The following is a 109495-nucleotide window of genomic DNA, read 5'->3' as shown; positions in this document are numbered from 1 at the left end:
CCTATGATTTTATTGTGGGGGTATGAGCCTTCGGGCATCACGTACCCTAAGCTCTAAGGGAATATATATGTATACATTATATTTATTTATTTATTATGTGTATTTATAAATTCATAAAAAGGAGTAATTTAAAGACTTATTAGATTAACTTAGGGATAATTTTAAATTAATTAGGTACCGTTCGTAAGAACGAGCGCGTAAGGGGTGCTTGTACCTTCCCCTCGCATAACTGAACTCCCGAACCTAACTCTGGTAATGTAGACCTATTCTACCCCTAACGGGGTAGTAATCACGTGTTCTAACCACACTAAAGGTTAGTGGCGACTCCGACATTCCATGTTTTTCTTTGAAAATTAAAATTGATTTTTATTTCGCCGCCCGGGGCACACGCGCTCCCGGGACGTCGCGACAGCTTGGCTACTCCGCTGGGGACATTAGAGAGTCAAGCCATTAATTAATTAGAAATTATCCCAAGTTCGAATTTAATAAATCTTTTAATTACTCCTTATTTTGTGAATATTGTAATTTGTAAATAACTTTAATTAATTGTAAATATTTTACTTCCATAATTTGTAAATAACCTTAATTAATTAAAAATATTTTGTTTCCTAATTTTTTGAATATTAATTATAGATATTTTGTTTCCAAATATTCTGAATAAGCATATTAATCGTAGATATTTTGAATAAGCATATTAATTATAAATATTTTGTATACTAATCGTAAATATTTTGTTTCCTTATTTTTTGTTTCCAAATTTTTTGAATAAACATATTAATTGTAAATATTGTGTTTCCATATTTTTTTGAATAAATATATTAATTGTAGATATCTTGTGTCCATATTCTTAATAGCATGTGAATAAATGTGGGGATAGCGGGATTCAGTTAAAATTTGAATTCACACACTCTCACTAGCCCTCTACCCGGACTTCACCCTTTAGGATTAGAAAGGAGCACAGTACCGTTAACCCTCATGGGACAAGGTCCTTGGGGGCGCGCGAACCACTCCGCTCAGTTTGAACTTTGTCCGAGCCCATTGGGTGAGGATAGGGTTTAGGCTGGGAACCTGTTGTATATAAGAATTAGAGCTTACCCACACATACTTGTCTATAGTCTTCCTTAACTAGGATAGAGCCATGAAGAACCCTGTATATATATACCTACGCTGGGTTGGGATAGGAGCCACATCCTACTCCACGTATAGTATGTTGTATATGTGTTGTGAGATACTTTGTATTATATCATGCATTTGGCATCCATTCTAGACATACATACTACTTAGCTAGTATTTAGGAAAAGCCCAATAATGAGACCATGACCCATCCTTTCAAAAAAATAAAAATAAAGCACTTGGGCCAAGTATTTTAAAATATGGGTCGGCCCAACCCTTTTCAAATAACTCGGACCCAATTTTTTTAAGAAAAAAAACCAACCTAGGCCTGACCTTTTCCTAAGTAAAAACATAGCCCAGACTTGATTTTCAAAAAGGGTCAAACCTAGATTTTCAAAAATGGGCTTCGGCCCTATTACCCAAAAATCCGAGCCAATATTTTCTAAACAATCCAAGCTCAAGTCCTTTTAAAACTAGGGCCTGATCCCATCATGAAATATATTGAAGCCCATATTTTAATATACTTGAGGCCCAAGTGCACACTAAAGTCCACAAGCCCGTATTGAACAAATCCAGTGGGTTACTAACCTGGGTCAACCCCAACCTCAGATCATAATTTGACCCTTCATAGAATCTGAGGTACATGGACCGTCATCAAGGAAAAGAATGATTGAGGGAAGAATTGAATTGAAATTGTGGTCCATCAATGATTGTCTTAATCTTGAAATCTCTCATTAGTGGGACTTTTCCTAGAATGCTGACAAAGTAGTTAGTTAGGTTACATTACATCCATGCATTTATGCATAATTTCACATATAATCATGCACGATAGGTCACATGCATGGTCATATCTCTATTTGTATGTGTAATTGCACTAGTTACATCCATGCACAAACATTTATTGCATCCCATGGTCATGCATTAAATACTCACACATTCATGCCTTACATAATCATGCATTCAGTTTTAAAAAGGAAGTTTTGGTCCACAACTCTCTCAAGGAAAGAAGTTGTTTGAGTTGCAAAAAGCAATAATTGAGACCACTACACATCAGTACAATACCCGAAGAAAGGCAAGAGAAATGAGCGAATAGCTAGAAAACAGGGTCCTGGGCATAGAACAAGGACAAGAAGAATTGATTGAAAAAATGAGTAAAATTATGGAATTGTTGATGAACAAAGGAAAAGCGGTACAGAATGATTATGAAATAGATATAGACCCTACTCATCCTCCGGGGTTCACCCCAAATCATGAACAAACATCAATTCCACCACATGGAGTCATGGGGGGTCCAATGCCAAATATACCTCTATTCATCCCTAATGTGTCAGCACAAGGGTTTCCAATAGCAGCAACTTCCCCATTAGTAACTTCTGATATGGGGATGAACAGATCTGAAATTGAACATCGTTACGACGTACTAGAGGAACGCCTGAAAGCTATTGAGGGATTCAATACATTCGACTCTGTAGATCCCAATGACCCGTGCCTCGTGCCAAAGGTCACCCTGCCACCGAAATTCAAAATACCAGATTTTGAAAATTTTGATGGAACTCATTGTCCTCGAACTCAACTGCGCCTGTATTGCCAAAAAATGGCTGCACATACTGATAACGAGAGGTTGATGATGCATTGCTTTCAAGATAGCTTGACTAGAGCGGCTATCAGATGGTACATTCAGCAGAATCGAGCTCGAATCCGTACTTGGAAAGATGTGGCAAATTCATTTATGGCTCAGTACCGCCATGTGATTGAAATGGCACCTGATCGTATGACCCTGCAAAGCATGCAAATGAAACCTAATGAAACATTCAGAGAATATGCATGGAGATGGAGGGACATGTCTATCCAAGTGAGCCCTCCAGTGGAAGATAGGGAGGCTATCTCCCTATTCGTGAATACATTGAAAGATCCCTACTTTGGGCATCTCTTAGGAGAAACCCCCCATGACTTCATGGACATTGTTTCTACCAGAGAGAGAATTGAAACAGCCATTAAAGTCGGAAAAGCTAGAAGTACTGGCGAAGAAACCGGTGCGGACAAGAAATGGACAAATAGGAAGAAGGATGATGAAACTTATATGATTCAAGGGCGACAATACCAAAGAGGTCATAACCAAGGGTTTAGAAGAAATCTTGTTAACCAGATAGCGCATACAGGCACAGGGTCTCAGTTTGTTCCCTATGGGCATACGCTCACACAGAAAAATGTTCAGACGCAGAGATATGGTCCTAATAGGGTGGAACTAATTCCCATGTCCTATTCGGAATTGTTCCCTCAATTGCTCGAAAGAAGGCTCATTTCAACCATCCCTGGAGGAGCCATACGACACCCCCTACCACAATGGTATGACCCGGATGCTACGTGCGCGTATCACTCCAATTCTCCAGGTCACACCATTGACCGCTGTTGGACATTTAAACACAAGGTACAGTCGTTGAGGGATGCCGGTTGGTTAGTCTTCGATGATAAGCAGCCAGGAATCCAGAGTGATCCCCTACCCAATCACGGGGAAGGAAATGGTTAATATGTTGTACGAAAGACTGGGAGCCGAGGTCAAGCAAAAGAATATGTCAAGTTATGGATCCTAGAGTTCTCGTAAGGAGCCCAAAGGGAGCAAAAGTACACAAGGGGCAAGTTTTTGATTATCTAGTTTGTTTTATGTGATGGTGTCATTTTAATTCCCTATCTTCTGGCAGTCTATCGACACTATTGTCTCGGACAATTTCCCTTTCATCAATAAATTGAATTATGCATTTTCTCATATCACTTGTGTCCTGAGTTCAGTTGACCAAAAATTTGTTTGCTTATGTTTCGTGTAAAGATAAGGAAAATGATAATACCAATATTCATAAGTCAGAAAGTGATGTTAATTTTGAAAACCAAACACGGGAGGTAGAATCAGAAGAAGATAAAATAATTTTCCTCACCCTATAAAGACAGATGTTGTGAAGAAATAAAGAACCTCGAAGGAATTCAGTAAAATATATGTGCTGTGCCAAGAATTTCAAGTCAATTCACTATTCATGTTTTGATCCAATGACAGATGGCCATCTTTGATCGACCAGTTTTCCTATAAAAGAACCAAATTTTGATTTACCAATTGTTAACCAAGTTGAGTTTGAATGTTAAACTAGTCTTTTCTTAAAAGCCAATTCACCAAAAAGTTAACCTGGGTTGCGTCTTCTAGCGTTTGGCAAGTCATATGAGACAACAATGCGCTATCGAAATGATGGCAGGCCATTTTTCTGCTACCAAAAAGAAATTCAAAGAAGAAATCTCTTGCAAGCCCTTTTGAGCCTGAAAAATTCATTTATTGATTAACCCGTCAAAGGATCACACCCCACACTGGGGCAATTTTAAAGGATTAGTCCCAAATGAAGTCCAAACAAAAATGACAAAATCCCTTCATAAAAGAGAAAAACAAAGGGGAGCAGTAAAAGCAAATGGAAAGAGAAAGAAGAAAAGGAAGAAGAAAGAAAAATATGGGACATACTACATATGTGATCTTTGACCAAATTACCCTTAATGAAATCGATAAATTTTGGGCCTTATTTAAATCTTTCTTTCTTCAACCCGTACCATTAGCCTACATTACGGTCCAAATGAAAGTCCTGACCAGATTGGTATACATTGTTGTCTCAAATGATTTGTCAGACTCAATGACGAGTTTGAATTACGTAATGACCTGATCTTGAAAAGGTACGTAAGCAGCTTGTTTAAATAACAAGTTCGGTCAACATCTTGCAAAACGTCTCAACTCGAACTGGGGGCGTAAAACATTATTTGGGGTGGTATTTTTGAGCCTTAGTTTCCCTTTTATTCTGAAAACTGGTATCCCTTAGCCTACGTTTCGTCCCAAGTCTTAAAGACCATCTTGAGATCAAAACATGAGTTGAACTTGACTAAACTAAAGGCAACGTTTAAATATGTGAAATTTCTAATGGTTTCACAGCAGGATGAAACAAAAGAAGAGAGGTGGTCATTGATAAAGTTGGGACAGTCGAAGAAAAGATCAGCCATTCAGTTTGGTAAATTAACATCAATATCATATGGCTTTTGAATACTGGTATGAATTTTTCTTGTAATAGCTATTGGAACATGGTAAAACATCTATTTTTGGGTGGGTGACCTTTTGGTTTCACAAGTTGATGTCATAATTGCATAATCATTCCTCATCTCCAAAAAAAAAAGAAAAAAGAAAAAAGAGGAATGAGAGAGTCGAGAGGAATGGTGGTGGATGAGGGAAGAAGAAGAAGACGAAGAAGAAGTAGCAGCGCTGTGCGCTGCGTGTGCCCTTGGCCCCCTGCTGTGCATAAAGCCTTTTTAAAGGCCTTTCTAAAACCCTAGGGTCTAAATAATAATAATAATAATAATAATAATAATAATAATGACAAAATAATAATAATACTAATAATACCAAAAATAAATAATAATAATAATAATAATAATAATAATAATAATAGAGATAAAAATACTAATAATAATAATAATAATAATAATAATAATAATAATAATAATGATAATAAAAATAATAAATAGTGATAGTAAAAATAATAATTTTAATAAAGTGATAATAATATTTAAAAATAATAATTTTATTAATAATAATAGTAATAATAGTAAAAATAATAATAACAAAGTAATAATAATAATAATAATAATAATAATAATAATAATAATAATAATAATAATAATAATAATAATATTTAAAATAATAATAATAATAATAATAATACTAATAATACCAAAAATAAATAATAATAATAATAGAGATAAAAATACTAATAATAATAATAATAAATAATATGAATAATAATGATAATAAAAATAATAAATAATGATAGTAAAAATAATAATGATAATAAAGTGATAATAATATTTAAAATAATAATTTTATTAATAATAATAGTAATAATAGTAAAAATAATAATAACAAAGTAATAGTAATAATAATAATAATAATAATAGCAAAATAATAATAATAATAATAATAATAATAATAATAATAATAATAATAATAATAATAATAATAATAATAATATTGGGCTTGGGTAAAAATGGGGTGCCTGACATGACGTTTGCCCCAGTTAAATTGACTGATTCTATGTGCATCGTATTTCCTCAATGGGGACCTCCTCTATAAGAAGCATACTAGTGGTTTCGAAACTCTTTGACTATCCATCCTTTTTTTTTTTTTTTTTTTTGAGATGAGGAATGATTATGCAATTATGACATCAACTTATGAAACCAAAAGGTCAACCACCCAAAAATAGATGTTTTACCATGTTCCAATATTATTACAAGAAAAATTCATACCAGTATTCAAAAGTCATATGATATTGATGTTAATTTACCAAACTGAATGGCTGATCTTTTCTTCGACTGTCCCAGCTTTATTGATGGCCATCTCTTTTCTTTTGTTTCATCCTACTGTGAAACCATTAGAAATTGCACGTATTTAAACGTTACCTTTAGTTTAGTCAAGTGAAACTCATGTTTTGATCTCAAGATGGTCTTTAAGACTCGGGAGGAAACGTAGGCTGAGGGATACAGGTTTTCAGAATAAAAGGAAAACTAAGGTTCAAAAATACCACCCCAAATAGTGTTTTACGCCCCTAGTTCGAGTTGAGACGTTTTGCAAGATGTTGACCGAACTTGTTATTTAAACAAGCTGCCTACGTACCTTTTCAGGATCAGGTCATTACGTAGTTCAAACTCGTCATTGAGTCTGACAAATCATTAGAGACAACAATGTATACCAATCTGATCAAGACTTCATTTGGACCATAATGTAGGCTAGGGGGTTATAGGCTAAAGAAAGAAAGAGTTAAATAGGGCTCAAAATCATCATTTTCATCGAGGGTAATTTGGTCAAGGATCACATGCGTAGTATGTCCCTTTTTCTTTCTTTTTTCTTCTTTCTCTTTCCATTTGCTTTTACTGCTCCCCTTTGTTTTTCTCTTTTATGAAGGGATTTTGTCATTTTTGTTTGGACTTCATTTGGGACTAATCCTTTAAAATTGCCCCAGTGTGGGGTGTGATCCTTTGACGGGTTTAATCAATAAATGAATTTTTCAAGCTCAAAAGGGCTTGCAAGAGTTTTCTTCTTTGAATTTCTTTTGGGTAGCAGAAAAATAGTCTGCCATCATTTCAATAGCCCATTGTTGTCTCACATGACTTGCCAAACGCTAGAAGACCCAACCCAGGTTAACTTTTTGGTGAATTGGCTTTTAAGAAAAGACTAGTTTAACATTCAAGCTCAACTTGGTTAACAATTGGTAAATCAATATTTGGTTTTTTTTTTTTTTTAGGGAACTGGTCGGCCAAAGATGGCCATCTATCATTTGATCAAAACACGAATAGTGAATTGACTTGAAATTCTTGGCACAACACATATATTTTACTGAATTCCTTCGAGATTCTTTATTTCTTCACAACATATGTCTTCATAGGATGAGGAATATTGTTTTATCTTCTTCTGATTCCACCTCCCGTGTTTGGTTTTCATAATTAACATCACTTTCTGACTTATGAATATTGGTATTATTATTTTCCTTATCTTTACACGAAACATCGGCAAACAAATTTTTGGTCAACTGAACTCAGGACACAAGTGATATGAGAAAATGCATAACTCAATTTATTGATGAAAGGGAAATTGTCCGAGACAATAGTGTCGATAGACTGCCGGAAATTAAAATGACATCATCACATGAAACAAACTAGATAATCAAAAACTTGCCCCTTGTGTACTTTTGCTCCCTTTGGGCTCCTTACGAGAACTCTAGGATCCATAACTTGACATATTCTTTTGCTTGACCTCGGCTCCCAGTCCTTCGTACAACATATTAACCATTTCTTTCCCCGTGATTGGGTAAGGGATCACTCTGGACTCCTGGCTGCTTATCATCGAAGACCAACCAACCGGCATCCCTCAACGACTGTACCTTGTGTTTAAATGTCCAACAGCGGTCAATGGTGTGACCTGGAGAATTGGAGTGATACGCGCATTTAGCATCCGGGTCATACCATTGTGGTAGGGGGTGTCGTAAAGCTACTCCAGGGATTATTGAAATGAGCCTTTTTTCGAGCAATTGGGGGAGCAATTCCGAATAGGACATGGGAATTGGTTCCACCCTATTAGGACCATATCTCTGTGTCTAAACATTTTTCTGTGTGAGCGTAGGCCCGTAGGGAACAAACTGAGACCCTGTGTCTGTATGCGCTATCTAGTTAACAAGATTTCTTCTAAACCCTTGGTTATGACCTCTTTGGTATTGTCGCCCTTGAATCATATGAGTTTCATCATCCTTCTTCCTATTTGTCCATTTCTTGTCCAAACCGGTTTCTTCGTCACTACTTCTGGCTTTTTCGACTTTGATGGTTGTTTCGATTCTCTCTCCAGTAGAAACAATATCCATGAAATCATGGGGGGTTGCCCCTAGGAGATGCCTGAAGTAAGGATCTTTCATCGTATTCACAAATAGGGAAATAGCCTCCCTATCTTCCACCGGAGGATTTACTTGGACAGACATGTCCCTCCACTTATATGCATATTCTCTAAATGTTTCGGTGGGTTTCATTTGCATACTCTGCAAGGTCATACGATCGGGTGCCAATTCTATAACATGGCGATATTGAGCTATGAAAGAATTAGCCAGATCTTTCCATGTGCGGATCTGAGCCCGATCTTGTTGAATATACCACCTGATAGCTGCCCCTGTCAAGCTATCTTGAAAGCAATGCATCATTAGTCTCTCATTATCGGAATGTGCAGCCATTTTTTAGCAATACAGGCGTAGGTGAGTTCGAGGACAATTAGTTCCATCAAAATTTTCAAAATCTGGTACTCTGAATTTCGGTGGCAAGGTGACCTTTGGCACGAGGCACAGGTCATTGGGATCTATAGAGTCGAATGTATTGGATCCCTCAATAGCTTTCAGGCATTCCTCTAGTACATCGTAACGACATTCAATTTTAGATCTGTTTATCCCCATATCAGAAGCTACTAATGGGGGAGTCCCCACCGCTGGGAACCCCTGTGCTGGTACATTAGGAATGAATGGAGGTATATTTGGCATTGGACCCCCCATGACTCCATGTGGTGGAATTGATGTTTTTCCATGATTTGGGGTGAACCCTGGAGGATGAGTAGGGTCCATATCTGTTTCAAAATCATTCAGTACTGCTTTTCCTTTGTTCATCAACAATTCCATAATTTTGCTCATTTTTTCAATCAATTCTTCTTGTCCTTGTTCTATGCCTAGGACCCTATTTTCTAGCTATTTGCTTATTTCTCTTGCCTTTCTTCGGGTATTGAACTGATGCGTAGTGGTCTCAATATTGCTTTCAATTCTTCAGGCAGCTTCTTTCCTTGAGAGAGCTGTGGACCAAAACTTTCTTTTTAGAACCGAATGCATGATTATGTAATGCATGAATGTGTGAGTATTTAATGCATGACCATGGGATGCAATGTTTGTGTATGGATGTAACTAGTGCAATTACACATAAAAATAGAGATATGAACATGCATGTGACCTATCGTGCATGATTATGTGTGAAATTATGCATGAATGCATGGGTGCAATGTAATTTAACTAACCACTTTGTCAGCATTTTAGGAAAAGTCCCACTAATGAGAGATTTCAAGATTAAGACAATCATTGATGGGCCACAATTTCAATTCAATTCTTCCCTCAATTATTCCTTTCCTTGATGACGGTCCATGTACCTCAGATTTTATGAAGGGTCAAATTATGATCTGAGGTTGGGGTTGACCCAGGTTGGTCAACCCACTGGATTTGTTCAATACGGGCTTGTGGACCTTAATATGCACTTAGACATTGAGTATTTTAAAATATGGACTTCAAGCTTTTAATGATGGGATCAGGCCCTAGTTTTAAAAGGACTTGGGTTTGGATTGTTTAGAAAATATTGGCCCAGATTTTTAGGTAATAGGGCCGAAGCCCATTTTTGGAAATCCAGATTTCACCCCTTTTGAAAATCAGGCCTGGGCTACGTTTTTACTTAGGAAAAGGTCGGGCCTAGGTTGGTTTTTTTTCTTAAAAAAAATTGGGCCCGAGTTATTTGAAAAGGGTTAGGTCGACCCATATTTTAAAATGCTTGGGTCAAGTGCTTTATTTTTTGAACGGATGGGCCTCGGTCTCACTATTGGGCTTTTTCAGAATACTAGCCAAGTAGTATGCAAGTCTAAAATGCATGCGGAATGCATGGTATAATACAAGGTATCTCACAACATATATACAACATACTATACATGGAGAAAGATGTGACTCATGTCCCAACCCAAGGTAGGTATACCTATTTTATAGGGTTTCTTCATGACTCTATCCTAGTTAAGGGAAAACTATGGACAAGTATGTGTGGGTAGGCCCTAACCCTATAGACAACAGGTTCCCAACCTGAACCCTATCTTCACCCAATGGGCTTGAACAGAGTTCAAACTGAGCGGAGTGGTTCGTGCGCCCCCAAGGACCTTGTCCCATGAGGGCTAATGGTACTGTGCTCCTTTCTAATCCTAAAGCGTGAAGCCCGGGTAGAGGGCTAGTGAGAGTGTGTGAATTTAATTTTTTAACCTAATCTTGCTACCCCCACATTTATTCACATGCTATTTAAAAATATGGAAATAAGATATCTACAATCAATATATTCATTCAAAAGGTATGGAGACACATTATCTCCAATTAATATGTTTATTCAAAAAATTTGGAAACAAAAAAAATTTTAATTAATATACTTAAAAAATATGGAAACAAAATATTTACGATTAGTATACAAAATATCTATAGTTAATATGCTTATTCAAAATATCTACAATTAATATGCTTTATTCGAAATATCTACAATTAATATTCACAAAATTAGGAAACAAAATATTTTTAATTAATTAAGGTTATTTGTAAATTATGGAAGCAAAATATTTACAATCAATCAAAGTTATTTACAAATTACAATATTCACAAAATAAGGAGTAATTAAAAGATTTATTAAATTTGAACTTGGGATAATTTTGAATTAATTACTGACTCGACTCTCTAAGGTCCCCAGCGGAGTCGCCAAGCTGTTGCGATGTCCCGTGAGCGCGTGTGCTCCGGGCGGCGAAATTAAAAATCATTTTTAATTTTTAAGGAAAACTAAGGAATGTTGGAGTCGCCACTAACTTTTAGTGTGGTTAGAACACGTGATTATTACCCCGTTAGGGGTAGAATGGGTCTACATTACCAGAACTGGGGTCGGGAGTTCGGTTACGCGAGGAGAAGGTATGAGCACCCCCTACACGCCCGTTCTTACGAACGGTACCTAACTAATTTGGAATTATCCCTAATTTAATCTAGTAAGTCTTTTAAAATTACTCCTCTAGTAAATTTATTAATACACGTACAAAGTGAATAAATAAATAAATAAATAAGTAAATAAATAATACAAAAATATATGTAAAATATAAATATTTACATATTCCCTCAGAACTAAAGGTACGTGAAGGCCGAAGGCTCATACCCCAGCATTAAAATCATAGGGAAAATAAATCAAAAAAAAAATATTTTACAAATATAACTCCCAGATTTATTTTCAAAAGTTATAGATTTTCCATAAATAATTTAAAATATTTTCCAAAATTCTTTGGGAGGTTTCAATACATGATAATAGGATAATAAATTAACATATTAAGTTAACATATAATAAGCAATAAAATACCATATGCTATACATATTAAGATACTAAAGATACTAAAGCAAATAATGCCATATAATAATAATAATGTATAATGTAGAATAAAATACTAAAAATAACATAATACTGAAACACACCAATATATAAACGTATAATCTAAGAATACTAAATATACCAACATACTTAATATGGCAGTATACTCATTTAAATCATATAACAATATAACAATATAAATACATATGTACAATAATGGTAATAATAATTTACTTCTAATAGTCATAATGATAATAGGGATATGATGTATAACATAATAATTACCTTAATATTAACAAGCAATTAAAGATATGCACACTACACATATAGGTAAATCGCTAACTAAGGAAGCAAATCAAACATAGGGTTAACAATATGGAAACCAATGAGAAATCAAGGAAGTAAGAAATTATGGAAAGATTTATTTCTGAAAATAATATACATCTATTCAATATGGTTACCAAAATTAATACACAACCCTAAATATACAAATAATAAACATAAAATGGGTACAATCATAACCAAAAATCCTACATACATACAATAATGAATATGACCTACTTAAATAAATACAACTAAAATCCTAAACATTAACCCCATCACATGAACCCTACATATTCAAACGCAATCAACCCAACCCTGCATATTAAACATCTCACCTAAGAACTACATGTTTGATAATAATAACAGCAATATACCAATATTATAATAACAATAATAGTAACCGGCTAATCATATATTGATCTTACCAATAATGCTATATAAACAATATAGTACTAATACTAATACAATCAACATAATAACAATACACCTATAATCCATATAATGACAATATTAAAAATAATATACAAACCATATAATAATATTATTGATGGTAATATACAAATAATATAACAACATTATTAATAATGATATTCACATGACAATAATACTATTACCAATAATATACAATATCATAAGATAGCAAAATGGAACAATAAACTATGATAAAATATAAATATGTATATAACATTAAAAATAATCACCATATTACATATATAATAAACCATAATAAACATACATATACTACAACCATATAAAACAATAAACCATGATAAACACGAATATATACATAATAATAAAACAGATACGAATGTAACCATATTAAAAATAATAATAATATTTAAATAATAATAATAATAATAATAATATTGGGCCTGAGTAAAAATGGGGTGTCTATAGCTGCCCCTCTTTATAGATTTCGTTGCTTCAAAGTAAAAGTAGGAACTCTCCTACGTTATTTGTAGCAACAAGCCTGCAAAGATAAAAGACGCTGATTTTGGACCGGGCCCAATGTAACAAAAGAGACCAAAATGATTTGTGAAAATCGATTTGCACGTATGCTTGAGAGCACATGAGAATGACTTGCGTTGAGTGTAGGAACCCAAGCTATAGTTCACGGATGGGGACTTGCACCGGGGAAGAACTGCTGGGTTCCTATACCCGGTGCAAGTCCCCATCCGTGAACTATAGTTTAGGTTCCTACACTCGACGCAAGTCATTCTCATGTGCTCTCAAGCATACATGCAAATCGGTTTTCACAAATCATTTTGGTCTCTTTTGTTACATTGGGCCCGGTCCAAAATCAGCGTCTTTTATCTTTGCAGGCTTGTTGCTACAAATAACGTAGGAGAGTTCCTACTTTTACTTTGAAGCGATGAAGCCTACAAAGAGGGGCAGCTGTAGACACCCCATTTTTACCCAGGCCCAATATTATTATTATTATTATTATTTAAATATTATTATTATTTTTAATATGGTTACATTCGTATCTGTTTTATTATTATGTATATATTCGTGTTTATCATGGTTTATTGTTTTATATGGTTGTAGTATATGTATGTTTATTACAGTTTATTATATATGTAATATGGTGATTATTTTTAATGTTATATACATATTTATATTTTATCATAGTTTATTGTTCCATTTTGCTATCTTATGATATTGTATATTATTGGTAATAATATTATTGTCATGTGAATATCATTATTAATAATGTTGTTATATTATTTGTATATTACCATCAATAATATTATTATATGGTTTGTATATTATTTTTAATATTGTCATTATATGGATTATAGGTGTATTGTTATTATGTTGATTGTATTAGTATTAGTACTATATTGTTTATATAGCATTATTGGTAAGATCATTATATGATTAGCCGGTTACTATTATTGTTATTATAATATTGGTATATTGCTGTTATTATTATCAAACATGTAGTTCTTAGGTGAGATGTTTAATATGCAGGGTTGGGTTGATTGCGTTTGAATATGTAGGGTTCATGTGATGGGGTTAATGTTTAGGATTTTAGTTGTATTTATTTAAGTAGGTCATATTCATTATTGTATGTATGTAGGATTTTTGGTTATGATTGTACCCATTTTATGTTTATTATTTGTATATTTAGGGTTGTGTATTAATTTTGGTAACCATATTGAATAGGTGTATATTATTTTCAGAAATAAATCATTTCCATAATTTCTTACTTCCTTGATTTCTCTGCCTACAGTGACCTCGAAGAAGCCATCGCGATCCTTAGCAAGGTCACTAGGAAAAGTAAATGATAAAAGTTTGTCATGTTCAAGCACGTCAATGGCGCCTTGCTTGCATTGAAGAAGCCAAGTAAGAAAATTGACGAACGAATAATTGAGGCCCAACTTGCGATATTAGGAAATTTCAGGTCTAATGCAAATCTGACTACAATTGATGTTTCTATGTGCAAGATTTATGTAACCAACGTGCCTGATTCTCAAGATTGACGCAGACTCAACATGGGGTTCGTCCATACCTTATGTACCTAGAGATTCAGAGGCGCACACATCTTGACTTCCCATAATATTTGTGGGTTTGTCAATGAACAGATAAAAAAGAATGGTCAGTAAAATTGAACAAGGAAACAGAGGGGTTATCATTCAACCCCAAAGCAAATCGGAATTCAAAATCTCACCACTCCTCAGTTCGAACATATCTGCTACTACTGTAACGTCCCTCAATAAAATACAACATAATAAATAAATGGTCAACCCGAACCCGTGGGTAACGAGGACACCTGTCATACACGGCGGAAAACCTAGTAGCAGTAAACATAAAAATCCATACATCCATCCATAAAACATAATACCAGAGCTTTCTATTAACATCAATATACCGTTCATATGTACAATCTCCAAAAAGTCAAAATAACACTAGGACTATGCAACAAAAATCTCCTAGTCCTAGCTCAGGGCTTACCCTTCTAGTAGGGAAGCACCAATCACTCAACGACGACCCTGACCCGCCGGTCTCTCTGGGTTTCCTGAAAAATATATTAATGTTGGGGGTGAGACACTTCTCAGTAAGGGAAAGTAAACTAAATACAGCTGTGTGGCAACATGAATATTTAAAGTGCTTATACATATACAGTACATTTCATAACTCTGGAAATAATCATAATATCATACTGGATAATCATGTATTTTCATATTCGTTAATAAATCATAACATACATAAACAACTGTTATAACTCGTAATACTAAAAATATACCCAGGATGAATAGCTAGCTAATGTCATGTATTACCCCCCATAACGGGGTGTGCAGCCCGAAGGCGGGACCCGACAATGGCTGGCCGACCACTACCGAATCAAATATGTTTGTAAGTACGATAGACTCGCCACACCCTGGTCCGGACTGCCAGGTGGATGTCTACACTCTACTGAAAGCCACATCGACTATCCATCTCCCATCCCCTCGTGGGATGGTTGATACTAGTACGGCCTCGTGCCAAATCTGATCTACCCACAGCTACAGTACCGAGCTCCTGGTCTAAACTAAACTAACATCCTGGTTGTGATAACATATAATACATGATCATATATAACATCATTATGGCTTCGTGCTGAAAACATAGATACGGCCTCGTGCCGAAATCATACATATGGCCTCGTGCCAAAATCATAGTAAATATGGCCTCGCGCCAATAATATTAATATGTATGGCCTCGTGCCAAAATCATAGTAAATATGGCCCCGCGCCAATAATATCAATACGGCCTCGTGCCGATAGCATAAATACATGGCCTCGTGCCAAAATCATATAAATACGGCCTCGTGCCGATAACATAAATATGACCTCACGCAAAATACATTTCAGGTATTTATGTTTGAAAATAACTCATTTATCATATATTCGTCAACTCAATATAACATAACCCATCTTTCCAAAATACCTGAAAATGTGTTTTACTCGTAAAAGCATTAATATCTTATCTCATTTCACGTAAAATAATATTCATGCCACACATGCTCTATTAAAAGTCATACTTCATATTTTAAAATCATGATTTTCTGACATCTCATACATACATATACTTTTAAAGCATCATAGCAGTATTTTCCCAATCGTACATTTCATTCATAATAAACGAATATATCATATGTTTTTCTGAAAATAAAACTACTCATAATCAATAATAGTTTGCAGGGAAAAGAACTGCTTTAGTTTACTCCCTTACTTGACTACTGAGAAAGCCCCTCAAATTTCCTAGCCTGAGCCCCGTAGGATTTCCTACTCAATACCCTGAAACTCAAAATCCCCAGTACTAAACATCAGTATTTTCATGCGTACATCAATTTCTATAACTATCACAAAGTCTAATTTGGCTTAAAAAGCCTTACTTCAACTTTGGGATGATTTCCAATTTCGTTTCCCCAACGATCTGCTTCGGCAAACATGTAGGGAACTTTGCCAGGAGCGTCGTGGTAGCCTCAGATCTACGATCCGGCGTAAAACCAGCCCAAAATCAAAGAGAGAGAGTGAGAGAGCCGAAGAGGAGAGAGAGAGGAGCGTGAAAAATGAATAAACAATTGGATTTTTCATATTTATAGGCGGCAGAATTCATCGACGAGCCCGATCTTCGTCGAAGAAATTCAGTTAGCTCCGAAACCCCTCTCAGTATTTTCTCGTCGACGAAACCCTGTGTTCGTCGACGAAGTTTGGTAGCTTCCTTCTTTATTTTATTTTGTTTCCATTCCCTTTTCTTTTCTTTCCAAAAATGCAATGTCGTCGACGAATGCGGAGCGTTCGTCGACGAAGTCTACGGCCTCCTTCTGTTTCTGTCTCTATTTCCCTCTCTCTTATTACTCAAACTAAGCTATCCGGGTTCTGATACATTATAATACCTTTCATATTAAAACATAATTGTTTCGTAATTCAGAGTAGTATTTGACATAAACATATTTCATGATTTCTTACATATCATATAATCATGGCTTCAACGCCAACATAATTCATAATGTAAAAATCACGGCATTTATGCTGACATAATTCATACGTAATAAACATAAATTCTTGCACTGTATAACGTAATTTTAAACCATAGTTCTTTTACTGTTTTTGGGGTTTTCCTGAAATTGTCATAACATGCTTATCTTGGAAAATTCATAATATTTCAATATAATGTAATTTTCATAAAAATGTTATACTCATGCCATACAAATGTACATAACCTTATAAACTCATAATTTATTCTAAAATCTTGTTTTCTTACGAAATGTATTAAAACCATTTTCCCTGTTCAACAACAAGATTCCCAAACATAGTTCTATAACATACATATTTTCCTAAAAATAAATGTTGTATAACAATAAATAAATAATTTCATGAAAAATGTTGACTTAATATATCCCCTTACTTGTCTTACTGAGAAGCCTGCACACTTAACCAAACCTACTCTTGTGGTGTTCCTAACTCAACATCCTGAAATTACATTTTCCCCAACAAAACTTCAGTATTATTCTATCTAAAACATTTTCCTCAGTCCAGAAACACCAAAAACTTAAAATAACCAACTTACCCAGATTTTGGAATAGTGCCCAAGTTGGCCTAACCAGTGAATTACTCAGCAGACTTGAAGAGAATCTTCCCACGAGTAACGTGGCGGCTTCCGATCGTCAAACCGACGAAGGACAAAGCTGAAAATGAAGAAAGAAAAAGGGGGAGACGAAACCTAGAGAGAAATACTTGCAAGCAAAAAAATTCTCGCTAAAACCCCGAGTTTAGGATATTTATAAAATGCGGATTCGTTTACGAGACACGTCACCTCGTCGATGAGTCCATGAAGGGAGTTCGTCGATGAACTTGTAACCCTAGTCGACGAAATTTAGGCTTCGCTAACCCCTCTCGGTAATGTCTCATCGACGAGACACACATCCACGTCGATGAGCCCAAGAGGCCTATTCATCGACGAGCACTCTGCACTCGACGATGAGACCCTGCTGAATCCTTTTTTTTTTTTTTTTTGAAAAATCCCTTTTCTCTCCTTTCTTTTATTTACTTAATTTCTATAATTCTTCGGGTCTCTATAGAGACAGCTCCCCACAAGTTAAGACAGATAGGACAACTTTCAAACTTTGGAAACAAGGTTCAAAAATTCGAAACTGTAAGGGAGGCAACTGATATACTCCAAATATATCACCTAACATAAGTCAAAAGGAGACTAGAGTTCAACAATGATGAGGGCAATTACCACCCAACTCAATTGCTCGACTAGAACAATTGACATCAGCACCATGATGACTAGAGCGATCTACGCCAATGCTGTAATAATTGGAGGGATTCACGCCAAACACCATAAACACGCCCATAAATGGAGAATCTCCTAAGGGTCAAACCTCGCCAATATAAAAGGGGAGCACTGCAAAAAGGTAAGTGATTATGCGTCAAAGTTGCATAATTAGACATTTAAAATCATGAATTAAAGATTATATTTCATTTAAATGCCTAATTATGTTCAGTATTTCAGCATCGAGCTCAATTTACAATATTTGAATTTTTACACGTAAATTGACAAGTACTTGTGTTTAATTATGGCAGGGTACATAAGTTCAAAAGTTTCTAATCCTGGTCACTTGAAAAAAAATGCAACCATGGAACAATTCTACAAGCTAAAATTCAGTGCCTCACAACAAGAGCAAAACTCAAGCATGGACATTGGGAAGGAAATCGTCTCATACATGGAAAATATTAATGCCACTTATGATGAGAAATAACCCAAAAAATGTAAAATAATAATAATGGTCATTTAGTTTGTATTAAAACGAAAGTGTTTCTCTGTTAGAATCTTTAATTCCATGTTTGATGCCTAAGACAGATTTTGTTTAAGCGAGTGCTCAGAGACTATTACGGCTCAATCGCTCCCTAAAGGTCGGCCTGATCAAAATGGAATTTCATAAGATAATAAGGGTAGACACTGTTTGTACACGTAAATAAGTACATATACATAAAATAATGTTTTGACTGACATAATTTGTAAAAATATATGATATAATAATAATAATAATAATAATAATAATAATAATAATAATAATAATAATAATAATAATATAGGTATCCTACGCGGGGCCCACATGAGTCTCAAGCCTTGTGCGGTCCACATGAGTTCCGAAACTGTGTAGGGCCCATAAGATCATGCGAGGACTATTGAAGTTACGTAGGGCTCACTTGGGTTTCGAAGTGTTGTAGGACTCACAAGACCGTGTGGGGTCCATATGAGTTTTTGAAATTCGAATTTAATTCTTCTTTCATAATAAATACTAAGACATAACTTAAAAATAATAATAATAATAATAATAATAATAATTTTTAAAAAATTAATTAATTAATTAATTAAATGAGAGTGTCGGCAAGTACTCCTATTTTCCCCACATGTACCCCTATCCCCATCCCATACCTCTCATCTCAAACCCATCCCATGCCCATTACATGCACATTCCTTGTCTATTTTTTTATTCAAAAAAAGTATAATTTCACATCTCTCCCCACACTTTTACAAATTCCATTTTCTTTCCCAAAATTTTCCTATAAATAGGAAGCCTTAATTTTTCACAAAAAAATTTTTAAAGGAAGAGAAAGATTAGTAAGTGAAAGAATTAGTGGTGAAGTTATAATTAAAATTCTCACTCACTCACTCTTTTCGATCTCATTTTTTAGAGATATTCGTTGTGATCATCTGACGAAATTAAGTAAGAGTAAGTAAATTTGATTATATTAGATTTTTATTAAAATTTGTATCCGAATTTATTTGTAAGTAAATTTGATTATATCAGATTTTTATTAAAATTTATAGTCGAGTTTATTTGTAAGTAAATTTGATTATGTTAGTTATTTTCATAAATTTTTTTCAAGTTTATTTTTACGTTTATTTGATTATATCCATTTTATCTTTAATATACTTGCATTTATTTTTGAGTTATGAAATGTTCTAAACCCATCGTGTGTTTTACAACATTAATTTTTATTTAAGAAAATATTTTTAACACGAAAATCGTGTGGCATGAGTTAATTTTTAGGTTACATATTTTATGAAATATGAGTAAAGATGACATGAGTTTATTTTTACGTTGTGTATTTCATGAAAATATGAGTAAAAATGATATCTTCATGATATTATTTTTAATTGTATAAATTATATAATAAGATGTTTTCAAGACCCCTTATGGTTCAGAAGATACAGAAAATTACGAATGTTTGGTACCGCAGCTTAAAGTTTAAATGGGTCAGAGTACACCCACGCTGTTTACAGAATGATTTTTATATGACAGTGGATTTCTCCTGAGTGCACACCTAGGTCAGATCAGGACTCAATAGGGAAAATCTCACTTAATGATGATGTACGTTGATTTAGTTTGACCAACCAGCTAGTTAAGTCCAGTTTTCGGACTACACAACTCAGTCATGGGGGTAAACATGACTTACAATTAACAGACCTAAGAGTGATTTTTACAGTATATGTATACACATATTTAATTACGTGTATAAAACTATTGATGATTTGAAGGAAAAATATATGTTTATGTAAACATGGTAATTTTTGTACCTAAATGATGATTTAAAGGAGACGTGTAAGGAAAAATATAAACAGTATATGATTATATAAATTTTACAGCTGTAGTTGATGGTAAAAGTTTTATATATAAATTTTTTAAATTTATATTTATATTAAGAGCATTTTTGAAGTTATAGTATTAAATGTTATTTTATGAAATTATGATATTATGAAAGTTCATTTTGACCACACACTAATAATAATCTTATTTACTTATTGAACGTCGTCTAACCCCAATCGTTATTTTGCATTTCAGATAACCTTGAAAAGCATACAAGAAATGAGGAGTAGCAAATGCATGGGTGGGGATTAGAAAGACTTATTAGAAATAATATTGATGTAATATTAAATGGTTACGTTTTAAATGTTTTCTTTTTGATGATATTGAAGCTATTGATGTAATGAAATCAATTAGTGCTCTGGTAATATTAAGTAATAATTAAGTTTTATTTGCTTCCGCTCAACATTTATGTTTAGGAATCCATTTGGGTTCGTCCTTACAAAAGTTCTCAAGTTGCTGGCAGTGGTCCATTCTCAAAAATTCAATTTCTTGAGAATGAACTTGCTGAGGCATTGAAACTTGCTGAGGCATTGAAGGCGAATGACCTGTACAAAAGAAGGACGATGCAACAAGAAAATAAGGAAGTGAGCGCGAGGAATCATCACTTGAGGAAGAACTGAGAGACATCCATGAGCTGCTTGGTCGAGAGCTGGAATTAGAGGCCGGCTGTGCGCGGGTCGTGCCATTCAACCAAGCTGCTGCGTAGGGGATTAAAAGAATACATATGGGCGGTGAGCAGCTCCATACAAGAGTTGCATGGGCCATGCATGCATGTGAAGGAGACGTAAGGCTTGACCAGAGAGGCCGTGCGCTGGGGTCCCAAAAATAAAAAAGAGAGTCGAATACAAAAGAGAGGGGAGTCGTGCATTAAAGGGAGCAGCCGAAAAGGGTGGTCTGCTTTAAGGGGCAGTCGCAGTAGAGTTTTGGGGAGAGGAGTCGTGCGCAGACAAGGAAAGGGAGGGCTGCTGTTCGGTCAGCAGCTTGGGAACCACACCTGCCACTCTCTCTCCCTCTCTCTCTCTTACATTGTTTTAATTGAGTTTACTTTGTTTTCCATTTAAAAGTTATTGTTGAAATTACATGTTTGTTTAGGTTAATGTTTAGTTTATTTTATTGTTGAATAATTTTTATTAGCTTAATTTTTGTTAGTTTATTCTCTCTCTCTCTCTTTCTCTCTCTCTCTCTCTCTCTCTCTCTCTCTCTCTTGTTTTCTTGTTCTTTTAATTAATTATTTTGTTTAAACTTCAATGTCATTTTAATATTAAATGGAACATATTATTGTTGGATTAATTTTCATTTAAGCTCATTTTAATGTGAAGTTAATTTGTTTAAGTATTTAGTTGAGTTTAAGACTTTGTTTAAGTTAGTTTATTTTTTCTCAAGATCTTGTTTAAGTTTAGTTCATTTTTGTTTAAGACTTTCTTTGCATTGAGTTTATTTTTGTTTAATACTTTATTTAGGTGTAGTTCATTTTTGTTTAGGCCCTTGTTTAAGTTCATTTAATGGTTGAATGTCTTTATGAGATTAATGAAGTCTTCTTTCTTAGTTCATCATTTGAATATTTAAAGAGTTGATTATTTTGCTTGTTTGATTTCGTTATCATTTATTTGAATGGTTGAATGGATTATATTGGGTCAACATAGTTGGTTGGTCTGTTTAATTGCATGACAGTTATTTTTCTGTTTAAGCATGTTATGTCTTTAGTTTATGGCTCACTTTATCTTAATTTCATCACAAACTCTCAAAAACCCCAAGAAATCAAATCTGACCTTTTGGGACTAATTATTACGTGACAGAACTCATATACTTGGGATAGCCTTTGCGCTTGCCCATTTCAGAGTGAGTCAGTAAGATATCTCATCATTACATAATTTACTGTTGTATAAAACCTCTCACGCAAATCTCTTACTTAGGCATCAGAGTGATTCCCGGAGTACACCTCGGGTCCTCCAAGCCCTCCTTATTTATTTCTTTTTAGGTAATCATGATCAAGGAACGATTCGTAAAGATCGTGCGATTTTTGGCAGCAATAGAAACAATTCTCACGAATGAAATTTTCAACACCAAAGGCCAAGTTATTTATAAATAACTTAATTTGTGAGAAAATACTTAGTCTCAAAGGTTCGAAATCAGCTAACTATCTCGAGTTACGTGCCAACCACAGAGAGGAGAAAGAGTTTATGCCTGCAAGTCATTGCATAATACAAAATCCTCACATTTCCATTATAGTTACAATTGTAAAAGAGTTCTTACCATAATTCTTTTTCTTTTTTTCAAGAGGCTCCTCCATTATTGAAATATTTCTTTGTTGGCTAACCAAAAATCAAATTTCACATATCAAAATGTCAATAATATTTTTTTTATCAAGACAATAAGAGAAAAACTATGTTGTCTTAAAATTGAATTCTCCGCCTTCAACAATGTAGCAAGTACTCGACATTTTGTCTTCAAGATTTGACAATCTATGCTACTAATGAGCTGCTCGTTGAACCAAAAGCTTACCAACTGAACTCAATTTTTGCATAAATAAATATTTTATCTAGAAAAAAAAAAGTGAAGGAAGAGGACAAAAATGTTTGGAGAAGTGTTAGAAGGTCAAGTGTATGTGAAAGTTATGAATTATACCTTTTTTATAGGTATTGTAATAGGATGTTAGACATGGATTGAATTCATGGTCTTAAATACTAAAAAATTGAACAATTAAACCTTATAAATAATTTAGTCAAAAAATTAGTAAAGTAAAATTAGTAATAGTTCACTATTGCTTTAAAAGAAATTTTGTAAGAACTAAAAATGTGACTTTCAAAATTTAAGCTTGAAAAGACAGCTAAGGTTGAAACTTTAAAGCCATAAAGTTGAAGAAAAATTGCTAAAAGAATATTGAAACAATAGTTTCACAATTTATGACTCTCGAAACTATTTTTAAAAATTAAAAAGTAAACATTAATGTTTAATATAAAAACTATTTTCTTATTATGTGGTTTAATGGAGTTAATATAACTTTTCTTTCATAAAAGTAATATATAATAGATATTGAATGTTATTGGGCCTGAGCCCATTGCAGTTGGCCCATTGGACCCAAAAGCAGGCAAATTATTGGCAACATCAAACCTGAAAATAACAACAGAAATAATATGTATTGAATATTATTGGGCCTGAGCCCATTACAGTTGGTCCATTGGACCCAAAAGCAGGCAAATCATTGGCAACATCAAACCTGAAAATAACAATAAATCACTCCCTTGTTATTTTCTATTTCTTCTTCTTCTTCTTTCTTCTTCTAATTGTTACGCTTCTTCCTCGCGGCAAATGGAGAGGCTGGGCCTTCTGAGATCCATCCGTCGATCGGCGTGCTTCAGATCTCGCCCTTTTACTTCCGCCGCCGCCGCCGCCGCCGCCAGCAATTCCCACCTCCACCACCTTCGCCGTGGTATTCCCAGCTCTTCCACTTCCAGGAGCTTCTTCTTTCGCCTCTCTCCGCTTTCTGGTACTCTTTCATTCATCTTTAGGTTTTTATTTTTTGTTTTTAGTTTTTCTTTTTGGTCTGATTATGTGTTTATTGAGTTTACGTGTTTTGGATCCAACAATCCCTAAAAAAAATTTCTGATTTAGTGGCATTTTTGGGCAGATTGCGGGTCTGCTTTTGAATCAAGAATCGGAAGTAGTCGTGCTTTTAGCCAAGACGTAACCCATTTGCCTGTCATAAGTGACTCTGAAATTCGTAATGTTTTCAAGGATTTAATGGCTGCGAGTTGGGATGAGCTCCCAGACACAGTAATTCACGATGCGAAGAATGCGTTGTCTAAAAGTACCGATGACAAGGTTGGACAGGAAGCACTGGCGAATGTTTTCCGCGCGGCGGAGGCAGTGGAGGAGTTTGGTGGGATTCTTGTATCTTTGAGAATGGAAATTGATGACAGCATTGGATTGAGTGGCGAGGTAATAAAAAATTGTGTGGGAAAACGATGACTTGATTCTTGCAGTTGGATGTTTTGGTTATTTGTTCAGCTTAGTTTGGAATAAATGAATTATGCAACTGCAAAAGGGTTGAGCTTATTTTGAATTTTTAAGTTTGAGGTTGAGCTTGATATGGAATAAGTTGCCTTATTTATTTATTTTTTATTTTTTTTATTTGGCGCAGAATGTGAAGCCCTTGTCACATGAGTTTGCAAATGCTCTTCAAACTGTCTATAAACGGTACACTGCATATTTGGATGCATTTGGATCCAATGATGAGGCCTATTTGCGAAAGAAAGTAGAGACTGAGTTGGGGACAAAGATGATACACTTGAAGATGAGGTGCAGCGGCATTGGTTCTGAGTGGGGGAAGGTATAATTAGAAATTATGCACTGATCTAGCTAGACAGATAGTTTCTTTGAAGCATGGATTATAGCAAACTGATTGGAAAAAATATCATAATCATTAAATCTGTAGATTTCTTTTGAGAATTCCACTTGTGCATTTGTTTCATGTTGAAAAAATAAAGTGAAAGATTGGTGCTTATGTACTTGGTTGGATCCAAAAGGTTTAAGCTTTTGAGTCAAATTGGTGCTCACCTATATATATCAAGTCCGCCCAAAAAGACTCCTCTTTCCTAACAAGTGATATTAGAGTCGATGGTCCGAGTAGGGTTTGAGTGTTCATGCATGTGTTCCTACAAATGTCAATCCCATAGAAGAGGAGCAGTGGATCCTTAGGATGCTAATATCTTAGATGAGCGGACTCCTAAGGTTTTGTGTCCTTTCTCATGGTTGAATAGTGGCTTCTAATTGGTTGCATGATAAGTAAAGACCTTTGTTCAAGGGGGAGTGGTCCAATTCACAAGTGAGAGGGATGTTGTTGAGAATTTTACTTGTGAGTTTGTCACATATGGAGAAAGTAGAGGGGAAGATGGGTGCTTATATATATAGTTGGGCCCAAGATCTAATGGCTTAAGCTTTTTGGTCAAGTTGGTGCTCACCTATGTATATGAAATCCACCCATAAAGACTCTGCTTTCTTAACGATTTTCTACTTTCTAAAATTTGTGTGTCTTGGAGGAGATGGAATGTAAAAACCCACACGTCCTTTAGATTAATGCCCATCACCCACTATTTTTTTCCTGTAAATTTTGTGTTTGGTAAGGTGTATCTACTGTTGTGCTTGTTTCTGCAGCTGTTGTATTTTGAATTGGTCCCAACACCTTTGGTGCTCATTAAAATGCATATATGCCATGATACACTTGCCAATCAAATGGTTGATCCTTTGATTAATGCATAACACCACTACTTTTCTGTAAAATTTGTGTTTGTGAAGGCATACCTACTATCTAAAAAGTGTTTATTTTTGCATCTGTTGTAATTTTAATTGGTCACAACACATTAAAATGTGTATATGCTGTGGTAACATTTGCCCTTTTATCTGATGGTCCTTAGATTAATGACAAGCACCCACTATTTTATATAAATTATTTATTTGGAAAGGTGTACTTACTATCCAAACATGCTCATTTCTGCACATGTTGTATTTTTATTTGGTCACAACTCACCTATGTGCTCGTTAGAATGTATATATTGTGTGTTAATGCTTGCTTTTGATCTGTTGATCCTTGGATTAATGCCCAACATTATATTTTCCTGAATTTTTGTGTTCGGGAAGGGCTACCTACTGTGCAAGATGTGTTTATTTCTGCATCTATTGTGTTTTGTATTGGTCATAACATCATGTGTTCTCAACTTCTCATTAAAATGTCCATATACCGTGATAACACTTGCCCTTTGATTATCAGATCCTAGATTAATGTCCTGCACCATTGCTTTTTCTGTAAATTTTGAGTTGGGGAACTTGTACATCCTGTCTGAAATGTGCTTATTCTGCAATTGTCTTTGAATTGGCCACAACACCTTGTGTTCTCATTAAAATGCATATGTGCTGTAATAACACCCTAAGTACTATTTGCCTTGAACAACTGTTAATTAATTTTTATTGATCTCTTGCAGGTTACTGTTCTTGGGACTTCTGGACTTTCTGGGTCTTATGTTGAGCAAAGAGGTCCATAGTTTTCAAAAGTCGTCTTTCTTCTCTCTCAGCTTTCTTGTTTCAGAAACATCTTTAATGTCTGGAAAGAGCTTGTTATATTTTCTGCAAAGAAATTATCTTTGTCAGAGCTGCATGCACAGTCAATTAAATAATGAAAATTTCTTTGTCGACTACGAAGAATGGAGCAATGTAGTTTAATAATGACATTCACATTTTATAATTAGGAGCTTCATCTTTGATCTCTGAAAATCAATCAGTCAGGCTTGGGAAAATACAATGTCAAAAAATATCTATCCTTTAATGGTTAATAGCATGCGAAATAAAAATTTTGTTTGTTGATTTGTTCTATATACATTATATGTATATTCATTCTCATTTTCTAAAAGGGGATCAGTGCATATTTTCTTCCTCGCTGTTTTCCAAGTTCCAAATGAAACCTTACTGTCTTTTTTTTGTTTAGTTATCGAATTCACTGACGCTGTCAACGCTCAAGAATAGTCATACAACATTGAAAAATATCACCAACAACTAATGGATCAAGGTTTGAAGTAGTATTGAGTCACTATTGACTAAGTTCATTAATTTGCTAGCAAAAGAAAACACATATGAACAACTTGGTCTGTAGAAAGTGTAAGAGTTGACAACATCAATAGTTTACTAGCTTTCATCTTTGTTCATTTTTAAGCACTGATGCCATAATCTCTTTACTGTTTCTGCATCACTTTCGCTTTTTGCGTTTTGTTTCTGCTGGGAAATTGGTTCAATTATTGGTAATACTACGCAAAATGGACATCGTATTGGAAATCCCTCAAATTAGCTTGTTCTGTGGTGGATATTATATTTTTGGCCTGGTGAGAAAGGTTAGAAATGTATATATATTGCAGATTATATTATCAATGTTAATTTTAGTGTTACTATGATGATGAATATCAGGCAAAGTATAAAATTAGCAGTATTAATTTGAAGGATTAATGTTGTGGCAGTGTTAATTTGAATGGTTAAACATTGCTATTTGTGTTGCTAACTGTAAAGTGATTGTTAGGGTATTGAATGAGTTTGATCGTCTTGTTTTGTTTGGGGTCTTGTTTTGTTTGGGGATGGAACGGGAGTGAGAAAGGAATGGAATAAAAATTTGAATGGAAAGTAGATGAAATCAAAATGATAAATTTAATTCAATTCCTATCATTTTCCATTCTTTTCTTACCTACCAATCATATAGAAATGATCTCATTTTTCCTCTACTTTTTTCTTCCTCAAGAAATTAAATATCCTAAAATCTTGGCCGCTGTTTGGTATCATTGCCAAAAATCATAAAAAATTAAAAACGGAAAATAAAAATTAAAAATCAACCATCCTGTTGTTTAATGTTTCTAAAATTAAAATAAATTAAAAACTTGATCAAACAAATGCTCGTTCTTTGTCTTTAAATCAAATAAAAATTAAAATAAGAAAAATAATAAAATGATATAAATTGTAAATATGATATCAAAAATTAAAATTATTATAATTATTTTACTTAATTATTATATTTCAAACTTCACACCACAAGAACAATCTTTTAATGACTTTTATTATTATTTTATTTTTTAAAAAAAATTATGGGCATTTTTTTTTTGAATTATATTTTTAATTTATATGATAATTTTATTTAAATTTAAATTGAAAATTATGAATAAAATGAATGATTTTATTTAAATAAATATTGCCAAAACAATTAAAAACTATAAAATTTGATTTTTAGTTTTTCATAAATAACTGAAAATTGTTAATAGAAATAGAAAATCGAATATGTTTTTATATCAATTTCTCCATTGTACAAAAATTTAAATAGAAAATAAAAAATAATAATATTACCAGACCTTTTTCTTTTGTGGTTGTTTGGCTCATGTTTTCAGTTTTGTTTATTTATTTTTTATTTTTCCAACTTTGTTATTGCTTTGGTTTCAATTTGACAATCTCAATGGTCCTACTTAATTAAATCTTGTCAATATCTTATAAATAATTTAAATAAATTGTGATATCAACTTAAAATAATAGTTTTAATATGGTGAACATAATTTTATAGTAAGGTTTCCAACTGGATATTAGTCTACATTATCAATTTATCAAAATCACAATTAGTTTTTTGCAAATCTGATGGATCAAAAATTAGGTTTCGTTTAGTATTTTTACTCTCTATTTAGATAAAGTCTTTTGTTTAGAAACATTAAAAAAAAAATGCAGAATATTTATATTTAACATATTTTCTTTCTGTATCAAATACTGATAGGAATAAATTAAATTTTTTTATTAATTTAATGTATATTATTTTCTTTATACTATTTTAGACAATCAAATATTAAAAAGTGGATTTGTTCAAATATATTTTTTTCATTTTTCTAATATTTTTTAAGTTTATATCTCCACTCATATAAATTTATAATAGCATAAAATATTTCAAATATATATATATGTAATCGCAAAAACTTGGTTAGTATTGACTTTTTTGACATTACAAAAATGGTATCCATACAAATTGGAAAATCATATAATCTCCTGCTCAAAATTGGATTATTTGTGGAGATTTCCCCCACCTTTTTTTTTTTTTTTGAAAGGATGGTGTTTGAAAGTCTTTGAACATTTGACTAATTCATTGACATGATTAGTCTATCCCTCTATCATTTTTCGCTTAAATATCAGAGTATTATATCAAATACAAAGTCGTAATTCCTAATACTCAAATTTTGATTATTTAACTTCTTAAATTTATCATCTGAGTCATTTTTTACAAATATTTCTATATTTAGACTTCAAATTTATCATTTTACAAACAAATTTTTCCACTTATAATAAAGTCTTATGATTTGGGCATAAAAATAATATTTTGAAAGCTGATGATATATTTTTCTTGATAATTTTCTCGGTTCAAATAAAAAACATTATTTAGAAAACTACAAAGCAAGAAGATTTATAATTTTATCATAATAAAAATTTAAAATTATCATTCAAACTATCTACTAAGAAATTTGACATTTGTATTAAAAATATTATGTTAAAGTATATTATTTTTTAAGGAAATTTTTTATTTTAAAAAGTCAAATAAATATAAAAGGGCTCGAATCGAACCTAATGAATTGAGGGCGTGGCAAAGATATTTTAGAAATTTATATTTAAAATTATTTAATAATTTTTTTTATGGGAAATAGTGGAGATATATTAGAAATTATTTTACCTAAAAATATAGAAGACAATTTGTTTAAAAGAATAGATAAATTTGTAAAATATAATATTACATACCGAGGTTAGTTATATTTGCCGTTAACTTATTATTAAGTTTATGAATAAAATTAAATATCTGAAAATTTAAGCTTCGTAAAAATTCATGACTTTTAAAATTTTTAAAGGAAGTTCATGAAGTTTGCAATTTGTTTTGATCAAAATTTTAGGTCTTTTATTCGGAAAAAGAAATAAAAAATAGGAAAAAAAATTTAAGACTTAAGGGCCGAAGTGCCACCGCCACCCGCCGGTGCCGCATCAGAAGCCTCGCCGTCTCCTCTCCCTGAATCTCCGGCGCCTCCTTTCTCTGGACCATCGTTGACCTCAACCCCAAACTCATCATCTTCTTCTTCTATGGAGGCGAAGGCTATATGCTTTGGGCTGCAGCTGATTCTGCAGAGGTTTGGTGGGGAAGTTAGGGTTGGGGCGCTTTCCTTCTGCGCTTAATTTCAAATTGTAGCTCACAGTCTCCCCTCCCCCCCCCCCCCCCCTCTCTCTCTCTCTCTCTCTCTCTCTCTCTCGTATGGGAAGTCTCTTTCTCTTGCTTCGTAGCCTCCGCAGAGTTTCTCTTTCTTCGCTCCTCAAACCTACTTCTTCATTTTCCCTGTCTTCCAGGTAATCTCTCTCCCCCTCTTTCTCCCTCCCTCTCGCTTGCGCGCGCACACACCCAATTTCACTGTCTTCTTCTTCTTCTTCCTGCTTCAGGTCAATTACCCACCACCCAGAGCGAATTTTCTGTCATTCTCAGCCTTTGGCTCCATTCCACCGCTTAAACCCTCCATGGATCTTCAGAAACTTGAGCCACGGCTCCGTGAATCTCGTGATATCCCAAGGGAAGACCAAGTTCGAAACCCGCGAAGTGGACCCTCCGAAGAAGGAGAAGTGGAAGACAAAGAAGAGGTTGAAGATGCAGAGAATGAGGGAGAAGCAGAAGAGAAAAGCCGCCAATAAGAGGGACCCCAGGCGGCTCACGGTTAAGGGTAAGAAGAAGCAGAGGTTTGCCAATGCTGAGGAGAGAATCAAGTACAAGCTTGAAAAGGTGGGCATTTTCAGCTAGTTTTGATCATATGCATTGTATCTCTTCGTTAAATTTTTTTAAATTTCTACAAGTCGAATTAATTAATTAATTTTATGTTTTTATAATTAATTATTTTCTATGATTTTTTATCTCACTAGTATTATTCAGTGTAAACTGCTGGTTAAACGTAGTCAAGTAATAGTAGTTTTCTGATTGAAATTTATAATTTGTATGGAGATATTTTAGGATATTAAAAAGAGTTATGGATGGAAGAGTTATAGGTAATTTTGAGTTAATGAGTCGTTATAGTTAGTTGTGAGTGTACACACGAATAAAAAATTTTCAATCAAAATAGACAAGAAATTTAAGTGACAAACTGCTATGTTAAATTTAAGAATGGGATTACAATGTTTGAGAATTTCTTTTCAAAAAGTATATATTTTGATTCCTTCCTTCTTGAAAAATTCTTATTGGAAAAAAAGGGGCAACCCGGTGCACAAAGCTCTTCGATATGCGGTATCTGGGGAAGGGGCAGACCATGTTGGGTCTATAGTATGCCGTCTTACCTTATATTTTTTCAAGAGGTTGTTTCTATCTCTTGAGCCCATGACCTCCAGGTCACATGGCAACAACTTTATCGTTGTGCCTAGGCTCCCCTTCATAAAAAATTCCTATCAAGGGGCTAAATGATTTGGTCTCAAATGAATTAAGAAATTCTCCTCCAGTTTGAGTAGAAGGGGTCAAATTAGCTTGAGAACATGAACAAACTTGAAGTTCAACACTTGAGATGTCTTGTTCTTGATGTTCTTGAGGGATTAAAGGCTTGAAGGTTGGAGTTCTTCATAGGTTTTTGAGGCTTGAATTTGTTAGAAATTTCCCACTTCCTCGATTATTCCCCCCAAATCCTTGAGGGTAACTTTTTGGTGGCTTGTAGGAAAGAGTCATCCTTGTCCTCATTAGGAAATATGTGGGAACTATTTAGTATTACTCCATAAGTCCATATATTTTAATTTTATTTGTCTAAAATTGGATAGTTATGTGGATTCATATTGGGGCATAAGTGACACATGAAATCATGTTGTTGGCAATTGTGATGTCATTTAAAGCACCAATTGATGACATCTGACAATAATTTTTTGGATTACTAGTATCATCATTAATGGAGCTAGGACATTGTGACAAATTCTTATTGGTGCTTATTGGCATTCATGTGGATTAATTTAATGTCAAATGATGGCCTCAAATCGGTCATTAAATTTAATCAACTAGATTTCTTAGCAACATGCGGAGTGCTTGAATTGGCCGTTTATGTGGCCCTTCTCGATGCACTTGATTTGAATTGCCACCTTTTGATTGGCTCAATTTTTTTCCTCCTATAATGAGATATATTATTTCTTACATTGTCATTGTTTTTTACTTTTAACCAATTTTATATAGGAATATTTTAGAAAAAGTGGACACTAGAGTTGGTAATCCTCATGTATAGATTTATAGTTATATATCCATATATTCTTGTGCTTGTGTAGTCATTGACTTGGTTGTAGTTTATTTTTTGTGGTTGATTTTGCTATGCGTTATGTACACATCAAGGAAAAGATTGAAGAGATGAAAACTATTGAATTGTTCGCTTGATAGGACTTTTGTTAGGTTTTCTTTTGTGATCATATGGAAGAAGCTGGCATAGCTGAACTGTCTCATTATAAAACTTTTCTTTATGTGCTTGCACATTCTTTGAATTGTATCTTTGCTCTTGCATGCATGTTACAGTGTTAGTAAAATCAAAGAAGGAACTGCTTTCAATTCAAGAAAGCAAAGAACCAGTTCCTAAAGGCAAATTTTAGAACACTTTGATCAATTTGATGTTTTGTATTGACATGCCTTAAAACTTCTGTTCTGTTGTTGCAGCTGAATCAGAATAAGTTCGTTGGGATAGGTAGCATTGTTGCAATAGAGTCAAACAACTTGGATAATTTCTTGATTGCTTGTAACTTGGTTAGCCCATTGTGGAACTATTGAAAATGGGCCAAATGTGACTGATGTTTGACTGTTAAGGCAATCTAGTTGGACCCAGAATATGATTTTTGACCAGTATCCTCCAAAGTTTTGAACAATGTCATGACAGTCAATCCCATATACTGAAGTGGTCTTTAGGTAGCACTTAATAACTCTTGTTTAGTCCATCTCCTGGTTCACTGCTTCATGTCTAAAACTCCTGTCAATGGTGCCATATGATTGAAAATTTTGAGAAGAGTTTCAGCAATAAGGAGTTGAGGAGAAGCCAATGACTACGTATTGAATTAGGGTATGGGTTTGTGTTTCCAAGGAATTTAACGGTATAAGGATTGTTTGTGTTTCCATAGAGAACAATTTCTTTCTGAAACGTGGATATTCAAAGTAAATATGGATCCCATTTTACTTGATGGAGCACAAACCATTTCTGAGAAACTTATCCTCCCCATCTCACCAAAAAAAAAAGGCAAACCATTTTGTATTTATACCTATCGATGTCCTAATTTTCTGTGCTCACATTAGGCAGGCAACTGAGTCAGCCGTCAACTTTGGATGTAAACTCCTTTTAGCCCTCACTTTGAAGTTGATTATGAATCCTAACGTCCTTCCAACACCAGGACATGTCTTGGATTGCCTTTTATTTTATTTTTATGCAAAGTTGCAAGCACCTATTGCCTATCAATTATCAAAGAAATTTAGTGTTGGTTGATTTTCTTTTTTTTGGGATGTCTTATTTTATTTTGTATTTTTATGCTCTCTTTAAGAATTAGGAGTTTGAGATTTGCTAGACAGCCTGAGGATATCTTCTTCTTCTTCTTCTTCTTTTTTTGCATTTTTTTTATTCATGGCTCTCGCACCTTTGGTGTGTGTGTTTTCTGCTTTTTTTTGTGAAGGTATGTTTTCTGATTTCTTTTGAGTTGTAGGGGAGGAAGGGTATTCAATATCTGAAAGACCAGTGTCATTATTTTTGTGGACCTACAATTACTTATGACTTAAAATGCCATTTCCTCCCTCCCTTAAATTAGTATAGGCAAGACATGCTTATTTCATAAGACAAGTCTATGGCTCTTAATTGTGAGCTTTGCATTTGGGATCAAAATCATTAGACTTAACTTTGAGAGTCCTTTTGGCAGTGGGGCAAATGGGATGTGACTACTTGCAAAAGCCTTATGACAAAATTTCCCCTTTTCTAGAGCAAGTAAACCTGTTGAAGTTTAACTCCTTGACCTTTTGTGAAGCATGAGGAGTGTCATGCAAATTATAGATGTCTGTGTTAGATTTAGTGGATCAAGACTAGGATGGTTTCCTTAGTTGGTTTTGAATGGTTTGTTTGGCCTTTGAAAGTTTAGCTATCTTTGGAGAACAGTGACTGTATCATCGGTTTGGGCACATCTTATTAAACTGCAGAATGGGTAAAGTTATGCATGACAAAGTAAGTGCCAAATACTCTGTTACTTCATATCCATAATAAATTAGAATGCAGTTTTGATATATTTATGAAAGATGATCTCATTGCATGAGTTAAGATTGTGTTATATGTAATATAAAATAAGGCAAAAGACACTCACCTCCCTTGAGGTTTGGCAAAAAGATAGAGACTTCCCCTGAGGTTTCGAAAATCCTAGGGATCTCCCTTGAGGTTTGTCAAAAATGACAAAAACCTCCTTTGAGGTTTCAAAAATACCACTCACCTTTCCCTAGGTTTTCCAAAAAGACACCGATCTCCCCTAAAAAAAACTTGTGTTTTTTAAAAATACAAGGTGAGGTTTATGTTTTTTTGACAAACCTCATGGGAGGTCCCTGGGATTTTGGAAACCTTAGGGGAGGTTCGTGAAATTTTTGAAACCTTAGGGGGGGGGGGGGGGAGATTATTGTCTTTTGGTCAAACCTCAAGAGAGGTTAGTGTCTTTTGCCCTATAAAATAAAATGAAGCAAAATATAACTCTAATTTTTACTATTTTATTTGTGTTAACTTCAACAATAGTGAGACAAAGCCTTTGGGTGTCTAGCTGCTCTTCATAGAATAGTGATTATATGATTGATTTTGCACATATCTTTTTAAACTGCAGAATGGGTAAAGTTAATTTATATGACAAAGTAAGTGCCGAATATTGAGGTTCGCCTCAAGATGAGGCTATAGACTCATTGTGGTCCACCCCTTTCTAGGACCCTGCATACGCGGGAGGTTTGTACACCTGGCTGCTGCCTCAAGATGAGGCATGCTCAAAACGCCTTGAGGCATGTTATAAAATAACAAATCCCAAAAACTCCAATGGATTATACACTAAGACTCACGTATTTGTACAAAAGGCATGCCTTTTGCTCCTTTTTAGTTGAGGCTTATGCATTTTGGGTGTTTGAATCTCTAGTTAGATTTGGAAAGAATTATGACCATATGTTTACACGAAGGAATATCTTAATGTTATCTCTAAAACTTTTGAATCTCAACTTCTCCAAAATAATTGAGACTTGCTTTGTAGATCATGAAAATAATTTGAACTTTGCAATGCCATATAACTATCTTGGCAAGATTTACTTAATGAATTTGAGTTAATATTCTTACATTTTAGAGTGCTCAACAAGAAGTTTGCAAATTATATTTGATTTTTGAATTTTTATTTGTAATTTTATTCTTTTTTTTTTTAAATATTTAATTTATTTACAAATTTTATCAAAAAAAATAAAATTCCAAAGACTTAACACCTCAATGCTTTAAGGCTTATGCCTTGGTTCATAAGTATTAAAGCACGTTGTCTTAAGGCCTTCGCCAGTTAGCCTTTCAAAGCATCGGTTTGGAGAACATCCTTTTCAATGTCCAATTTATTTATTTATTTATTATTATTATTATTATTTTTTTTTTGTGGGGGTAGCTAGAAAAAATAAGGTCATACATGTCTAGTAGTTAATTTATCGTTGACTGTAAGATGCAGGCTACTGTGATACACAGGCACACATGACTTTTTACTATTTTACATATAAACTGGATCATAGTGCATTCTATTTTTGAGGTTTCGATGACTATGGTTCTAGGACTGGAGGGTACTTTAGGAGTTAGGATAACTATGTCGTGTGGAGCCTTTGCCGATTGGTTGAAAAGAATAGGAGTTGCAAAGAATACATTGGAAATCACTGAATTGAGATATCGAGTCCATGAAAATGGGCAAAGATTAAACATTTTATGTGTTTGTACCAGAAGTGGATGGTACAAGGGACTTGGACAAGCCTCTTTGAAGGGGTAAAGGAAGCTGATTACAATTGGGCTACAGAATCATTATTGTTGATGTAAGGACTTTTTATTACTTGTTCAAGACATAATATTACAAATATATAGTATACAAACACACTCTTTATAATATATTTTATATAAATAAATGCAAGTGAAGTGTATTAACATTATTGCTCACTTTTTTGCTACCACTTCCACAGTAGCTTCAGGCTCTGGTAACTTAGGGGAAACTTTTAGAGAACACATTATTCATGAGAGATATTATTCTCTAGAATGTTTTATTGGAATTTCCTCGCTCATCAAATTTTTGCTTTTTGGTTTCTTCTTCATTGGGCTTTGGGTCTTGTTTTTCTAGTTCATCTTGAAGTTACATACTCTTCCTCTCAATTTTCTGTTCACCTTTTCTTTAGTCTAATAATTTGATCTGTAGAAACATACAACTTTCAAGTAACCAGTGCAGATGAGTCATATGTCTCTTGCCACTATACATTTTTTTTTTTTTTTGGCTTTTTGAAATTTCAATACAATGTCTTGGTAAGTGTGATATGTTTATCAATAAAAATAATCATTTGGAAGATTTTTGTCTGCAAACAGGAAATTTCATAACTAGTTGAGAGTACAATTGCTGAATAAGCTTTGAGATGAGAGAGTTGACTTGAGACTTGAGAGAGACAATTAAGAGTCCATTTCCTAATGTCAGTACAAGCAATTCCACAATGAATGTGTATTCCACACTTGGACATATTCACCCTAAAATTTATCAGGTTGCTTTCACATTCATTTCCTTATCTGAGGTTTTGTTGTCATTCATACACATCTCTTTGTTGTGTCATCAGTGAAGCATTTCATTGCAGCTGTTCGAGATCTAGCACATGAAAGACCAAGTAAACTTCTACAGCAAAAATGAAAAGGATCATCCTTCCACTGCATAGGAAAATTCACTGAAGTGTTGCCAAACTTAGTCTTTTCTGCTTGATAACCTTCAGAAAAATGAATCTGATCACAACAAAAAATACAAATTTTTTCATTTTTCAATTTGTACGCATCCATTTGTTTGTAGTGTTATTTGCTCGATTGCAGACATTTTTGGAACACCTCTAACAAAGGGACCATGGTCAATTCTTTTTTGAAAGAACTTATTGTCGAACTTCAGATGAAGAACTTATGATCAAACTTAAGATATGAATCTATCTGATTTAGAAGTGGAACATTGTCTCTAAGTACAAGGCCACAGTCATCATCTCTGCTGGAAGTGCTTTTTATATCTAATATCCTGGCCTTTCACTCACTATTCGCAGTTCTGGATCAATAGAAATCACAAAAGGCAGCCTGTTCCTTCCGTTTCCAACTAGAAGCTAGTAGTTCCATCTTTGATCTCTCCTCTTACCAGTAGGTAATAAGTTTCTTGTTTAGTTGAGCCCATGCTGTCCTTGTTTTAATAAGTATGCTTTAACAGTCTATCCCGATTCCTCTAGTTTGGACTTCCTAACTTCCTTATTGAGTTCAGACTCTGGCTTAATGGACAATTGAGTCAAGAGGCATTCATAAGCTTTATCTTCTGGATAAGGAACCCTAGAAAAGACCAATTGAGACTCCCTCCGTAGTCCTGCTAAGATCTCTACTTGTCCAGTCTAGGACAACTGAGATCTCTGAGTCTGTGAGTGGGAGCAACACTCCATTCATGGGTCAGCTGCTAGGCCTGGGACCGGCAACAGGCACAACCTGGCCTGCAGCTCTGCTGAAGCATCTACCATTTTTGCTCATAAGGTTATGTTTAGTTTGCCATTTTACTTGATATTAGTTCATCTAACATGGATCCCATTTAACCATTTCTGAAAAACTTATCCCCCCCATCTCACCAAAAAAAAAAAAAAGCAAACCATTTTGTATTTATACCTATCAATGTCCTAATTTTCTGTGCTCGCATTAGGCAGGCAACTGAGTCGGCCGTCAACTTTGGATGTAAACTCCTTTTAGTCTCACTTTGAAGTCGATTATGAATCCTAACGTCCTTCCAACACCAGGACATGTCTTGGATTGCCTTTTATTCTATTTTATTTTATTTTATTTTTTATGCAGAGTTGCAAGCACCTATTGCCTATCAATTATTAAAGAAATTTAGTGATGGTTGATTTTTTTTTTTTGGGATGTCTTATTTTATTTTGTATTTTTATGCTCTCTTTAAAAATTAGGAGCTTGAGAATTACTAGACAGCCTGAGGATTTCTTCTTCTTCTTTCTTTTTTTTTTTTTGCATTTTTTTTATTCATGGCTCTCGCACCTTTGGTGTGTGTGTTTTCTGCTTTTTTTGTGAAGGTATGTTTTTTGATTTCTTTTGAGTTGTAGGGGAGGAAGGGTATTCAATATCTGAAAGACCAGTGTCATTATTTTTGTGGATCTACAATTACTTATGACTTAAAATGCCATTTCCTCCCTCCCTTAAATTAGCGTAGGCAAGGCATTGCTTATTTCATACAACAAGTCTATGGCTCTTAATTGTGAGCTTTGGATTTGGGATCAGAATCATCAGACTTAACTTTGAGAGTCCTTTTGGCAGTGCGGCAAATGGGGATGGGACTACTTGCAAAAGCCTTACGACAAAATTTTCCCTTTTCTAGAGCAAGAAAACCTGTTGAAGTTGAACTCCTTGACCTTTTGTGAAACATGAGGAGTGTCATGCAGATTATAGATGTCTGTTAGATTTAGTGGATCAAGACTAGGATGGTTTCCTTAGTTGGTTTTGAATAGTTTGTTTGGCCTCTGAAAGTTTAGCTATCTTTGGAGAATAGTGACTATATCATCGGTTTTGGGCACATCTTATTAAACTGCAGAATGGGTAAAGTTATGCATGACAAAGTAAGTGCCAAATACTCTGTTATTTCATATCCATAATAAATTGGAATGCAGTTTTGATATATTTATGAAAGATGATCTCATTGCATGAGTTAAGATTGTGTTATATGTAATATAAAATAGGGCAAAAGACACTCACCTCCCCTGAGGTTTGGCAAAATGATAGAGACTTCCCCTGAGGTTTCGAGAATCCTAAGAATCTCCCATGAGGTTTGTCAAAAATGACACAAACCTCCTCTGAGGTTTCAAAAATGCCACACACCTTCCCTAAGGTTTGCCAAAAAGACACAAGTTTCCCCTAAAAAAACTTGTGTTTTTGCAAAATACAAGGTGAGATTTATGTGTTTTTGACAAACCTCATGGGAGGTTCCTGGGATTTTTGAAACCTCAGGGGAGGTCCGTGAAATTTTTGAAACCTTAGGGGGGGGGGGGAGATTATTGTCTTTTGGTCAAACCTCAAGGGAGGTTAGTGTCTTTTGCCCTATAAAATAAAATGAAACAAAATATAACTCTAGTTTTTACTATTTATTTGCGTTAACTTCAACAATAGTGAGACAAAGCCTTTGGGTGTCTAGCTGCTTTTCATAGAATAGTGATTATATGATTGATTTTGCACGTATCTTTTTAAACTGCAGAATGGGTAAAGTTAATTTACATGACAAAGTAAGTGCCAAATATTGAGGCTCGCCTCAAGATGAGGCTATAGACTCATTGTGGTCCACCCCTTTCTAGGACCCTGCATACGCAGGAGCTTTGTGCACCAGACTGCCTCAAGATGAGGCATGCTCAAAATGCCTTGAGGCATGTTATAAAATAAAAAATCCAAAAAGTCCAATAGATTATACACCAAGACTCACGTATTTGCACAAAAGGCATGCCTTTTGTTCCTTTTTAGTTGAGGCTTATGCATTTTGGGTGTTTGAATCTCTAGTTAGATTTGGAAAGAAAATTATAACCATATGTTTACACGAAGGAATGTCTTAATGTTATCCCTAAAACTTTTGAATCTCAACTTCTCCAAAATAATTGAGACTTGCTTCATAGATCATGAAAATAATTTGAACTTTGCAATGCTAAATAACTATCTTGGCATGATTTACTTAATGAATTTGAGTTAATATTCTTACTTCTTAGAGTGCTCAACAAGAAGTTTGCAAATTATATTTGATTTTTGAATTTTTATTTGTAATTTTCTTAATTTTTTTTTAAAAATATTTAATTTATTTACATTTTTTTATCAAAAAAATAAAATTCTAAAAAGACTTAACACCTCAATGCTTTAAGGCTTATGCCTTGGCTCATAAGGATTAAAGCACATTGTCTTAAGGCCTTCGCCAGTTTGCCTTTCAAAGCATCGGTTTGGAGAACATCCTTTTCAATGTCCAAATTATTTATTTATTTATTATTATTATTTTATTTTATTTTATTTTATCTTTTTTTTGTGGGAGCAGCTAGAAAAAATAAGGTCATACATGTCTAGTAGGTAATTTATCGTTGACTGTAAAATGCAGGCTACTGTGATACACAGGCACACATGACTTTTTACTATTTTACATATAAACTGGATCATAGTGCATTCTATTTTTGAGGTTTCGATGACTATGGTTCTAGGACTGGAGGGTACTTTAGGAGTTAGGATAACTATGTCGTGTGGAGCCTTTGCCGATTGGTTGAAAAGAATAGGAGTTGCAAAGAATACATTGGAAATCACTGAATTGAGATATCGAGTCCATGAAAATGGGCAAAGATTAAACATTTTATGTGTTTGTACCAGAAGTGGATGGTGCAAGGGACTTGGACAAGCCTCTTTGAAGGGGTAAAGGAAGCTGATTACAATTGGGCTACAGAATCATTATTGTTGATGTAAGGACTTTTTATTACTTGTTCAAGACATAATATTACAAATATTTAGTATACAAACACACTCTTTATAATATATTTTATATAAATAAATGCAAGTGAAGTGTATTAACATTATTGCTCACTTTTTTGCTACCACTTCCACAGTAGCTTCAGGCTCTGGTAACTTAGGGGAAACTTTTAGAGAACACATTATTCATGAGAGATATTATTCTCTAGAGTGTTTTATTGGAGTTTCCTTGCTCATCAAATTTTTGCTTTTTGGTTTCTTCTTCATTGGGCTTTTGGTCTTGTTTTTCTATTTCATCTTGAAGTTACACTCTTCCTCTCAATTTTCTGTTCACCTATTCTTTAGTTTTTCCTGCTGCTCTAATAATTTGATCTGTAGAAACATACAACTTTCAAGTAACCAGTGCAGATGAGTCATATGTCTCTTGCCACTACACATTTTTTTGTTTGGCCTTTTGAAATTTCAATACAATGTCTTGGTAAGTATGATATGTTTTATCAATAAAAATAATCATTTGGAAGATTTGTATCTGCAAACAGGAAATTTCATAACCATTTCCTAATGTCAGTACAAGCAATTCCACAATGAACATGTATTCCACACTTGGACAAATTCACCCTAAAATTTATCAGGTTGCTTTCACATTCATTTCCTTATCTGAGGTTTTGTTGTCATTCATACACATCTCTTTGTTGTGTCATCAGTGAAGCATTTCATTGCAGCTATTCGAGATCTAGCACATGAAAGACCAAGTAAACTTCTACAGCAAAAATGAAAAGGATCATCCTTCCACTGCATACTTATATCTAATATCCTGGCCTTTCACTCACCATTCACAGTTCTGGATCAATAGAAATCACAAAAGGCAGCCTGTTCCTTCCGTTTCCAACTAGAAGCTGGTAGTTCCATCTTTGATCTCTCCTCTTACCAGTAGGTAATAAGTTTCTTGCTTAGTTGAGCCGATGCGGTGTTTTTAATAAGTATGCTTTAACAGTCTATCCTGATTCCTCTAGTTTGGACTTCCTAACTTATTGAGTTCAGACTCTGGCTTAATGGACAATTGAGTCAAGAGGCATTCATAAGGTTTATCTTGTGGATAACGAACCCTAGAAAAGACCAAGTGAGATTCCCTCCACAGTCCTGCTAAGGTCTCTACTTCCTTGTCCAGTCTAGGACAACCGAGATCTCCGAGTCTGTGAGTGGGAGCAACTCTCCATTCATGGGTCAGCTGCTAGGCCTGGGAATGGCGACAGGCACAACCTGGTCTGCAGCTCTGCTGAAGCATCTACCATTTTTGCTCATAAGGTTACGTTTAGTTTGCCGAATGCCTATTCTTAGGAATAAATTAATTTTAGTAGGCCAATTACAATTAGTTCTACATGAAATTATGTTGTTACAATAAAGCAAATAATAATGTGAAACATTTTATGAGTCCATAATAAGGATTAGACAAGGAATAATTATTCCCAAATTTCATCATGGGGACGTCTATTCCTTTCTTATTACATGTTGAATGAAATAATTAAGATAAGCAAATAACAATGTGGAACATTTTATGAGTCTATAATAAGGAAATAGACGAGGAGTAACTATTCCCAAATTTCATCATGGGGACATCTATTTCTTTCTTATTACATGTTAAATGAAATAATTAGGAATATATAAAGAATAACTATTATTCCCTTAATTCCCAAAATTTAAATTATATTCCATCTTAGGACATAGCCCTGGTTTTAAGATAATATATATTTCCTGAAAGATGGGTTCTAAACCTCCTTTAGCAACCTCTAAAGAGAAAATCATTTTCAAAAGCAAGACATTCTTTGACATAAATAATTTAGATTGCTTAAATAAGTTAAGGCGTATTCAAGTCCCCCCCCCCCCCCTCTCCCGGAATTTTTTAAACTAAATTGCTGAGTGGTTGGTTGACACATTTTGCTTTCTCATTCCAATCCCAGATCAAATGGTGCTTTTTTTTTTCTTCCAGATATAGGAAAAATGAAGGGAATGTGCCAGAGTTTCCTTCAAAGTTAAAAGGCTGATGCATAATATCATGTTTCCCACGACAGTTTAGTGAAGTTCTCCTCTGCATATGTCCTTATTCAGTTCCCATTTCAATTTGCACAAACTATGCTGTAATTTTTTTGTGTGAGGTCTTTGACTTCTGTGGCCATGGACTTAATTGCTTAGTATGTGTTTGAAGCTTAAAATTTTCTCAGATATTGCTTTTGTAATTTTCTTTCCCCACATTGCAGGCCAAAATTAAGGAAGCCTTACTTATTGAAAGACTCGAGCGGTATGAAGTTCCCAAACAACAGGGTCCTTCTGTTAAACCGGGTGACCTGACTGCTGAGGAACAATTTTATATGAAAAAGATGGCCCAGAAAAGGTCTAATTATGTACCAATAGGCAGAAGAGGAATTTTCGGAGGTGTTATTCTAAATATGCATATGCATTGGAAGAAGCATGAAACTGTCAAGGTCATCTGCAAGCCTTGTAAGCCTGGCCAAGTACACGAGTATGCCAAGGAACTCGCTAGATTGAGCGGTGGAACCCCGATTCAGATAATTGGAGATAACACCATAATATTTTACCGTGGAAAGAACTATGAGCAGCCAGAAGTTATGTCACCAATCGACACACTATCCAAGAAAAGGGTGTGTATTCCAGCATTTTTTCTGTAGTTCGTAAACAATAGTTCTATAAATTTCCTATAAATTTCTGATCTTTGTGATGAGGAAAGCCGATTTTGGGATGAACTTTGCAAATTGAAGAAAACATCCTCTCGCTAATAATTAATCACCGTCGTCATCATTCTGTTTTTTAAATTTGGGAGGAATTGTATTTATTGTTTTTTCTTGATATATTGACTTAGTTTAGTCCTTTTTTACCCACTTGAAGTGGAGCAAAGGAAAGAAAGATGTGTCCAATGTCTCTTTTGATTGAACCTCTTTTCTCAAATTATATATGTTTGCTGAATCCTGCTAAAATCAGGACTCATCTCTCACTTGAGATTCACACTTTTGCCTTTTCCTGTCTCCAGGCATTGGAAAAATCGAAGTACCAGCAATCACTTGAGTCTGTGAGGCGCTTCATTGCCATTGCTGAGAAGGAATTAGAGCTCTACTGCAGGCATGTTGCATTGTATGGTGACCCTAATGATCGGAACCCCATTTCAGTTCTTGACAGTCCAAGAAAAACAACCAAGAACCCTAAAAAGTCTGAAACAAGCAGAGACGCTCTTGGTTCGGATAGTGATGATGGCCTCTCATCCTGTTCTGATCACGAGCTTTCAGAGCCTGAAGAATTTGAAGATGAGGAATCGCTCGGAAGTGAATTTGATTCTCACCACAATAAGGAACTTTCAGGAACACAATTTGGTTTCACTGATCAAAAATTTTCAGAACCTGAAGAAGAAATTGAAGATGAAGATTTACCCATAAGTGGATTTGACCCTGATGGCAATAACAATGATTTTGTTCCGGATGATGAAGAAATAGACCATAGATTTTCTAGCATGCAGGAGGACTCAATTACTGCATTAGATTCTTCATTAAGGTCTGGATGTAAAAGGGATTGTGAAGATTTTGCAAGGGAAAGAGTCTGAATGAGAAAAGTTAATTTCTTGCTATTGTTTTTTTTAGGTATGGACATCATTATTCGTAAACTGCCTTTATCATTGCTGATTCATTGCCATCTCAATAACACATATGATACTTGTCTTTCTACTTTCCACAAGTACAGCGTGTTTGGGAGGCAAGAAAAGAAAAGAAAAGAAACGAAAACAAAATGAGGGAGGGACAAAGGTCTAGGGCCTACGAAAACCACAAAACAGGTGCAGGTTGGTGCCGGGGGGTCAGGTGGACAGCCCAACAATGGCACGTGAGCCAGTTCATTGGTCAGACATCCAAGACAGACTGATTTTGGTTGGTGGGTATCAATGGGGATGCGCCAGTGTCACAGAAAAATAATTCTTTCAATATCACCGATGGTTTTTGCTGCTCCCCTAAGCTTCCCACCCCATGTATTTTCCTGTAGGGTGATTGATGGTGGAAGTGCCCTACTGGTTGGCGTGGAAATTCATTTTCTCCCACCCCATGTATTTTCCTGTAGGGTGATTGATGGTGGAAGTGCCCTACTGGTTGGCGTGGAAATTCATTTTCTATATATATATATAAGAGAGAGAGAGAGAGAGAGAGAGAGAGAGAGAGAGATCATGTTTTTTGACAATAATGTTTTTTAATTTTTTTTTAAAAAAATTATGCTTAAAGATATGTTTGGGTTATGAATTTTGGTATCTGAATTTTGATTTGTTTGGATCTAGGCAAAGTTGAGTATAATTTTATTCTTATTTTGTCTAAATCTATATCAATTCAAATTTAATGTCTGAATTTTGCCCATGGGAGCATAGTTGTTGGACCTTAGTACAAAACTAAAATGAGTTCTAGGCTAAATTCATACAAATTTGATATTAAGTTCGAGACTAAGGAGACGTTTGTTCCTAAGAAGGATTATTTTCTTAATGGTCTAACATGAAGTGATGGGTATTGTTCGTTTAACTTCTGAATAAGTAGTGCTAAGAGCCCTATGAACACTTCCGTATTTTTTTAATTCGACCTATTTGTTCCTCTCATCTTTTTTCCTTTCCACTAACACTCTCCTCATTAATTTAGTTAGATTTTTTTTTCTTTTTACACAATATATAGGATGTATTTATTTATTTATTTTTACTTATACACAAAAAAATATATATACATTTGTTTTTATTTATAATTAAATAATATTCTATTTGTAATTATTTTTTTTATTTTTAAAGTTCTCATAAAATATTGAAGGGTGAAAATAATGAAATTTGCATAATTACTTTAATTATTCAATATTCAAGGGTTCATTTTAGGTCTTATTCTGGTTTTTGGTTCATAACTAGAATCAACATTCAATGCTTAGTACTTAATTTTGTCAAATGCCCCTAAATTCATACAAATTCAAATCTATAACCTAAAATTTATACTCTCAAGTGTAATTTAAGATTGTGAGTACGAGTTTCTAGTCTTAGATTTGTGTGAATTTGAACAATATTCAATATAATTTTATATTATATTTTATTTAAATTCATATAAATCAAAATTTAAGAGCTTGAAGTCTAACTTTTGAATTTAGGTTACTTTTTTCACGAGTTTGAAATGATTTATGATCATATCTTTATATTTGATTTGATAATTTTTACTTGTTACAACTTGGTATGCCCTAAATATATAAACTTATAAAAGGAAGTCAAAACCCAACAATCACTACCTAAATCAAATCCTCTGGTAAAAACAATTAACTCTAATCCAATAATGAAGGGAGAGATCCACGCTGGCGCTTTAAACGTCCGAAGTGATACACGCCCCCGCATCATAATGACGGATTACCCCAAGGGTCAAACCTCGCCATTATAAAGAAGGGTGATGCAAACAAGGCAAAATAACTCACTCTTAACTCACTTTATTGTTGCATTCAACCTCTTTGAAGTGTTCCCTTACTTAGGCGTTGGAGTGATCCCCCGATGTATATCCCGGGTCCAACACAACTTTTTAACGAACCCATTCGTGTGTATGTTGAAATAAGATAGGAAAAGCAAATAATAGGGAAGACATAAATTGTGAAATCTTCTTTTTGTAATATATATATATATATATATATATATATATAAAGTAGTATATTTTAATTAGTATTTTTATAATATAAATGAAATATATTAAGGAAAGGGGAAATTGTGGTGACAACTAATATTTTTATAAAAAATAAAAATAAAATAACTAGTCACAAAATAAAATTTTCTAAAAATTTTATCAAGAAGACCAAACAATTTTTAATCATCATTATTCCTTCAATATATTCTCGAAAATCCCTCCAAATTTAAAGGTAATCATTATATATATATATATATATATATATATATATATATATAAAAGCAAATGAATATTTTAAATTACTAATAGTAACTGATTCGCGATGTGTACCCATTTCTTTTTCGATGACTTCATGCTATCTACTTTTAAAATATTCTCATAATTGCTTATCTACTCTAAAATACTCCAAAATAGAAATTTAAGACAGTGCTCATAGCTAGGGATGCATGAATTTATAACATTAGAATTTAAATTTCGGTGAATTTGGATAAATTTAAATGCACATTTTATATTAGTCTATCCAAATCTAATAAAACTCTAAATCAAAAATCTTTTTAATTAAGGATAAGGTTAGCCTAAATAGAATTGACTTATGGCTAGACAGGATCTTTCTCGTAATTTAGTGATGTTATTTAATATAAGAAAATAAGTTAAATAAACCTTAAATGGGCCATCAATAATAATAATTGATTTTTGAAAAAAGAAAAAGAAGGGTAGACTAATGGCCTATATACAATAATTATGAATTATTACAACTAATAACATGGATGGCCTAAATTAAAGCCAAGTTGCTTCAATAAAAATAACATGTGATTTGCGATATTTGTGTTTGGTATGGTGTGTATACTTCTCAAAACGTACTTATTTTTCAACCCTTGTATTTTGAATTGTCACAATACTTTAGGGGACGTTTGGTTCGTGACATCTTTCAAGATTGTCGAAAATATAATGTCCATAACATTTTATTTTCACTCTTATTTAAGTATGAGAATTTGACGTGACGAGCATGTTGACATTCTTAGGAATGAAAAGATTCCCCGAAACGTGGGCACCGTGTTCCCGTCTCTCCCCATGGAAAAGTTTCATCGGGATTCTCATGAGAATCCTACTTTTTAGATAAGATTGCCCTCACTATTTTAAGTTTTGTATAATATAATCACCCTCTAATAAATTATTAATAAAATAAAAGAAAAAAAATTAAATTAGCACAAATATTAATTATTTTAAAATTAATATATATGCAATTTTAATTAAAGATATTATTAATAAATTTCTAATTAAAAATTTAACTTATTTTTCAATTAGAAAATAGTTCATTAAAGTATTAATATGGAAATTAAAAATAATAATTAACATAATTACAGTTAATGTTTTAATTAGAGAATATTAAAAATTAATTAAAAATATTAATAAAAATCTTTAATTAGTCTTTAATTAGATAATAGAAAATGTCTATTAAAACTGTTAATATATATGTTAATCAACAATTTTGATTGACATTTATAATTTATTAAGTAAAATTAGTAATATTTTTTTATAAAAATTTAATGCAATACTTAATGTTTACACAATATGTTGCTCTAAATTATTTCAATTAATCAAGCATTAAATGTTAATTATTTTAAATTTATAATTGTTGAAAACTTTATTATCTACATTTAATTGATTTTTGTGTTGGAAAATATAATTATTTTTCATATATTTGATACACAAATGTCAAAGGTATAATAGTCATTTTCTTAAAATATCTATTAAGATTCACATATTAAATTAAACATTGACATGAGAATTCGATGTAAAGTCTTATGAATCTTATAATGTGAATCAAATGAAAATATTTTTATGACATAGATATCCTATTCTCAAAAATAAAATTTACGATAAAGAGATGACGTATAATAAATAGATTTTATGTCGCGAGCCAAACTATCCTTTAATATTTTCATTAATATACACCTATGATGTGACTATACTCGCCACTTCATTGGTTGGTCCTTAAATTAATGTCAAACACCAACTATTTTTCTTAGGACTTTGTTTGGAAAAGTTTTACCTACTTCCCAAAATAAGCTTACTTATGCACCTCTTGTATTTTGAATTGGCTACAAGTCACAACACCTAGTGTTCTCTTTAAAATGGATAAATGTGATGAGTCAATGACAACACTTGGCCCTTTGGTGTATTGATCCTAGGGGAGTGTTTGTCTACCTACATAAAAAATATTATTATACAATAACATTTTTAGAAATTTTTAATTGATTTGTGCCATAAAGTTCTCATAAATGCTCATAGAATGTTAATGTCAATATTTAAATAAATAATTAATTATGATTAATTTAAAAATACTAAAATGTTGAACATCTGGAGTTGAAGTAAAATTTTCGAAATTTAAGGCCCGAGTGAGCATCACGGGTGTAATTTTTGGAATCCACTGGTAAAATTCAGAAAATTAAGTAGGGGTGTCAAATATTTGTTTAAATGTTAAATTGGAGTACATGAGACTTAGGGAAGGTTAGATGGGTAGTATTGTGGGGAAATAAATTAATTAATTTGAAAAAAATGTAAATTATAGGAGTTGAATTTCGGGCACCAACAGCGTAAGCTTTGGATCCTAATGAGACTCTCAGTAAGTCATGTAAGTGGAATAAATTATAACATTATTTTTAGAATGATCGTTTAAATTAATATTTGAAAATGAGCATATTGTATTTTGTCTAAAAATTATTATGATACAAATATCAGATAAATTGTGTGGTATTTGAGTAATATTAATTTGTGATGCTTTGGAATCTGAAATTAATATATTATAAATATTAGATGAAAACTGTGTGACACATGATATATGTTGAAAAATGTGAAATATGACGATGAGTATTTTCTGAGAAAATATTAAAATGAGAATGATTGATGTGATTAGTGAAAAATAATGAAATGTGGTATTTATATGTGAGTGGAAATTATTTGTATGAGAAATGAGTTTGTACAAATTATCGATATGAGTATTTTGGGAAAATGTGAAAATACGTAAAATATTATTCATAAATTTTGAAATAAAAAATAAAAAAAACTATTTTTGCACAATTAAACAAACAGTTTACTTTTTTTATTTCTAATTAAAAAATCTTGAAAATCTAATATATATATATATATATATATATAATTTTTTGAAAAATGAAATTAAAAAATAAAAAAAATATTACACACAACTAATTGAGCTCTAAAATTCTCATGTGTCAGCCTAAACAAATGTGAGAATAATATATTATAATATCATATTTTCAAAAATATTAAAAAAAATAGGGCAAAAGACAATTAACTTTCTTGAGGCTTGACAAAAAGACAGTTACCTATTCGAAGGTTTTAAAAATGCCACAAACTTACCATGATGTTTGCCAAAAAAAAACACAACTTTTCTTAAAAAAACTTATCTTTTTACAAAATATAAAGGGGGTTATATCTTTTTAACAAACCTCATTGGAGATCCTTGGAATTCTTGAAATCTCGAAGAATGTTGCTGAAATTTTTGAAACCTTAGCACTCCGTTTGGAATTCAAAAAATATTAGGAAAAGAAAAGGAAAATATCAAAGAATCCACCTTTTCATATTTGGTTATCACGGAAAGTAAGAAAGAAAACGACAAATAGATCAATTTCATGTACAAAATTTTTGATTTTACACACAATTAATATTTAATTTTCCCTAATTTTTAATCATATAAAAACGAACTTTCATTTTTAATAAAATATAATAGAAAATGAGTTTTTTCTTTATTTTCTTTTCCTTTCCTTTTTCAATCCTTGATCCAAACGGACCGTAAGAAAAAGTCATTGTATTTTCACCAAATCTCAAGAGGGGTCGGAGTCTTTTGCCCTAAAAAATTTCAAAAAACAAACACGCCCTTATATTAATGCCTAACATCCCTATTTTTATGTAAATTTTGTGTTTGGGAAGGTGTACCTACTCTCCATTAAGTGCTTATTTGAATTATTCCTGCAACTATTGTATTTTGATTTGGCAAACAAGGCCTTTGTTCTCATTAAAATGCATGTGTGCTGTGATATATGACCCCCTTTGGATTTTCTGTTTTTGGGTCTTATGCTGAGAGCAAATTGGTCCATATATTTTTTTTTTGGAAAATTTGTATTTTTGCTTTAAAAATATGTTCAATAAAATTTTATCACCTCAAAAAATATAGATTCAAGAATATAAAATTTGTTGGGAATTATACCTGGGACAATAATCACACACGAAGAAAAATAAACAAGCACATCCACGCTGGAACACCGGATTTACATGGTTTGGTCGAATCTGACCTACGTCCACGGGAGCACACCACTACACTATAAACTGGGAAAAAAAATACAAGGAGGAGGAGCCACACTACTCAACTCTACTCTCTCTGTCTCATACTCCTTAACTCTCTACACTGCACAATACAACACTCTCCACAGCATACAAAGCTCTCCACACTCTCTGCTCTCTGCACACAACTCATACATAATCACAACTCCACACACACATATATATATACAAGGGGAAGCGGAGAGTTCAAAGAAGGTGGCTGCAGATTTCAATAAAATCTACAGAGTAGATGGCCGCCGGTCTTCAGTGTCAAAGGCGGTGGTTGGGTTGGTGCGGCTGTCGGTGACTCCACACCTGCAAATTCAACAAAATTATATTAATTTCAATCCAATATTTAAATAATTAATAAATTCATTCTCGCACATATTTAAACTATCAGAGATTGACGCTGCGCACGAGCTAAAAATTAATAGATAGTGTAGAATTAACCTGTAAGTTATTAAAGATTTTAAATACATAACAAATTTATTACAACATTATATTAAAAATTAAAATTCTCGTTCAAAAATTTAATATAAATTCTAAAACAACTTATTTAAATTTAGTAAATTTATCTTATGTTAGTATTGAAAATAGAAATTTATACTGCGAGTTTAAAGTATTTAAAAATAAAATGTATACAAAGACCTTTAATTTATTAAGAAAACAATTTTTTGAAGTTTAAAATGATATTTTTTTATGTATTTCTAATAATCGAAGTAAAAGACCCTTTTGCCCTTACAGATTAATCAGCTCATTTGGGGGTCCAAATATTATTACTTACAAAAAAATTGTATTACTATAAAATTATTTTATATCAACTATACACTTGGAGTCATAATTATTCATGAGAAATAAAATTTCTTGAAATTTTTCCTAGCAATAGACTTATTACAAGTAATAGTGATACAACGTGCAATATCAATTCAATACTTTATATATCTAAACAAATTTATTAAGACTTAATTGTATTTTTGACTTTATTTTGTTTTAAAAAATAAAATTTAAGAGATCGAGAAGAAGAAAAGAAAGCAATCTGTGCCAAAATAATATTTACGGACGTACCCATTAAATCTATTAAACCGTGTTAGTATTTTTTAAAAATATTTTTTCTTCATTTCTTTTGGATTTCGGGTAGAAACAATTAATTTGGCGATTCTGAATACCCTTTTCATTAATTAGTAATGTTTTTCATTTAAGTATTCATTTGGTTATAAAAATTATAAGATAATTTAATGAATAATCCACCAACAGCAAAATTAAATTTCTTAAGAGTGAAATATCTTTAATGCCCTTATCTGAGGAGAAAAGAGGTAGCATAGAAATTCTATGTTACCAAACTACTATTATCAATGTCACCATCCAACCACTAGCTGCCACAATTGCACCATCCCTATCTGGGCCAACCATATGTATACTAATTATATATATTATATTTATACGCGCACCCAAACAAACAAACACACACACACACACACACAAAGATATATATCAAAGAGTTATGGAGATATTTTAAAAATAAAGGACAGCCCGGGGCATAAAATTTTTCTGTGTTCGTGTTCTAGAAAAGGACGGACCATATTAAGTCTACGGAACACAACCTTATCTTATATTTTTAAAATGTAAAATTAAGATTTATCGAGTGACGCATATATTCATGTTTTTAAAATATAATTAATGAGAATTTATAAATATTAATATCTATTTAGTTATAAAAACTATTTTTTATTTTTTTATTTTTAAAAAATTGTAAAAAAAGTTAGTTTATTTTTTTTTATTTTTTATAATCTTATTAAAAAGGTAGAAAATAAAGATTTTTCTAGATTGAGAAAAAATATTTTTAATTTTTTTAAAATTCACGTAAGATAGTATAGCTTGTGTTTGGGTTTGCATAGAGTTGAAGAAATCAAAAATTTAAATTCAATTTTGGCTAAGAAATTAATAATCTAGAAAATAATAAAAAATATTTTCCAATATTTTCATATAAATATAGAAAATTAAAAAAATATGTTGGTATTTTTTTAATTATTTGAAAGTCAAACTATTCTAGAAGTGAATATTTCAAAACTTTTTTATTGTTTTTCTTATAATAAATATTGGAAAAATAAAAAATTTTAGTTTAATAATTATTCGAAATCTAAAATGAAAAGTGAGAACTATTTACAGTCATAACTAAAAGAGCCCAAAGAAGCCTCCACGGGCATTACGCGGTGGAAAGACATCAGCACCTAAGAAGGAGTATCGGGAGTTCAATTCTAGATAGATACACTCATAGAGCCAGCGATATCTGTGGATGGTAAGAATTTACTCTGTGAGCCAGCGAGGACCGTGGATGGTAATGAAAATGTGTCCCGAGAGTCGAGTTGGCTGAACGTCCAATTAATGCATAGAAGTCGTGTCCGCATTTTGGATTTTAACTAATTAGTAGGATCTAGGGGAAGGACGCTAATCTGTAGGTTTGGTGTTGTACCGGAGGTTCGAAGGCTTGTTAGTGGTTAAAGTTCCTATGTAATAAAAAACGAAAAAAAAAACCAAAGAAATCTTCTAAAAAATGAAAAAAGAAAACAAGAATTAAAAGCTACCTCCTTTTTTTTTTTCTTCAATTACTGGTCATGAGCTTGCGCAATCATTTCGTGTATGGATAATCATAAACAATATGGTTAATTATGAATAATTAATAATTATTCATAATCATAGATGTTTAGCACGGGTAGGATTTATATTTATTAAATTACTCATTTAATAAAAATATTTTTAATAAAAAATTATACAATAAATATTTTTAGAACATAATCAACGAAAAAATCTACATTAAAAAATTGTCACATGTTCTCTTAAGTAATAAAACTTACACTTGAGCAACTCTATACTAAGTAGGGCTTGAATAATTACTATTTTGAAATAAAAAATTTAAAAAAAACTATCTATATCACGCCCTTGAGATTTTTTTTCTCGAGAACATGATACAAATGGAGAAAAAAAAGTTATCTATATTTTTTTCTTAAGTTTTAAACTATGAGAAGTTATCTATAGAAAATTTGTAGGGATTTTGATGACACCGACTACATAATTTTAGGAAAGTTTGAATTTTGATTTTTTTTAAAAATGGTTATCTATACTCTATAGCATTTTTAATAAATAATTTGGCTGAAAATTTAGAAATTCATGGTTAATTTGCCATTTTGGCCCAATAATTAATTAAAAATAGGGTGGATTTGGTCCATACTTTGAAAAAGGTCGGTCCATTGATTGTAGAATACCTAACTTTTTATTTATTTATTTTATAATGCTTTACTTTTTGAATTCTTAAATTAAAAACGTGATACATAAAAAATAGTCCAACCCCTCTCTAGTTTTTTTGAGAACTTATAACTCAAAAATTAAATATGAAATTATCTAAAATTTTACAAAATTAAATTCATTAAAATTGGTAAAAAAAATTATAAAAATTCGAACTTCAAAATTTTTTCGATAACATGTGTATTTTTTATCAGAATTTTCTTAATTTTTTAAAATTATATTATTTTTTCAGAATCAATAGTTGACTTGATAATTATTATTATAATTAGAGGGAGATATGTCCATTCTGACCCATCCCCCTCTGAAAAAAATGAATTTTTAATTTAATAATTACGTGAATTTTAAGTTAATTAAATTAATCCCAATAAAGATAAGAATTAAAAAATGGATTAAATTACAGATAAATACATATTAAATTATAGATAAATAGGATTTAATTAAAGATAAATACGGATAATTAATATAATTAAATTTACCATCTCTCTCTCTCTCTCTCTTCCGTGTTTGTTTCTCTCTCTAACTCTCCCACATCCACTCTATAAATTTCTCCCCCTCCTCTGACCCTTCTCCTCTCTCCATTCTCTTCTCTCTCCATAAGCTTTCTCTCTCTGTCTCTCTGTTTTTCTCTCTCCCAGTGGTGATGGCGATGAACAATGGTGTTGTCTCCGGCAAGGCCTCCGGCGGGGGGTTGATTGTGAGCTTCGGGGAGATGCTGATCGACTTTGTGCCTACAGTGTCGGGCGTGTCTCTGGCGGAGGCGCCGGGATTCCTGAAGGCGCCCGGCGGAGCTCCGGCGAACGTGGCGATCGCCGTCGCGAGGCTCGGCGGCAAGGCGGCGTTCGTCGGGAAGCTCGGCGACGACGAGTTTGGGCACATGCTGGCCGGGATCTTGAAGGAGAACGGCGTCAGCGCCGAAGGCATAAACTTCGACAAAGCCGCCCGCACCGCCCTCGCCTTCGTCACTCTCCGCGCCGACGGCGAGCGCGAGTTCATGTTCTACCGGAACCCCAGCGCCGACATGCTCTTGACGCCCGAGGAGCTCAACCTCGAGCAAATCAGATCCGTACGCTCTCTCTCTCTCTCTCTCTCTCCATTTTTTCCGATCAGTAGGTCCTGGATTTTATCGTCCGAGGGAGTCGTTAGTCTCACCCGCGTGCGCTGGATCCAAACAACCCTAACTGGCATACCACGTCATCCACAACGGGCACACTGGGTCCCACTGAATTTCTTATAATCTACATTAAGTACTTTAAATTAGATAATTCCATTAATAACAATCAAATGGTTCTGATAAACTTAGATTAGCTGTGGGTCCCAATTGTCTTACCGTCCGATTTTGGGCCCGTCATGACGTGGCACGATCCTAGAATTTAGACGAATTTACTTTTTATAGCAAAAAAATCTTTTTGGCGATTTTTGACGCGGGTGGAGGCGCGTGGGATATGTTTGAACAGAAACTTGAACTATTGGCCTTGTGCTGGTTTTTTTTTTTGACTCAATACACAAGCGGCCACGCGCTTTCACCGCCTTTGACTCTCACATCCTGATTTCCCGCGTTTGGTTCTTGGGAATCCGGGATACCACGATTGCAGCAATTGGATCCGCGATCCTAACAATCACCCCGTGATTACTGGGATATTGAATTCTTGAAAAGCAATAATGCAGTTCGTCATCTGAATCCTTAATCTGGAATCGGAGCTCCATTCCCATTTTGCTTTTGGGATCTTTCCAAAAGTTCGGACTTGGATTAGACAGGCTGAAATCCTGCCTTAACAATCATCATTTTCTGTTCATACAATATTTTAGTTTTAAATTTTAAGTTCGTATTTTTATGTTTTGGAGAAATCAAAATTTCCTCGTCTTTGGTTGATGGTTTAGTCTCTTCCTCAAATTCAATTGCATATCTACTCAATTATTAGTTTTTAATGAAAATAATTGACATAGGCATATAAAAAGTAATCCTTGCACAGAGATTCTGCCTCCAGTCTAATTTTTTATTAGGTTAATAAAAAAATAATTTATTGGAATGTGCCTCAATTCTAGTTTTGTAGTGGGGAAAATCTTTTTCTCCGAACTGCTCATACTAGTAGACAAAATAATGTGAAAATTAAAAAATAAAAAAAAGATGAAGACACTACTCAGCTGAGTCAGCTCTCTTTTTGGAGTAGTTGTGTACAGTTTTTTCTTTTAATTTTCCAGCTGTTTTCTTTGGTAGACTCATTGATGAAATAAAATATTACCCCACCAAACTTCATCTTCTTTTTTTAAAAAAAAAAAAATTCTTCATGAATAAAAATTATTGGGTTTTTGATTTTACAGGCCAAGGTTTTCCACTATGGATCAATAAGTTTGATCGTGGAGCCATGCCGGTCGGCGCATCTCCGGGCAATGGAGGTGGCGAAGGAGGCCGGCGCCCTCCTCTCCTACGACCCCAACCTCCGGCTGCCGCTGTGGCCGTCGGCGGCAGAGGCGCGTGAGCAGATCATGAGCATATGGGACAAGGCAGAGGTGATCAAGGTCAGCGACGTCGAGCTGGAGTTCCTAACAGGGAGCGATAAGATCGATGACGCCGCAGCCATGTCTCTTTGGCACCCTAACCTCAAGCTCCTCCTCGTCACTCTCGGTGAGCACGGCTGCAGATACTACACCAAGGTATCAACTTCAACAACGCCCTCTTTCAAATTTCAACTAATCAAATATAGAATTGAAGTTTCAAAATAGATGGGAAGCTTCATCTCTTGGTCAATATCTCTGACCTTTAGTTGCGTGGTGGCCTGGTGGGTAGGTGCATTCTGAATTATATAATAGAACGTTGCTTTGCTGGTGAGATGGAACCCACTGTCCTTTTGGGTCCCCTGTTGGTATATTACTCCGCTTGGAAGAAATCTGAACATAACCCACCAAGGCAATCTAGATCCAGAACATATTTAATTGATCGTCAGGAGTGCATAGGCCCCCCATCCCATGTGTTTCTCATAAATTTGATGATTCATGTTTCTTGTTTTAGTTTCCCCATGCAAATTTGTCCTGGTATTTCCCAAATTATCGTTCAAGATCTCAGAATTCCACTTGCATTTTCATTTTGTCAGATTGCAATGCATGATTTGTTGACCTGGAACAGTGGAAATTTTGAAAATTTGTGAACTTTGGATTTGTTTGGTAGACGCTGCTGATCTTCCTTTAATTTATCTGCCAACTTGCTATCTTTTCACGTTTCTATCCGTTGGCAGAGTAGAAAACTAGATGAAAGTAAACAGAGAGGCATGTAATCTCTGGTTATTTCCCTCTTTCAATTTCCCTAAATTGGGAGGATTATTTTTGCAAACCTCATTAGAAAAAAAGCACCTACTTTCTCACTTTCCACTTCTCTTTCTTACTCGCTAAATTTAAACCAAATGCACTTTCTTTGTACCTTTCCACCAACCTCTTTACATCTCTTCCCTACAGTATGGTATGCCCTAAAAGCCTAAACTTTGTTCTATGAGCCATATTTGTTTTATGCTGGTTCAAGAAATCTCTGTTCAGACTACTCTACCAAATCAGAACTAAGTGAGTATTTTCTCGAGAAATTGAGAAAATTGCCCTTATGTAATTCGGGAAATTTCAATGAAACTCATTCGAATTTTGTTTTACATTTTATTCATATGTACTCAAATCTAAATATAAATGTCCAAAAACTCTAGCCTCCAAGCATTGGAGCGAGGAATGCTATTTTTCAACACAGAATAAATAGCTTGTCCATGCACAACTTACCCAAGACCTGCCTAATGCACTTAACACATTTCCTGTATGTTTTATCTTTATTTTTGTTCCGCACAAATACAGAATTTCCATGGATCCATGGAGGCCTTTCATGTGAAAGCAGTGGATACAACTGGCGCTGGTGACTCTTTTGTTGGTGCACTTCTGTGCAAGATTGTTGACGACCGATCAGTTCTTGATGTAAGTACTCAATTTCTCTCATCGTCATTAACACTGCTATAGTTTGTGTTGGGACAAATGTTGGCTTTAATTCGTCAGATGAAAAACATGTGAACTCTTCTTTTGTTGTTTGTGAAAATAAAATGCAGGATGAGCAGAAGTTGAGGGAAGTGCTGAAATATGCAAATGCATGTGGAGCCATTACAACTACAAAGAAAGGAGCCATTCCTGCTCTTCCCACTGATGCTGATGTCCTTACCCTTCTTAAAAGAGGAGCATAGAATCAGAGGATTAGGAATGTTTGGCACTTATTAATTTTTGTTTTCTGTCTTTTCTTTTTTTTAATTTTATTTTATTAGTTTTGGGTTTTTCTGGGTTTTTTCCTTTTTTCTTTTTAAAATTTTCCATAGGAGTTGTTTTCAATTCAATTCAAGGGAAGGGTTTTTCTTGTTCCAGTTCATGTTAAGGAGAATTGTGCTTTAAGTTTAAGGTATCCAGTAAATAAATTTCCTCATGTTTTTGGCACTTCTATTTTTTCCTCTTCTTTTCAAATTTATATGATTTCTTTTTTGTGGTAAAATACTACTTTATTCCTTACAAAGAGGGAAAGAAGGAAGTGTGACTGTGCGAGTGACATGCAATCAGATCATTAAGGTATCTTTGTCCCTTTATAAAGAAGAGGTGGGCATTGCAGAAGGCCCCTCTTTCAAAATTTTTTTTTTAAAAAAATGTGAATAAATAACAAGATAGTGTGTAAATTCATTTTGATATATCAAAGAAATTAAAACAGCGATCGTCAGCATGGAAGTTGAACCAATAGAGGCCTCACTCCTTATAAAGAGATTTAGAATCTGAACCCGTTTGTAACGATCCAAATTTTTCAAACGTTTTTTATTTTTTTAACTGTCAAGCTATACCTTATACATAAATATCTGTCATCATCACAGCCTAGAGTGGATGCCGTTGTAACTTGTGCATCCATCTATATTAACATACACACACATGTACAACATTTTCCAAAAATCCCAAAATATTATAGGTTCTACTACTAAACCCAAAACTCACCCCAAAACTATGTCGACTCAGTCGTCTCCTCTATCTCTGAGCCGACTCTGCATGCCTCTTTGGATTACCTGAAATGTTTATAATGTTAAGGTGAGACACCTCTCAGTAAAGAGAAACATGTTGTTACTAGTGTGTGACGTATGAGTATGTACACAAAATATAATCTTTAATTAAACTATAAATGAGAAATGTGCAAAAGTATCTGTATAATAACCCACATCTATGTTATTTAAAATACAGATTTTCTAAGTTATCCATTCAATCATATTTCTAACTATAATAGGTAATCTATGTTTTCTGTGTATACTTACTATATATGTACATAATTCTGAAAACTTCATTGGATGGCTGTATGTAATGATTTAACCCCTTATAACAGGGTTGTGTGGCCTGTAGGAACACTAGTTGGCCTACCAAACTTAGTCTAACTGTATGCATATGTCTGTATATGCCTATAGCACGAAAGACCCGCTCCACCTGGTTCAAACGCCAGGGAGCCCTCTAGTCGTGGCCCAATTGGCAATACCATACTCTATCTAAGACGTATGATTGCACTGTCTATACTGTAGAGTTACGGTACCGTACTTTGTAAACTGCTCTATTCCATCAGGGTTTGATACTATGTAATATTATTTCTATATAATATATATTTGTTTTACCATGATTCTATATCAACTGTATTAACCATAACGCTGCAACAACTGTATTTTTGTATAATCTTTATTTCTGTATGTCATGGTTTTATGCTCTGTATATCATGGTTTTGTAAAGTACTATATAAACATGGTTCTGTAAAATATTGTGTAATTATATTTCTGTATAACCGTGTAAACTATAATTCTGTAAGACTCTGTATAACCGTAGCTCTGTAAATAAAATTGTATAAGTTGTATATCATAATTCTTTAAAAACTGTATAATCATGATTCTATAGATCTGTATAAAATTCTGTAATATTCTAGTATTTCTCTTGTCACACAAATTAAATAAAATTTAATAAATATCATGTGTAATATTGTATAATTTTCATACTCTAATTTATTCAAAAATCATACTCTGTAACTCATCTTCAAATACTATGCTTTATTGGTAAAATTTCTAAATTAACTGGCATAACATATCTCTCTTACCTGACTGACTGAATTCTATTTTTTGTTTTTCTATTTTACACCCGTGGTGTTCATAACTTCAACGCCCTGAAATTTTATACGTATATTCTCCAATCAATTCACTAAGTTCCCAAAATAATTATCATCTTCATATTTTCCCGAACCTGCATATTTCAGTTTATCTACTGAATATCAACCAAACAAATATTACTATCTTTACCTTACTTTTTGGGAAAATACTCACCGAAACTTTAAATCATGCCTCCATCATTTACACCATAACCCTGTATTTCACAAATTCTCATTTCCTTAGTTCAACTCTAGAACTATAATCATATTCACATTTCTAAATCTATACATGCAACAATTTAGATAAACAACCCATAAACATTCAAATAACACTCATCTTAGTTTTGGGATGGTGCCCCAAAACCCCAAACTAAAATTTCGCTCCGCTTATGTTGTAGAGAATCTTCCCAGGAACCCCATGGTGGATCTTAATCGTTGAAACGAGGCATAACAGAGTTGGAATCGAAGAAAATTGGGAGAGGGTATGTAGGGTTTTCAGTGAGAGATAGAGAGTTTAATTTTGATGTTTTAAATGAATCTCTTGAGTTCCTTTATAATCTTAAGTACAAGCTCCCAGAAAACCGTCGCTAGTTTTTTATTATCCGGCCCAAAATTTACTGTTTACCCTTTATCTGACAACGGTAATTTGCCAAAACTGGCACCGATTTTCTTCCCTCTTCAGAAAACCGTCGCCGATTTTCTCCTCCACCGGCTAAAATTTCATTTTTTCTATTTTCTTTTATTTATTATATTTCCGAGTCTCTACACTGTTGGTGCTGCTTGCTCCCGATTTTTTTTTATAGGGGGGAGGGGGATGTTCTTTGCCTTCAAAAATAAATAAATAAACAACTGGCTATCAATTTTTTAAAAAATTTGTAAGCCTACTTCATTCTTAATGATATTTTAGATAGGCAAAAATGCAATAACATAGTATTTGAAAGAATGGATTTTGAATAGGCAAAAATGCAATAACATAGTATTTGAAAGAACGGATTTTGAACCTTAAATTTAGACTCAGGTGAATTTAGATAAATTTCAATATAATTTTACAGAATCACTACTTTTTATTTTATTTTCTTTTTCTTTTACTAAATTGTTGAGCCTTAATGTTCAAGGAATCAGAAATTCAACTCAAGTTCTTATTGTATACAAACTTGATATAATTTTTATCTTCAAAGATTCAAAGAAATTACTTCCTACAAAACCTCATTCAGGCCGCTGCCCAGTGCCCTAACTGGCTCATTAAAAAATAAATAAATAAAAACAAAAGTATTCTGTCCGAGTAGGGCAGTCTCACGAGCAGTAAGAGAGGATTTTTTTTTTTTTTAATTAAGAGCTATGTACAATATGCAATTTCATAATCAAAGAACATCTAAAGACACTTTATTAAACAAACAGAATATTTAATTTACAAACATTAAACAAGACATCTACAGGGATAGAGCCAAAGGGATAACAATTTTTGCCATTATTCTGCAGCATTGATTTACATATTTTTCTAGGGTCAAAGGGACTATAATGCAATTGCCTGAGGATAGCACTCACAAACCTCCATCTTCAGAAACCTCCAAGCTTGCTTGCATTTTTCCCATTTCACCTGCATAAGAGCCAGAAATGCCTCTGCCCACGGCTCGTTGCTCCCTCCCATGCTCAGCTCGTAAGGCACCGAAAAACTGCTTTTCGAACATTTAAATACAAAAAAAATTTCATTGACATAATAGTGATAATCAAAGTAACATTTTATGCAGAGTAAAGGGTGTTGTCGACTTCTTGACCAATGCTAAACATCAAAGTTGAATACACATACAGAACATCCGTGGTTTAACATGTTTAAATTTACGAATTCCTGTAATCTGAGGATACTTAATTAGCTAAAGATTAAGAAGAGAGCCAAGCTTGGCTAAAAGCTCTCGTATTTTTTGTTGAGCTAAGGAAACTCACATTTCTCAGAATTGACGACTGGATTTACAAGAGTAGCATTAGCCACTAGTGATGAGTGAAGCAACTTAAAAAGTCCCAGTTACCCATTTTGAAATACACACGCAGACATGCATATATATATATGTATTACACAAATTTTGCATCAGCACATGTTCAAATTCACAGAACATTTTAAAATTCCTTTCATTTGGCATCTTAATTTCTTAAAATTACAAGCAACCAATTTCTGTACACAATTTCCAATATCCAAAATGCAGTTCTAAAGAAATCTTCTAAGCAACAGTGAATACGATCACCTGAGAACATGTCCTGAGTGTTGAGCTGTGCGACATAGGTGGAGACAGAAGCCACCAACCCTAGCAGCTTATGTTGATTTTGCAGAGGAGACCAGCAGCCCTCCACCAACCTTGCCTACCATCGTTGAAATGCAGCCACCAACCCTGCCCACCTTGTTTGAATTACACCCCCTTTAAAGACTATATAAAGGAGATGTGTGTGTGTAATTGTGAGTGGGGCAAGATGTAGAATTGGGCATGGCTGTGTGTGTGCGCAGCAGAGAGCTGTGTGCAGAGCTATGTGTGTGCGCAGAACAGTGTCTGCAAGAAATGTGCTGTGAGTGGGGCAAGATATAGAATTGTGTGTGGCTGTGTGTGTGTGGCAAGAACAGAGAGTCCTTGTGTGCAGAAAGTGCTGTGTGGTGTGTTGTGCGCAGAGTGTGCAGAGAGTGAGGAACAGAGAGTTGTGGCGAGAGAGAGAGAGAGAGAGAGAGAGAGAAAGATTTGAGTTGAGCAGTGTGGCTCCTCCTCCTTGTATTATTTTCCCAGTTTATAGTGAAGTTGTGTGTGCTCCGTGGACGTAGGTCGATTCGGCCGAACCACGTAAATCTAGTGTTCCATTTTGCGCATGTGTGATTGTTGCTCCCCAACAATTAGTATCAGAGCAAGGTTGGAGCAAAATTGTTGGATTGGAGCCTCTGCCTAGTACCTCAAAACTCAGTTTTGAGGCCACCAAAACGCTCCTCTCGTCGAGACGAAGCCAACGGCAGTAACCGAAGCTCGAACGGAACTCAAAAGAGGCCGCAAGGGCTCGCATGGGCCACACACGGCCAAAAGACGTTGCCATGCGTCCACAAGCACCACCACGCACCGGTAGGTGATTGGCAGGTGGGCTCACGCGCCGTCACGCTCCGGCAAGTGATCGGGAGGTGGGATCACGCGCTCCCACGCACTAGTGATCATCCAACAAGCGTCTGGAAGTTGAAGACACTGACGTTAGCGCTGAGTTAGCAAGCCACGTCAGTAGCCGGAGACCCAAAGCCACATCAGCTGTCACATAAGCACATGGGCCCCACACAGCTACGCCAGTAGGTGAGTCCCACAGTGCCACGTTAGCAAGTGGGCCCCGCAGTGCCACGTCAACATATGGTGTCAAGTAATAGTGTCAGTGATAGTTAACGGCGTTAGGTATATTCCATTAATGGATGGAATATTCCGTTAAGTTTAATAGAGAGTTGACTGAAGTTTGGCCCTTTTGACCAAAAGTTTGACTGGGCTTTTTGGAGCCATTTCGGATCGATTTTCGAACAACTTGAACCATTTCAAAGGTTTTCAGTTGTTCCGTATCCAACGGTGTTGTCCATTTGAGCTAATTCCATCTCTAAATTGGCGAATAGAGATGTCAAACGAGAAGAGCTCATTGATCGAGATGTTTGACGGCACCAATGTACCAGAGAAAAGGTATATGAATTGTTTACTTCTTACAGATGGAGGACAACTTGAATGCTATGATGAAACATGTTAGGTGGCAGATACAAGCAAGTGGGAGCTTGCGATGAAGGACGAGATGAAGTCCCTCACCTCCAACAGAATGTGGGAACTAGCTGAGTTGCCCAAAAGTAAGAAGGTTCTTCACAACAAATGGGTGTATAAGATTAAAGAGGAGCAGGATGGCTCCATAAGATACGAGACCTGGTTTGTAGTCAAAGGCTTCAAGCAGAAGGAAGGAATTGACTACAAGGTCTGGTTGGTAGTCAAAGGCTTCTAGCAAAAAGAAGGAATTGACTACATTGATATCTTTGCACCAGTTGTGAAGTTGATGACCACCATATCAGTCTTGATGAAGGTGGTGACTGCAGAGAAGTTAAAGTTGTGCTCAACTTCAGTTGGTCTTTATGATTGAAGACAGATGTGAACACATCATTTATCTACACATTGGTTGATATGGTATCTCCGTCTCCAAGTAGGAGATTGTTGAGTTGTGCGCCATAGTTGGAGACAAAGCCACCAAACCCAGCAGCTTATGTTGATTTTGCAGAGGAGACCAGCAGCCTTCCACCAACCTTGCCTACCATGGTTGAAATGCAGCCACCAACCCTGCCCACCTTGTTTGAATTACATCCCCCTTTAAAGGCTATATAAAGGAGATGTGTGTGCGTGTAATTGTGAGTGAGGCAAGATGTAGAATTGGGCATGGCTGTGTGTGCGCGCACAACAGAGAGCTGTGTGTGTGCACAGAACGGAGTGTCTGCAAGAATTGTGCTGTGAGTGGGGCAAGATATAGAATTGTGTGTGGCTGTTTGTGTGGGTGGCAAGAACAGAGAGTTCTTGTGTGCAGAAAGTGTTGCGTGGTGTGTTGTGCGCAGAGTGTGAGGAACAAAGCGTTGTGGTGAGAGAGAGAGAGAGAGATATTTGAGTTGAGCAGTGTGACACCTCCTCCTTGTATTATTCTCCCAGTTTATAGTGAAGTTGTGTGTGCTCCCTGGACATAGGTCGATTTGGCCGAACCACGTAAATCTGGTGTTCCATTTTTGTTATTTATTTTTACCCGTGTGTGATTGTTGCTCCTAGATCCATCCCAACACTGAGACCAAATGCAAAAAATAGTATATGCAAGTTCTAGTAAGTAATAATCATCACATGTGTGTCCTCACATATTTCTAAGGCATATATGGGTTTGGAATTTTTTTAACCATGAATGCTGCATGTAGATTTCAACAGAATTAGTCAATGGAACTTTATTTCTTCTTCTTCTTAATTTTCCAACTTAAAAGACAAACACTCTAATGTTGTGTTTTGGTGCATGGATTGTAGACCTTGGGCCAAAATATGACGCATGTGACAAGGTGTAGGACAAATAAGAGAATTTAGATTTAAAGAAAAAGAGAAGAAGAAGCAATAGAAGCAGCAGCAGCACGAGTACGAGGAAGACAACCAAAAATAAAGTCGGGAAGTAAGGAGGAGGAAGAACAGCAGAATTTGCGGGAGAGAGAGAGAGAGAGAGAGATAGGGGGAAACGAACACAATCTGATTCAAACAATAACTGTACATCAACTTGCATTTCAAGCACTTAAACCACTGTACAACTAACACATATTTACAAATATAACCCAACTAAACACATAATAACAAATACTAAAGGAAGTCACTAAAAAAAGTACTAAGAGGTCCTCCATACACACTATTTCCTAAACCTTCTAAAGCATGCGCCTAAAATACGTGTGCTGAATGGGAAGCCTAAGGGATATAGGTGGTCCTCCATCATTCTCCCCTGGCTGAAAGGAACTCTGCTCCGCAGAGTAGAACTGCAAATATGAATGCATTGTCACAAACATCATCCTCAAGAAACCATGTAGCATTCGACTCAAGGCAACCTCTCCACTGAACCAAGTAGCGATGAAAACCACCATGAGAAGATGTCACGAACTCATCTCATCATCCAAAATGGACTCCACTATTTCCTGTGGTTGGGAAATAGAGGGAGGCTGAGGAGTTTCCAAACCTGCATGAGCATCAAATAGCAAACCAAGAGGCTCAAAAGTGCCTTGGTAAGGTGTCAAAGCCTCTACACTAAAAACTGGACTTATGGTCATATAATAGGTAAATCAAGTAAATATGCATTAGGTCCAAGTTTCTTAAGAATGAGGACAAGGCCAATGGCACGAGCATGGAGCTTTTTAAATGAATTTCTAGTGCACCGTTCAGGTCTTATGCGAACCATGACGCTATCACATGCATTAAACTTTCCAACTCTACGATGCACATCTGCAACAAGTTTATAATCCATATAACTCATAGCAAGCTTTCGCCTAACCTCAGTATGCAGCTCTGATGAGAATCAACAAGCACCATTAAAGGATCCATTGCAAGTTCCAGATATGCCAATCACAAGGTCAAAAGCTAAGAAGACCAAGAAAGCAATGCAAGGACTGGTGCTATCCACTTGGGCTGAGTTTGCAAATTTATCAAGCAAGACCCCAACTTTCAAGATGGACTTAAAAGAAGAAGAACCGGCTTTAATTCATGTGATACAAGCTAAAAAGTGGGGCGGCATAGCCTAGTGGTTTAGTGTAGAATTTTTATTTCAATAAGTATAGGCGTTTCAAATTTGAGTCATCCCTAGCCCTTCACGTCAATCCCACAAGCCTCCCCCAAAGTCCCCCTCGGGGGGAAGGAGAACTCGGGACTCTTCTTCTTCCAAGGGCATGTGTGGGGAGTTTCTACGGATACGAAAAGGAAGTCAATTCGCACAGCTTCAATTCCCGCATCCCTGCGGTTGTCGGACAAACTACGAATTTTCAATTTCATTTTCATAAGAGTTTTCCTCTACTTGTTCTTCAAAGAACTTGTGAACTTATCAAGGATTCTTCCTTGCGGCATTCAAATTTTATACTTCGGTTTGTGATTCAATTATAATCAATGGGTCGAGGTTTGTTACTTAACCTACGGTTCGCGTTTCATTTATGAACATTGGGTCGGGGTTTTCTATCAAAATCTGAATTTTAGCTTTCTTAGGAAAGTATTCCAATATTGTTTGTTGGGTTTCAACACGTGTCAGATGAGGTTCGCATCATTTGGCAAGTATTCCAATATTATTTGTTGGGTCTCAACGCATGTCAATTGAGGTTCGCATCATTTGGTATTAGAGCTTAGACTCTAAAATCAGGTTTACTATCCTTTTATCTTTTGTTTCTTGTTATCATCCTATCTTGTTCTATTTGTGTTCATTATTTCTTGTTCTTGTTTTGTGACGTGCACCAAGTTGAAAAAAAAAAAGGTGATACTGAAGCAATAGATACCATCATTCACCGTACTTATCAAAGTTAATTTTTTTTTCTTGAATTGTGACTTTTGTAGTTTCAATTCCTTAAAATATATATATATATATATATATATATATATATATATGAATTTTGTCATCAACCTTTGATTCGTTGTTTCTATAATATTTTTGTTGACTTTGGTGTATTCCCAAGAGAGGGGGTGAATTGGGTATTTAAAATTTCCTAGGTTGATTTCAATTTCACAAGCAGTAATACTCAACCTAGGGTCTGTCTATATATTCATAAACCCAAATGCGCAGATAAATGTAAGATGCGGAAATTAAATCATGTGCAACATTCATAATATAACATACACATGCAGTAAATAAATTGCGGAAATGTAAAATGCACACACAATATGTCATCGAGGTTCAGCCAATACTATCTATATCCCCTCCTCTAGCTTGCAAGCTTGAAGATTCCACTAATGCTCACTTAACAGGTGGAGCAACACCGGTTACAACCAAGTCAATTAACGGGGCTGACCTCAACCTACAACCGCACCTTATCAGGATGGTGCACCTAGCTTTCCTAACCGGGTCTAAGCCAATCCGAGACTATTCAATAGGGTTAGTCTCCCTCTTCAGGCCCATGCCTGGAATACAAAGGATATAAAAAATTGTACAAACAAATGTTTCTTACAAAAGCAAATATGTACCACTATGCACAAGCACTAATCAATGCACCTCAAACAGATAGGAACTATAAGCTCTGAGCAATAAGTGTCCAACTACACTCTTACAACCGTCAATATGCAATAACCACAAAGAGTGTTCAATTAATCTATCTTTAAAACCAAGTATCAATATTGATCAATCATAGCAAGGGTTTCAAAGATTTGCAACAAGAGTGTTCAAAATATCTCACAAAAGATTTTCTCAAATATATAGCTCAAGAGATATTTGAAAAGTATGCTTGTAAAAATGTATTTGCACAATCAAAATACAAGCTTAGTGAGTCTTGCAATGGTGATGCAAAGACCCACTAGCTACAAGGTTTTCCCACACAAAGAGTATAGATTATATCGAGGTAAAACCTTAGCTAAAACTCTCCAACAAAATCAAACAATCAATCTCAAGTAAGGAGAGTTTTGAGCAAGTGTAGCTACTCAAGATCACTCAATAACACTCTTAATAAACTTGGCTTATCAAAGGAATCACAATAGGAAAGTGTATTGGGTTTGTATATGAAAAATAGGCACTTAAAATTTCAGAGGATTTTCAAGATAATCTAAGTGCTAATCCCTCCTTAATTTGATAAATGAATGTGTATATATAGAGAAGGGTTAAAATATAGTCGTTGAGGACTCAAGGGTAATTATTAACTTTGTTTCAATAATGTTTAGGAAAATTAACCCCTCTTAACAGCGGTGAAAAATTGTGCAACCTGAGAGTTTCGGGCACCTGACCTCAAGTTTAGTCGCCCAAACAGACACAACAGAAAAAGTCATTTTTGAACGTTCAGGTGTCTCAAAAAGGGTTCAATTTGCTGAACCGAAGGAGATTTCAAAAGACCGCGGTTTGGTCACCCGGTCCTGAGTTCGGTCGGCCGAACTTATGTGTTCGGTAGCCCGAGGCAAATTTGAATGTGAAGTTCGGGCTGCTGAGTTGGTGGGAAAAGTTAGAGTAATGGTTCGGTCGTCCGTGGACGCTATGGTCAAAATGGTTTGGTCACCTAAAACCAAGTCAACCTTCTGACTGGTCAAGGGTTCAGTTGCCCGAGGTGTTTTGAACACCAGGGGTTCGATCGCCCGAATCCTCAGAATTTTGGCCTATTAAGCCCTATTTTACTTCAATTGGTTCCCTAATATTATATGTGATATTGGGGACTGTCCTAAGTGTAAGGGCAAGGATCTAGGGTCATTCTAAGGTCTTTGATTTAGTCCCAAAAACCTGGCGTCGGTCGACCAAATTCCCTAAGATCTTTCTAAGGTCTTGAGCTTATAGTCCTACATACATGATATGCAAATTATTACAGACCTTTTTGAATTTAAATATTACAGACCCGAATATGAAAATACAACAAGTAAATAAATATGTCGGGATCTTCATTCTTCTTCAAGTTGCCGCATGCCATCAATATGATCTTGCTAGTATTATCCTGCACACAAACTTGATGACATTAAATACCAGAATATTTGTCATAATCAAAACAGGATATGACCCATAGGGTCAACAATTTTCTTGCCATCGGTATTGGTTTAAATACTACAAGGATTTGAGGTCAAATCCTTTTGAAAAAGAGGGGGAATGATGAGAATCGACAAGCACCATTTAAGGATCCATTGCAAGTTCCAAATGAGCCAATCACAAGGTTAAAAGCTAAGAAGATCAAGGAAGCAATGCAAGGATTGGTGCAATCCACTTGGGCCGAGTTTGCAAATTTATCAAACAAGACCCCAACATTCAAGATGGACTTGAAAGAAGAAGAACTGGCTTTAAACCATGTGATACAAGCTACAGAGGGGGGTGACATAGCCTACTGGTTTATTGTAGACTTTTTATTTCAATAAGTATAGGCGTGTGGGCCTATTTTATGTTTCTACGGTTATAGGCGTTTGAATTTGAATCGAGGGGTTTATAAATAGACTAGTAACCACATTCTACACAAGTTGAACTCAATAAAGTTTTCTCCATTGAGAGTTTTCAGTTTTCCTCCACTTGTTCTTCAAAGAACTTGTGAACTTATTAAGGATTCTTCCTTGTGGCATTCAAAATTTATACCTTTGGTTCATGATTCAATTATAATCATTGAGTCGAGGTTTGTTAATTTATACCTTCGGTTTGCGTTTCATTTATAAAAGTTGGGTCGGGGTTTTCTATCAAAATATGAATTTTAGATTTCTTGGGCAAGTATTCCAATATTGTTTGTTGGGTCTCAACGCGTGTCGATTAAGGTTCGCATCAAGCTCATTAATGTGATGGACAAAAGACTTAGCAAACTCAAAAAATACTGGCATATGCAAAGGAACACGATCAATGGGTGCATGGGGTTTGTAACTAAATACACTCAAAAGCACTCTTACCATTGGACCTATTCGCAGAATTATTATAAGCAAACTCAACATTAGATAGCACCAAGTCCCAATCAACCAGTTCTTCTCCCACAACACACCTAAGCTAGTCACCAAGACTACGATTCACAACCTCAGTCTAACCATCATTTTGGGGGTGGCAAGTTGAAGAAAATAGTGAGTCCCAAATTTTCCAAAGTGTATTCCAAAAGTAGCTGGAGAACTTCATATCCCTATTAGACACTATGGAGGGTTGGAAACATGGAATGAAATGTGACATCTTAGAGAATATGTCAACAATAACAAAGGGCATTAGAAAGACCAAAGGGCATGACCAACCACTCAAATAAGCCATTCTAGGTCTTAAAAGTTGTTTTTCACTCATCTCCTAATCTAATTCTAATTTGGTGATGTCAAAGTATTGTGTGAAAGGCCGAATGGTTTGGCCTTGAGTTATGTATATTATATATAGACTTTACAAGAATGCTATACATGGAAAGTAAATAAGTTCTAGCATGATTCTAGCCCTATACATGTAAACTAAATATATGCTAACTGTACAAAATAATGAATTGAGAAATAAAGAAATAATTGTGGGCTGAAGTAAGGAAAGAAATCTTTTGCTGTTTGCTGTTTCGTTGACAGCCACCCTCAAATTGATGTGTGTTGATCAGCAAGCATCAATTTGCTACTTAGGAAGCAATGTCGATGAGGAGTGAGAGCCTTGGTGAAGATATCCTCAATTTGTAATTCAGTGGAAATATGTGGAAGAGTGATAACACGAGTTTCAAATGCTTCACGGATAGAATGACAATCAACTTCAATATGCTTTGTGCGCTCATGATAGACAGGATTGGCCGTGATCTGAATAGCACTCGTATTATCGGCATGTAGAGGTGTAGGATAGGTCTCAGAAAAAACTAGCTCAGCAAGCAATCCTCAAACCCAAATAATTTCAAAACAAGCAAGAGACATCACCCGGTATTTAGATTCCGTCGGTGACTTAGAAACTTTGTCTTGCTTCTTACTCCTCCAAGAGATCAATGCATCACCTAAGAACACACAGCAACCAATGATGGAGCGACGTGTATCCGCACAACCAGCCCAATTAGCATTGCTATAAGCAACAAGGCGAGTAGAATTGCCTACAAGGAAGAATAAACCACGGGCAGAAGTGCCTTGAACATAGCGTATGATCCTACAAACAACAGCCAAATGAAGATGATGAGGAAACTAAAGAAACTCACTGACTTGCTGTACAGCAAAAGAAATGTCTGGTCTAGTAATGGTGAGATAGACAAGACTACCCACCAACTTCCGGTATAAACTAGGATCAGCAAGTAAGTCACCCTACTATTTGCGAAGCTTGACATTTAATTCCATGGGAGTATCAACAAAAGTACCCTTCTGAAGGCGAGCTGTAGCCACCAAGTCATTAGCATACTTATGTTGATTGAGTGAAATACCAGAGGGAGTACAATTCACCTCAAGACCAAGAAAATATGTGAAAGACCCAAGATCTTTCATATGAAAGGACTCGAAGAGATGAGTCTTGAACTGAGCAAGCAAAGCAGAATTGGAATCAGTAATCACAATATCATCAACATCAACCAAAAGAACAACAATACCCATGTTTGATTTCCAAAGAAACAATGAAGTGTCATATTTGCTCCGCTTGAATGAAAATTGTAATAAAGTGATGCGGAATTTATCAAACCAAGCCCTCGGATCTTGTTTGAGACCATAAAGAGAGGGAAACAAGCTTGGGGGTGGCTTCAAATAAATACACTCTTTAAGATCCCCGTGAAGAAAAGCATACTTGACATCCATTTGATGTAGTGGCCAATCACTGGAAGCAGCAATAGCTAGAATCGTACGAACAATAGTCATCTTAGCAACAGGAGCAAAGGTCTCTTCATAATTGACACCATATTCCTGATTATTCCCAAGTGCAACAAGGCAAGCTTTGTAATGATCCAAACTTCAATCATATTGGACCTTGACTGAGTAAACCCATTTACAACCCAAAGGAACAATGGTGGGAGGACAAGGCTCAATGTCCTAGGTGTGATTGGCCTCTAGAGCGGCAATTTCTTCCTGCATAGCTTGTCACCAACAATCATGCTTGGCAGCGTGTGAGTAGGATGTGAAAATATCCAAATTGAACAATGCAGCAGTAAGAGCTGAACTGAATTTCCAGAACTGGAAGAGGGAAAACCATACCTATCCGGGGATACAGACACTCGAGAAGAGCGACATACCAAAGGCTCTAGAGGTGCTACAACTCACTGAATTTGGAGTGTGGTAGGATCAGATATCGGATGAGCTACTGGAAGAGACTGTGGGCGGGAGCGTCGCGTATACACAATACCTAGGTTTAAAACGAGAACTAACTTAATGAGGATCCGAGAACTGCTCCTCAAAGGAGGGGAGAATCACAGTAGAAGAGGAGGGTACAGAGGACACAGGAAAGAAATGTTGATTTTCAAAGAAAATAACATTCCTAGAAATGTGTGTACGATGTAATGTAGGATCATAGCAAACAAATCCCTTTTGACACATTATATCCCAAGAATGCACATCGAACAGCTTAAGCAGATAATTTAGGTCGCTCATGAGAAGGTAAATGAACAAAACATACACAACCAAAGGTATGAGGTTATCGTAACTGGGTTGCTTAGCAAATAAGAGGAAATAGAGAGACTCCATGAGTAGGACTTAAGAAGGTAAACGATTAATCAAGTAGCAATTTTCAGAACCTCGACCTAGAACAAGGATGGAACAGAGGATTCTAGCAAGAGAGTATGTACCATATCTAGGAGACGATGATTTTTGCGTTCGGCTACTCCATTATGTTGGGGAGTAGTAGGACATGAACGTTGATGAATAATAACGAAAGAAACTGTGGGCGGGAGCGTTGCATATACATAATACCTAGTTTAAAACGAGAACTAACTTGATGAGGATTCGAGAACTACTCCTCAAAGGAGGGGAGAATCACAGTAGAAGAAGAGGGTACAGAGGACACAGGAAACAAATGTTGATTTTCAAAGAAAATAACATTCCTAGAAATGTGTGTACGATGTAATGTAGGATCATAGCAAACAAATCCCTTTTGACACACATTATATCCCAAGAATGCATATCAAATAGATTGAGTAGATAATTTATGTCGGTCAGTAAATGAACAAAACATACACAACCAAAGGTATGGAGGTTATCGTAACTAGGTTGCTTAACAAATATGCGGAAATAGGGAGACTCCATGAGTAGGACTTGAGAAGGTAAACAATTAATCAAGTAGCAATTTTTAGAGCCTCAATCCAGAACAAGGATGGAACAAAGGATTCCAGCAAGAGAGTACGTACCACATCTAGGAGACAAATATTTTTGCATTCGGATACTCCATTCTGTTGGGGAGTAGCGAGACATGAATGTTGATGAATAATACCTTTAGAATCCAAAAATGCCTGAAACTCAGTAGACACATATTCACCACCGGAATCTATGCGTAATGTCTTAATAGAAGCAGAAAATTGATTGTTAACATATGCTAAAAACTCAGTGAAAGTACAAAAAACCTCAAATTTAGAGCAAAGAAAGTATACCCAAGTAAATATGCTAAGATCATCAATGAAAATCACATAGTATTTAAATTTTTCATGTGAACTAACCGAGAAAGGTCCCCAAACATCGCTATGGATAAGATCAAACTGAGAAGCTCTACTAGCATGCAAAGGGAAGGGAAGAGTTTTGATTTTACCAAGTTTGCAAGAGACGCACTCAAGAGATAAAGAAGAGCATTCTTTATTACCAAGTAAACCAAAGTTCAATACATGAGATAAGATTTGAGTATTGGGATGGCATAAATGACGATGCCACACCATACTAAGATCTGAAACATTATTACAAGCAAAATACTTAATAAAAGAAACTAGAGAACGTAATGGAACAGGCAAAAGAGTGGAAACAAGTGCCCCACTTTAGGTCCCTTCACGATCAGCTCCCCTGTTACCTGGTCCTACACCACACAACCATTACTAGAAAAATTAACAGCACAATTGTTATCAACTAATTGACCAACAGAAATAAGATTTGTGGAAGGCAAAGGAGCAAGAAACACATCAGAGAACTTAGAAGAGGCATCTCCGATAGCAACTTTTGGCAAAGAACTACCATCGGCAATCTGAATAGCAAATTGACCAGCGTAGGGCCGAACATGACATAAGGTAGTGGGATTATTCGTCATGTGATTAGAGGCAACCGAGTCCACATACCAGAGTTTAGTAGAATTGTTACCTTGGTGCCCCATTGCTGATAATGCTAAAATTAGCTTCTGTTGCACCATATCGCAGAGGAGTCACCTGAAGAAGAGCCAGGGGCTGCAAAAGTCACTATGGGGGGTACAATAATATAAGTCTATAATTCCAGGGCCTAACGATTCTACGGGCGGATACAACAATCTTTGATAATGTGACCCTTCTGCTTGCAATAAGAGCAAAATTTCTTGGAATAATTAGCAGCGATATGCCCAAATCCTTTGTAGCAAAAACACTGCAAGGTCCTAGAATGCGTAGGCAGTCCTCGTCGTTGAGCAGCATTAAGCCATAGAGACAGACCCTGAACTACCATGAGATTGTGCCAGAGTAACTAGAGTACTAAGCCATTATTCTTCATGAAGTAACTCATCAAAACAAACATCAAGGGAAGGAACAGGAGAGTGATTCAGCAGAGGCGAGCGAACATATTCATACTCAGGGCGGAGTTTCATAAGAAACTGATCACGACGACTAGTCTCGTGAAGACGTTGAATGATGGGAAGAGGGGCAACAGGAACATCCGTAGTAACCAGATCAGAATATTCGTTCCAAAGAATCAGAATCCCCTAATAATAGTCTTGGATGGAACGACTGTCATGTTGAATCATGACAATCGCATGCTCTAACTGAAAACAACGGGTACCATTATCTTGATGATATACTATTTTTAAATAAGTCCACATGGAATGATTGGTGCAATAAGGTCGCAAAGTTGGGGACAATATGTGGCTCAACCGAGCCAAGAAGCCAAGACATAATCCGAGCATCAAGCATGGCCCATGAAGAACAAGCCACTGAATCCTTGGCACCAAGCACAGCCCATGAAGGACAAGCCGCAGACTCCTTGGATTTATCAAGATTGGGTACACAATCTGTGCCATCAATATGACCCCAAAGATCTTTTCCTTTCAGGAAAAGTTCAAATTGAAAAGCCCATGTAGAATAATTGTTGTCTCTAAACTTGGCACACACATGTGTAGAGTCCATGCTAAATAAAGGAGAAAATCGATAAGCCCAAAAAAACAGACTGTGCCGAAAGAAAAAGACTACCAGAAAATCTAGAAGCCCAACAATAAATCAATGCAGGTACAAAGAAAACCAAGAACAACCTGCCTTTCTACACTAAAAAATTAATCTTGAACCAAAAAACCTGCTGTGCCGAGAATCACAAGGACAAAAATCTGCTGTGCCAAGACAGAAAAGCACCGGAAACAACAACAGAAAGCTGTTGCATGCACTAAAATAAATTGCAAACCAGAAAACCTACAAAACCAAAAAGACAAAAAAAATCGAAGGGGAAACTTGCTGTGCCGAGACAGAGAAGCACCAGAAACAACAACAGAAAGTTGTTGCCTGCACTAAAATAAATGGCAAACCAGAAAACCTGCTGTGCCGACAGCCACTCAGCCACATAAATACCGAAGGGAAAAAAATTTCAGAAGAGAAAAAAACCACAACAGCCACAGAAACGAGAGACACCTCCGAAACCGAGAAGACAAAAAAAAATTTGAAGGGAAAAAAAACTTACCAATCGGCTGGCTCTGATACCATGTCAAAGTATTATGTGAATGACCAAATGGTTTGGCCTTGAGTTCTATATATTATATATAGACTTTACAAGAATGCTATACAAGGAAAGTAAATAAGTTCTAGGATGATTCTAGCCCTATACATGTAAACTATAATCTTTCAAGCCCTATACATGCAAACTAAAATATGCTAACTGTATAAAATAATGAATTGAGAAATAAGGAAATAATTGTGGGCTGAAGTAAGGAAAGAAATCTTTTGCTGTTTGCTGTTCCGTTGACAGGTGATACCCATTATGCAGGTCAATCTTGGAGTACCAACAAGAGCCAACTAGCATGTCAAGCATATCCTCAAGTCTAGGGGTAGGGAACCTATACTTGATGGTGATTTTGTTGATAGCTTTACTATCCACACACACATCCTTCAAGACCTATCCATTTTCAAAGTTAGAAGAGCTAGTACAGCACATGGGCTAAGTCTATCTCATAAAGCCCTTGTCAAGGAGTTCTACCACTTAGGGTTCATCCTATAATGTGGCAAGTTAGGTAACTATGAACTTGGAAAGAGATCTATGGCATATTGAATGCTTTGAAAAGGTGGTAGCTCACTAGGTAACTGACTAAGCACAACATCAAAGAACTCAACTAGCAACTCTTCTACCTCAGGTGGGTTACTCACATGGAAACACTTAATCCTTAGAAGGAAGTAAGGAACCTTTCAAGCAATGACTGCTAAAATGCACCTATTTTCTAAGCTCCCTCACTCAACAGCCCCACGATCAAGCAAGTGAATGCTTCTTTGAACGGGGCCTTGATGGGCTACCCTGTTCCTTAACTTAGGATCCTTAAGAGTGGGCTCGGCTTGGTAGGGGTCAAGATGATATTCTCATTTCTATGCCTAAACATACAAGTGTTTTCCCCGTCATGATGGGTTGCATCAAGATCAAATAACCATGGTAGCTCTAGCAAAAAAAAACATGGACCATATCCATTGAGAGTACATCACGTAGACCCTATCCTTGTCTCCCATTTGGATGGGTATAAGATGCCTCACAATAATTGGTAGATTTATCCTGTTTACCTAATTTACCTTAAAGGGATGAGGGTGTAGCTCTCCCTTAAGGTTCAATCTTCTTATAGTAGCCTTGGAGATCACAATCATGCTACCACCCCCATCAATAACTAAATTACATGTCCCATCTCCACAATGAATGAAAGTGTGAAAACTAGTGGCTCACTATCCATGGTAGTGGATAAGACACAAACCTAACCACAGTAACATGGTGGCCATCTTCCTCAAAATCATCAAAAAGCTCACCCTTATCACCCTAGTACTCAACGGCATCTATAGCATGATCCTCACAATCAGGCAAACCATTAGTTTCAAGCTCTAAAGCTAAGGCTCATTGGGGACAACAGGCAACAATATGACCTCTAGCGTGACAATGATGAAACTGCACAAGTGGGCTACTGGCCTGAGGAATGCTAGGTCCACTAGAGTGAATAACATGATGTGACTCTATTTGCTTCGTAGAATTCTCACTAGGGGTAGATTATGGGATGGTAGGCCTAGGTTGAGGGAAGGATTTGGAATGACAACTCACTCACCAAAGATGAAGACCTACAAAAGCTCTAAAGGAATGTTTCGATGGCAAGAGCTTTTTAATAAGCTGTCTCTAAAGGCCATTCACAAACCTAGCCACAATGTGAGGTGTGACCTCAATAATATCACTCCTAAGCCTCAGCTCCTCAAATCGATCAATGTAGCGGGCTACAATAGTGGTATGTTAATGGTTCGAAAGCTCACTGAACAACTAGCTCTTAAAGGAAGGAGGGATGTACTTTTCTTTTAGTCATTGTCTCATCGCTTCCCACTAGGTAATAGGAGATTCACCCAACCGTTCTAGGGTTTGTTGCACAGTTTGCCAATACTTCTTTGTTGGTCCTACAAGTCTCACCTTTGTCTTCATCTCGTATACGGTACCAATTAAAAAAGAAATCCTCCATCTCTGATACCAAGTCTAAAATGGAGCTTGAGTCTAATTTCCATAATAGGCATGCACGTATACCTTGACACCCTTTTTGTAACATCACCATAGTCCTCCCAACCTTGCCTAGGCAAATGTGGAGCACACCTTGGGTTAGGTTGGTACCCTACGTTATTGAACTGTTCAGGTTACCTTGCTCAAACCTAGACTCTACATTGACCTAAGGCTAAAGGGGCTAAACTTGCCTACCAGTATGTTTTGGAGCCTAACTCATATTGTTAGGTGCTAAAGGAACCCTTTGAGTAGGAAGAATACCCTGGGCTGACCCTACTAAATATGGGGACTTGTTAGGGTGCCTAATGGCTCTATGTCTTCTACAAACAAGGTGTTTCCCTAACATCTTTATGACTTGGTCAAACTGTAGTGTGAGGTGCTCAAACTTTTGGTCCACGAAAACCTGTTAAGTGTCCAATCAAACAAGGATTGGGTATCATTGGGTGCAAGTTCAATGGGATTGGTAACAATGTTTTTGTTTGTAACCATGGCTAATTTTGTTTGTAACCATGGCTAATGCATTATGGTGCAATGATGGTAAGGAAGACTAAACTTGGCTATAAGTGATATGAACCCTAAAATTACTACAATGCGCACTCATGAAGCTAGAGAACATAATACACATTAAGGTACATGATCTCACATGACATGGCAACATGGAATGAACTAGGTATGTGTATAAAGTATGAACAAGGATGCCATGATGAGTTAACTAGAGGAATTTACAAGACAAAGGCATGTTTTTTTTTTTTTTAAGGGTAACAAGAAACTTGGAATTATGCAATACAAATTTTCCCTAGTCATACAAAAGTTAGTCAAGATATGCTAACCTCATGAAAGAATTTGAACACAAATTGAGTTTACCATCGAATTCAAGCAATTTCTCAAATCTCATTCTCAGATCCTCAAGAAACAGCCTTCGAACAGCAGCTGGGACTCAATCTAAATGGTGGCAAGACTTCAAAACTCTGAAATTTGCTTTGAGTAGCCCAAGATTAAGCTGTATTTGACCTTAGAAGTGCAAACCAAGCTTGATACTTTAATTTTACCTCAGAAGGCTTCAAAATATCAGGAAAAAAATCCAAATTCACAAATCTGCAAGCAATATCCCACAAATCTGGGCAAAACAGGGGAAGTCCAGCAACTTCCGCAAGCACATGGCTGGCAGTGAGGTTCCGGCCGGTAGATCAGGGGTGGGGATTCCAGTGAGGGTGGCAGTGTGGTGAAAAAAAAAATGCAGGAAATGGGGGATTTAGAGGGGCTTCCAGCTGGGGTAGCTTCTAGTGGTGTGTGGTGGCCACCCCCCTGTCGGATGGAGATGATATTGAAGGGGTGGGGGTTTCGGTGGTGTCTGATGTTAGTGGTGAGGGAGGTGAGGGTTTCAAGATCAGGGGCATGAATGTAATTTTCAGAAAAGTTGCAGATGAACAGTGTTTGAGATGTCTGCAATTTCTGACTTCAAACGGCTGCAAGGTGATCGTGGTTGGGCTCTGGTACCAATTTGATGTAGGACAAGTGAGAGAGTTTAGATTTAGAGAGAGCATTGAGAGGAGGAGGAGGAGAAGAAGAAGAAGAAGCAGCAGCAGCAGGAAGAGGAAGAAAACCAGAAATAGACTGGGGAAGGAAGAAGAACAAGAAGGAAAAAGAAGAAGAAGAACAGCAGAACCTGTGCACAAGAGAGAGACAGAGAGACAGAGGGAAACTGCACTCTGATTCAAACAATAACTGTACATCAACTTGCATGTCCAGCACTTACGGTTAAACCACTAATACAACCAACACATATTTACAAATATAATCCAACGAAACACATCTACAAATATGACCCAACTAAACACATAAATACAAATATTAATGGAAGTCACTAAAAAAGTAAAAATAGGTCCTCCATACACACTATTTCCTAAACCTTCTTAAGCCCAAGCCTAAAATATGTGTCCGCCTAAGGGATATAGGTGGTCCTCTGTCACAAGGGATTAATGATAATCAATGGGAAGGCTTTTGGGCTAGGAAATAAAGAGCTCATATTAACTCAAAAGAAGATAAAGGGGGCACGTAACCCCCACATAATGGTTCTAACCCCCAATTCAATAGGGGAGGAGCATTAAAGCATGAGGGCATTCAAGTGGGAGGGCACCTATAAAAGGGGAGATGGGAACAATGTGGGGGGGGGCGCTCATTCTAAGAACCATAACCATAATTGTATACCTTTTGCGCCCACTCTGACTTGAGCATTAGAGAAGGCCCCCAGAGGCCACCAAGCGTCCCGCAAGCTCCATTTTCTTTTGCTTGGGTTACAGGTAATCATCAGAATCTGTGGGCGTAGAGATTGAGGTATGATTTTTGGCATCAACATCTTGGTGTACCAGGTAAGGGGAGTTTGCTTCCCACATGGCAATACTTGTAATTGGAGGAGAGAGAGAGAGAGAGAGAGGAAGCGGGGGCCACATCAATCGCCCCCCCAGACCAAGGAATACTTTTGCCCCAAGGCTCAGGAGGTTAAAAATATATATATATAAGTGAGAAGCACCTAGGCTCCAATGCCCTAGAAGGCCAAGAGCCTGAGAGAGAGATAGAAGCAAATCAAATTCAGAGAAGCGACTAAATCTTGATGAATATGATTCAGCAAGGGAAAGAAAATAGCAAGACTTATTAAGCCTTGTATGGGTAGCAAATCTCTTAGGCATCTAGCTTCCACGAATAAGCACGTCATGTGCTCAACGAAATGCCCAAGCTAAATGTCAGCGCCATTTATTGAGATGTGATTACAACATTTTTTGTTGTTTTTTTTTTCTCCAAATTTTTGGCCATGAAGGAAAGGTATGTCTTTAACTCATTTAAGTTTAATTCCCTTACCTTTGAGCACAAAACACCCATATAAGGAGGTAAAAACCTTCTTGTGGCCAAGAATAACACACCTCCACATAGTATCCTATTGGTTGTTGAACGTTATAAGGAGAACCATACAGTGGTACAAGTTTGAATCTTCCACATGGCAAAAGCTAAGTGCATAGTACATGTGGTTCTCACACAAGGTATACAAGTGCTTTTACCATATTTTTAGTCAGGTGGTGGAAGCCACGTTTAATTGATAAATAACATACAACTTCATGCAAGGTCATTGGCCACAATATAAACCCTTTGAAATAAAATAAAATAAAACATTAGGACTCACCTAAATTAGTTGGCAATAATAAAATCTCAATCCTAGCACTATATGTATTAGAATGGATGAAAACATGTAGCAGATTCAGGTCATTACTAGAGCATATGGAAATCAGCCTAGGAAATTGATTGCTTAGTGATTACATGAGTGAGTATAATCTATGCGGCACAATTTTTTTAAAGTGACTTATAGTGCATGCATTTGGATTTTCAACATCCTCGTGATTTATCTAAATTGAGCGTGTATGAAAATTTCATGTACGCAAGATGTGCTTCGATGTGTAGTAACCATCAATAATATTCTAATACATCTTGAAGTGTGCATAATAGCAGTTTGTTACATCCCTCATCACACTTAATTACATCAATAAATTTGTTAATGAGTGTAACACCTTAGAATACCAACAAATTAATTGGACCAATACCCTTGTATGAATAGTCAGTGCCAAATTGCCATAAAAATTAAATATCGAAAAATAACAAATACAAACAAAAAGTTGTTCATAAAGACACATTGTTGAAACAAAATGCATTTTTCTCTTTTAGCAATTCATGTGCAGAAAAATGGCAAGAAGCCCCAATCCTATAGGGGCCACCAAACAAGGTTGCAAAAATTAGGCCTTCAAGGGCCACAATATGAGGCCATGAAATACAAAAATACAAATGCCAAATAGGCTCACTTGGCAGAATGGCCAAGTACGAAAGGCCAAATAGGCCTACTTGGCAAAATGGCCAAATACAAAAAGTCAAATAGGCTAACCTAAAGAAAATTGGCTGAATGGCCAAGAACGAAAGGTCAAATAGGCCACCAAACAGCCAAAAAGGCTCACCTAAAGAAAATTTGTAGAATAACCAAGTACAAAAGTCCAAATAGAGTCAATAGGTAGAATGACCCACTATAAAAGGGCCAAATAGGCCCATGTGAAAAAAACTGAAAAAATTGCCAGGAACAAGATGCCAAATAGACCCACTTGACAAAATAGCTAAGAGAAAAGGTCAAATAGACTTGTTTGGAAAAATGGTGCAAGTATTAAAGGCCTAAATTAACCTTGCGAAATAGCGTTGGAGAGTAAGCCACCTCCCAAAGCAGTAACCTTGGGAAATACCCATGAATGTCTAAAACCAAGCTCCAGTTTGGATGAAACAATTGAGCTCTGGCACAAATGCAAAATCTAAGCTCTGCTTGAATTAAAGGTCTAAGCTTTTGCTCGAAGCAAGGGTTCAATCTCGAGTTTAAAAACAAAGCCTAGATTAATTGTGTGAGTGAGAACATTCTAAATATATTCCTGAACTTGAAATTGCCTTTCAAGGGTTGAGAGTGGGGGACATCTAGGGCCAAAATATGACACGTCACAAGGGATCAATTAAAATAATGGGAAGGCTTTTGGGCTACCTCTAGGAAATAAAGGAGCATATATTAACTTAAAAGAAGATAGAGGGACTGTACCCCCAGCATAACAGTTATAAACCCCAATTCAATAGGGGAGGAGCATTAAAGTATAAAGACATTCAAGTGGGGATCACCTATAAGAAGGGAAGATTGGGACAAGGTAAGGGGGCTCATTCTAAGAACTATAACCATAATAATATACATTTCACGCCAATTCTGACTTGAGCATCGAAGAAGACCCCCAAAGACCACAGGGGGGTTCTCCCAAGCTCCATCTTTTCCTTGGTTGTAGGTGTTCATCATGATGTGTGGTGAACGAGGGGCAACCGAGCCCAACGAACCAAAGATGCAGAGATCGGGGTATGATTTTTGGCCTCAACATGTCAAAATGCAAAAACATATTTCATCATTGCCATAGTGGAAAACAACTACATCCCAGCCAAACCTGAACTAGTAAATTGCTACATTGACGTAACTTACAAAGAAGAGAGATATTCGTGCCTAGCAAAGTCCACAGACAAATTTCCAATTCCCTACTCCCCAAAATTGACATTGCAATCCTATGTGTTTCCTTCTCTCCATATTTATGGAATTCTTGATTTATCAACTACCCATCATCTTGTTTACCCATGAAGCAAACAAAACACTTAGGCTAATTCCATCCACATGCTTTTTGGCTAGCTATTGGCCATTTAGATACCTTACTCTTTACAAACTCCTAAGGCAAGTATCGCTAGTCTTTAGTCAAACATCCTAACCAAGGGAACGAGTTCATAACCATCCCCCTCTCCCTACCACAAGAAAGAAGAAGAAGACCTTTAAATGCATTATTTATAAAAATTTAGAACAGAACTCATTAGGCTATAGGCATGTTATACATATCAATAATTCTAGCTTCATAAGGTTGGTGTCATCTAGAAACATATTAACTGAAAATTAGAGTCTCACCTCATTAATTCTTCGTGTAGAGATCCTTTGTTTGAGGTACTATTCCTGCAAGATTTTGAGAGCTTCCAATTTAACATTCCAATATCCTTGGCCTCCATGAAACATTGTAGGTTACTTCTAGATGTATTTAAAGGAAAATTGACTTTAATAGGTCAATAGCTTTAAGTTTACAACTATGATAGTAATCTAAGACCAATCAACCACATAATGGCTGTGTTAATAGTCTTTAACTTACATTTCCCCAAGATCAAATGTGAGATTATTTTATAGCAACTCTCACTCTCTGCACACACACCCACACAAATCAGAGGAGAGGTGGGAGTTATTTTTGCAATTAAATTGGATCATTGTGCTTTTTTATCAAAAAGATGAAAATCTTGTCCAGGAGTTAAGTAGCATGAGATGTTAGCAAGTGCAAAATATGATTCCAATAAAAAGAAGTACTGCAGATAAGTCCCAACATATAATTCTAGAGACCATGGTGCGTCATTTTCCCTTCAAATTGCATCTAAAAGCACCCTGAGACAGTGATCAGGAATAACAAACCTGCAGACTGAAATTCTGAAGATGCGCAGAGACTTGGTGGAAAGATTAAAAATAGCATCAGCAATGCAATCCTTGCCAAACAGGTACACTACTGGATAACCAAGAAGCCACCTGAAACATATTTCATACCCAGCATAAATTTTTTTTTTTTTTTATATAAAAGTGGGAGTTAAATGCTTGGTCGGTCACTGTATTTTTTAAAAATGTTCAATTTCAATCATTATAATTTTTTTTAATGCGGTCACTATACATCCTAAATCATTGCAACCTCGGTTGACTGAATGTACCAGGTGTGCATGTGAATTGCAATGATTTAAGATGTACAATTAAAGAAAAGAAAATCACAATGACTAACTTACAAAAACTCAATGACTAACTGAGCATTTAACTCACTAAAATTGAATCTATATTTAACATGGCAAATCCAAAACTAGTAAGGTTCTCAGAGGACTAAAAAAGGCAATCGACTATCATAATTAGCAAATATCACCTGCTAACTTACCATATGGCGAGTTCAATTCAATGACAACCCTATAACCAAAGCTTGCAAGAATTTTTATATACAATTGATGACTAAAGGTTCTCTGCAAGTTTTGGTGAGACTCCATTAATTTTTTCTAGGTGAGACTCCTACAAGCCCGTCGAGAGATTCTAAGGGTCTGTTTAGTTGTGGAAAACAACTTTCATTTTTCAGTTTTAGCTTTCCAAAGAATTATAAAAATTCCAGCTTGTTATTCAGTTTTCCAAGATTTGTATTAAAAGGTAGAAACTAAAGGGTTTGTTAAGTTGTGCAAAACAGTTTTCATTTTCCACTTCTAGATTTCCAAATAATTACGAAAAAGACACCTTGTTTCCAATTTTCCAAAAAAGATAAAAGAAACCAAAAATCTAGAAAACAATAAAAAGATGTTTTTCAACTCTTCTATACAAATTTAGTAAATTGGAAAAGTAGCATTTTTTATAATTATTTGAAAAAAAAAATGGAAATGGAAAATGAAGTTGTTTTCCACAAGTGAATAGTACCCAAAATTTTATATTGTCTTCCATTTTTTTTTTATACAAATGCTGCAAAACTGAAAAGTAAACTGGCTTTTTTGCAATGTTTTGGAAAACTAAAAATGGAAAATGGAATATGTTTTCCACAACCAAACAAGCCCTGAGCTTATCTCTTCACTCCTCCGCTTCTCTTTCTTCCTCTTTATGGCACACTATAAATCATGACCAGCACCAATTTTCTATAATTTTTCACCACTAAACCTTATTTTTCCACCATCAAACTCCCAGCCATAACATCTCCAAGACCACAGCAGCCAAACATAAGCTTATGTAGCCATTCGCAGTATGTTCAAAGTGCCACAATTCCATCTTTTCCTTTTCTCTATTAAGCCCCAAACAATATTTTCTAATAACCTTCCATGAATCTTAAAAGTAATTCCTTGCATTCTATTTGTGGTAGGCGGCCTAATAGTAAGATGATAGGAACTGGTTGGCAAGTGTTGACATGAACAAATGGTTGTGATAGGGGCAACTAGGTCACAGGTTTTTTTACCTCACATAGGCGTGTGGTTTTAAGTTGGAAATATTATTGTTAAATAACACAACCCCCCCCCCCCCCCCTTCTTATGGATTACCTGTAAACAATGTACACGATATAAGGATCTCAAAGACTCCAAAGGATATTCATATCAACCTTATAACCATGTGAAAGTCGAATCACAGATAATTATATCCTATTTCATCCCCTTATCCTACCAACCCAATGTGGTCAAAGCATTTATAACACATTTAATCACGTCTACTACTGGCTTTGATGCATCTCACAGAGTGACAATACTAGAAATTGTTTCTTCAGCCTCTTCCCTCAAATATATATTCCAAATAAGGAACTCCTGCAAACCTTCTTTAGCATTAACATTAGAATGAATTGTTGCAAGATCATTAGATTTCCAATCCTCAAACATTCTAAAGATCTTCATTTTCAGCACAATGTATTCCAATCGCAAAGGGAGAAGAAGCATTTCTAGCCTTCTAGGCCCTCTGCTCGTCATAAACTTTCAGCAATTTTTGACTAAACCCACAAATATAAGCTATTGAAATCACATTCTTTTATCCATTCTACAGGGCTGCTCCACAAAAAGAATAGGCAAATGATCCAAGTAGCTCTAGGAAGTGGTTAAGCACCACTTGCAAGATACCTTGCTCAAGCATACCAATCTGAGAAGTTATGAAATCTATCAAAACTGCTCATACAGGATTTTTCTAGCACTCAATACAGTGCAAGAGACAGCATCCAAATCCATAAAGCCATCCCTTTTGTTGAATCCTCTAAGCGACTTCATCTTGCTAAACCACCTGAAATCAGTGACAAACCAAAAAGGGGAAAACACCCACACTCCACTGGCTACTGAATCTGTGAAAACCTCTTTTCTAACTGCTGCAACATCTTACATCTAACAGCATTACTATTAGCGCAAATGATGAATGCAGACAGCCATGATTTATTTTTAATACAGAAACAAATCAATATGAGGGAACTCAATGATAATAATTGTTGACAAAAAGACTAGCATTCAAAACAATTGAGCCCTCATGAATTGTGATAACTCAGGATTTAAAAAAAAGGGAAGGGAAAAATTCAGCTCTTCAAGGATTTCACTTGGGTATCTTCCTTATTTGCTAGTCTCTCATATGCATTCAACAATAATTTAATTTCTAACAATATTTACGTGGCCATCTAAAAATCATTCCCTCAATTATACTGCTTACGCAAGCACCCACACTTATTTTCTTAACATTCTATCCTGTACATTATTCTGCATGGTTTTTTAACTATGGACCAAATGCAGACCAGAAACATCTGAAACAACAAATGTGGGAAGCAAATCAAGTTTTTAGCAACTTTAGTTCAAACAACAGGTTGGCAACATTATCAATCTCTTTGTTATTGTTAAGATTTAATTAAAAATGAATGACCTAACTTGAAGATAGGTCTCTCCCCCTATTTATAATACAAATTTAAATACATTCTAATGACAATAATACCCTTACTAACTCTCATTAATTAAAATACTAACACACTCCATAACAATAACACTAAAAGACATATATAACCTCTAACACTCCCCCTCAAGCTAGAGCATAAATGTCATAAGCTCCTAGCTTGTTACAAATGAATCTAACACGAGCACCCACCAACACTTTGGTAAACAAATTAGCAAGCTGCATGTCCGACTTCACATAAGCGGTTGTAATGAGCTTCTGCAGAAGTTTCTCCCAAATAAAGTCGCAATCAACTTCAATGTGCTTTGTCCGCTCATGAAAGACCAGGTTGGAGGCAATATGAAGAGGAGCTTGATTATCACACACCAACTTCATAGGCTGAGAATGCAGAAAACCCAATTCTTCCAACATGTTCTTCAACCAAACAAATTCACAGGTAGTGTGAGTCATAGCTCTATATTCTGATTCAGCACTTGACCTTGCTACCACAATTTGTTTTTTACTTTTCCAAGAAACCAAATTACCACCAACCAAGATATAGTACCCAGTGGTGGATCTCCAATCGGAAGGCGATCCAGCCCAATCAGCATTTGCATATCCATGGATATAAGTGTGAGCTTGATCACGATATAAAAGACCTCTCCCAGGTACACCTTTGAGATATCTCAAGATGCGAATTACTGCGTCCCAATGACTTGTCCTCGAAGAATCTAGAATTTGACTTACAACACTTGTTGTAAAAGATATATCCAGCCGAGTAACCATGAGACAATTCAACTTTCCAACAAATCTCCGGTATTGTCCAGGATTAGGTAGCAAATCATCCATATCCGGCATTAACTTGCTATTAAGATCCATGGGTGCATCAACCGGTTTAGATCCCAACAAGCCAGTTCCTCTAACAAGTCAAGAACATACTTCCTTTGTGACACAACAGCTCCAATATGAGATCTCGATACTTCTATACCCAAGAAATATTTCAACAGTCCTAAATCTTTGGTCTGAAACTTAGTATGTAGAAAAACTTTGAGACTCTAAATACCTTTATCATCATCACCTGTAATGACAATATCATCCACATAAACAACAAGAAGGATCCTACCCAATGAAGTATGACGATAAAACATGGAATGATCCACAGCACGCCATCGAAAACCAAACTCAAGTACTACAGCACTGAAACGACCAAACCATGCTTCGGGAGACTGTTTTAAACCATATAAAGCCTTCTGGAGCCAACAAACTAAGCCTGACTCCCTCTGAGCAACAAACCCTGGTGGTTGCTCCATATAAACCTCCTCCTCAAGGTCACCATGCAAGAAGGCATTTTTTACATCAAACTAATGCAAAGGCCAATGGCAAGTAGTAGCCAAAGAGATTAACAGACGTCCTAATGTAAGTTTGGCAACTGGAAAAAAAAGTATCAGAATAATCCAGACCATACACCTAAGTGTATCCCTTAGCATCAAAACAAGCCTTTAGACGAGCCACAAACCATCAGGATTGACTTTCACAATGTAAACCCAGCGACAACCAACCATAGAGTTGTGAGGAGGAAGAGGTACCAAGTCCCAAGTACCATTGTCATGTAAAGCATTCATCTCATATTCTCATCAACCATAGCATCCCTCCATCTTGAATGGGCTAAGGCTTCCGAAACAGATTTAGGAAGGGTAGTAGATGATACAGTAGTGACAAAACAATAATAGGAGGGTGATAAGGAGTTATAAGAAACATGGTTGGAAATGGGGTGTTGAGTACATGTGCGTTTACCTTTCCAAACAGCAATAGGAGGATCAACATCATGAGAACTATGATCATCAAATGAAGAAACCAAAGGCCTGGTAGTAGAAGCTAGAGGGGACTTTCTTCCTTGGAGCCGCCATCGTGAATACACCTAAAAATTAGGATGATCAAGGCGATGAGAAGGACTTGAACTACATTGAGACTCAGATAGTTAGTAGGGCAAGGACAGCAACGTACAATCTAGAAGATTAGGGAAAGGAAGAGACTCATTGAGCTCAGAAGTGCTCAGTGACTGGGTGTAGTAAGGTTTAGACTCAAAGAAGGTAACATCGGTAGAAACAAAGAAGCGATGCAGCACAGGATTATAACAACAATACCCCTTTTTTAAGTATACGAGTTGCCCAGAAAGACACATTTTATAGCACAAGGACCTAACTTATCCACGCCAAGAGTTTGTTGATGAACAAAGGACATACACCCAAATATATGAGGAGGAAGAAAAAATAAAGGTGAATTAGGAAAGAGAACGAAATAGGGAATTTTACCACTATGAACAGAGGATGGCATTGTGTTAATCAAATAACAAGCAGTAAGTACAGCATCACTCCAAAACACTTTAGATACATGCACTTGATAAAGTAAAGTGGGAGTGATTTCAAGATGTCAATTTTTTCGCTCTGCAACCCGATTTTGTTAAGGAGTGTGAGCAAAGGATGATTAATGGACAATACCAAACTGAGTCACATAAGTAGTGAATTGTGTATTGAAAAATATTTAGCATTATCACTTTGAAGCATTCAAAGTAGCAAACCAAATTGAGTCTTTATTTCAGAATTAAAGGCACAAAATAAATGAAATAACGCAGAACGATCTTTTATTAAATATAACCAAGTCATTCTTGAATAATCAACCACAAAGGTTACAAAGTAGCGGAAACCCAACTTGGACACGACCCTACTAGGACCTTATACATTTGAATGAACTGACATAAAAGAGATTGCAACCCATTTATTGACCCAAGAAGCAAAAGAAACACAATGGTGCTTTTCCAACTAACAAGACTCACAATTGAGACTAGACACAGAACTCAAACTAGGAACAAGACATTTTAACTTTCCAATGAAGGATGACCCAAGCGACAATGAATTTGGAGAGGTGTGGCAGCAGTAGTGCAGGTGGTAGAAGGAGAGAGCGACTCAAAGTGATAGAGTCCGCCAACTTCACGCTCTCTGCCAATTGTCTTCCTTGTCTTCAAATCCTGAATAACCACGGAATCAAGGAAAAATGTCACTAAACAATTCATGGATTTAGTATTGCTAAAGGACATACGATTGAAAGGAAATTTGGGAATATATAAAATTGAAGGAAGAGAAATAGAAGAAGTGGGATTTATGGTCCCAGTTCCCTTGACTGCAGTAGTTGATCCATTAGCGAGAGTAACACAAGGACTAGGATGAGAGGCATACAATGTGCTTATCAGATTGGGCAAGAGAGGCAATGGGAAGGGAAGCTTGTTGTGACGTGTGATACTACTGGAACTTAGAATACTCTTCCTCTGACATAGAGGCAGTACGTTGTCCCCCACTTGACCCCAAAGGTGAGGAGTCGGTGGCTGCATTGGCTGCCCCCAAAGGTCTGAAGTCAGTGGTGGCTGCATTGGCAACACATGAAGGTCTGCCATGAAGATACCAACACTGCTCAATACCATGATTATTCCATCCACAATGAGTGCACTTGCGAGGAGTACCTCTGCCTCGTCCGTCTCTACCACTATGACTACTTAAACCACCGCGATAACTTTTGCAGTTTTTTGGTAGAGAACTAGAATCGCTCTGTGTAGTAAAGGCTGTCCTCTCAAAGCCAAAATGCAAGAACAGGAGAATGCGTACTAAAGGAAGCACAAAGGACACGAGAATAAACATTAGAAAATGATGGCAGCTCAACACTACTAAGTATTTGGGGCCAAACTGCCTCAAACTTAGGTCTCAAGCCTACTAGAACACGAAGAACTGTCATTTGCTCTCTCCGCTTCTGCATCTCACGAACGTCGGCAGTTATAGGTTGCACAACGTTAAGCTCCTCAAGAATACACTTCATCTCTCCAAAATAATCTGCAATGCTCCTATCTCCTTCTTGTAACTGAAAGTACTCCGAGGATAAATCATACATACATGAAATGTTATTGGAGTAAAGAAATTTGACATTATCCCAAATCTCCTTGCACGTATCTAGATGCATACACGTCCATGCAATCTATGGCTCCATCGAATTCCATAAAAAGGAAACAATCAAGGCATCTTCCTGAACCCACGCGTCTTTTCCCTTCTCATCAGAAGACACAGACTAGAGCAAGTGGTCAGATTTCCCTAATCCTACTAAATAAATCCAAGCAGCTTTAGACCATTGAACATAGTTCTTTCCATCCAAATTTTGAATCGTTATTTGCAGCAGCGATGTTGGAAACAAATTTTTGAGATTCATAGATTCCATCCCAACACTCACAAATCAGCAATCACACCAAAAACAAGAAGAACAATCAAAACTAATCAGGACAATCACAAACTATGTGAAGCACCAACACAATGATGGACGAGGTGAACAACTCATTGATGGATATAGCGCCGCCACAGCACTCACAAACAGCAACCAAACCAAAAAAAAAAAAAATCAATAATCGGAACAATCACAAACCATGTGAAACACCGATGCAACCACGGACAAGGTGAAAAACTCACCAATGGATATAGCACTGCTACAGCCTCACAACTGAACATACGAACGCTGCCATGGCTCCAAAAAAATCACAAGGAAGTCTTCACAAGCCCTGAACAAAAATTAACGGAATACTGCAAGTGCATGGTCGAAAAAAGTTGAATTTTTTTTAGTAAAAAACTGGCCTAACAGCTTGATAATATAGTCTAAAGAAGGACTCGGCGCATGGCAGAAGAAACAAAAAAATAAAAAGTGGCCAGAACTGCTCTCATGTGCCAGCCCATTGGGAGCCCTGCGGCGATGGGGTTTTGTGGGGTGGGTCGTCGGGAGGGCCTAATTATGGGTATATGGTTGGTTTTGTGATTTAGTATGGGATGGAGGTGGATTAGGGAAAAACAGCCACAGGAATAGTGTTTTCCGGCGACAGCTGAGGGAAATAGGGCGTAGATAGGATCATGCTCTGATATCATGTTAAGATTTGATTAAAAATGAATGACCTAACTTGAAGATAGGTCTCTCCCTCTATGTATAACACAAATTTAAATACATTCTTACGACAATAATACCCTTACTAACTCTCACTAATTAACATACTAACACACTCAATAATAATAATACTAAAAGACATATATGATCTAACAGTTGTAAACAACAAACAAAAGCAAGAAAAAAAATTAAAAATGTTGCTTGAGCTTCTTTCCTGCCTATCAATCTTCACTTTCAACTTGCTCATTATCCTCCCTTTGTCCTCAGAGACTTGCATTCTAAATGCCAACCTCTACTAAAGCTTAGCTTAGAAGTTTAAATTTAGAAGTATTTCCAATCACCCCCTTGTGAGTCTCACCAAACAATACCATGTTATGAACAAATAACACATGATATCAACAATAAATTCACCTAGACAATCATAAGCAATGCAAATTTCATAACAAATGAAGAATTCCTTCGAGATTCTCTAATAGAAACATCAAAATAGACAATTGTGCAAACCCAAAGTAGCAGTCCAACATTCAGACCAAAGTTCTCAAGACCAACCAGTTCACTGAATCTTAAAAGGGGTCAGTCCATGTGTTGAGCGATTTTGTCATATGATTGGTGTTCCAATCAGTGTGTATGAGTGTCTAGCCTTTTCAAAGATAGATGGGTGACTAATACTCCAAAACTTTATTTAGTCTCCTACTTTCCTGACTAGTGATCTCAAACTGGAAAATCTTACTTAGAATTCAAGAAATTCAAGGAAACAGTGACTCAAGGTTCAGAATATATTCTCGATGAGTAAGTATCTCAGGCCTAAATGGTTAGGATGCTGAGATTGGGGTTATTGTTAATCACCAAGTCCCTGGAAGTATACTTCTCAGTTTTCTCAGCCTTTTCTTTCCTTGGGTAATGATGAGGAGGTTCATTTCAATGAGGACGTTCAGGAAGGAGAGATGCCTTTTTTTTTCCATTTTGCCCCTTTTCTGCTCTGCTCAAGGCTTCCATTTCTACTTCTCTTGTTTTAGTTCATTTTATTTTAAGAGGTAAATGAAAAAGAAACACTAAGGAAACCAAGCAATGCAACCCAAGTCTAGAATCATTAGTTACAATGAGAATCAAGAGAACCAATGGCAGCCTAACTATTAATAAAATGCTGCCCAGCAATCCAAAAATACAAAGTTTTGATCCATCTATCTTTAAAACATGTTCTACTTCTCTTGTTAATAATGGGCAAAATGACATCTCTTGATTTTTCATCTTTGGAGGAATATCAATGAGAGGGAAGCTGATGATTTTAGTGAATTTTTTACTCTGTTTGATTCTTTTTGGGTTTCTTCTAGGACAGATATAAAGAGTTTGGCATTTAAATGTTTTATTGTTTTGGAATTTTCTCTTGTTATACTTTCTGCTCAAATTCAGTTCATGATCCCAATAAAAACCTTTTTCTTCTGAATGCTGTTCAGAGTGAAGTCTTTTTGTCAGATATCTGTTCTTAATAGAATTAACAATAATAACAAAGGAGGCATGAGGTGTTATTCCAATCTGTGGGTTCTTTGTCAATGTAATGGTATATGTGAGCTGTTTTTACTGCTATTTGGAGTACTCGGTTGGCACAAAATGCACATATTTTAAAGGATTGTCCATTGTCTACTGATCTTCTTGGGGGAACTTTCTTTTCTTTGGTGCTCTGCCTCTGGAGCTCTAAGAGGAATGTCTTTGATATGCAGAAAGATTAGAAGACTTCATCAAATTTTCATTTTTTCCTTCTGTTCTGCTTTTAATCTAAGACAATACATATCCTCTTTTTTGTACCTTTTTCTCCCTCTCTTAATATATGTTCTTTTGTGTGCATGTGTGAGTGAGTGAGTGAGAAAGTGCTCGTGCATGTCTGTATACAATCATAGACAACGACAACAATAACAGCAACCAAGAAAACAGCACATTGTATCCCAAAGAAACACAGTTAAATCGCAAAAGCATTCCCAAAACCAGAAGATTCATTTTTAAGTCAACTTAAAACATAGCTAAATTGCAACTGCATGATAAGTATTTCATAAATACGGCATATCAATGAAGTAAATCATGTGCATTTTAGGGTGAAGGGAGTTACCCATTTAAGGTAGGCACTGTAACCTGAGTATCTTGCATGCAACTACTCAGATCGATAATCTGAGAAGATTGACAAGTGATAGGTGCATCCCTGGTGGACTTGTCACTGGCTACATGATCTTTTACATGAGATCGCATAAGATCATTGTCCATTCCATCGAAAGGAAACACTGATGAGAACAACTTTTGAATTGATAAAAACTGCATTGCAAGCTCGCTCTTTTCTGCTTTTAGTATCATCTGCAAATAAGATGAACATGGTCACCAACAAAAGAAACAGATCAGCAGTTTAACAACAACAACAATAATAAAAAAAGATTACAGAATACAAAAAACCTTTAGCGAGTAGCAGCAACCTTTGGAGGGTCCTGTTCAAGGTCCACAAAGTACAGTTCTGTTTCTGAGTTTAGGCTCGACTCAACAAACTCTGCAAGCCCTCTAACATGCACTAAATATACCATATCTTCTATGACCATTACTCTGAGGTTCTCAAAAATGGATGATTCCTGAAACCCAACCACAACAAAAACAATCTTTTTAACAATATCGTAAACAGTTAAACTATATACGGATATATCATTGAAATATTGAGAATGAAACAAAAAAAAAAAATATATATATATATATACACACACACAATGTAACACCCAAGTAAGACAAGATTAATGTCTACAATATATATATTGGGTAATTTGTACATAAGTATATGTGTTTGTATTAAACTCAAAACTCGACTTGGACTTGGTAGGTCTCATAATTGTTGAACTCAAGCTCAACTGGATGAAACTTGATTTAGTTATAAAACAATATTAAATGTAAGTATAAAATAATAATATATTACTCAAGTATAAAATTAATAAAATAAATTAAAAGGATTGATTAAGCTTGAAAGTAATATTGTCTTGGCTCATCAAACTAGTCAAGTAGCTTGTGCTCAACTTGAAGTCTCAAACTCAAATGGAGCCAAGCTTAATTGAGCTGATGTAATTCATAAGGAGACTTGAATGGTGTTCCTAAGGTACTGTCTTGGATAACTTTGAACCCAAGGATTCAAGAATTTTTTATAATAAATTTGATCAAGGTGATGTATTCAAGATTTCAAGTCCTCAAATCACCAAATAATTTTGAACCAAACAATTCAATAATTTTTCATATTAAATCTGAAAAAAAGTGTTGTATTCAAGTCCTTGAGTCATCAAAACACTAAGGTCATGTTTTGTTATCTCTATTGAAACAGAATGTAATTTTTGTATTCCTTGAATTCAATATTTTGTACATCCCAATTTACAATATATAATACAATCGAAGGTTCTAAATATGGAAACAATCTCCCTATAGAATCACTCTCAATAATATACAATCTTCTATATTTACCTACTCTCCTAATTTACTCATATACCCAATGATACTCAACACTCCCCCTTAAGTTAGATCATAGATATTGATCATATCGAACTTGCCAATGAAATCATCAAAGTTCTGTCGTGCTAACCCTTTAGTAAAGATGTTTGCAGTTTGTTCCTTAGTAGGTACATACGTCATACAGATGGTTTCTTCTTCAACCTTCTCTTTGATAAAATGACGGTCCACTTCCACATGCTTAATCCTGTCATGTTGAACTGGATTGAGAGAGATACTGATGGTCACTTTGTTGTCACAATAGAGATTGATAGGGAATTTCCCCGAAATTTATAATTCTTCCAAGAGTTTCTGTAACCACAGTCCTTCACATATTCCTTGTGCAACTGCCCTGAATTCAGCTTCAGCGCTGCTTCAAGCCACTACATTCTGTTTTTTTCTCCTCCAAGTTACCAAATTTCCCCATACAAAGGTACAATATCCAGTGGTAGACCTTCTGTCTTCCGCTGATCCTACCCAACCCGCATCTTTGAAGATCTCTACTTCCTTGCTTTCACATTTCTTGAAGAAAAGTCCTTTGCTCGGAGAACCCTTGAGGTACCTGAGGATCTTATACATAGCATCTAGGAGAGTTTTTTTCGGTGAATGCATGTGTTGGCTTACCACACTTACCGCAAATGCAATGTCGGGTCTAGTATGCGATAGGTAGATTATTTTACCAACCAATCTCTGATACCTTTCTTTTTTAACTGGTATTCCACATTCTTCGACCCTTTTCACGGCTCCAATCGGAGTTCACTAGGTTTACAACCAAGCATGCCAGTTTCGGTTAGGAGATCAAGGATAAACTTTCGCTAAGAGACACTAATACCTTTTTTTGATCTAGCAATTTCCATTCCCAAGAAGTACCGCATTTGTCCCAAGTCTTTAACTTCAAACTCAGCAGTTAGGACTTTCTTTAACCTTTCTATCTCCACTGTATCATCTCCTGTTAGGATTATATCATCAACATATACTATCAGAATTGTTTTCTTACCACTTTCAAACTGTTGGAAGAACATAGTGTGATCTGATTGCCCTTGTCGATAACCCTGATTTTTAATCACTTTTGCAAATTTGTCGAACCATGCTCTAGGAGATTGCTTTAGTCCATACAAGGACTTCTTGAGTTTACATACTCTGTTTTCTTCACCTTTCTTACTAATACCTGGTAGTATCGTCATATAAACTTCTTCTTCTAACTCACCATTTAGAAATGCATTCTTAATGTCGAGTTGTTGTAGTGGCCAATCTAAGTTAGCTGCCAAGGACAAGAGAACCTGAACTGTATTCAATTTTTCCACCGGTGCAAATGTCTCTGTGTAGTCAATGGCATAAGTCTATGTATATCCTTTTGCAACGAGTCTGACTTTATATCGTTCAACTATCCCATCAGCTTTATATTTCAACTATACCAACTGGCTTCTTCCCTCTCGGCAAATTCATAACGTTCCAAGTTTCATTTTTCTCTAGGGCCCACATTTCCTCCATGACAGCCTCCCACCATCCAAGAATTTCCAGGGCTTCCTAAGTATTCTTTGGAATTTTCATCCTGTCAAGGTTAGAGGTAAAAAATGATATCCAGTAGACAGGCTTTTATAAGACATGCATTTTGACCACGGATAAAGAGTACATGACCTAATTTGTTTTCTGATTGCAATGGGTAAATTGACGTCATCAAGTGCAGACTCATCAGAAGAAAGCTCATGGCCATTGATTACCTAACCGGGACTAGGCATGGACTCATGGTTGTTTGGAACTATCACCGGTTCCAACTCTTTTGGTGCCTCAGGTATGAGATTCTTCCTGTTCTTTGTTTTTGGCTTTCTTGAGTAAACAAGTGTTTCCTTATTAGTTTGTTTTTCTGCATCTCCCCCTGAGTTTAAGTGATCATTTGCATATGACATGTCAGGAAATGATGCAATGGGAGACTCAGCAAATGGGTCAAGGAATGATGTAATGGAAGACTCAATAGATGGCACGGATTCAGTAGTAGGGAAATCAAAGAACCGATCTTCACTCCACGTAGCCCCCTGAAGAGAGGGCTTTTGGAAATAAGGAGTGGTTTCAAAGAACGTGACATCATGGCTAACAAACATTCTATTGGAGACAGGGTCATAACATTTGTAGCCTTTCTGAGTAGGAGAGTAACCAATAAAGACGCATTTAATGGCATGAGGTTCCAATTTATCCCAATTGTGAGCATGAATAGGAACAAATGTAGTACAGCCAAAGATTTTCAAAGCGAGATTGGTGTGGAGTCGAGAGTTGGGGAAATATTCCTTGAACTTCTGGAGAGGAGTGGCAAAAGAAAGGACTCGACTCGACATTCAATTAATGAGATGTAGTTGTTAAAATGGCATCGCCCCAAAAATAGTTTTTCATATTTGTAGTGAACATCAATGTCTAAGTTACTTCCAAGTATATGTCTGTTTTTACGTTCAGCAACCCCATTTTGTTGAGGGGCATCCACACAAGAACTTTGATAAACAATTCCATTTTCTTGAAGATAATGTCCCTAGGTAGCATTGAAATATTCCATACCATTATTAGTATGCAAAATTTAGATGTGAATTGGGAATTGTGTTTGAATCATGGAGTAGAAACTGACGAAAATAGAACGGACTTCAAATTTATCTTTCAACAAGTAAACCCAACAAATACGAGTACGATCATCAATAAAAGTAACAAACCATCTCGTGTGAGTGCGATTATGAGAGCGTGAGGGCCCCCATAAATCACTATGAATCATAGTAAAGGGTCTGGATGGTTTGTATGTGGATTTTGGAAAGGAATTACACTAGTGTTTTACAAGTTCACAAATCTCACACTAAAATTCAAAAGACGTTTTATTTGAAAAAATGGAAGGAAATAAACATCTTAGATATTGAAAATTTGGATGACCCATCCTAGAATGCTATAACAAAATTTCACTATCACTAGAAACAAATGCAGAATCACAAATAATAGTTTTACATTGTCCACTCACATTAGCCTCCTCAAAGTAGTAGAGTTCCTCACACTCTTTAGCACTATCAATCATCTTCCCCGATGATAGGTCCTAAAAAACACAATGAGAGGGAAGAAATTTAGCATAACAATTGGAATTTTTAGTCAACTGGCTAATGGATAGTAAGTTGCAGGATAAATTAGGAACATGAAGAACGGACTCTAGTGTGATGGAGTCAGAGAGTTAGATATTTCCTTTGCTTGCGACAAACGAGAGTGATCCATCTACAATTTTAACTTTCAAATTTCTAGCACAGGGTAAATATGATGAAAAAGATGATAGGCATCAGTCATGTGGTGAGAAGCACCAGAATCAATTATCCAAGGAGTTTTGGATCTAGAGGTTATATTTAAGGCTTGCAAAAAATTACCTCTTTGGGCTAAAGAACCCGAAGAAAGGATCGATGGTGTTCGGTTGAGTGAAGGGTCTAAGTCTCAATGGAAGAAAGTTGGGGTTTTGAAAAAAGACGCTCCTTCGAAAGATGAGTTTTTCGCTGAGACTCCTATAAAAAAACTGTAATTTTCTGAGGAACCAAAATTCAAGTCCTTCGCCAAATCAACTACCCCATTACTGCCCATAGTTACAGAATCACCATCGCGAGCACCGTCGATAACCTTATTGGCGTGATGATCAATGGCCACAATTCTTTGCGCATCGGAGCTACCGAGGTGAACCAAGGTCTTCAGGAGGGGTATGGAAGTCGTCGCGAGCCGTGTCTTTGTCCTTCAAACTATTTGGCGCAGAAGCCATCAGGATTCCAGTGGACTCCACTGGAATCCCGCCAGAGCCCGACAAATCGATGATGATATTATCCTCTGATTTGCCAACGAATAGGAGGCAGCGGAGATGCTCTTCTTGAGGACTTGAATACTCACAGGATTGGAGCAAAGAACAGAAGGCCTCCTCCATGGATTCCTCTTCACCACTGCATCTAGGGTTGTCGATCCCCAGCAGTGAGAGCCCAAGAAGTTCGGTGGGGCCTTCCCATCTTGAGAAACCCACAATGGAGATGGCTTCAGAGTTACCATCAAGAGTTTCAAAGGAGCTCAACCCTCTGTTGTTGACGGCTCCGTCAGCCATTGCTAATGAAGGTTTAGAAACCCTAGCTCTGATACCATGAAAACAGAAAGTTCTGTATTTGTTGAATTCAATATTTTTTACATCCCAATTTACACTATATAATACAATCAAAGGTTCTAAATATGGAAACAATCTCCCTACAGAATCACTCTCAATAATATACAATCTTCTATATTTACCCACTCTCCTAATTTACTCAATATACCCAATGATACTCGGGATTTCATCATCTATACCTAGGAATACAGCAATTAGAATATAAGATATTGACCGCTTATAAAAGATGTATTGTCATCATAAAGCAAATGACAATGTAAAAAATTTTATGGATCCATGACATGAAATTGACAATGAATGGTTATTCTCAAATTTCACAATGGGAATATCTTAGGGTCCATTTGGTTAAAGATTCAAAAGCGAGTTTTCGTATTAAAACAAGGGACTGTATCAAGTATTTTTAATACTCAAAAATGTGTTCGGTTAATTATTCTCAAAATTATTTCCAGAAATAAAAACAATGGAACAGCATCTTATCCAAGTGACAATTTGTATTATTATTATTATTATTATTATTATTATTATTATTATTGTTGTTGTTGTTGTTGTTGCTGTTGTTGTTCTTCTTCTTCTTCTTCTTCTTCTTAAGCGGGTTATCCAGTTATAGCCAAGAACTGTATCCAAAAACACAAGAAACACTTTAGAATTGTTTCTTGAAAACCTATACTTCTTAGGGTTGTTTATGGATACTTTTATGAAAAAAGTTTTCTTGAAAATACTTAACTAAACGCAAGTTTTGTGTACTCTTTGTATCTTGCGATTCCAAATGCAGAAACTTTATTCAAAACCTTAACCAAACATGCCCTAAGCTTTTGCAGATTGAGTTTCTTCTAATTTATATACCTCTATACAATTTTTAGTATATTCCTACCTTATTCCATTTTATTTCTAGATTAGACATCCTGCAAACCAAATATAGCCAAATGAGTGGTTTCCAAGTAAGCAAGAACACAAGTGCAGAAGGGGCAAGAAGAGGGAAAGACTATAACATATCATATAATGCAAGTATTTCAAGTGAAAATAACAAAAACTTTAAACAAAGAAACCAAATGTTGTACTAATAAGCAAGATATAAGTTTATAACAATGGGGCAAGGTATTCTGTGAAATAATGGCAGCAAGAAACATTACTATAGCCTCTATCCACTAATATACTGAGCTACTTTTGAGCGACACCTTTTGACAGAGTTCAAGAACTGCACAGAGCTGCTCTCCTAACTCAGGCATCTTCCCACCATAGTCCACCATAACCACTGGCCTCAATCCCGTGCACAGGGCAAGAATATCTGTCCAGAAGTTCAACATAGTAAGAACTCAGTATGTTGAAAAAGAAATTGTATTCTTTTTTTCTTAATAGCAATTCTTCTAAAACATTCCCATTAAACTTTGTTTTTTGAAGCATCAACAAGAACAAACAGAACACAACTACACAAGCATATATTTAATGGGAATTTGACTTGTGCACTGACAAAATTTCGCTGAATATACAGAAGACGTGCCATATTATTGCAGAGTTCTTGATTGCTCCTAGATTGCAGTTTAATTGGAAAAACAACATTCAATCTTAAGTAAAGAGTGGATAAACAGTTTATAGACATTTCATACGGTGGCTAAGAAAAGTGAAGCAAACAAAAAAATATTAACATGTCAAATCTTAGAATCATAATCACTTGACCCAAACAAACTAAAACCTATATTAAGCAAAAAAAAAAAAAAACCCACACACACACACACAGTTATTTGACTCGGCTGAGCTGAATTGCTTTCTTTCTTTGCATTTTCCCCCCCTTTTTTAGAAGAAGGAATCTTTCTTCTTCTTCTTTTTCCCTTCGATTTTTTGAAAATCCACTTAATAAAAGGCAACCAACTTTCTTTTCTTTCGCTTTCCTCCGTTTTCTCAGCAACCCAAACTGAGAGTAAATGCTGCAAATTAACCCCCCCCCCCCCCCCCCCGAAAAAAAAAATCACAACCCACGAAATGCCAAGCTGAAAAAATCAAAAAGGATTCTGGAAAGGACAGGCAAAACTAAACCTTACGTTTGTAGAAACTAAAAATCTGAATTCTAGGCAATAGATTTAACACGAAAATTTTGATTTTAAACCAAAAAAACAAAAACAAAAACAGAAAAACCCACAAAGATTTGCATATCGGGTAGTTAAAAGCGAAGGAAGAATAAAAGAAATAACCAGTCTGTAGACGGCGCTTCGATTGGGGTTTTAAACGCCATTTGATTTGAGAACTGCAGGAATCCAACACCTTCAAACCTTCCTCCAATTCTCTAATGTCCATATTGCACCTATATCAAAGTTGTTTTTTTCTTGAATCTCCAGTCAGTTCCGATCGGTTTTTGCTTCGGAAAGTGATTTTTATAGAACCAAATTCGATCACATCATGCAGCATTTCAATTTTTAATCCATTTACGATGGAACAGAATATTATATAGTAAATGTTAAAATTAAAATTTCATCATGCAACATTCAATTCAAAATCCATGTGCAAAAATATAATTGTTGAAAGTTAATAAAATTTTAAACAATAATTATTGACAAAATTTTAAAAAGCTTTTAAAATTAAACCCGCAAATAAATTAAGCTACCCCCAAAATATTTGTTATGGACTTATTGAAACATATATTGTAAAATAATAAATCGAAAAATGAACTAACATAATTTGAACTAAAAATATTCGACTCTCAAACTTGCAAGTTGATCATTTCAAAAATTCAAACTAGCCTTGCTTAATTGAATTATTTATACATTTTTTAAATTATTTTATATTATTCAACACTAATTACATATTTCTATTTATTTTTCAAAAAATATTTATGATATAAAATAGTGGAACGAAAGTCAAAAAATAAACATATAATGAACTAAATCATTTGCGTTTATTTAATAAGCATTTTTAAGTTTAATAGTAAATTTAATTAATATGTTATAAAAATTTAAATAGAGTGAGGTTTTTCTTGTTTAAAACTCAATAATAGATGAGTCAAGCATGAATAATGTTGATCTCGACATGCCTGACTAACAAGTCTAACACAAGTTTAATTTTAAAAATTCATTTATTAAACGAATCAAGTATGAACACAATAAAACATGACTCGACTTTGACCATTTGCATACCGACACTAAATTATACTTCTTTGTAGGTATTTAATGGTAGTTTGAGTTTAATTAAAATCTATAATGAACAAGAACAATTGCAAATTGCAATACTTACCATCGATGCATCGATAAAATGACAACAATAATTCTCAACTAAAATTTATAATATTAAGGTTCTCATTGACATATAAAATTTGACTAGTTAAACAATACAAATAATTTTATAGAACCAATAAAAGATGAGTGTGTGTCATTAAATAGCAAACACATACCCACCATTTTATTGGTGACTTTTGTTGTACAAATATTAAAAACAAACATTTTTTTTAATAATATTTATGAAGAATAATTCATCTCTATAAAATTTAGGACAATTTCATTTAATATTAGGATGTCAATAACAGTCACTGAAGAGGGAAAAAACCACCTAATTTACTCATTGTCAATCCTAATTTTGTAAAGGGAATAACTCAAAAACCTCAAAGCAATTTGAATTTTGATAAAAATCTCACTAAGTAGCATTGTTATAGCTAATTTTTGTTGTTCTTGTCACAAACTTGATTTTTAAGACCAAAAAAAAAAATTAAAGATAATAAAGAGAGCTTGGAGTACCCAAGGTGTGCTCTAAGAAATCTATCCAATGATTAAGTCACGGACTTGACGGAGAAAGAGATGTGAGATATTTTACCTCCTTTTGGAGTCCTTTTTTCAAAGCATCTAGAATTCTCTTGACATTTATACCTAATCCCCTTGATTCCAAGGGACTTATAAGGGCTATTCTCTATTTATTTCCATTTATTTAGGGGTTGAAGGTCCTTAGGTAACAAATCCTTTAATTAACTTTCGTTACACTTAAAAGAAACCCATTAGTGTTTTAGATATCTTATGCGTCATCAATTGTCTCGTCAATGCTAAACCTAACTATTGTTTTTAAGGCTTAAGACTAATTTATGATTTTATGATGAAAATAAAGTCAAGCAACACATCTTTTAATACTTATGGTCGAACCAACCAAAACCATTCTAGTCAAAACAAAATTTACCTACTGTCAAGCAAAGCGCCCCTAAATTTACATCTACTTTCAAAAAGGAGAAAAAAAAATAGGTCCTCTCAGAGGATAGTGTGGTCCTCTAATCAGTTCCATCTATCCAATGAAATCACTACAAACACAAGGTCATGTGTGAATCCCACTTGCAGGGCCCTCATATGGTTGTGGGATCTACTATTTGTAGTGTTTTTATTAAAGGGAGGGGTTGGATAGAGTGTAACGCCCCGAACCCTTAAACTCGGGTCCGGCGCGTTATACCTAATAAAATCCCTGATAATCCATAATCAACATATACGCAGCGGAAAACATAACCATAATCTTCATGTAACATAATAACAGAGTTTACTATTTCTAACTATAATCCATAATAAATCATTCATCACCTGCATTTCCATAAATTTACATAACTCCCAAAACATTTCAGTATTTTCACAATCATTCATTTCATAACTAACTTAAACATAAAGACATAAAACAGAAATATTTACATTCCCCAAAGTTAACATAAAAATATACCCCTTTATTTTTCTATTTCTCAATAATACTATAAAAATCTCAAGCTCTTAAAGTTCAATCTCGAGAAAATCCTGAAAAAGATAAATTCATATTTGGGTGAGACACATTTCAGCAAGAGAATAAACAATATATTAAAACAGTGTGTGACCAGCATGAGTTTATATATGACATATTATTTAACATTTGAAAATCTTTAACATAATTTCTGAAATCATTTCCTGAACCTAATCAAACACATGCAATGTTTAACCCACGAGCTAACCCGATGATAAGGGTGATTACCCGCTCATACAAGTAGCACCCTCTGCTCTGATATTTAGGCAACCCAAAGGTCGCAGCTAAAGCATACCAGGGCACTCGCCTTACTCAGTAAGCCCTCAAGTGATAAATTGATCTCGTACTCACACAGTTCATACAAAAGTTTATCGGCAAAGGCCCTAAGAATAGGGAAATCTACCTGCCCATATAAGTAGGTTCCTTCTGTCCTAATACGTTATGCGGCTACTGCCACATCTACAGCTACTAGTGCACTCACCTTACTCAACAAGCCCTTAAGCAAAAGGTACGCCTCGCCCAATCGTAACATGTTCTACGTACATACATACTTCTAATATCGTAATACATCATTCTTTCTATTATTATTCAATTATATACATTTGTTCATATTCATGGCTTAACATTGCATTGCATTTCACTTTAAGTGACTCTTTCCTATTTTACATTGTTTACATTTCACATTTCATTTTCATTTCATTCATATCCCTTTTCATTTAATTTCATTTCATACTCAACATCTTTCAGTTGTTTTACCCAACATCTTTCAGCTATTTTACCCAACATTTTTCAGCTGTCATACATTTATTCAGCATATTTCAGTTGTTTTACCCAACATTTTTCAATTGTCATACATTTACCCAACATCTTTTAGCTGTTTTACCCAGCATATTTCAGCTGTTTTACCGAACATATTTCAGCTGTTTACCTAGCATATTTCAGTTGTTTACATGGTTGCATTAACACATACAAGCAGTATAGTTCATATCATATTTCATTCACAATACATTACTTACTTAACCTGCATCTCATACATTTAACATATATTTGCACAGAATCTCGTGTCACACAATTTAGTAATAAAATTCATACATTTCCTGTAAAATAAGTCAACCAACATTTAACTTTTATATACTGAAAATACCTTTCATTTCTTACATAATTATCCTGAAAATATTTTTCACTTTCATCAGTTCATTTTCGCATATACATATCTAATAGACAACCCTAAATTAGGAAAAATATAATTTAAATGGTTGGCATTTTAAACTCATACCGAAACATATACAGTATATATAACACAATTTATTTTTCCATTAAATTATTAAAAATTATGGTTTAATATATATTTTTCCCCTTACCTAGTTTCTTGAACTATGCTAACAAGGATCCCGAAAATACCTACGGCGCTCACTCAGACCCTGAATAAAAAATATAGTTCCATGTAATTAATCCTAAATAAAATATTATTTTAATATTTCCTAAACTCATAAATTCTAAATAAATAAATATATCATTAAATTTAGCCAAATTACCAAATTTCTAAAATCTCACTCTAACTTTAGAGTGGGGCCTAAAAAATCTCAATTGTAACTTTACTTATGTAAAAATGACAACGATCACGACTAGGACCCTGTGGTGGTGCCCGATCGTCTATTCAACAGTAGATTTAACCATAAATTAAGAAATTAAGGAAAATATACCTTTCCCTATTAATGGTGCCTATGCCGCTCCCATGATAAATCCGCTCCAGTAGAAATGTCGGTAGCGGAGTTAAGAACTCAATGGCACCTTTCGTTTCCCGATCGGTTGAATATTTATCGAGAAATGAGGGGAGAGAGAGAGGCAGAGACGAAGATGGCGAGACGAACTGTGAGAGAAGAAGATGAAGATGTAGGAGGCTTCCTGCGAATTCTGCGTCCTTATTTTATTTTTATTTTTTTTTTCCTTTTTACTTTAACTTAACCTATATATATATATGTTATTTTAATATGTTTTTTTTTTCCTTATCATACTATTTATTTTACTTATTAATTTAATTAATTAATTTAATAATATTTAATTAATTAATTAACTAATTAATAATTACTCTCTTTTTTTTCATACTATTTCTTTTTACTTGTTTATTTCATACATTAATTTAATCATGTTTAATTAATTAATTGATTAATAATTTTAATTTATTAATTAATAATTTTTTTTTTCGGGTTATTACATAGAGGACAATGTTGATCCTCCCAAAAGACCTAAATTTCCTTGCCCCAGCAAGATAGAATGATTATGCTTCAAAATTTTGGCCAATAAAATTCAAATTGAGTGGACCCACATGCATGTGAATCATAAGTCAATATGTGATTATATACGAGCATAGCTCATTTGTAGAAGTCATTAGTGGATCTCCTTTATCAGTATAAGCATAACTCATATACCCATAAGCATAGTTCATCAATTAATACGAGCCAAACTTATTTTTTGATATAATTAAAAATTAATCTATTTATAAGCAAAGCTTATAAGTTTATAAAAGGAACACATAATGAAGGTAGGACATACCTTAAAATCTATAGTAATTATATCATCTATAAAATCTTAATACTGACTCGAGCATCGGAAAAGGCCTCCAAAGACCACCCATGATCTCCAAAGCTTTCAATTTATCCTTGTTGCATGTGGGTTATCATGCATCATGGATGTAAATATTGGATTCAAATTTTTACAACAATCATTTAACATATATATGAGAAATTTTCTTCCCTTTGTGACAATTCTTGTAAAAAGGGGGGAAAAGTGAGGGACACCTTGATTGGTCCCCTAAAATCAAGGAACAACTTGACTCAGGGTTTGACAAGGCCAAAAAAATAAAAAGGATGAATTTCTAATAATGCACATTGTTGACTTTTTGAGTCATATCCCGTTTTGATAATGAAAATCACAGCATCTTATTTGTGTGCCAAGTGTATGAACATGTTTATATTTTTGTAAGCACAAATGACAGATGCAAAATGGAAGCCCTGAAGCTCTTACACGATCATATTTGAAGGCGTATTCCATGGATTATTGAAGAGCATAGTTTGAAGACTTTATGTTTTTCAGTTGTAATATTATTAGGTGTTAAATGTGCATACATATCATATAATTTAAATTGAAACTCTATATTGACCATAGATTGACCTTAGGATCCCAAGATTTTTCATGAAAACCTTTTATTTACAAAGTTAATTTTATACCAAAAAGGTTTGAAATATTTTTTAGGTCAAAAGAGGGCTAAAATTCAAATTTGCATAGGTCTAGTCAACTAGCCTCTTAAGCCCAGTTCACTTAATAGAACAAATGGCCAGAATTGCGTTTTGTAAAGGGCTCAGTCGACCAAATTTACAAGCCCGGTTGATCGGACTTCACATATTGAAGATCCGGCAAACCGAATCAATGGCACAATCGACTAAACCATGTGAAAAAGGAAAATCGCCTTTGGCTAGTTGACTAGACCATGGGTCAGTCTACCAAACCTCTCGGGTTGAAGCCATTTTGAGCTCCCAACGGGCATGAAAATTTGAATTAAATTATTATTATATTGCCCAACAATCATATAACGACCATATTTCAAAATTACTTATATATACTTGGCCAAATCACTTAGAGAAGGTTACAAAATCATTTTGAAAATATATTTGAATATATTTTGATTCTTAAACATCTTTTATACTTATTTGAGCATTAAAATCATATTTCTCCTACTTTCAGTTTGAAAACTCTTTTGGAGAAAATCATTTGAGTTATCTTTGAGAGCTTTGAGCAACATATTCACTTATATATTCTTACTTGAAAGGCTTCTCACATTTGATATTACAAAGGTCAATCTTGATAAAATCATTTTCCAAACTCTCATTCTTCTTTCAAAATATTTTGAGAGCAAAAATCTAGCTTCTCCTACCCTTATCTTGGAAAATATTTTTGGAGAAATTTTTTATTGCTTTAAATCTTTGAAACATTTATTATACACATTTTCTCAAAGACCACATGCTCTTATTCTCTTGCAAAACATTTTTGAGAGGATTTTATATACTTTACTGAGCTTCATATTTAAAATCATTTGAGAGTGCATCTAGTTTTTCAATTGTACAAATTAGCTTTTGAGAAGCATTTCATTGTATGCAAAACCTTTTTCAAATCAACTCTTTGCGATTCGGGTTGTGAATCGTGCCAAGTGAGGGTACATCACTTGGAGAAGCTTCTCTGGCTATAAGGAGGGGATACGGTTCGGGTATAGAACCATACTGAGCGTGGGGTATTAAGGTTGGTCCACCTATAAGGATTGGTGTAATGGGGGGCTCCACTCGAGTGAAGGAGTGTGTAAAGGGGGGTTCCACCCTATTAAAGGAGTGTGTATAAGGTGGTTCCGCCTTGTTTAATGAGTGGTTAAAGGAAATCATCAAGTGGGTTGCTTAAGGCGAGGACGTAGGCGGGGATAGCCGAACCTCGTTAAAAATTGTTGTGTTTGATTTCTATCTCCCTACACTCATTTAATTTTCTGCACGTATATGATTGTATATTTATTTTTGTGATTTTTTTATATACAGGCTTGTTGGAATTGGTGTATTCCCAAGAGGGGGGTGAATTGTGAACAATGCTCTTTAGAGAATGGAAAGT

The 109495-nt window shown here is 35.3% G+C and overlaps 4 protein-coding genes across 7 annotated transcripts; 3 read left to right on the top strand and 1 right to left on the bottom strand.

The window, feature by feature from the left end:
- The first annotated feature begins 23987 nt into the window (after nucleotides 1-23987).
- On the top strand, nucleotides 23988-27006 carry LOC131150978 (succinate dehydrogenase subunit 5, mitochondrial-like). Its single transcript, XM_058102107.1, has 4 exons — nucleotides 23988-24302; nucleotides 24444-24754; nucleotides 24957-25145; nucleotides 26794-27006. The coding sequence occupies exons 1-4, from the start codon at nucleotides 24125-24127 to the stop codon at nucleotides 26851-26853; spliced, it is 738 nt and encodes a 245-aa protein (XP_057958090.1). The 5' UTR covers nucleotides 23988-24124; the 3' UTR covers nucleotides 26854-27006.
- Nucleotides 27007-30270: 3264 nt separating this feature from the next.
- LOC131150976 (uncharacterized CRM domain-containing protein At3g25440, chloroplastic) lies at nucleotides 30271-44792 on the top strand. Of its 2 annotated transcripts, XM_058102106.1 has the most exons (6): nucleotides 30271-30489; nucleotides 30620-30703; nucleotides 30794-31127; nucleotides 43320-43721; nucleotides 44108-44622; nucleotides 44709-44792. In XM_058102106.1, exons 1-6 carry the CDS (start codon nucleotides 30443-30445, stop codon nucleotides 44728-44730), a joined length of 1404 nt encoding a protein of 467 aa, XP_057958089.1. In that variant the 5' UTR covers nucleotides 30271-30442; the 3' UTR covers nucleotides 44731-44792. The 2 variants fall into 2 exon arrangements, with proteins under 2 accessions (XP_057958089.1, XP_057958088.1); XM_058102105.1 differs by having other exon boundaries at nucleotides 44108-44751.
- A 9963-nt stretch (nucleotides 44793-54755) lies between these two features.
- Nucleotides 54756-58826, top strand: LOC131150975 (fructokinase-2). Its single transcript, XM_058102104.1, has 4 exons — nucleotides 54756-55443; nucleotides 56700-57032; nucleotides 58206-58322; nucleotides 58451-58826. Exons 1-4 carry the CDS (start codon nucleotides 55021-55023, stop codon nucleotides 58580-58582), a joined length of 1005 nt encoding a protein of 334 aa, XP_057958087.1. The 5' UTR covers nucleotides 54756-55020; the 3' UTR covers nucleotides 58583-58826.
- Nucleotides 58827-61896: 3070 nt separating this feature from the next.
- LOC131150974 (uncharacterized) lies at nucleotides 61897-102616 on the bottom strand. Of its 3 annotated transcripts, XM_058102102.1 has the most exons (8): nucleotides 102310-102616; nucleotides 101299-101408; nucleotides 94935-95084; nucleotides 94580-94818; nucleotides 84535-84645; nucleotides 83989-84033; nucleotides 73964-74065; nucleotides 62085-62216 (listed from the first exon to the last, which is right to left on the bottom strand). In XM_058102102.1, exons 1-7 carry the CDS (start codon nucleotides 102410-102412, stop codon nucleotides 73969-73971), a joined length of 855 nt encoding a protein of 284 aa, XP_057958085.1. In that variant the 5' UTR covers nucleotides 102413-102616; the 3' UTR covers nucleotides 62085-62216; nucleotides 73964-73968. The 3 variants fall into 3 exon arrangements, with proteins under 3 accessions (XP_057958084.1, XP_057958085.1, XP_057958086.1); XM_058102101.1 differs by lacking the exon at nucleotides 73964-74065 and having other exon boundaries at nucleotides 61897-62216; XM_058102103.1 differs by lacking the exons at nucleotides 62085-62216; nucleotides 73964-74065 and adding an exon at nucleotides 62782-62924 and having other exon boundaries at nucleotides 102310-102527.
- Between the last annotated feature and the right edge of the window lie 6879 nt (nucleotides 102617-109495).

This window comes from Malania oleifera, chromosome 3 (genome assembly GCF_029873635.1).
Source record: "Malania oleifera isolate guangnan ecotype guangnan chromosome 3, ASM2987363v1, whole genome shotgun sequence".
Taxonomy (NCBI): Eukaryota; Viridiplantae; Streptophyta; class Magnoliopsida; order Santalales; family Ximeniaceae; genus Malania; species Malania oleifera.
The sequence above is the reverse complement of the archived record's forward strand: the minus strand, read 5'-3'. Positions and strand labels throughout refer to the sequence as shown.

Bases quoted from the DNA above. Each gene is read 5' to 3' on its own strand.
- LOC131150974 (XM_058102101.1), bottom strand. From the start codon at position 102,412: ATGGACATTAGAGAATTGGAGGAAGGTTTGAAGGTGTTGGATTCCTGC. The intron at 84,646-94,579 runs GTAACTCCCTTC...AATATGTTTCAG, and splicing joins ACAGTGCCTACCTTAAATGG to GTGGCTTCTTGGTTATCCAG. The intron at 62,217-83,988 runs GTGAGACTCTAA...TTCGAAAAGCAG, and splicing joins CTACACGAAGAATTAATGAG to TTTTTCGGTGCCTTACGAGC.
- LOC131150976 (XM_058102105.1), top strand. From the start codon at position 30,443: ATGGAGGCGAAGGCTATATGCTTTGGGCTGCAGCTGATTCTGCAGAG. The intron at 31,128-43,319 runs GTGGGCATTTTC...CCCACATTGCAG, and splicing joins TCAAGTACAAGCTTGAAAAG to GCCAAAATTAAGGAAGCCTT. The intron at 43,722-44,107 runs GTGTGTATTCCA...TCCTGTCTCCAG, and splicing joins ACACACTATCCAAGAAAAGG to GCATTGGAAAAATCGAAGTA.
- LOC131150978 (XM_058102107.1), top strand. From the start codon at position 24,125: ATGGAGAGGCTGGGCCTTCTGAGATCCATCCGTCGATCGGCGTGCTTC. The intron at 24,303-24,443 runs GTACTCTTTCAT...ATTTTTGGGCAG, and splicing joins TCGCCTCTCTCCGCTTTCTG to ATTGCGGGTCTGCTTTTGAA. The intron at 24,755-24,956 runs GTAATAAAAAAT...TATTTGGCGCAG, and splicing joins GCATTGGATTGAGTGGCGAG to AATGTGAAGCCCTTGTCACA.
- LOC131150975 (XM_058102104.1), top strand. From the start codon at position 55,021: ATGGCGATGAACAATGGTGTTGTCTCCGGCAAGGCCTCCGGCGGGGGG. The intron at 55,444-56,699 runs GTACGCTCTCTC...TTGATTTTACAG, and splicing joins ACCTCGAGCAAATCAGATCC to GCCAAGGTTTTCCACTATGG. The intron at 57,033-58,205 runs GTATCAACTTCA...GCACAAATACAG, and splicing joins GCTGCAGATACTACACCAAG to AATTTCCATGGATCCATGGA.